Source organism: Procambarus clarkii, chromosome 54 (assembly GCF_040958095.1).
Source record: "Procambarus clarkii isolate CNS0578487 chromosome 54, FALCON_Pclarkii_2.0, whole genome shotgun sequence".
In the NCBI taxonomy this organism is placed as follows: domain Eukaryota; kingdom Metazoa; phylum Arthropoda; class Malacostraca; order Decapoda; family Cambaridae; genus Procambarus; species Procambarus clarkii.
In genome coordinates this window covers 22,779,843-22,919,411 of record NC_091203.1, presented here as the reverse complement: position 1 = coordinate 22,919,411, position 139,569 = coordinate 22,779,843, and the positions used below count along the sequence as shown (strand labels likewise).

At 43.7% G+C, this 139,569-nt stretch overlaps 6 protein-coding genes across 16 annotated transcripts; 2 read left to right on the top strand and 4 right to left on the bottom strand.

Annotated features, from left to right (window-relative positions):
- Nucleotides 1–18,255: 18,255 nt before the first annotated feature.
- Efr (ER GDP-fucose transporter) lies at nt 18,256–38,024 on the bottom strand. 8 transcript variants are annotated; one of them, XM_045763705.2, is made up of 8 exons: nt 37,966–38,024; nt 33,619–33,721; nt 32,312–32,425; nt 30,463–30,565; nt 29,271–29,402; nt 26,233–26,403; nt 23,426–23,586; nt 18,256–22,197 (listed from the first exon to the last, which is right to left on the bottom strand). In XM_045763705.2, the coding sequence occupies exons 2-8, from the start codon at nt 33,693–33,695 to the stop codon at nt 21,957–21,959; spliced, it is 999 nt and encodes a 332-aa protein (XP_045619661.2). In that variant the 5' UTR covers nt 33,696–33,721; nt 37,966–38,024; the 3' UTR covers nt 18,256–21,956. The 8 variants fall into 8 exon arrangements, with proteins under 8 accessions (XP_045619661.2, XP_045619662.2, XP_045619666.2 ...); XM_045763706.2 differs by having other exon boundaries at nt 37,946–38,010; XM_045763710.2 differs by having other exon boundaries at nt 37,942–38,001.
- On the bottom strand, nt 33,716–40,829 carry LOC138352724 (uncharacterized protein C11orf24 homolog). Its single transcript, XM_069305306.1, has 3 exons — nt 40,769–40,829; nt 37,586–37,926; nt 33,716–33,721 (listed from the first exon to the last, which is right to left on the bottom strand). The coding sequence occupies exons 1-3, from the start codon at nt 40,827–40,829 to the stop codon at nt 33,716–33,718; spliced, it is 408 nt and encodes a 135-aa protein (XP_069161407.1).
- A 1,723-nt stretch (nt 40,830–42,552) lies between these two features.
- Nucleotides 42,553–52,082, bottom strand: LOC123771254 (cysteine-rich PDZ-binding protein). 3 transcript variants are annotated; one of them, XM_045763713.2, is made up of 4 exons: nt 52,005–52,067; nt 50,853–50,980; nt 48,262–48,378; nt 42,553–45,055 (listed from the first exon to the last, which is right to left on the bottom strand). In XM_045763713.2, the coding sequence occupies exons 2-4, from the start codon at nt 50,886–50,888 to the stop codon at nt 44,906–44,908; spliced, it is 303 nt and encodes a 100-aa protein (XP_045619669.1). In that variant the 5' UTR covers nt 50,889–50,980; nt 52,005–52,067; the 3' UTR covers nt 42,553–44,905. The 3 variants fall into 3 exon arrangements, with proteins under 3 accessions (XP_045619669.1, XP_045619668.1, XP_045619667.1); XM_045763712.2 differs by having other exon boundaries at nt 51,933–52,053; XM_045763711.2 differs by having other exon boundaries at nt 50,853–52,082.
- A 5,238-nt stretch (nt 52,083–57,320) lies between these two features.
- Nucleotides 57,321–73,979, top strand: LOC123771255 (WW domain-binding protein 1). 2 transcript variants are annotated; one of them, XM_069305187.1, is made up of 4 exons: nt 57,321–57,511; nt 63,557–63,657; nt 64,315–64,497; nt 71,998–73,979. In XM_069305187.1, the coding sequence occupies exons 1-3, from the start codon at nt 57,458–57,460 to the stop codon at nt 64,490–64,492; spliced, it is 333 nt and encodes a 110-aa protein (XP_069161288.1). In that variant the 5' UTR covers nt 57,321–57,457; the 3' UTR covers nt 64,493–64,497; nt 71,998–73,979. The 2 variants fall into 2 exon arrangements, with proteins under 2 accessions (XP_069161288.1, XP_045619670.1); XM_045763714.2 differs by having other exon boundaries at nt 57,322–57,511; nt 64,315–64,486.
- Nucleotides 73,980–80,317: 6,338 nt separating this feature from the next.
- Nucleotides 80,318–91,983, top strand: LOC123771256 (tRNA-uridine aminocarboxypropyltransferase 1). Its single transcript, XM_045763715.2, has 5 exons — nt 80,318–80,531; nt 84,805–85,166; nt 87,409–87,549; nt 89,971–90,166; nt 91,672–91,983. Exons 2-5 carry the CDS (start codon nt 84,888–84,890, stop codon nt 91,914–91,916), a joined length of 861 nt encoding a protein of 286 aa, XP_045619671.2. The 5' UTR covers nt 80,318–80,531; nt 84,805–84,887; the 3' UTR covers nt 91,917–91,983.
- Nucleotides 91,984–100,643: 8,660 nt separating this feature from the next.
- Apt1 (Acyl-protein thioesterase 1) lies at nt 100,644–127,253 on the bottom strand. Its single transcript, XM_045763716.2, has 7 exons — nt 126,921–127,253; nt 125,086–125,117; nt 120,948–121,013; nt 114,092–114,139; nt 110,643–110,889; nt 110,285–110,449; nt 100,644–108,004 (listed from the first exon to the last, which is right to left on the bottom strand). The coding sequence occupies exons 1-7, from the start codon at nt 126,987–126,989 to the stop codon at nt 107,954–107,956; spliced, it is 678 nt and encodes a 225-aa protein (XP_045619672.1). The 5' UTR covers nt 126,990–127,253; the 3' UTR covers nt 100,644–107,953.
- Between the last annotated feature and the right edge of the window lie 12,316 nt (nt 127,254–139,569).

Below are 139,569 nucleotides of genomic sequence, written 5' to 3'. Positions count from 1 at the left end.
GTGCTCCGACGACAGCGCCATCTATGGACTGGATGCGTCAGGTGTTGGTATCTGAGCCTGTGAGTGTGGTGTATTAGTGTCCATTATTGATGACGTGTCTGCTTACAGAGCCGACCTGGGACCACTGTGTTGAAGGTGGAGTCAGTCTACCCGAGGCAGCCAGTCTCCATACTGTGAAGTTTGCTGCAGCTGTTGTGACGTCGTCCCCCCGGAAGAACACTGTGGTGTGTTAAGCCTGCCAGTGGAGTGGCAGTGAAAAGATTTACCCGGGACCGACGGTTGGAGACGATAATCCACTGGGGTATTGAGGACAGGAGGGTGATTGGTGATATCACACGAGACTCCTGTCTAGGGCGTACCCCTTTTATCGTTCGTGGAGGGGCCGTACCAGCCTTGGTGGCTCAGTACCTGCCAGCAGACCTGCTGGACGTGTGGTTGACGGCCTCCACGACGGTGCCCCCAGTGGACCTGTGTTGTGGCTGACCTGTGGCCAGGGTAGGCTCGGCGTTCTCAGAGGACACGTCTTGAGGCCACAAAGAAAGCACCGCGGACTCAGCACCTAGCTTCTTAATCAAGAGTCTTCAGCAGAAGACTAGATTGTGCACGATCCCCTTGTAAAGTGTTAATACCCCTCCCCCTTGTGTACTCTTTTATTCTATATATTTAAACGGTGATGGTGAACATTATAATATTAAGTTCTTAACTTTCTTTCCCTACTCCCTTTTAAGTTACTTGCGTCACGGATCTCATCCCTTGATAGCCACTACTGGCTTGGGAACGGATACTTATATCTTCCTCTAACAACATCAGAGTGAGAACCCCGTTGCGTCCCGAGAGGGCCGTAACATAATTGGCATCCCCAGCGGGATCCGTCCCCTTGTTAAGTATGTTTGACAGGGGTGGTGAAGTGGCGTAATCCCTGTATATAATTCCCCCTGTGTGTGACGATTGTGACGTTATACGTCCTGTGCGGTGCTCAAGAGTGACTAAGTGCGATATTGTGCAGTGCGGTGCTCGCTGTGATTAAGCGATTAAGTGCAATATTGACTAGTGCGGTGCTCAGTGATTCAGTGCAATATTGTAGAGCGAAGTGTTCGCTTGGACTCAGTGCAATATTGGGTAGTGCGGTGCCCGAAGTGATTACGTGCAATATTGGCAAGTGCAGTGTTTGGTGCGATAAAGTGCAATATTGGCGTAGAACAGTGCTCGGTGTGTTAAGTGCTAACGTGTAAGCAGTGTGTTAAGTGCAAAGTGTTCCATTTGTGACAATGGCAGACAAAGCTACCATCGATGATCTGGACGAGGTTCAGGCTTTTCTGAACAGAGAGGATTGTCTTGCCAGATTAAAATATTTGAGCAAACCAGAGCTTGTACTAGTGAGCGCCTACCTGGAGATCAAGATCCGTGCCAGTGATTCCCGTGTGGAGATCTTGTCTAAGGTTCACCGGCACCTGAAGGCAGAAGAGAAACAGGGAAGCGAGACTCCTAGTACAAGGGAAGGTGAGGAAATAGCTTCCACGGAAAAGGAAGATAAGGGCAGTGACATTGACAGTGATGCAGGTGAGCTTAATATCAGCTTCCTAACAGTCAAAATGCGTGCCCTAGAGATCAATCGCGAGATAGAGTGGAAGAAGTTAGAATTAGAACGGGAATTAAAAGATAAAGAAGTGGAGATGAAAAATAAAGAAATGGAGATGAAAGAAAAAGAATTGGCGATGAGGCGTTTAGAATTAGAAAGAGAAGAGAAAAGAGAGAGAGAAGAGAGAGAAAGAGAAGAAAGAAGAGAAGAGCGAGAAAGAGAAGAGAGACGAGAGAGAGAAGAACGAGAAAGAGAAAGAGAAGAACGAGAAAGAGAAGAGAGACGAGAGAGAGAAGAACGAGAGCGAGAGAGAGAAGAACGAGAGCGAGAAAGAGAAGAACGAGACAGACAAGAACGACGAGACAAAGAGGAAAGAGAGAGACAACATGAACTAGAAGTTTTGCGATTAGGCGGTGGTCGGAGGCAAACAACGGACACCAGTAGCTTCGATCCGGTACGCAACATCAAAATGGTCCCCAAATTCCATGAGAAGGAAGTGTCAAAATTCTTTGCAGCCTTCGAGAAAGTCGCTGCCTCTTTGGAGTGGCCAAGGGAGAATTGGGCCATCATGATACAGTCAGTCCTGACTGGGAAGGCCCAAATCGCCTACTCTACGTTATCCCTTGACGACTCCAGCGATTATGACAAGGTGAAGAAGGTTGTGCTCATGGCGTACCAATTGGTACCTGAGGCGTATAGGCAAAAGTTCAGAAACCTGAAGAAGACCTCAGAGCACACTTTCACCGAATTCGCTACTATTAAGGAGCGACTTTTCCAGGAATGGTGTGCCTCTCGGAAGGTGGAGACCAGGGAAGACCTCGAGCAGCTGATTCTGCTCGAGGACTTCAAGGATTGTTTGTCTGGAGACCTCAAGACGTACTTAGAGGAACAGCAGGTAGAGACCTTGAGTGCAGCAGCCACCATGGCTGAAGAGTACATCCTGACTCATAGGCCGTCTGCTAAGTACGTCCCAAGGAATTACCAGCGCCGGTTTGACAGACCTCATGATGAAGAAGAAAGACCCGTCCCACAAAGCGCTAAGAAGACGCCCCCAAGTAGCCCCCGAAGAACAAGTCCTAGCAGTCCGAAACACCGGAGCCCTAGGAGGAATATGGTGTGCTGGACTTGTGGGCAGAAAGGGCATATAGCTGCTAAGTGCCGAGGTAGAAGAGGTGGCAGCGCACGAAGGGAGGTGATGTTGATGAGCTGTGTTACACCACCAGCAGGAAGCCAGTCGACGACTACGCAGGACGAACCCAGATTGTTTTCCCCTCACACTTCAGGTGGGTATGTAACGAGTGATCATACTGGTAGATCAATTGTAGTGCTCAGAGATAGTGGAGCAGCCCAGTCCCTGATCGTGAAGAGCTCGTTACCCGAGGGAGTAAGTGTGGATGGGAGACCAGAGGTGATCCTGGTTGGGTTTCCTAGGACGCAGTACATCGCCCCCTTAGTGCCAGTACATCTTGATTCGCCTTATTTCAGCGGCACATGTGAGTTGGCAGTAGTCGATACCCTCCCTGTGGCTGGGATTGACGTGGTACTAGCCAACGACTTGGTGACCGATTGGAGCACCAATCGTCCCAAGGTTGCGGACGAGTCTACCAGAACAGCAAGGTCGGAGGTGACAACAGGCAATGGTAATGTCCAGGTAGAGACAGACCCGGATTTGAACATGTCTAATTTGTCCTCTCACCCGCAGATCGATGATATTCTAGCAGTGTCCCCTGATTCTCTCGACGAGGAACATGAAGTTAAGAAGGCAGAGGTACCTGAGCAAGAAGAGAGGCCTCGTGTGCAGGCACCCACGGATACCAACGAGTCTGGAGCGAATGCGGATGTGTGCTTGCGGTATGGCAAGTTACAGCATGTAGTGAACCAGCCAGAGATTCCCCAGACGTCAGAGGTAGGTGCGGTGTGTTCAAAAGGTCTAGTGCCCTCTTCGGTCCAAGCCAGGCGTGTGGATGTTGCCGGCTATGGACATGACAAGCTCAGGAAACTTATCCCTCGACTTACCAAATGTTTCCTACCGGTATTTTGTTTTGTTCTCCTATGTGTTCTCTGTGTTCTCAGTAAGGATCAGTGGACGACCCGAAGGATGATGGCTCCCATGAACATCGCGAAGAGGTCCCAGGGATTGGAGATTTGTACTGCAAGTGTTGCAGTTGAAGAAGGGACCTGGGAGGTAATAATTGATACAGGAGGTACGACAAATGATAATATGAGTGACTGTTTCCGACAGGTTGACACCCCCCGCGTGATTGCTGAGCCTCAATACAGCGTTATACGGAACGTTGGTCGACCTGACGGTGGCAGAGCGAATGCCATCTTCAGTGAGCAAGCAGCCCTGTTGAAACTAGGTGTGGGCCTAGTAGAGGAGAGTATAGTAAGTACTGACTTGCCCATTGTCGCTATCACTCTGAATTATCAGACCCCTGTATTCCAGGTTCCTGTCTCCCTGAAGGACCATCGGACTGGCACCAGAAATGCCGTCTGTGGTCAGCCATCATCGGTGCCACGACATAGGAAAGTGTCGAGTCACCCCAGATCGTGTCGAAACCAATCCGTACTCGAGAAATGTGAGATGATGCCCCTGCTTGACATCACAGTGGAGACGTGGGAGACGTGGAAGGTTACGCCAGGCAGGTCATCGCCTGCCATTTTCAAGCTCTCTTTGTGCCAGAGTTTCTCGGTAGAAAAGTTCCGTGGACAAGACAGCCTCATCTCTCCAGTTCATAGTATAAGTAAGTCCATTTGGAGTTGTGTCGCCCTGCTAATTTGGTTTGTGTTTTTTATAGAACCCCAAACCAAATTCTTTTTGGTGGGGAGGTGTTACGGACCCGGATTCAGCGTCCGAGCCTGGAGCAGTGACAAACACGCCATCTGTGGGTCAGCTCCCGAAACCCCCGCCAAACGAACGACGACACCTAGTGAGGACCGCGTGTACTGGCCTCGAGGACCAGTTTCCAGTCTGGTTCAGCACTCAACACCGCCGCTCCTGACCTCTGGTGAGGTGGTGCTCCGACGACAGCGCCATCTATGGACTGGATGCGTCAGGTGTTGGTATCTGAGCCTGTGAGTGTGGTGTATTAGTGTCCATTATTGATGACGTGTCTGCTTACAGAGCCGACCTGGGACCACTGTGTTGAAGGTGGAGTCAGTCTACCCGAGGCAGCCAGTCTCCATACTGTGAAGTTTGCTGCAGCTGTTGTGACGTCGTCCCCCCGGAAGAACACTGTGGTGTGTTAAGCCTGCCAGTGGAGTGGCAGTGAAAAGATTTACCCGGGACCGACGGTTGGAGACGATAATCCACTGGGGTATTGAGGACAGGAGGGTGATTGGTGATATCACACGAGACTCCTGTCTAGGGCGTACCCCTTTTATCGTTCGTGGAGGGGCCGTACCAGCCTTGGTGGCTCAGTACCTGCCAGCAGACCTGCTGGACGTGTGGTTGACGGCCTCCACGACGGTGCCCCCAGTGGACCTGTGTTGTGGCTGACCTGTGGCCAGGGTAGGCTCGGCGTTCTCAGAGGACACGTCTTGAGGCCACAAAGAAAGCACCGCGGACTCAGCACCTAGCTTCTTAATCAAGAGTCTTCAGCAGAAGACTAGATTGTGCACGATCCCCTTGTAAAGTGTTAATACCCCTCCCCCTTGTGTACTCTTTTATTCTATATATTTAAACGGTGATGGTGAACATTATAATATTAAGTTCTTAACTTTCTTTCCCTACTCCCTTTTAAGTTACTTGCGTCACGGATCTCATCCCTTGATAGCCACTACTGGCTTGGGAACGGATACTTATATCTTCCTCTAACAACATCAGAGTGAGAACCCCGTTGCGTCCCGAGAGGGCCGTAACAACACCCCCCCCCCCAGGCCGGGAGCGACCAATAAGGAGAACACAGTGTCAATATATGTCATTCAAGAGCCTAAAAATATGCCACACTAATGCTGATGGAATATCACACAAAGCAGATGAACTGATGGAAAGCCGTGATGAAACAAACCCTGATGTTATAACAAGAGGCGAAGCTACAGTAGCTTATATACTCACTAGAGCAATATTCACGATATCAGAAATCCCTCCTTGATTTGTCTGGGTTCTCTGTCTACAGTAAAGGACAGGTGTGTGTCTGGGTTCTGTCTACAGTAAAGGACAGGTGTGTGGGTTCTCTGTCTACAGTAAAGGACAGGTGTGTGTCTGGGTTCTCTGTCTACAGTAAAGGACAGGTGTGTGTCTGGGTTCTCTGTCTACAGTAAAGGACAGGTGTGTGTCTGGGTTCTCTGTCTACAGTAAAGGACAGGTGTGTGTCTGGGTTCTCTGTCTACAGTAAAGGACAGGTGTGTGTCTGGGTTCTCTGTCTACAGTAAGCCACAGGTGTGTGTGTGTCTGGGTTCTCTGTCTACAGTAAGCCACAGGTGTGTGTCTGCGCTCTCTGTCTACAGTAAGCCACAGGTGTGTCTGGGTTCTCTGTCTACAGTAAGCCACAGGTGTGTGTCTGGGTTCTCTGTCTACAGTAAGCCACAGGTGTGTGTGTGGGTTCTCTGTCTACAGTAAACCACAGGTGTGTGTCTGGGTTCTCTGTCTACAGTAAGCCACAGGTGTGTGTGTGGGTTCTCTGTCTACAGTAAACCACAGGTGTGTGTCTGGGTTCTCTGTCTACAGTAAGCCACAGGTGTGTGTGTGGGTTCTCTGTCTACAGTAAGCCACAGGTGTGTGTCTGGGTTCTCTGTCTACAGTAAGCCACAGGTGTGTGTCTGGGCTCTCTGTCTACAGTAAGCCACAGGTGTGTGTCTGGGTTCTCTGTCTACAGTAAGCCACAGGTGTGTGTCTGGGTTCTCTGTCTACAGTAAGCCACAGGTGTGTGTGTGGGTTCTCTGTCTACAGTAAGCCACAGGTGTGTGTCTGGGCTCTCTGTCTACAGTAAGCCACAGGTGTGTGTGTGGGTTCTCTGTCTACAGTAAGCCACAGGTGTGTGTCTGGGTTCTCTGTCTACAGTAAGCCACAGGTGTGAGACGTTCCACAATAGTTTCCACCGAGGGTTCAAGTGTGTGATGTATTCAGGGGTGTGAAGCACCTCTTGTGTTTACGGGCTCACCATAGTCCGTGCTACTTGGAACAGCTGAGTCTATAGCAACAACAACTCATGTGTTATGTGGTACCGCAGTCATGTCATGGCATATGGCTCAGGATGTCACTCAATAACAGGAGGTCATTGTACTAGAGCACACACATCAGTGGTGATCCATAATGCTCCGCCCAGAGCACTATGCGTGTCTGTGACTCTGCATCAATGTAAATATATCAATTTTCTGTACTCAAACCAACCCATTGTACCGTCTTGCAAATATTATTATTAATTATTTATGAGAATTCTTGAACGTGTTGGTGATATTATGAGGTTCGTGGGATTGACTCATCTCTCACACTAACCAGAACTAACAGGAATATCTTGTAAACAATGAGTTCTGTTTACAAGTTATTCCTTGTAACTTGTAAGCTCAGTAATGTGTGGAAATCTTGGGAGACGCCACGACCACGGTCCTCCAAAGAGTCTCTAAAGGCATTTAGTGCAAAGAAGAAAGCTTAAACCTCTTAAAGAGCGATAATATTAAAGCTTATCTGTAATTAAGTGGTTCAACAGGCCATTAGCTTTCTTCAAAGACAAACACTTCACTTAGCAGTGATTTCTATACACTTTGAGGTTGAGATGTTTGAGAGACTGAGGGTACACCAGGGTGAGGGTACACCAGGGGTGGGACCATGGTGAGGGTACACCAGGGTGAGGGTACACCAGGGTGAGGGTACACCAGGGGTGGGACCATGGTGAGGGTACACCAGGGTGAGGGTACACCAGGGGTGGGACCATAGTGAGGGTACACCAGGGTGAGGGTACACCAGGGGTGGGACCATGGTGAGGGTACACCAGGGTGAGGGTACACCAGGGGTGGGACCAGGGTGAGGGTACACCAGGGGTGGGACCAGGGTGAGGGTACACCAGGGGTGAGGGTACACCAGGGGTGGGACCATGGTGAGGGTACACCAGGGGTGAGGGTACACCAGGGGTGGGACCATGGTGAGGGTACACCAGGGGTGGGACCATGGTGAGGGTACACCAGGGGTGAGGGTACACCAGGGGTGGGACCATGGTGAGGGTACACCAGGGGTGAGGGTACACCAGGGGTGGGACCATGGTGAGGGTACACCAGGGGTGAGGGTACACCAGGGTGAGGGTACACCAGGGGTGGGACCATGGTGAGGGTACACCAGGGGTGAGGGTACACCAGGGGTGGGACCATGGTGAGGGTACACCAGGGGTGAGGGTACACCAGGGTGAGGGTACACCAGGGGTGGGACCATGGTGAGGGTACACCAGGGGTGAGGGTACACCAGGGGTGGGACCATGGTGAGGGTACACCAGGGGTGAGGGTACACCAGGGTGAGGGTACACCAGGGGTGGGACCATGGTGAGGGTACACCAGGGGTGAGGGTACACCAGGGTGAGGGTACACCAAGGGTGGGACCAGGGTGAGGGTACACCAGAGGTGAGGGTACACCAGGGGTGAGGGTACACCAGGGGTGGGACCATGGTGAGGGTACACCAGGGGTGAGGGTACACCAGGGGTGGGACCATGGTGAGGGTACACCAGGGGTGAGGGTACACCAGGGTGAGGGTACACCAGGGGTGGGACCAGGGTGAGGGTACACCAGGGGTGAGGGTACACCAGGGGTGGGACCATGGTGAGGGTACACCAGGGGTGAGGGTACACCATGGTGAGGGTACACCAGGGGTGGGACCAGGGTGAGGGTACACCAGGGGTGAGGGTACACCAGGGGTGGGACCATGGTGAGGGTACACCAGGGGTGAGGGTACACCAGGGGTGAGGGTACACCAGGGGTGAGGGTACACCAGGGGTGGGACCAGGGTAAGGGTACACCAGGGGTGAGGGTACACCAGGGGTGGGACCAGGGTGAGGGTACACCAGGGGTGAGGGTACACCAGGGGTGAGGGTACACCAGGGGTGGGACCAGGGTGAGGGTACACCAGGGGTGGGACCATGGTGAGGGTACACCAGGGGTGGGACCAGGGTGAGGGTACACCAGGGGTGAGGGTACACCAGGGGTGAGGGTACACCAGGGGTGGGACCAGGGAACACAACACACTATACACACACCAACATACGTACTGTACACACACACACACACATACAACATACACAATCATCCATACACACGCTCTAAGCACCGGCGGGTATCGAACGGGTGCCCTAATCCCGCCTAAAGCTGCCCAGCTCTTAGACACATCTGCCAGGGGTCTCCTGCTGTTCCCTGAGTATACTGTTCCCTGCCAGGGTCCCTCAGTATACTGTTCCCTACCAGGGTCCCTCAGTATACTGTTCCATGCCAGGGTCCCCGAGTATACTGTTCCCTGCCAGGGTCCCTGAGTATACTGCTCCCTGCCAGGGGTCCTGAGAATACTGTTCCCTGCCAGGGTCCCTGAGTATTCTGTTCCCTGCCAGGGGACCTGAGTATACTGCTCCCTGCCAGGGTCCCTGAATATACTGTTCCCTGCCAGGGGACCTGAGTATACTGCTCCCTGCCAGTGGTCCTGAGAATACTGTTCCCTGCCAGGGGTCCCCTGAGTATACTGTTCCCTGCCAGGGTCCCTGAGTAAACTGTTCCCTGCCAGGGGACCTGAGTATACTGCTCCCTGCCAGGGGTCCTGACTATACTGTTCCTTGCCAGGGTACCTGAGTATTCTGTTCCCTGCCAGGGTCCCTCAGTATACTGCTCCCTGCCAGGGGTCCTGATAATACTGTTCCCTGCCAGGGTCCCTGAGTATACTGTTCCCTGCCAGGGTCCCTCAGTATACTGTTCCCTGCCAGGGTCCCTCAGTGTACTTTTCCCTGCCAGAGTCCCTCAGTATACTGTTCCCTGCCAGGGTCCCTCCGTGTACTTTTCCCTGCCAGGGTCCCTCAGTATACTGTTCCCTGCCAGGGTCCCTCAGTATACTGTTCCCTGCCAGGGTCCCTCAGTATACTGTTCCCTCCCAGGGGACCTGAGTATACTGTTCCCTGCCAGGGTCCCTCAGTATACTGTTCCCTGCCAGGGTCCCTCAGTATACTGTTCCCTGCCAGGGTCCCTCAGTGTACTTTTCCCTGCCAGGGTCCCTCAGTATACTGTTCCCTGCCAGGGTCCCTCAGTATACTGTTCCCTGCCAGGGTCCCTCAGTATACTGCTCCCTGCCAGGGTCCCTGAGTATCCTGTTCCCTGCCAGGGGTCCTGAGTATACTGCTCCCTGCCAGGGTCCCTGAGTATACTGTTCCCTGCTAGGGTCCCTCAGTGTACTGTTCCCTGCCAGGGTCCCCGAGTATACTGTTCCCAGCCAGGGTCCCTCAGTATACTGTTCCCTGTCAGGGGTCCCTGAGTATACTGTTCCCTGCCAGGGTCCCTGAGTATACTGCTCCCTGCCAGGGGTCCCTCAGTATACTGTTCCCTGCCAGGGGTCCCTCAGTATACTGTTCCTTGCCAGGGTCCCTGAGTATACTGCTCCCTGCCAGGGTCCCTCAGTGTACTGTTCCCTCCCAGGGGTCCTGACTATACTGTTCCCGGCCAGGGGTCCCTGAGTATACTGTTCCCTGCCAGGGTCCCTGAATATACTGTTCCCTGCCCGGGTCCCTGAGCATACTGTTCCCTGCCAGGGGACCTGAGTATACTGTTCCCTGCCAGGGTCCCTGAGTATACTGTTCCCTGCCAGAGTCCCTGAGTATACTGTTCCCTGCCAGGGTCCCTCAGTATACTGTTCCCTGCCAGGGTCCCTCAGTATACTGTTCCCTGCCAGGGTCCCTCAGTATACTGTTCCCTGCCAGGGGACCTGAGTATTCTGTTCCCTGCCAGGGTCCCTCAGTATACTGTTCCCTGCCAGGGGTCCCTCAGTGTACTTTTCCCTGCCAGGGTCCCTCAGTATACTGTTCCCTGCCAGGGTCCCTCAGTATACTGTTCCCTGCCAGGGTCCCTCAGTATACTGTTCCCTGCCAGGGGTCCCTGAGTATACTGTTCCCTGCCAGGGTCCCTGAGTATACTGTTCCCTGCCAGGGGTCCCTGAGTATACTGTTCCCTGCCAGGGTCCCTCAGTGTACTTTTCCCTGCCAGGGTCCCTCAGTATACTGTTCCCTGCCAGGGTCCCTCAGTATACTGTTCCCTGCCAGGGTCCCTCAGTATACTGCTCCCTGCCAGGGTCCCTGAGTATCCTGTTCCCTGCCAGGGGTCCCCTGAGTATACTGTTCCCTGCCAGGGTCCCTCAGTGTACTGTTCCCTGCCAGGGTCCTTGAGTATACTGTTCCCTGCCAGGGGTCCCTGAGTATACTGCTCCCTGCCAGGGTCCCTGAGTATACTGTTCCCTGCCAGGGTCCCTGAGTATACTGTTCCCTGCCAGGGTCCCTGAGTATACTGTTCCCTGCCAGGGTCCCTGAGTATACTGTTCCCTGCCAGGGGTCCCTCATTATACTGTTCCCTGCCAGGGGTCCCTCAGTAAACTGTTCCCTGCCAGGTTCCCTGAGTATACTGTTCCCTGCCAGGGGTCCCTCAGTATACTGTTCCCTCAGTGTACTTTTCCCTGCCAGGGTACCTGAGTATACTGTTCCCTGCCAGGGTCCCCGAGTATACTGTTCCCTGCCAGGGTCCCCGATTATACTGTTCCCTACCAGGGTCCCCGAGTATACTGTTCCCTGCCAGGTTCTCTCAGTATACTGTTCCCTGCCAGGGTCCCTCAGTATACTGTTCCCTGCCAGGGTCCCTGAGTATACTGCTCCCTGCCAGGGTCCCTGAGTATACTGTTCCCTGCCAGGGGTCCCTCAGTATACTGCTCCCTGCCAGGGTCCCTGAGTATACTGTTCCCTGCCAGGGTCCCTGAGTATACTGTTCCCTGCCAGGGTCCCTGAGTATACTGTTCCCTGCCAGGGGTCCCTCATTATACTGTTCCCTGCCAGGGGTCCCTCAGTAAACTGTTCCCTGCCAGGTTCCCTGAGTATACTGTTCCCTGCCAGGGGTCCCTCAGTATACTGTTCCCTCAGTGTACTTTTCCCTGCCAGGGTACCTGAGTATACTGTTCCCTGCCAGGGACCCCGAGTATACTGTTCCCTGCCAGGGTCCCCGATTATACTGTTCCCTACCAGGGTCCCCGAGTATACTGTTCCCTGCCAGGTTCTCTCAGTATACTGTTCCCTGCCAGGGTCCCTGAGTATACTGTTCCCTGCCAGGGTCCCTGAGTATACTGCTCCCTGCCAGGGTCCCTGAGTATACTGTTCCCTGCCAGGGGTCCCTCAGTATACTGTTCCCTGCCAGGGGTCCCTCAGTATACGGCTCCCTGCCAGTGTCCCTCAGTATACTGTTCCCTGCCAGGGTTCCTCAGTATATTGTTCCCTGCCAGGTCCCTGAGTATACTGTTCCCTGCCAGGTCCTGAGTATACTGTTCCCTGCCAAAGTCCCTCAATATACTGTTCCCTGCCAGGGTCCCTCAGTATACTGTTCCCTGCCAGGTCCCTGAGTATACTGTTCCCTGCCAGGGGTCCCTCAGTATACTGTTCCCTGCCAGGGTCCCTCAGTATACTGTTCCCTGCCAGGGGTCCCTGAGTATACTGTTCCCTGCCAGGGTCCCTGAGTATACTGTTCCCTGCCAGGGGTCCCTGAGTATACTGTTCCCTACCAGGGTCCCTCAGTGTACTTTTCCCTGCCAGGGTCCCTCAGTATACTGTTCCCTGCCAGGGTCCCTCAGTATACTGTTCCCTGCCAGGGTCCCTCAGTATACTGCTCCCTGCCAGGGTCCCTGAGTATCCTGTTCCCTGCCAGGGGTCCCCTGAGTATACTGTTCCCTGCCAGGGTCCCTCAGTGTACTGTTCCCTGCCAGGGTCCTTGAGTATACTGTTCCCTGCCAGGGGTCCCTGAGTATACTGCTCCCTGCCAGGGTCCCTGAGTATACTGTTCCCTGCCAGGGTCCCTGAGTATACTGTTCCCTGCCAGGGTCCCTGAGTATACTGTTCCCTGCCAGGGTCCCTGAGTATACTGTCCCCTGCCAGGGGTCCCTCATTATACTGTTCCCTGCCAGGGGTCCCTCAGTAAACTGTTCCCTGAGTATACTGTTCCCTGCCAGGGGTCCCTCAGTATACTGTTCCCTCAGTGTACTTTTCCCTGCCAGGGTACCTGAGTATACTGTTCCCTGCCAGGGTCCCCGAGTATACTGTTCCCTGCCAGGGTCCCCGATTATACTGTTCCCTACCAGGGTCCCCGAGTATACTGTTCCCTGCCAGGTTCTCTCAGTATACTGTTCCCTGCCAGGGTCCCTCAGTATACTGTTCCCTGCCAGGGTCCCTGAGTATACTGCTCCCTGCCAGGGTCCCTGAGTATACTGTTCCCTGCCAGGGGTCCCTCAGTATACTGCTCCCTGCCAGGGTCCCTGAGTATACTGTTCCCTGCCAGGGTCCCTGAGTATACTGTTCCCTGCCAGGGTCCCTGAGTATACTGTTCCCTGCCAGGGGTCCCTCATTATACTGTTCCCTGCCAGGGGTCCCTCAGTAAACTGTTCCCTGCCAGGTTCCCTGAGTATACTGTTCCCTGCCAGGGGTCCCTCAGTATACTGTTCCCTGCCAGGGGTCCCTCAGTATACGGCTCCCTGCCAGTGTCCCTCAGTATACTGTTCCCTGCCAGGGTTCCTCAGTATATTGTTCCCTGCCAGGTCCCTGAGTATACTGTTCCCTGCCAGGTCCTGAGTATACTGTTCCCTGCCAAAGTCCCTCAATATACTGTTCCCTGCCAGGGTCCCTGAGTATACTGTCCCCTGCCAGGTCCCTGAGTATACTGTTCCCTGCCAGGGGTCCCTCAGTATACTGTTCCCTGCCAGGGGTCCCTCAGTATACTGTTCCCTGCCAGGGTCCCTCAGTATACTGTTCTCTGCCAGGGGTCCCCTGAGTATACTGTTCCCTGCCAGGGTCCCTCAGTATACTGTTCCCTGCCAGGTCCCTGAGTATACTGTTCCCTGCCATGGGTCCCTCAGTATACTGTTCCCTGCCAGGGGTCCCTCAGTATACTGTTCCCTGCCAGGGTCCCTCAGTATACTGTTCTCTGCCAGGGTCCCTCAGTATACTGTTCTCTGCCAGGGGTCCCCTGAGTACACTGTTCCCTGCCAGGGTCCCTCAGTATACTGTTCCCTGCCAGGGTCCCTCAGTATACTGTTCCCTGCCAGGGTCCCTGAGTATACTGTTCTTTTCCAGGGTCCCTCAGTATACTGTTCCCTGCCAGGGGGCTGTAGCGGGAGTGCAGCATTGTATGCTGATATTTGTCTGTTGTAGTTCCTCCAATACAATTGTGTCCAGTAGATGAAGGGCTCCATGCTGGGTACAGTACTTCAGATGACGCGCACCAGACAAACTTCTTATCATCTATATAGTCTTCATAAAATATACATAATAACCTATAACAGTAGCATGCTTGTAGGTAAATAGGTTGTATATTACATAAAGCCATCAACACACGCACATATATATATATACTCTTTCGGGGGTAACTTAGACTAATTCATTCAACTGTTTATAGACGGGAGACATCTCCCGTCTCGCAGGGTGCTGTCACACCTCCACAGATCTCCAGTATCAATAAAATCAGCAGACTTCTAGATGTTACTACTGCTCGGCTTAGACTCGGTTACAAGTATCTCTGGGAATTCTCATTATCTGCCGATGTAGACCTGACCAAATGTAAACTGTGTCAACATAATTATTCGCACACCCTCCGTCACTATGTGATGGAGTGCGAAAACATACGTGAATTTAGAGACAATTCTATAACCAATGTTCCAGCGATGTGTCAATATTTCATTCAAAATGATCTGCTACCAGAAATTTTAGCCAAATATCCCCAGTTTGCTAACTGTAGGTAGTAACTAAGTGATTGTAACCTATCCACCGCTGCCCACTGGATGGAGGGCGGTGTGCAGGACAAACATATCACTTTTGACACTAGCTCTCCACATATGTCAGTTGCTTAATTTAGAACCTGTACTTGAGGTCGATCTCGAACCCATTGTTGATGTGACGACTTATATTGAATTTTGTAACTAGCTCATCAAGATTGTAACTTGCTTAGCTAAATGAATTGTGGGGTTCAGTCCCTGAGCCCATTATGTGCCTCTGTAACCCTTTCCACTACCGCCCACAAGATGGGTATGGGGTGCATAATAAATGAACTAAACTAACTGAAAACAGTATCAGCTCTTGATACTGGTAATGGCTCAAAAGGGCCACCACTTACGGGCTATTCATGCCCGTGCCACCTTTTGGGTGGCTTAATCTTCATCAATCAATCATCAACTGTTTATAGGTTTAATGGGTGAACACTTGATACTGGGTCAGGAGTTAGCCAAACATGTGATCTGTTCAAGAATATTTTGAAAATGTTTTACAGTATAAAAGTGAACGCTTAGTGAGGGGGTCATTGAAGGAAGGAACTATCAGGGGAAAAGCGCCAAGCCATTACTACTATATAGCACTGGGAAGGGGTCAGGATTAGGCTTTGGGATGGGACGGTGTGAAAGGAATGGTGCCCAACCACTTGTGGACGGTCGGGGATTGAACGCCGACCTGCACTAAGCAAGACAAATATAATTTAGCCTGTTCAATTTATTGCAACGCATAATTATTAATCGTGTCATTTTATATAAGCATGTATATCAAATTCATACACCATATGTTGTCTTCATATTATCATTCCCAGGTAAGTAATGTTTTTATTATTATCATTATTATTGATATATACAAGAGTTGTTACATTCTTGTACAGCCACTATCACGCATAGCGTTTCAGGCAGGTCCTTAATCCTAATATTCCCTGGAACACGACCCGCCAAATCGTTTAACAAACCAGGTGCCCATTCACTGCTGGGTGAACAGAGACTACAGTTAAGGATTGGGGCCTAGTCAATCCTCCCCGGCCAGGATACGAACCCAGGCTAAAGTGCTCGCGAAACGCCGGGCGAGTGTCTCACCACTACACCACGGGGACTGTTTAATTACATTACTATGAAATGTCAGCATTCTCTGCCGGAAACAGAGACAAATCCACTAACACGCATAGCGTGTTAGTGGATTTGCAAGAATGTAAAATACCAATCTTGTGTAATCTCACAAACCCATTGTACCTTTTTATTAATAAAGTTATAACTATTAAAGCTTATCTAGATGTGTAGTGCCTTCAGTCCCCCCTTAAACACGGCGGAGTATAAGAGAAAACTGGTCGAGACCAGCCGGAGACCAACCATTGGGAGTCCAGTAGACCATATAGTCCATATATCAATTATACAATGTATATATATGATGTAACTATATAACCTGAGCTTGTAAAAGCACCTTCAGTGATTAAGTGCTTAATTGCACACTAGTTTCTTTATCAGCTATCTCACCCTGTCAGAGTAAATGAGACAAATGTATGTGAATGCATGTGTATATATGTATATATATGTGTGTGTATGTATACATATAGGTATAAAGTATATATCGAAGCTGATCAGAATTACATTTCACCTTTGTGAATGTACATTAATGACACTATGTAAAAGACACATCAAACACTTTATGTAGGGCATACGTAGATCTGTGTATCTATGTATTTACGTATGTAGGTTAGCTTAGCATTTTAAAAGCGCAGAATCACCTTCTGTGGTTGAGTGTTCAATAAACCCTTGAACTATATGTTTAACACATCTCTAACCCTGTCCATGGAGGACAGAAGAAAATGTATATATGCTGGTTAGCATTGTAAATGTGTGGCCACGTCTGTGGTAGAAAATAATAATAAAAAAAAAACAAAAAAAAAAGTCCAGTAGAATTATCAAAAGAAAGCACCAAGCTGGTTCGACTATGTACACTGGGACTGGAGATAATTTATTGATTTATATACAAGGACCATGGGGTTGTGAGAGCACATAACACGGGTGTTCTGACATTCTTGTCAAGCCACTATAGCACCCAGAGCGTTGCCCACAGGTCTTTAACCTAACAGATAAAAAGAGTACATTGGTACATTGTAGCAAAATTTGAGTTTTTACCCAAGGGCCACTAACACTAGTGGCCTCGACGAGGACAGGAAGACGGCGGCTTGTCGAAGGTCCCCTTCCCCCACTCAATTTTATTAGAATATCTTTTTCTAAGTGGATTTTAAAACTTAACAGTTTTGGCATTATATCAGTCCCCGTGGCGTAGTGGTAAGACGCTCTCCTGGAGTATCGTGAGCGTTTTGTCCTAGGTTCGTATCCTGGTCGGGGAGGATTGACTGGGCACAAATCCTTAACTGTGGCCTCTGTTTACCCAACAGTAAAATGGGTACCTGGTTGTTAAACGATTTGGCGGGTCGTATTCCGGGGAACATAGAGGGTACATAGGATTAAGGACTTGCCCAAAATGCTAAGCATGCTAGTGGCTGTACAAGAATGTAACAACTTTTGTATATATAAATAAATAAAATTTGCGGCTTCAGCGGGTAGGCGGTTCCATGGGTTTATAACCTCGCGAGTGAAAAAAGCATCGCCTGTTCTCAGTCCAACATTGTGGCTTGTTGAGCTGGAAACCCTTGCTCTCTGTGTTACACCTGACCATTTGAAGAAATTGTCAGGATCAACATCTTCCAACTTGTCCAACTACTTTAAAAGTTTCAACTGTATCCACCCTGTCATGGCTATGGTTTGCATTGTTAGGCCTGTGACCCTCAACCGTTCCTAATACGAGAGATGGCTTAGCTCTGGAATGACTTTTGTTGCCCGGTGTTGCACCTTCTCCACAGCAGCTTTAGATTATGACTCCACGGTAGTGGAGTCATAATCCACTACCGTCACTCCACTACCGTGGATTATGACTCCACGGTAGTGGAGTCATAATCGTGTAGAATGTTCACTCTCTCGCTTGGTTTGGCATAAGCCCTCGTCCTTTTGTCTGCCTCTTCCCTCCTGTTCCAGAAGTGGTTACACAGTTTTTAGCATCTGCGACATCTGAATTATTGACAGTCTCATAACAAGAAAGAAAGGATCATAGACCACACACTACTGTCCAACAGTCTTGGTCAGAAGTGGGATCACAGACCACACACTACTGTCCAACAGTCTTGGTCAGAAGTGGGATCACAGACCACACACTACTGTCCAACAGTCTTGGTCAGAAGTGGGATCACAGACCACACACTACTGTCCAACAGTCTTGGTCAGAAGTGGGATCACAGACCACACACTACTGTCCAACAGTCTTGGTCAGAAGTGGGATCACAGACCACACACTACTGTCCAACAGTCTTGGTCAGAAGTGGGATCACAGACCACACACTACTGTCCAACAGTCTTGGTCAGAAGTGGGATCACAGACCACACACTACTGTCCAACAGTCTTGGTCAGAAGTGGGATCACAGACCACACACTACTGTCCAACAGTCTTGGTCAGAAGTGGGATCACAGACCACACACTACCGACATACAACCTTTCCCAGGCAGGGAAAGGAGGCGAGATCCGCACGTGAAAATAACCACTCGTGCAAACCTATTATTGTACTAGGAACGTATTGTCACATACACAATGAATTAAATTCCAAGATGTTTTTAATAGTAATTCTTAATCAAGTTTGTAAATAAACAAGAGGAGCTAAAAACAAATAACTTTTATTGTGTGTATCACTGGCCAGAGATATAAGAGTTCCGACACTCTAAACTCAGATCCATCGGGTGTAACAATCCCCCCACCAATTACATGACTTTCACAGAGGACAAGACTCGCCAACAGGCACATATAAACAATAATAAATCATGTGTCAGAACAGAGATTCCAAGTGATAAAACACGAGTCGGTTATTAATAAACATGACAACTTTGGCCTAACAAATATTCAACAGGCTGAAGGACCATTTAACACGGTAATTGAATGGTTGACTCTTCCAGTCCTATCTCTGCCACCAGTCCCAGTTTGTACAACACACACACACACACACACACGTGCTGTGAACATACAGGTCTCACAACCACTGTGCTATGAACAAATGGGACCCCGAGATGGTTGTGCTGTGAACCCATGGGTCCCGAGACGGCTGTGTTATGAACCTATGGGTCCCGAGACAGCTGTGCTGTGAACCTATATGACCCAAGACGGCTGTGCTGTGAACCTATATGACCCGAAACAGCTGTGCTGTGATCCTATGGGTCCCGAGACAGCTGTGTTGTATACCTGTGGGTCCCGAGATGGCTGTACTGCTAACCTGTGTGACTCAAGATGGCTGTTGTGAACCTGGTGTGTCCCAAGATGGCTGTGCTGTGAACCTATGGGTCCCGGGACTGCTGTGCTGTGCAACCCGTCCTCGGACCATGTCCATTCAATCCAGCAGTCAATCCCAAACGCATTAATCAGTTTTAAAATTCTGTTCATTCAAAACAGAACTTTTCTTAAATATAAATTATTATTATATATTAGTATATTGTGCACATTTAGCCACTGGTTATGTTAGGTGTTTAGGTTCTGTTGGCAATTATTTGTATTTGTAATATGTGAGTGAAGCATTTACAGCGATGTAGTTCGAACAAAAGTCGTCAGTGAAGCACTTGTTCCGGGAGTGTTCGGACGTCAGCAGTTGTGAGTCGTGTGTAAACTGTTTTTCACTTATAAACAGGATGGGGTGGGGGGGGTGTGGCAGGTGCATGGAATGGACTTTGGGTCTTTGGAGGACAGGCTGGTGCTGTGAACCTATGGTTTTTGAGGCAGGTGTGTAAAACAAAGGTTCACATAACAGCTGTGCAATAATAAAAGTTCACATGACAGCTGCACAGCAAAGGCTCAGACAACAGATGTGAAAAAAAAAAAACTATTGAATGTAATGAAACGCCTATTTTGGGCAAGCCCAGGTGGCTCCCTGAAGTTATAATGCTGATCTAGTGCTAAACTACTACACACCATCAGCTGTAGAGTTCTTTTAGGCCTACCAGGGACCAAGAGCTAGAGCCTGGCCTCCTCTAACGGGGCAGAGACAGCAGTGGTACTATGATAAAACTGTCAGCGAGTTTTAATTGTGTCTGCCACCACCAGGAAAGCTGGGATGCTACGCCGGTATTCTTGAAAGCTCTACGTAAATTAACCCAGCCTAACCAAAACAGCTGGGAAAACCTACCTCAGCATGCGTGAAGCCCAGTACACCCCACCAACAAAGATGCTCCAGCTGGAGAAAAGACATACGCCTAAGACACCAGACTATCCCCAAGGCGAAGGCCACCACAAGTGAGCTAGACCTCTAAAGAAACGTCGCCCGAACACTCCAGGGAAGAAAACCTTGGCAGCTCAAGGGCAGCCCAAGGGAGCGCCCAGGAAAGGGAACCCTGAACACGGACAGCTCCAAGTGCTCAAAAATTCCTGGTCCACACACGCAAAAGTGCAATGAATAGCCACCAAGGCAAAACACACCAAAGAAAAAACACTGGGAACAGAGAGAGACAATGGCAGACCCGACACCATTACATATCGGAAGAGAATTGACGAAGTTGCCTGTGAGCCGAGGCCTGCTGCCCACCCACCACCCTAGATGGGGGGAAGAGTGGGGCAAATAAGTGGGCGCTGGATTATAACATCTTCAATTGTATGTTTACATAATTTTTAGTTCTATGGCCATTTTGAGTCTGCAGGTCTCGGAGGCAGCTAGCTGTGGCTCCGAGACCTGCAGTGTCTCAGAGCCACAGTTTTGTCTCTCCGATTTTCTGGGTGCTCTCCTCGGCGGTGGTATAAATAAATATGATGGTTCCCTGCACCTCTGTGAGGAGGGGGGGGGGGGGGAGGCCAGGTTCTGGCTCTGGGTCCTGGGTAGGACAGAGAACTCTCCGATTCATGGCACCATCATCGGAGATAATAGGGAGCCACAAAGGGCTCCCCCCAAGAAAGGTTCACATAACAGCTGTGCAAGGGGAGGTAATTATCAGGAGAAGCACAAAGCCATTATGAGTATGTAGCAGTTGGAAGGAATATGAGGCTAGGGATTTAGAATAGGACAGAGGGAAGGAAAGGTCCCCAACCACTTGGACGGTTGGGGATTGAATGCCGCCCTGCAAGACACAACGTTGTTACTCTACTGTACAGTACAAACAACAACTGTGCAATAAACCAAAAGGTTTACATAACTGTGCAATTAACCAAAAGGTTCACATAACAGCTGTGCAATAAACCAAAAGGTTCACATAACAGCTGTGCAATAAACCAAAAGGTTCACATAACAGCTGTGCAATAAACCAAAAGGTTTACATAACAGCTGTGTAATTAACCAAAAGGTTTACATAAGAGCTGTGTAATTAACCAAAAGGTTTACATAACAGCTGTGTAACCAAAAGGTTCACATAACAGCTGTACAATAAACCAAAAGGTTTACATAACAGCTGTACAATAAACCAAAAGGTTCACATAACAGCTGTGCAATAAACTAAAAGGTTCACATAACAGCTGTGCAATAAACTAAAAGGTTCACATAACAGCTGTGCAATAAACCAAAAGGTTCACATAACAGCTGTGCAATAAACTAAAAGGTTCACATAACAGCTGTGCAATAAACCAAAAGGTTCACATAACAGCTGTGTAATTAACCAAAAGGTTCACATAACAGCTGTGCAATTAACCAAAAGGTTCACATAACAGCTGTGCAATAAACCAAAAGGTTCACATAACAGCTGTGCAATTAACCAAAAGGTTCACATAACAGCTGTGCAATAAACAAAATGGTTCACATAACAGCTGCATAATACGAGCTGTGTTCCAATACACAACAACCTTCATTCCAACTATAACAAACGTGTAACAATATGTTACACGACTCAGACTTCCATAGAATAAAAAAAAAAAAAACTGAAACTGTACCTACAAGATATTCACTTTCATTTTTTTTTTGTTTCTACTTCATTTAATGAAGACTCGAGACACGAGCTGCTCGAGCCAACGTACTCGACTGCCTTTAAGCCTACTTAAACTACTTGTCAAGTTACAGTCCAGTATCTGTCTTCCTAGCATTATAAATTTCTCTTAAAGCCCAAACAATAGGGTTAGAATTAATGCGTAAAAAAATAATCATTACAACAAAATTCAGACATTTACAAGTTTTCCTTTTCTCCAGTTTGATATAAACAAATCTGCAGTTATTTTTTCTGCAAATAAATAACAAAGTCTTAACACACACACACACATAAAACATTTTATTTACGTACTATATTTTTAGTATGGCTCGTGACTTAAAGCTTCTATGCACAACACTTCCGAGTGTGTTCCATTGGACATGCATTGACGATTTATAATACAAACAGTAACAAAGTCGCACCAAACTTGTAAACATTACTCAACCTTCTCTCTGGTTGAGCTCATAGCCTCTTGAACCTTGCCTTTGATATCAGAAAATAACAGCGTCCCACCAAACACCAGCACTGTGCCTATCCAGTGACTTATTGTGAAGGGATTCTGAAAGTATATGATAGAGAAGGTGAGCGAGAGAAACTTGCGCAGCGTGAGAATGAGCGTCACCGTCAACGAGGTGCACTCCGACGTCAGAGTGAAGACCGAGCTGATACATACATATCTGTTTATTGGTTAAGGATATACACTTTAAAATGTTACCGACATTCACATATAATCTAAGGTGTTACATTTAGATACTTCTCAGGGTTAATAGTTTCAATACTCCTTTGAGCAGTCATATAGTAAGCCTTGCTAACATTCAGTAAAACTCTTGGCTACAAACCATTTGTGAAGCTTGTCTAATTATTTATTAAATATATTGTTAAGAAATTCAGTCTTTACTCGTGATATGTGAAATTGTGTCATCAGCAAAAAACCAGTGTTCAATGTAATGAAATGCCTTGTTCTGATTGGACTTTGGTGGCTTCCTGATACTAGCTGCACTGAAATAGCTTCATACACGAGTTATATTAGCACCAGGAGTCCTAACACTTTAGCAGAGACCAGAGCTAGACACGGACCCCCCCATCCACATTCCTCACATGAGCACAGGAAGCTAGGGACTCTTCATATCAACCATTCCAAAGGAAACTTCCAGATGTGAAGCAAAACTGATAACTGCAAGGTTCACAAGGAAAGAACAAATCCACAAGGACCGTGACGAGGATTCGATCCTCATCGCATCACGCTAATGTGATTTCTGTGTGTAATGAAGTAAGGGCGAAGTGGGAGAACGGCCTATTGACATAGCTCGAGTGCATGGGGGAGTTGTGTAAAACCCTGGTTTGTGTCTCGGAGAGGCTGCAGGATCCAGCAAGTTCAGTAGAACTTTGGTTTCAACTCTCTTGACCATGTCGTAGCTCAGTCGATTAAGGCAGCGTCTGGGATGCTCTTGGACACAGGTTCGAATCCTCGTCACGGCCCTTGTGGACTTGTTCATTTGATGCATCACGCTAATATGATTTCTGTGTCTAGTTCACAAGGAAAGAGTAATGAAGGAGTTAGTGCTCTACAAACGATCCACCCAGTAGCAAGTTAGAATCCTCCCTAGTTGCAGCTAGCTACCACCAGGTGGCAGCACCCCCAGAAGCTGTTGGCTACCCTCTCAACACTATTTGGTCCAGAGTCTAACACCACAAATCAAGGCACAGGTATAAGGAAATTTTACCAAACATATTGCCCTGCCTAGGAACTAAACTTGGGTCCAAATGATTACAAGTTGAGCAGCCTGAAGCCTTTCCTTAGAAATGTAGAAGAAAATTATATAATAATTTAATTTACACGTTAAATCACACCAAAAAATGTGTCACCCCATTCCTTCCATTACATCTAAGACACAAAAAGGATACTGAGTGAGCATGTTGCCAAGGAGATAGACCCAGAGCCTGGGCAAGTGTGCAAGAACTGGGAGGGAGCCCAGTACTGGCAGGGATGGAGACGAGCTGAACTTGATGGCGTGATCCACTATGCTTCTCCAGGTCAGCAAGAACCCCGGCAGGGACAACGCATGCTGCAAGTACATATCACACGTCACATGTTTAAATATATTAAAAACCTAATGCAGAATATGCACACATCCTTCCAGACATGAGTATCTCTAAATAAGACATTACCTAAATCTAAGTCTTCACTATCATTACTATTATTACAGTACTGTACTGTGCTAAATTTTAAAGTTTAATTAAGCAGAAAACATCAGCCCAGAAAGGATAAGTTAGATAAAAAAAATACCACCAATCCATTCACGGCATCTTATACATTACATTGTAACAAAGAAAATCGGCACAATACATTTCTGGGGATTATTCTCAAATGCACCCCACTTCTTTATAACAGAAGGTGAATAGTATTCCTCTTATGTTATCACACTACACACATGACAATCAGCCCTCTTCACAAGCTGCTGCCTAGCATTAGCCCCTACATTTCCATTGTCACACTCAATCCCAGTTTTCTTTGCCATAGGATTAACAGACTTGGACTAGAGATGGCCCACATCATGACTTTATCCCAGGTTCTGTTTGGCCTCTACCAGTCACTCAAGGCCGAGATCAACAAACTGAGATAGCCGAAGCCGAAGAAGGCACAAGACAGAACGATGGAAACCTCCAGAAATATGAAGCTTCCGAGGACTCTGGTGGTACACACAGCCAAGATCAACAAACTGAAGGATGAAGCATGTTGTCTTAAAGAGTACAGGACACACTGAAGGAAGCAGATATCGGAGCAGAATAAGGTCTCAAGGCAAGCTAAAACAGTACTATACCAAAGGTCAAGAAGGACAGCTGGAAAGCATTAGGGTGAAGCAGAAATCCTCCCAGTTCTCTCTTCTGCAGGGGAATGTAGGCAAGGATGTGCAACATTTGAAACCACTAAGTCACCATAGTGTTTTCCTCCCTACAAAACAGTTCCAGGATTACCTGAAAGAAACTCGTGCTTATTAGCAGGCCTTTGCAACTCTAGAGATGAGCCTTATCGTTCAGCTAACATATGTAGTAACGTAACATATCGTAGTTTATTATTACCCACCACTGGTGGTATAGGCTACGGACACCCCAACTTGTGGAAGGATAACCCCCCAGCAGGACTGATCAATATAATACAGTCCATTTGCATCATATAGTCCACTTAAATTAATTAAATTTTAAAATAGATTTCTACTAGTAATGTAACAGTACTCAAACAAACTCCTGCTGGGCAAAATTCCCCCACACATGGTGCTGCCACCTGCTGATATCACCGGGAAGAACCAGAGAAAACAAGCAACCCTCAAGCAGCACTAAAGGCGCATGGCCAAGGAACACTTTAAATATGTGTTGTGAAATACTCACTTCCTGCCACTCTAGTGTTTGGGTTCACCAAGTTCAGCCAAGCCCCTAAGACAAACAGAGGCTTGTCAACAAGATCAGGGAAATCATAAAATTGTCATCCACACTTCCATGGAAATAAACATTCCATTCACCTGGGTTCTAGGAGACTCGAACCGTGAACCCCATGTGTGTGTGTGTGAGGCCGAAGCTCTATCGACCGACCTATTGAGCAGTCTTAACAAGGAAAGTTTCCAGAAGCAGCATCCTGCTGCTAAGCTGGAATTTTTTTACTTTCCCCGACTACTACTGTACTTATTTCAATAACTCGGTCGACAGAGCTTCGGCCTCACATGCGTGGGGTCCAGGGTTCGAGTCTCCTGGAACCCAGGTGAATGGAAGGCAGGGAAATCATATTAGTCAAAAAGCCAAAGCCAACTGAACTCAAATGAGATCGAGTCAATCATAAAAACAAGGTCATGATCATTCAGGAGGAACTGAAATAGGTCAGCTATAGCTCGCAAACAGCGAATGGAGACTGGGCAAGTCAATCAATAACAAGCTGTGCTCAACACCTTCTACAGTTGGGGCTTACCAGGACCAAGGAGGATACCCTAGCACTAGGAATGCTCACCAAAGGACTATGCCAAGCACAGTCCTAAGGATAAACACGGTCATGATGGGCATCGGCTATGTATCATGTGTACCCCAAAACAATAAACCCCTGCACGTTCTCATCCACAGAGCCTCAGAGAAGTCAAGGGCCCCCCTCGCACTACTTAGGGGAAGATACCCTACACAGTAGTATGCCTCTCAGATGCACCAGAGAAATCACTGTCAGGGCCAATACCAAATGAGCACCTAGGGGCAGCCCTAAATACATGCAGCGCAATGTGAATCAAAACCAAGTCCACACAAGTGAGGCACGGAAAGATACGCACATAAAGCAAACATTAAACTTCGAAGCATACACAAGCAAATGGTCCCACCGGACTAAGTCCAAAGGGTGGTCTCACTTATCTGGGAAAAACTGGGACCCACTCAAGCTGATGGCTCAAGGAGCAGCTCACACATACCTGTTGTCTACCTGTTGATGGTTCAAGGATTAATGTCCCTGTGGCCTAATTAGTAAAACTCTTTCCTGCCTAATGTACTAGTTATCCATAGTAACAAGGTACAAACGATCATAAGCAGATTGGATTTCATCTCCGGTACTGGCATCTGGACATGCACTACACTGGGGGGCCGACTTCACTGTATAATTAAAGTACAGTAGTTAGAAATAATTGTGGTGGGTAAACATTCTTGGACCACTACATGTGCACACATACACAACCCTGCATACTCACTATGTAGAAGAGAGCCTCCCGTGAGTGCTTGCCATGTCGGGAATAGAGGCATTCCTGGAATATCCCCATGCGAGCAGACATGAACAACGCAAATGTGAGGAGTCCAATTCCCATCAGCCATGTTACAAAATGAGAAAATTCAGCAGTAGCCTCATTGTCGTCATGCTTCTCCTAGAAAATTTGAAAAAAATATATTGTGAGCATGTGGTACTGTCTTAATACTTCCAATGAACCTGAAACCTAGAGTGCGCCATTATTACCTTCACCAGCGAGTCATGTCAAGGTGTTGTAAGAGTACAACACCCTTGTGTTGTACTGGTTATTTTGGCCGAGCTGCACACACCACTTTACACGTGGTGTGACAATGTTACAATGTTCATCTCGGTCGGGAGCCGGTCGGGAGCCGGTCGGGAGCCGGTCGGGAGCCATTCAGCCGAGCGAACAGCACGCTGGACTTGTGAGAGCTTGTGAGAGATCTTGAGGTTATCTTGAGATGATTTCGGGGCTTTAGTGTGCCCGCGGCCCGGTCCTCGACCAGGCCTCCACCCCAGGAAGCAGCCCGTGACACCTGACTAACACCCAGGTACCTATTTTACTGCTAGGTAACAGGGCATAGGGTGAAAGAAACTCTGCCCATTGTTTCTCGCCGGTGCCCAGGATCGAACCCAGGACCACAGGATCACAAGTCCAGTGTGCTGTCCGCTCGGCTGAATGGCTCGCGACCCGCTCCCGACCAAGATGAACATTGCTTCAGTTTATTGTCCAGTGATATTTAGAAAAGCATTTAAGTAGAGGATCAACCATCTTCAAGGAAACTATAGGTTTCACTAAGGGGAAAAAAAATATTGTACCTAAATATGTATATCACAAAGTCTTAAGCAAGCAGCATGCACAAACAAAATAATACTATATCAGCTGAGTACATAAAGTTAACAGACACAAGAACCAATTTTAAGAATCATAAAGAATCCCTCAGAGCAATACTGCCCGAAGCCTATGTTACACCAGTCATGGAGTGTGTGCAACTGTCATGGAACCCATAATCTAGAGAATAAAATAAAATAATTACTCACTATGTCCAGAGATTTTTCACAAGACTGATACTGGAAATGTGAAACCAGAGATATGAGGAAAGGCCTCGTGAGTTAACCAACCCGCAAATGACATACAAGAAAACTGTTCCTATAAAACAGAAGTGGCCTGATAAGGCCCCATACCGAGACCAGTACTATACTGGCATCAAAGTTTAGATGCTATAGACATCATACACCCCGTGCACACCATAAAGAAAAACATAACAAAAAAATTAACATTAGAGGTCAAGACAGGGAAAAACAGGATATAGACCCCGACTTCTCTCGAGATGACGGTTCAACTTGAACAGACCCAATGAAGATACACCACACAGCTCAATGAGGAAAGGATCATCCACCCAACAGGTGGCACAGTGGAGGGTGTAAGAATGGCCAATGCCATGAAACAATATTAAGGTACATCCCTAAAACCTGCACTCAGCCAGTGCAGGCCGGTCTAGCCCACTCGACACCAAAGACTGCACAGGCTTACCAGGCCCTAAACGTCGAGACCAAACACAAAAGGCACTAGAGATGCGTGCCGAGAAGAACAGACACCAAACACAGCCCAGGGAAATTCACAACTGTGAAATGCATATATGACATGCCATAAAATGAGGCCACACACTCCTGGTACACCCCGAACAAAAACCCTGACCACCCCTAACCCTCACAGAGGAGTCACAGACCTGTGCATTACCCAGAGTGAGGCACCCTTCACAGGAGGGTTGATCTTTCAGGGACAAACACCTGAACTCACCAGGAGAGGTAATCCTGTCAGGGCAAGAGCAACATCAGCAAGCACCTAGGGCACAACCTTACATGGACAAACTACTCACCTCAAGTTGCAAGTTCACACAACTGAGGAATTTAAACACATGCTTGTAAATAACGAGAGGGGAAAAAAAAAAAAAAAGACTCAGGAGTAGACATAGTCCCAACACTAATACCAGAAGCTTGTGTGAATAGGATAACAATAACATACGAGTTGTAGATATGTAAGAAAGTTCTCATTCCCTATAAGAGTGGTTGGCAAGTGGAATGCGGTGAAGGAAGAGGTTGTTGAAACCACTTTCATCCACAACTACAAGAAAATATGATGACAATTTAAATGTTGGGAGGGGTAATTAGTGGCAGGCATAAACAGCCAAGAGGCAGGGCATAAAGAGCTAGATTTCACTCCCTTGTTGTCATTGATCACCCCCCCCCCCCCATAATCACTAGTTCATGAACAACCTAACTACCGGTTGCCTCACTTGCCGAGTTGTTTAGATTTGCCACGCTGCCGTCTGTTTTGTTATACCTTTCTGCCGACTGATTTCTCGGTGTGGATGATCAGTATCTCCTGCTCTCTGTGGAGTGGGCCAGGTTTTAGCCCCTGGTTTCCAGTAGGCTTTTAAAAACTCACAACAGCCTGATGGGACTTGACAGATGTGGAACTAACCAAGGCAGCTACCAAGAGGGAGACAGTGGTGGCCTTTCCAGAGATTGCATTTAATGAAACGTCCCTTTTCTGGGTGGCACCTTGGTAACTCCCTTAGTTTACTTCCCATGGAACCACATCCAGGACAATATCTTTATGAAATAATGCAAATGCATAAAAATGAAAGACAAATCTGGAACACATAAAGAGGACTTATCCATAGTGGTTGATGTCCTGAACATTTAGACCCAAGGATGGAAGACTTCCTCAGGGATGGGGAACACAGCTCAAAGCCACCGACACACGACATGCAAGAGAAACAACTTATAATACTAAAAACTTAATATTTGCCAAGAGCCACAATCGTTGACAATCCCAAACACCAACAATCTAAGCAAATTTAAGGCTTTCTAAATGCATACAGTACTTTCAATTTTATTCTACTTTATCATGATTCAAGAAGGGTAAATATTAAATTATAAATCAACATATTAATTGCAAACCAATCTTGAGATGAACAAAGTGCATTAGCAATGTCTTACCACAGTTTCTGCAGAAGCGAAGGTGCAAATACTGGTGCCGACGGTGATCATTGCGACAGAAACATACTTGGTGAGGGTGTAGCGCCGCCCCAGCACCACAATTGCCATTATCATGTTAGCAATGAGCCCTCCCTGCAAATTGCAACAATCAATTATTTTAAAATGACACAATTATCACACAAAAAATTAGTAAAGTGTAACGAAGCGGTCTTTTCTGAGGTGTGCCTCTGTTTTCCCTTATCTTAACCACTGGGCGGCTCAACTATTAATAGCTGACAACACTGCTGTGCACAAGAAAAAACTGTCAAATATTTTTTCCTTCCAAGATTGTTAAAATGTGTTCCCTGATCATGGAAAAAATAATTAAAAAATAGTACATATTTTGGCCGTAATAAGGCGAGGAAATCTGGCAAGATCCAAACGCTGAAAGAGTAGACAGTCCGGGGTCGGTCTCCTCCACCCGAGCCATCAGGCGGGAGTTGCTACAAAGATATTATTACAGTGGTACCTTGGTTTACGACGGCCCTAGATAACTATTTTTTTGGTAATACGATGTCAAATTCCTCATAAAATCCGAGTTGACGTACGACGTTTGCCTTGGAATACAATGTCTGTTGATACTGTACTTGTATGGGTCAAGCAAGTGCATGATTCTACTGGGCGTTGGCAAGGCACTGTTTCACGCCTCCTTGAACCCCTGAAGGCAGCAAGAGGTTCACAAGTATTGTACCTATTGGCATTAGTTATTCTCAACAGTAACAGCCAGTGCTAAAATATATTTTTAAATATATTGTATTCATTAATTACCATAACACATTATCTTTGAATTCATATAAATAAAGCTCAACCTTTTCTTGGGTAAACTAGACACTACCACATACAGTATATACCTGTACTATGAGAGCAAAAATATATACTTTTCAAGCACTGCATCAAATTTTTTGAAACATATCATTATTAGTAAAAAAGTACAGGTATATACAGTATAATGTCTATATAAAAGATAGCACATTATTTGTAATAGTGTATACTATATATTACCACCCACCGTATTAAAAAAAAAAAAAAAAGACTACAAACCTTCAATACTTATAGACACCTTTGTACTCAAGAAACCCTTGGAAAAAAAGCATCATAAATAATGAAAAATATAAGAGTATATGACGTAAGAGTCATACAGTATATGACTCACGCTGCGGAAGATCATATGAAGAGGCATGGAGATCTTGAAGCCAAAGGCCAAGTTGTTGGAGACGTTGACAATGAAGAACATCACCACCAGCACTAGATAATCTCTGTAACAAAATAAAGACCTCTTAAGTATGACCATTACTCAGGTACAGTACTTGGCACCATATTAAAAGTCACATTGCCACACCAAGATTACTGTAAAGAACAGCACTAATGAAAACACAAAGAAACTCGAGCAATGATTGATGACTATTGTGATGCTTTTATAGACTTGGTAAATCCATGTAAATTTACTTTGTAAATAAGGTCTAGTGACACACTGTAAGGAAGGGGAGGCCATTTTAAGTGCCTTTTCTTTTAAAAAGAATAGTATAATCTGTTCTGAGTGCATTTGAAAATACTGCCAAGACAGCAGCAGGCATGCGATGCATGGAAGGTACTGTACATGTATATTCATCCTGTGCGAGACGTTCCCACTCCGAATAGATTAAAACACCCAGTATTGAATGAAAATAAAACATCTCCTTCTATAGGAGCCCCGAGGGCTCCCTGAAGCTATCTTGCCGAGATGGCTCCATACTAAAAGGTCACATATATTTTGTGTTCGGCCTACTGGGACCAGAACCAGAGTCTGGGCCCCTCGCAGAGGAGCCGTGAGTGGGGAACAATTTGTCACCCCACCAGAAAAAGACTCCACAAAGTCAACACAGCTTTATAGGTAACTAGAAGGTTCCTAGAAAATAAAACCTCAAAATTGCCAAACAACTCTGCAAACAATTAACACAGAAGAGATTCACTCAAACTAACATATATTCCTATATATGTTAGGAATATATAGAGCACATATATGTTCTATATTAGGCCTCAGATAACATGTATTAGTCCTAGGATGGCTGGTCAACAAGGCTGTTGGATGCGGCTGCCAACAGCCTGACATATGAATCACGGGTTGGTCGATCAGGTATCCTTTAGAGGTGTTAATCGGGGAGTCTCGCTTGAACACCGCGAGACGCCGGCCAGTTATGCCCCTTGTGTGAAGTGGAAGAGTGTCAAAACGCCTTGGGCCTTTGACGTTGATAGAGTTCTCTCTCAACATACCTATCATACCTCCGATTTCAATGGGGCTATTTTGCACATCCTGCCATGCCTACTGGAGTCATGTGATGATATTTCCGTGTGCAGATTCGGAACCAGTTCCTTTAATATTTTCCACATGTAGATTATTATGCATCTCTCACCTGTGGTCTAGAGAATACAGATTTAGAACTTTTAATCAGTCTCAATAATTTTGATATTTTACAGAGTGGATTCTAGCCGTAAAGGATCTTTGCACGCTCTCCAAAACAGCAATTTCTCAAGCTCTCAATGGGGCTATTAGTGTGCAACAATATTCCACCCTAGAGTTCAATAGTGTCTTGAAAATTATCATTTGGATGGCATCCCTTGTTTGAAAGATCCTTATTATCCAACCTGTCATTTTTCTTGCAGATGTGACAGCTACTTTATTGTGTTCTTTATAGGTAGGGTCTTCCGACATGAGTGCTCCTAGAACATCTTACATTAAACACCTATCCTATAAAACACAATACATCACTGAACAAATCTACAAGGGCTGTGACGAGGATTCGAACCTGCGTCCAAGAGCATCCCAGACACTGCCTTAATCGAAATTTGTTCATTTGATGCATCACATTATTGTGATTTCTGTGTGTTACATCATTTATTTATTTATATACAAGAAGGTACTGTATACTGGGTTGTGAAAGTACATACCGTACATTGGTGATTGAATGATACATTCTTGTAAAGCCAGTAACATGTATAGTGTTTTGGGCAGTAGATTTACTCACCTGACAGGTACAACATTCTTCTTCTTGCCAAATTCTGCTGTAAATAAGAAGCCCTCTAAAGCAATGAAGATGAACTGAGCGAACGTGATGATATTTCCACTGCCTGGCTGCTCCCTGCAAAGGCACCAAGTGTATATTAGTCTTCCTCTCCAACATTTCACCCACAAGACTACTTGTGCATATTAACTTTGGCTGATAATATTAAATTCAATGTTGGTCATGAAGGTGGTCCTGCCACCTATAGGGAATCAGCCAAGACCGAAGTACATTAAACAATATATTTTTGATCTTGTCCCCCAGTGCTTCAAAGACCAACATTAAAAGTGCCATTAGTTTTCTTAAGAATTTGGACTCTAGGCTCCTTAAAACAACAGAGACCTAAGACATGCCTGCTATCTTTTCCAGTACATATATTCAGTGTGGCAATAGAGGCAAACAGCACATAGCATATGACAAAGAGTGCTGGGAAGACGGGGCACCACAAGTGTACCTCTCATCCTGTAACTAAACTTAGGTAATTACAAGGAGGTTTCCCTGTCCACCGATGGTGGTTTTACAAAGTTTTACCAAGTGTACAAATCCACAAAGGGCTTGATGAGGGTTTGAACCCTCATCAAAGTCCATGTGGATTTCTTCATTTGATATATTACGTTCCTTTGATTTCTGTGTTTATTTTACCAAATGTGTTACCCACAGTTTGATTGGCCCAGTCTCCATACCCTTACCTTGTACCCCTATCCTTTTATCATATGTTTATACTCCTTCCGATCCCATCACCTCACCCCTTACTCCTTTGACCCTTTCACATGTTTGGTTAACCCAAAATTGTACCTCGTGTAGTCATTCTTTATCTGAAGATGTTCCAGAGAGGAATGAAACATTATAGCAAATAAATCCTTCAACAATTACAAGTTTTTTTACCATGAATTTTGGTAGCTTGACTGCTGTTCTTAATACCGATACAAAGAAAATAGTTAGAAGCATAGAAAGCTTACACTATAATTATAGATCACCAATGCTAGCAATGTGGTCATATTTAACCAAAAATATAATATTACAGTATTTTGTGATGAAGTCTGACATTTTCAGTCCAACATATTCAGCTTAAATTTCTTAATGTACAACTACAATGAACAATCTCTGCATTGATTTCCTGCAAGAAGTTTTTCTTTTTTGGTATTTATTTATATATACAAAAGTTTTTACATTCCTGTACGTCATTAGTCGGCTATGTTGCAGTGCATACAAATGAATTGCAAACTGTTACTAGTTCTACAACATCCAGAGTGCAACTGCACTAAACTCACTTGACAAGAAGCTCAAGAAAGACAACATTGGTGCAGCAGCCGATGAACACAAACAGAATAGGAATTGCAGCCCCCATGACGGCTAAAGTCACTCGGATCAACTCTGAAAAGAGAGAATATAACCATTAATTATATTTTGTGTAGAACTCAAATTTATGCAATTTTATTTATTACGCAAGCTATGAGAAATAATGAGTTAAGAGCCGAAATAATGGCCAAACCACACATCAGACGATGGAGAGACTTTGACATTTCGGTCTGTCCTGGATCATTAACAAGTCGTGTGAGAGAGGGAGTGGATTGATTGAAGATTAAGCCACCCAAGAGGTGGCACGGGGCATGAATACCCCATAAGGGGGCGAGTGGATGTTGTCGTCGTTTTAGATTAAGCTACTCAGAACAATAAGTTCCAGTAGCACGGGCTATGGTGAGCCCGTAAGGCGAGTGGAAGGAACGGGCCAATAAATAAGGCGAGTGAGGTGAGGAGCAAGTAATTTTTAGAAGGTAAGGTGTAAAATGAGGAGCAGGTAGAAGAAGATAATTTTTAGAACAAGGTAAGAGTAAGGTGAAAGGTAAGAATAGGATGAAAGGTACGAATAGGTTGAGTGTAAGAATGGGATGATGGAAGAATAGGATAAGAATAAGAAGGTAAGAAAATTAAAAAGGGAGTAGGCATACATCAGGCCCTGTTTGTTAAAAAGGTTAGAGTATTTAAGTATGTACAGTACTGTGAAAGGGAAGAGCCCGCAGCAACACAGCCAGGACTACGGTCCATGTTGGGTACGTTGTGTATCAGAGCCGATGCAACAAGATGGCGTCTGTGAAGAGCAGCGGCAGGAAAGATTATTTTAGAAGATTCTCATAAACCAGACTACCAGCCCCCCCCCCCATTCTCATAAACCAGACTACCAGCCCCCCCCCCCATTCTCATAAACCAGACTACCAGCCCCCCCCCCCATTCTCATAAACCAGACTACCAGCCCCCCCCCCAATTCTCATAAACCAGACTACCAGCCCCCCCCCCCCATTCTCATAAACCAGACTACCAGCCCCCCCCCCCCCATTCTCATAAACCAGACTACCAGCCCCCCCCCCATTCTCATAAACCAGACTACTATCATACTGGCTGGTGTACCCACTCAAGGGCTGAGGGGCCTCGTAGCCTGGTGGATAGCGCGCAGGATTCGTAATTCTGTGGCGCGGGTTCGATTCCCGCACGAGGCAGAAACAAATGGGCAAAGTTTCTTTCACCCTGAATGCCCCTGTTACCTAGCAGTAAATAGGTACCTGGGAGTTAGTCAGCTGTCATGGGCTGCTTCCTGGGGTGTGTGTGTGTGTGTGTGTGGTGTGGAGAGAAAAAACAAAAAAAAAAGTAGTTAGTAAACAGTTGATTGACAGTTGAGAGGCGGGCCGAAAGAGCAAAGCTCAACCCCCGTAAAAACACAACTAGTAAACACAGTGCCAGGGTTGTCTGGCTGGCCACCTGCTCCAAGGTACACATCTATAGGTTGACTGCAACAATTGTTAATACCAGCATGAATTGCAGTAACAGTACCCACATGAGCCGCAGCGACAGTGCACCCCCCACACGAGCCGCAGCGACAGTGCACCCCCCACACGAGCCGCAGCGACAGTGCACCCCCCACACGAGCCGCAGCGACGGTGCACCCCCCACACGAGCCGCAGCGACGGTGCACCCCCCACACGAGCCGCAGCGACGGTGCTTTAGGCCAGTTGCACTAACATCACACATAATAAAAGTGTTTGAAAGAGTGATTAGGAATCAAATTTCTAGTTTTATGGAAAACAATGAATTGCACAATCCAGGACAACATGGATTTAGAGCGGGAAGATCCTGTCTGTCACAGTTACTCAACCACTATGACAAAATCACAGAAGCCCTAGAAGAAAAGCAAAATGCAGATGTTGTATACACAGACTTTGCAAAGGCGTTCGACAAATGTGACCATGGGGTGATAGCTCACAAAATGAGGTCAATGGGAATAACTGGAAAAGTAGGACGCTGGATACTCAATTTCCTGTCGAACAGAACACAAAGAGTAACAGTCAATCAGATAAAATCGAGTCCAAGCGATGTTAAAAGCTCTGTACCTCAAGGTACAGTCCTTGCACCGCTACTGTTCCTTATTCTCATATCTGATATAGACAAAAATACACGCCACAGCTTCGTGTCGTCCTTTGCAGACGACACAAAAATCAGCATGAAAATTACCTCTGCTGAAGACATTGAAAAACTACAAGCAGATGTCAACAAAGTTTTTGATTGGGCAGCAGAAAATAACATGATGTTTAACAGTGATAAATTTCAGGTACTCAGGTATGGCAAAAATGAGGATCTGAAACATAATACAGGGTACAAAACACAATCGAATCTTCCCATAGTAGGAAAACAGCATGTCAAGGATTTGGGAATAATGATGTCCGACGATCTAACGTTTAGGGAGCATAACCAAGCAAATATCGCGTCAGCCAGAAAAATGATCGGATGGATTACGAGAACTTTCAAATCCAGGGATCCCATCACAATGGTTGTACTCTTCAAGTCACTTGTGCTGTCCCGTCTCGAGTACTGCTCAGTACTCACTTCCCCCTTCAGAGCAGGAGAGATTGCTGAAATAGAGGGAATACAGAGAACATATACGGCACGCATAGACGAGATAAAACACCTAAATTATTGGGATCGTCTCAAAGCTCTCCAAATGTACTCTCTAGAAAGGAGACGAGAGAGATACCAAATAATATACACCTGGAAAATACTGGAGGGTCAGGTCCCAAATCTACACAGTAAAATAACAACGTACTGGAGTGAACGATATGGAAGAAAATGCAAGATTGAACCTGTGAAGAGCAGAGGTGCCATAGGCACAATCAGAGAGCACTGTATAAACATCAGGGGTCCGCGGTTGTTCAACGTCCTCCCAGCGAGCATAAGGAATATTGCCGGAACAACCGTGGACATCTTCAAGAGAAAACTGGACGGTTTTCTAAGAGAAGTTCCGGATCAGCCGGGCTGTGGTGGGTACGTGGCCCTGCGGGCCGCTCCAAGCAACAGCCTGGTGGACCAAACTCTCACAAGTCGAGCCTGGCCTCGGGCCGGGCTTGGGGAGTAGAAGAACTCCCAGAACCCCATCAACCAGGTATCAACCAGGTGCACCCCCCACACGAGCCGCAGCGACGGTGCACCCCCCACACGAGCCGCAGCGACGGTGCACCCCCAACACGAGCCGCAGCGACGGTACACCCCCCACACGAGCCGCAGCGACGGTACACCCCCCACACGAGCCGCAGCGACGGTACACCCCCCACACGAGCCGCAGCGACGGTACACCCCCCACACGAGCCGCAGCGACGGTACACCCCCCACACGAGCCGCAGCGACTGTACACCCCCCACACGAGCCGCAGCGACGGTACACCCCCCACACGAGCCGCAGCGACGGTACACCCCCCACACGAGCCGCAGCGACGGTACACCCCCCACACGAGCCGCAGCGACGGTACACCCCCCACACGAGCCGCAGCGACGGTACACCCCCCACACGAGCCGCAGCGACGGTACACCCCCCCACACGAGCCGCAGCGACGGTACACCCCCCACACGAGCCGCAGCGACGGTACACCCCCCACACGAGCCGCAGCGACGGTACACCCCCCACACGAGCCGCAGCGACGGTGCACCCCCCACACGAGCCGCAGCGACGGTGCACCCCCCACACGAGCCGCAGCGACAGTGCACCCCCCACACGAGCCGCAGCGACAGTGCACCCCCCCCACACGAGCCGCAGCGACAGTGCACCCCCCACACGAGCCGCAGCGACAGTGCACCCCCCACACGAGCCGCAGCGACAGTGCACCCCCCCCACACGAGCCGCAGCGACAGTGCACCCCCCACACGAGCCGCAGCGACAGTGCACCCCCCACACACGAGCCGCAGCGACGGTACCCACACGAGCTGTAGTAACAGTACCCACAAGAGCTGTAGCAACAGTACCCACAAGAGCTGCAGCAACAGTACCCACACGAGCTGTAGCAACAGTACCCACAAGAGCTGTAGTAACAGTACCCACACGAGCTGTAGTAACAGTACCCACACGAGCTGTAGCAACAGTACCCACACGAGCTGTAGCAACAGTACCCACACGAGCTGTAGCAACAGTACCCACAAGAGCTGTAGCAACAGTACCCACAAGAGCTGTAGCAACAGTACCCACAAGAGCTGTAGCAACAGTACCCACAAGAGCTGTAGCAACAGTACCCACACGAGCTGCAGCAACAGTACCCACACGAGCTGCAGCAACAGTACCCACAAGAGCTGTAGCAACAGTACCGGCACGGTTGACCAGGCGCCGCCTCCACTACAACTGGACTGGATGTAAACAAACAGACTCACATGCCCCGCGCTCATTGGTTCCTCTCCTCCGTCTCTCATTGGCTGAGCGTTCCCTGCTCTCCTCCTATTGGTCCACTTAATAATGTACACAGCCACCCCATATATAAACACGATCAATGATTGATTGATTGACAGGATCAAATTCACCTGAATTTACCTGAGGGGCTACCATCTATCTAGTGGCTTCAACGGGGACAGAAAGCCGGCTGCTTATTAATGGTTCTCCCCCCCCCGCACCCCATTTTCGCTTCACTTTCCACAAATAAGACAAAAGCGTACATTCATTATATCAATTTATTTAGTTATTTATTGTATTTATATATATACAATAAGGTACAATGGGTTTATGAGAGTACATGGCATTGATGGTTTTACATTCTTGTAAAGCCGCTAACACGCATAACGTTTTAGGCAGGTCCTTAATTTAACATAATTTTAAGTAAGTAATTTCTTGTAAAATTGAGATATGTTAACAGGTACAGTGTAAGAAAAGTTGGCGATTATCACTTATTACCATAAGGACCTATCATGCACAACATTTATCAAATCTGGACACACCCATGGAGAGTATATATTTTCCTAGTTCAGAATGAAGAGGATAGGAAGCCGCCGCGTTTCCTGTTCCCGACGAGGACAGGAAGCCGGCGGCTTGTCTAAGGTCTCCCCATTTGCCTTGCCCGAAACGCCGTGCGTATTAGTGGCTTTAGGCATTGTATGTACTAGCTCTGTCTAGAAATCCAGCATTATGTTTGTAACTCATCTTATATGTATGTACTTTTAGCGGAATAAACATTCGATTTGATTTTAATGATCTTTTCCAGCTGTTCTTTAAAAGTAAACGGAGTTTTGGCATTTATGGCTTCGGCGGGTAGGCGGTTCCATGGGTTAATAACCCTGTGGGTGAAAAAAAAGCCTCTCCTGTTCAACTCCAATCTTAGATACTTAAGAGGAAGGAACAAGCTTAACAAAAACCAATTCAAATTACCTGGAGACTTCAATACTGACCTTCGCCAGCCTGATAACCTCCTAGTTACCAGCTTTCTCGCAGGCCAAGACACACCTCAAGATGTTATACCACTAATGACGTTGTTGTAGAGGTGGGTTGAAGTAGCCTAAGCTACTTATTTATTTGTTTATTTTATTTATTTATTTATTTATTTATTTATTTATATACAGAACCGGACCAACCGGGCTGTGATGGGTATGTGGGCCTGCGGGCCGCTCCAAGCAACAGCCTGGTGGACCAAACTCTCACAAGTCAAGCCTGGCCTCGGGCCGGGCTTGGGCAGTAGAAGAACTCCCAGAACCCCATCAACCAGGTATATGTGGGCCTGCGGGCCGCTCCAAGCAACAGCCTGGTGGACCAAACTCTCACAAGTCAAGCCTGGCCTCGGGCCGGGCTTGGGCAGTAGAAGAACTCCCAGAACCCCATCAACCAGGTATATGTGGGCCTGCGGGCCGCTCCAAGCAACAGCCTGGTGGACCAAACTCTCACAAGTCAAGCCTGGCCTCGGGCCGGGCTTGGGCAGTAGAAGAACTCCCAGAACCCCATCAACCAGGTATCAACCAGAAAGGTACATTGGGTTTGTGAGAATACATAGTATTTACAATCTTTTCCCTTTTCACAGTATATACTTAAATGCTCTAATCTTTCTAACAAACGTGACCTAACATAAGCTTGCCCTTCTATTTCTTTCTTTCTCTCTTTTCTGTTCTTTGTTTTCTTTACGTTCCCTTACTATCCTCTTCTTATTCCTATTACTATCTCCTTCTCATTCGGTGGTTATAATTGGAGCTGCCTCGTATGGACCAATAAACCCTCTGCAGTTCTGATTCCTACTACTATCTCCTCTACTACACTTTGCTTCTCACCTCTCTCTCTAGCCTATTTATTGCCTATCATATCAATCATATCAATCAATCTTCCTCTTCACAATCGACTTGAGAATGGTCCAGGACGGACTGAAACGTCGTCGTCCCTTCACCTTCTAGTGTGTGGTCTGGTCATCGTACATTGTGGCTTGCTGAGCTTGAAACCGTTGCTCCTTGTATGTTATATCTGACCTTTTAAAGAAATTGTCTGGATCAACATCCTCCAAAATGTTCAGTATCTTAAGTTTCAATGAGATCTGACCTACCATGCCTGGTCTGCAGCGCTGTTAGCCTCAATCGTTCCTCGTACGTGAGTTAACTTGGCTCTGGAATGATTTTTGTTGGTCAGTGTTGCACTTTCTCGAGATCAGCTATACCCTTCTGAAGATGAAGTCTCCATGCTTGGATACAGTAATACCAAACGAGTTTCCTCCAAGCTTCAGAAAAAAAAGCTTTCCTTATTCAGACTTCTACTCATTCATTCATTCCTCAATCCAAGACTGTTGGTAGGGTTGCTGGTCTGAGATTAAAGGTAACAAACTACGCATTTAAAAAATGTACAGGTAGGAGGGAAGGCCATATTTCATGCCCGAAACGCTTTGCGTAATAGTGGCTTTAGGCATTGTATGTACTAGCTATACCTATAAGTTAAACAATCCTTGTAAATATTTATTGTATGTATGTACCTTACCTAAATAAAATTGTATTGTATTGTATTGTATTTCCTTGCCTTACTCCTATCATACTGTAATAGACACTGGGAAATGGTTTTAGCTGGGTTACGTATTGGTCATACATGCTTAATTCATAGACATCTCCTCAGCTTGATGCCTTCTTTTGATAATTACTTATTTTAATAATTACTTACCTAATTCAGCAAAGTCCACATAAACTACCAGAATTCCTTTGTCTGAATAACTGGTTACCATTTCCAAAAAATGTGAGCAAGTTTGTAAGGCAGGAACTATTTTTTAACACACTCATGTTTCAGTGATTTTACAAGATTGTTCACTGAGATGGTGAATGATTCCCTCCCTTAGGATTGTCTCCATGAACATGCAGATGTGTGACGTAAATACAAGAGGAACAGAGGGAAAGATAAAGACAGGAAAGGGTGCAAGTGCACGAGTTAACATGAGAAGGTTCACCTGAATTCAGAAGAGATAACGAAGAGGAGAGGACGAAAGGTTAGAGAACGCAGCTTCAGATGTTTGTCAGATCATCACCCTAGAGGGCATGCCGACAGTTAATATCTCCCAAAAGGAATACCGTCACAAATTATAATTTTGTCCTGACCTGCCCTGATGATGTCCATAGACACTTATTTGAATCTGAGGATTCCCATGTTGCTTTTAGCCCTACTTGGACTGGTACATGTGTAGATGCAGCCTCTTCTCAGGAGGTGGACGCTCACCTTGCTACTTTGTCCTGCCTTGGTGAGACCTGGTTCACGTGTCTTAAAATACCCTGTTTGCAACTGGTGAGTGTGACCTCAAAGATTGTATATTAAATATATTCTCAAGGCCCAGAGCTTTTTTATCCTCCAGATTGACTCCTTCACTTGTTCCCCTCGTGGTTGTCGCAGTCTTTGAGGTCACGATCACCAGTTGCAAACAGGGTATTTTAAGACACCTGAACCAGGTCTCACCAAGGCAGGACAAAGTAGCAAGGTGAGCGTCCACCTCCTGAGAAGGGGCTGCATCTACACATGTACCAGTCCAAGTAGGGCTGAAAGTAACATGGGAATCCCCAGATTCAAATAAGTGTCTATGGACATCATCAGGGCAGGTCAGGACAAGATCATAATCTGTACTTAGGACATGTAGCAGGGCCGAACAAATCCTGGAACGTAGCAGAGGAAGCCGGAAACAAACACGTATGAGCGTGGTGATGGTGCTGAGGACCTACAAGGAGGGGGAGGAATGGCGCAGCTGTTACAGTGGAAGAGGGAGCCACATCAGGGGATGAGGTAGTCACCACATCCCTCAAGCAGTACTGGTGCCATGCCAGGACCCTCCATAAAGGTCATGTACAGGGTCCTCAAGCAGTATTGGTGCCATGCCAGGCACCAATCCTGTATATTCTTGTAACTGCTAGTTCCAAATTTATTTACAGTAAATAATACTACATCAGTTAGAGTATGACGGAGAAAGAATCTCTGAAGAAAGATTGACAAAGCTTAATTTACAATCTCTAGAAAGGCAAAGAATTAGAAGTTACAGGATAGAGGTGTTCAAGTGAATGAATGGGCATAACAAAGGGGGATATTAATAGAGGTATTAAAAGTATCAACACAAAATGGAACACTAAACAATGGGTATAATTTAGATAAGTTTAGATATAGGAAAGACCTGGGTAAATACTGGTTCAGTAACAGAGTTGTTGATTTGTGGAACCAATTACCGAGTAACATAACAGAAGTAGGATCCCTTGATTGCTTGAAGCGTAGGTTAGACATACTGTATATAGGAATGAGATTGGGTGGATATAAATAGGAGCTGCCTGGTATGGGCCAATAGGCCTTCTGCAGTTACCTTCATTCTTATGTTCTTATGATGTTAAAAGGTTTAGTATTGTACTGTACAGTATTACAACTGTATTCTGTAGACATTGGGTTAACTAGAGCAGCCAGTATTACAAAAAGTACAAAAATATTTTCTTGTGTATTTATTGCAAATATATTTTATAAACAATTTCATTGTTTATGCTATACACTATATTATTTATGTATCTAAATATGTAGAAACATGAATTTAATAATTTTCTACTAGAAAACTAAACAAAATTTAAAGATAAACCTCTCAAAAATTTGCAAGGATGTCATTTTCATGCAAAAAAATTTGCAGAGTATTTTTCAGAGGCACCAAAAGAGTGTGCAAAATTATTTACTTTTAAATCTTCCCAGACTTCACCTTGTAATCCCAGAGTCCGAGGCAAACATTTTGGAGATAACCAGTCTATAAAAATGAGTATATTGTCTGTCACTAGTGACAAGCAGGAGTGTAACTTGGCCAGAACATACACCACACTGCCAACTCAAACACTTCAATTACTTTCAGTACATATAATTCAGAAATAAATCATCAACCAAATACATCTAATAATTAAAGTATTCAATAAGCAAACTTTGAACAATTTAGAGCATGGGCAAAAATTAAAAAAAGTTTTTGGTGGTGATTAAGTATCGCTAATCACTAGGACTGCAGCTGGTGACCAAAATCCTGATCACCTTTTTTTAGTTTTTTTCAACAAAATTAATGGAAATTAGTAAATGGTGAATTACAAGCTGATTGTATGATTACATATTTAAAATTATATTATGCAGTGTGACTGAATCACACAACAGAGCAATAACCAAACCACACATCAGAAAATTAAGAAACAACGACATTTCAGTCCATCCGGGACCATTATGAAGTGGTGTGATAGAGAAGAGGAAGGAATAGACAAATCAATATGGCAAGAGAACGAGATGAGAGGTCGAGAGGCGGTAAGAGAAAAAGGTAAGAATACGATCAGAATAAGAGGTAGGTAAGAATAAGAAAAGGGGTAAGAAAAAGGGATAAGCTTTGCCCCGTTCTCTCATTCTTAAGTTGATCACATTTGTTAAGAAGATTAGAGTATTTTAGTATATACTGTACTTTGAAAGGGTCACAGATATATACTGTCATCAACAAAGCCAGGACTAAGGTTCATATTAGTATTGTTGTTAATCTGTCCTGGACCATTAGCCACAACCTGATAATGGTCCAGGATGGACTGGAGCGTCGTTTCTTCATTCTCCGATGTGTGGTTTGATCATCATATCTTCAGCCACGTTACCGAGACTCATCGTCTGCACATAACAGAGTATTATACCTACAGTGTAAACTGCATTATGTGGGGTTCCCATTATGTGGGGTCACTCCATGTCTGGTCAAAATGTAACATTTCTCACGTACACTACAAGTACAGAACAGAAAAAAAAGAGGCGAGTGATGTCTCATATGACCAGCTTCACTGGCACTGATATGTACATGTACAGTTGAACCTTATTTAACTTTGCTCAGGCTGGTCACCAGCTGTGTTCAGGGAGGAGGAACTGTGAAATGAAGTAGTGGTTACTGGTCACCAGCTGTGTTGAGGAGGGAGGAACTGCGAGAGGAAGTAGTGGTGACTGGTTGTCTTCGTAATACGTGCAGTTTGCATAAAGGTATGTCCTCCCGATGACTGCGCAGTGACTGGTCACCAGCTGTGTTGAGGAGGGAGGAACTGTGAAATGAAGTAGTGGTGACTGGTCACCAATCATGTTAAGGAAGGAGGAACAGAGAGGAAGTAGTGGTGGCTGGTCACCGTGTTAAGGAAGGAGGAACTGTGAGAGGGAATACTCACCAACTATCGACTACTGAGAGATACAACAGCGAGACGGAGTGGGGGGGGGGGAGGGGGGGGCTGGTCACCAACTGTACCTCAATCTTTAACACACACATTTAGTGATGTACAGAATCTTATTTTTGGGAAACAACAGAGTGATTTATGTAGTTGTGTACATAATGTAAGCCAAGTTCTCAAACATGCCTCCTTTGGCCCCCTGGAATGACAAGGCAGCACCTCTCTAAAGTCCTAAGTCAAAATTTATCATTTCCTATATACTTTTTTGTACTTCCATTAAAAACAATTACAGGAATTTTTGTCATGTGTATCCATTAAAATATAAAAACATAAGTGTCATATTATTTATATCAAAAAGGCCAAAAATGTGGCAAAATTGCAAAATCCCGATTGGTCATTATGCAAATATTCTTTAGCATGCATTAATCCATACAAGAGTTTTCACTGTTCTACCAGAGTGCTTCAGTGCCTCTAATGTTTCATTTACACTCTTGACCACATGTTAGTTATTAAATTTAGCAATAATAGTACTACAAACTAACAGGATATAGTACTGTTAATCATAAACCAAGTACTGTATTATGAAATAAGAAAGTCCTTCACATTCACAGATACTCTTAGGCTGATTGACATTTCAGGCTGATGACTGACAATAACTTTTTGTGTCAATTATTTTCTTGCCACACATGGCACAAATGCCCTTCTTGTAAGCACAACCCTGGCAGAAGTTGGAGCCAGCCTGGTGAACCTTCGTCCGGCAAATTCGACATTCCACAAATTTAGTCTGAAACAGAACAATAACCGAGTATGTCACAAAGAATGTACAGCAATATGACAACAATATGTACAGTGAGAACCAGTTTGAATGGAATAATTTGTTATGAACCTTTCCCCATTGCCCCTCACTAACATTATTGAATCTTATTTTGGTTCTTTCACTATTTTAAATCCACAATTATGTCTCATTTTGCAAACAATAAACCCAGTGTTGAATATAAGAAGACTCCAATTTCCGAGCTATTTCACCGAGATGACTTCTAATTATTAGATCGCATCAATCACGGAGTTCTTTTCAGCAAACTGGGAACCAGAGCCAGAACCTAGCACCCTCGCACAAGCACAGGAAGCAGGTGACACTCCACCAGCAAGGGCACTTAGGTACAGAGCTGCATCAAGCACACATCCCAGGAAAAGAGTGGGAACAAACAGGCAGTCAACGAGTGGCTCAAACACTTGGGCTGGACGGTAGAGCGACGGTCTCGCTTCATGCTGGTCGGCGTTCAATCCCAGACTGTCCAAGTGGTTGGGCACCATTCCTTTCCCCCGGCCCATCCCAAATCCTAATCCTGATCCCTTCCTAGTGCTATATAGTCGTAATGGCTTGGCGCTCTCTCCCGATAGTTCCCTTCCCCTTCAAAAGAAGGACCGTCCAAAAACACCTGTACCACAGTCACCACCTCTCGCCACTCAAGCATCCAGGAATGACAAAAACTGTTCCAAGCCCCGAAGAAAAAAAAGCGTTGAATGTAATGAAACACCAATTTCTGGGTGCCCTAGCTCTGCCAAATTGTCTCGAAACGTGAGGACGATCCCAAAGACACAGGAAGAGTCCGACAACAGACAGCTAGCGGTAGCTGAAGAGGACAAGAACTGTTCCACAAAAAGGAGAGGTGGAAAGAAGATCCTGCAACAACAAACCCCGCACAGAAGGCACAAAGGCCCAGGCAGGAGCAAAAGGAGTCTGACCACTCCAAGCGAACTACCCCCCCCGAGACCCGGAAACCCCTGGCACAGTCCCCGGGGCAGAGCCCGCATCCAAGCCCACTACCCTTGAAGAAAAGGCAGAGTCCAAGGAAAATGCTTCAAAGAGAGGAGTCTGCTGGGCCGATTCTGAAACTTCGGCGAGGAAATCTGGCTCAACCTCCGTCTTCGCGTCGGAAGGGGCAACCCCTGAAGCCACGTGAGCCTCATTACCAGCCAAACTGTGCCACAGCTCAGAAACCCTCGGACATTTAGGAGCCGGAAGCAGGAGGAAAGGAGCAGGGCGAACAACACTGACCTGTGAAGGAAGCAAGGGAGCAGACGGAACCAAGATTGTAATAACCAACGCCCATAAATCCTGGTCCCTAAAATCCAAATGGGACAGCTCGGGGCTTCCAACCAGACAATCTACATGGCCCGTTACAACATGGAATACCTAGAATGCAACCAAGCCACCACCTGACCCCTAGCATCCTCAGACAAGGAATGAGTAAAAAGAAAATAACAAGCGGGGAAACAAAGTCTCGCATGATTCAGGGTCATAGGTGTCACCGACCCAACTGGCAGCATGACAGAGGCAGGACAGATGATCATCACCACGAGACAAAGGCAACGAACACCCCTCAGCATCGCATAAGGCGAGACAGGGCTCTGAAGACACACCCATGGTACCCCCCAAGCCCCACAGGGATTTCCAAGGTCTGTAAGATGTGTAAGCCCCGTCTCGCCTATACGGGAATACTGTACACACAGAAATCACAATACAGTAGCGTGATATATCAAATGACCAAATCCACAAGGGCCGTGATGAGGAATCGAACCTACACCCGGGATGATCCCAGACGTGCCTTAGTCAACTGTGCCACGACATGGTTAAAAGAATTGAAACCTAGAGTGCTACTGCCCTCAAGAGGAAAATTCATTTCTATATAGGCAGCCCAAGCACTGGGGCCAGCCAAGATGGTAAGCCCTGTCTGCTACAGGCAAACTGGCTATTGTCACCGTAAAACCTAGGGGCAACAGAGGAGGACTACCAAACACAATCTAGGCTAACCAAATGGGAAGCTAGGCAAACCTCCTCTGCCAAGTAAGGAAAAATGCACTAAAAAACAAAGAAACAAAGTACCCCGAAGCAACACACATACTAACCAGTCCCAAGAGAGGAGCCTCGGCCGCTGCTGAACGCAAGCTGAGCTAGCCGCAGTATACCCCCACCTAGCACAAACCCATTCCCTACCTGGGGCACGACGGGAAGCTCAAGACCCCCGGTGAACTTCAAGGGCGAGAACAATACCAAGCGATGAAGGCCTCAAATAGGAGCGATACCCGAACGACCCAGGCAAGGTAACCATTAATCGCAAGAGAAGTACCTACCGGGCACCTAGGAAAGGGAACCTTAGGCACATGCAGCCCAGTAAATTTGTAAGAACACCTGGCCACCACACACAGAGCCGACAAAGCCACAAACACAAAGCCAGACAAAACTTGAGGCCCAAGAGGACCTCTAGCACCTGGCACATCAGTCAACAAACTGGAGGATGTGCAGCCTGCTTGCCTGAGTGAGGTCCCCCCCTTCCCCCTGTCGGGGGAGGGGGAGACACTAACGAGCGGGTGCGCTAGTTAGACATCATGTTGCTTGTTTCTCTGTTTTTTTTTCTTTTGGGGAGGGGGGGGGAGAAGAGTTCTTGGCCTCTTTTTGGAGGTAGGTTACAATTTTAACCAGTTAAGAGGTTTGTAATAGTTCATTTACCTTTCTGGGTGCCTTTCCCAGTCGATGGCAGAAATGACAAACTTTAAATGTAGAGAGCTCATATGGCCATTGCTCCCTCGTCTCCTTGAGGGGGGGGGGTTCAGATTCTGGCTCGTGGGCCCCCAGTAGGTACTTGAACTCCAAGGACTGATGGCACCAAACTAATATGGCACATGTCAGTTAGATAGCTTCAGGAAGCCGACAGGGCTCCCCTCAGAAAATTCCGTTTCAAACATTTTTACACCGAAGTTATAGTTTTAATCCAAAAAATAAGTTAGAACACATAAAATAGTATAAACATTTTAGGTGGTGCCGAATGGCCCAGGCCCTTCAAAAGCCCAGAACATTTGCGGTTGGACTTGCATTGAGATGGTGGACTGTTCAAGTCTTAATATAACAAGGAATAAATTACCTAATATTATGCAATAACAATCCACATAATGCTTGCCAATGCAGCATATATTTAGAACTGTACTTACAGTGTATGGGTTAAAGCGATTCTTCTTGCTAGTAAGAAGCTTGTTTTCATTTATCTTGCGTCCTCCACTCTCTGTTGTGTTTCGTGCACCGTCTTTCCAGGTGTCCGGGGTGATGACCTGAAATAATTACCCTACTTTTTAAACATATGAAAAATAAGCACAATATAATAAGGAATAAGGAATAGAGATCCATGAAATAAATTGTAATGAAAATTATAATTAAAGTATTTCTTAACCCTTAAAACCCCACAACAATATTCTATGCCTTGCCCATTGTGTGAAAAAAAAAATCATCAGTCAGTGTAATGAAATGCCTCCTTTTGGTGGGTTTCCTCGATGGCTCCCTAAGCTAGCCGCCTGACTACCTCCAAGCTTATCATGCCCCACCAGGCCCTTAGGAGTCATAAAGCCTTCCACAGACCAGCACCATAATCTGGTTCACTCATTACAGGCAAGGGAGTCTGGGGATACTAGGTCAACCCAGATAAAGAGGAAAAACCACCAGAAAGGCAGACCTAAAACAACCAGTCTCCGTGGTGTAGTGGTAAGACACTCGCCTGGCGTTCCGCGAGCGCTATGTCATGGGTTCGTATCCTGGCCGGGGAGGATTTACTGGGCGCAATTCCTTAACTGTAGCCTCTGTTTAACTCAACAGTAAAATGTGTACTTGGATGAAAAAACGATTCTTCGCAGCAGGGGATCGTATTCCAGGAACCTGCCCGAAATGCTACGCGTACTAGTGGCTGTACAAGAATGTAACAACTCTTGTATATATCTCAAAAAAAAAAAAAAAAAAAAAAAAAAAAAAAAAAAAAAAAAAAAAAAAAAAAACTGCACAGAGGAATAATGGCAACCCTGTTGCACATGTACACACTCGTTAGCCAGTTACCACCGATAGGTACACCTCCCTACCACCAGATAATAGCCCTGGCAGTGTGGGGATCCAGCCAGCCAGCCATCACAGACATTCATTGACCAAAGACAAACCCCCCCAAAGCCCCCCTCGGAAGGGATTGATGGAAACAGGTAGCCACTGTAGCGAGTAAACCTATAATCGCTCCATTATCTCATCATCTTAATGGCATAACTAATTACACAAGCTATAATCCTATCCCTATTTACAGGTAACGGTTTTTCCACCCTCCTATCTTATTGTGAGGTGTAGTAACCGTATATAAGCCAGTGATTTGAGAATAGCAAACCAGTACAATCGCCAGTCAAGAATGTAGTACTCAGTGTAGGCAGTTCTAATCGACCCAAGATGCTACAGCTTCGACACAGCAGGCCTACGGGACTACGACCTCATCCAGCTACAACGCTCTCCCACATAGAGCTCCGCGACTCCGGCCACACTCAGCTCTCTGCTCTGCTCCAGGCTTCATCTCAACATCTACGACACTGCTGTATCCAGGACTACTAAATAAATATGAAACTCACTAAACACTGTGTATCTAATCAACCCAACAATGTAACATAACCGTACGTTACACCACTAAGAGAACCCACCAGGAAGAAGCATTTCCTTTCATTCAATGGTGGATTTCACCATGGAAAAAACACAAAAAGGGGCCTACCAGAGGGAGAGGAGAAGCAGTCAGGAACCTTATTAAAGTGGAACAGTGCCAGTTCACTCTAGTAAAACCACATCAAATAAAGGCAATGACAACAGGACAAAACAAGGGCTGCATCCCCAGTCAAACAATGAGACCGGACAGCTGCAAATGAAGAAACTGCCCACCTGGTTATCTTCTTCTTCTTGAGATGATTTCGGGGTTTTAGTGTCCCCGCGGCCCGGTCCTCGACCAGGCCTCCACCCCCAGGAAGCAGCCCGTGACAGCTGACTAACACCCAGGTACCTATTTACTGCTAGGTAACAGGGGCATTCAGGGTGAAAGAAACTTTGCCCATTTGTTTCTGCCTCGTGCGGGAATCGAACCCGCGCCACAGAATTATGAGTCCTGCGCGCTATCCACCAGGCTACGAGGCCCCCCCTGAGCCAAAAGACAAAAATCCTCTACTCCTGAGATTAAGAAGTTCTCAAACCTTCCAACCAGAAGTGAGAGCTAACAGTGCCCCAAGAAACAAAATCTGGTCCAAAGGGTATGCAGAAAAACAACAAACACAAGAACATGATCTAGAGACTAAGAAGGCTCCGCAAAAAATGAAAAGGCTCTAGCAAAATGGAGAAATAAAAAAGGTGAAAGAAATACACAAGACAACATGCAAAATGGTGTTGAACAAACATCAATTCCAAAAGGCAATCGAAATGGCTCTGCCTTAGCTAACAAAGAAGAAAATTGGACAGTTCTAAAAACAACAAAAAGGGGATCAAATTCTGTTACCTGTATTGTTTAGCTTAACCTGCCTGAAACATTATGCGCATTAGTGTTTGAGTATAACAGTATAACATTAGTGTTTGAGTATAACAGTATAACATTCTTTGCATGAATGTTATACTCAAACCCCCAATGTCTGTACTTAGTTGTGCTAGGATAGGTTAGGTAGGTTGGGTTGGACTTTAAGAATGGTTTTAAAATCTGTTTTGGAACCATTTTTAACAGGAAGTGACTAGTAGCAGGGGAGGTACTCACACTGCCCAACTTCTTCTGACACTTGTCGCACACCATAGTGAATCCCCTCTCTGTCACAGCAGCTTCTGCTTCTTGGTGATGTGTGCAGCTTGAGTCAAGGCTGGGCGGACTTCCTGCTGCCTGCTTTCCTGGACAGTTATGGGAGAGTACTACCCGTCACCTGACTGCCTGGACAGTTACAGGAAAGTATTCTACGTCACCTGGCTGCCTGGACAGTTACAGGAAAGTATCCTCTGTCACCTGGGTGCCTGGACAGTTAAAGGAAAGTATCCTCCGTCACCTGGCTGCCTGGACAGTTACAGGAAAGTATCCTCCGTCACCTGGCTGCCTGGACAGTTACAGAAAAGTATCCTCCGTCACCTGGCTGCCTGGACAGTTACAGGAAAGTATCCTCCGTCACCTGGCTGCCTGGACAGTTAAAGGAAAGTATCCTCCGTCACCTGGCTGCCTGGACAGTTACAGGAAAGTATTCTCCGTCACCTGGCTGCCTGGACAGTTAAAGGAAAGTGTCCTCCGTCACCTGGCTGCCTGGACAGTTACAGGAAAGTATCCTCCGTCACCTGGGTGCCTGGACAGTTACAGGAAAGTATTATCCGTCACCTGGCTGCCTGGACAGTTACAGGAAAGTATTATCCGTCACCTAGCTGCCTGGACAGTTACAGGAAAGTATTATCCGTCACCTAGCTGCCTGGACAGTTACAGGAAAGTATTATCCGTCACCTGGCTGCCTGGACAGTTACAGGAAAGTATTCTCCGTCACCTGGCTGCCTGTACAGTTACAGGAAAGTGTTATCCGTCACTTGGGTGCCTGGACAGTTACAGGAAAGTATCCTCCGTCACCTGGGTGCCTGGACAGTTACAGGAAAGTATTATCCGTCACCTGGCTGCCTGGACAGTTACAGGAAAGTATTCTCCGTCACCTGGCTGCCTGTACAGTTACAGGAAAGTGTTATCCGTCACCTGGGTGCTTGGACAGTTACAGGAAAGTATTATCCGTCACCTAGCTGCCTGGACAGTTGCAGGAAAGTATTATCCGTCACCTGGCTGCCTGTACAGTTACAGAAAAGTATTCTCCGTCACCTGGCTGCCTGTATAGTTACAGGAAAGTGTTATCCGTCACTTGGGTGCCTGGACAGTTAAAGGGAACATTACCCGCCACCTGGCCGAGGCTGACTACCCGTCAGGTGTCGCTACTGTAGGTAAACAACACCGCCCGTCAACTTTACACTCACTACCCCTACACTTAATAATAATAATAATAATAATACTAATAATAATAATTTATTTAGGAAAAGTACATACATAGTGGTAGAGTTACAGTAAAAACATTCTGTTTGATTTAAAGATAGAGGTAGTACATACAATACCTAAAGCCACTAGTACGCATAGCGTTTCGGGTAACTTCGCCTTAAGGTATCAGTAAGGGCCAATTAAAAGGGTGACCTCGCCCCGAAATTAACAACTTGTATTTATTTTATTAATTAATTAATTTATTTATTTATTTATATACAAGAAGGAACATTGGGTTTGTGAGAGCACATAACATTGGTGTAATTCCATTCAGCGTTTCGGCCAGGGTTTACCTGAATTTACCTGAGGGCCACTAACCCTAGTGACCTGGAAGAGGGACAGGAAGCCGCCAACTTGTCGAAGGTCCTCGAAGATTTTCCATGAGGATTTTTTCCAGTTGGACTTCAAAATTCAACAGAGAGTTGGTATTTACGGCTTCGGCGGGTAGGCGGTTCCATGGGTTTATAACCATGTGGGTGAAAAGGCATATTCCTGAAGTCAGACTAAATCTGTGCAAACACCTGGGCTGGACGGTAGAGCAACAGTCTCGCTTCATGCAGGTCGGCGTTCAATCCCCGACCGTCCAAGTGATTGGGCACCATTCCTTTCCCTCCGTCCCATCCCAAATCCTTATCCTGGCCCCTTCCCAGTGCTATATAGTCGTAATGGCTTAGCGCTTTCCCGTGATAGGTTCCAGTTTCATGCAGATAAAAGGACCCAATGCAGGATATATGGAACTCACTCCCTAATGAATTGATAAATTGTCCAATACTGTATTCAAAAGTAGAATAAAAAAGTACGTAAATTCATCTTCATGGAGTAACTTATGAAATACTTAATGAACTTGCCATTATGAAGAAAAGCCCACTGTTAGACCTCTTTAATATTATTAATTAGCTATAAAGAGGGCAGTATGCCTAGTAAATGGAAAAAAGCTATGATCATCCCTGTCCCAAAAGCCAATTAATGGAGAGTACAGTGTTTTTGCAAAATGATGGAGAGGATCATTTTAAATAGACTTTTATATATGATAGGTGATCAACTGTCTAGTAATTTGTTCGGGTTCCTCAGAGGCAAAAGTACCTCTGACTGTATTATTAAATGTCTAGCTAGTAGTAGTAATAGGCATCCATCAGTCCCAGGAAAGTATGGAGTTGTGCTCTGGTTGTCGATATGAAGTGGTCTCTCCAGGGTGCAGAGCCTGGGTAGATTGATATGGAGGAGAAGATGTTACCCAAGCAGCAGGTCCCCCACTCTCCATGGAGCCGAAAGTCTCCAATGGAAAGGCAAACGCCAATACGAATATGTCTAACTAATTATAATGATTACTATAGAATTTATCATTGATTTACAAGGAGTTTTTGGTAAAGCTAACAAAGAGGTTATCTTATATGAACTATAGCTGGTCTTGGTGTTAAAGGGAAATTATTGCGCTGGATAGGGGATTATCTTCACGAAAGGAAGGCTCAGCCATTTCTTGTTTTGGTAAAGGTAGGATGGGCAAGTTGGAGAAGGTACAAAATGAAGCCATGAGAATTATCTTAGGATGCCCAAGAAATGCTATGATTGAGATAATGAGGATGGAGTTGAATCTGCAGAGTATTGGGGATAGAATTTCAGAGATAAATGTAGCCTCTGCCATTAGATTAATGAGAGGTGGGGGAGCTAATGAATTAATCCTCTCGGTTCAAAAGGTGGGAAGTAGTGAACAGTGTATGATGAAGAAGAGAGTATATATGAATAAATTGTCATAATGTTATAAAGTATGATATGTTATTACAGAGTGTGTTGCTGTGCCCAAGAGAAAATTTACACCACCATGGGAGGATTGTAATGTAGATGTAGTAATTACTCCCTTGCATAAGAAAAAAAGTATGTATGAAATAGGAGATCTGAGGGCAACATATGATTGTATAATTAGAAAACTGCCTACAGAAAACACTCTACATGTATATTGTGATGGGTCAGTAGCTAGGGATGGGAAAGCAGGATGTGGAGTCTTGATCAGGGAGTACACTGACATCGGCACTGTAGATACAGTTATTGGACGCCGCTTAACTGACAATGTCTCTTCAACGCAGGCTGAACTCCAAGGAGTATTAGCAGGATTACAGGAAGTAGTCAAATGTGGTAAAAATGCTTGCTTCTTTATTGACAGCAGAGGAGCGTTAGAGTCTTTAAATAGCAGACGCCCAGTATATCAGAATATTGTGATAGAGTGTAGAGATAATGTAAAGAGACTAGAAAAAACTGGGTATAAAGTAAGATTCATGTGGATCCCTTCACATGTGGGAATACTGTTGAATGAGGTAGTTGATGACATAGCGAAGAGAGCCACTGAAAAAACTCTTGTTGATGTTGTATGTCAGTTAACCTTGAAACAAATAAAAACAAGAATCAAGATGATTCAGGAGGGTGAAGAAATGATAAAGAGAATGGCAATGGTGGACAGTAGTAACACACTTAAGAATTATTCAATAATAAATACAAATTCGTCCTTCACTTATGGTAAAGGAAAGTCTACTTGGAAGGATTCAATTTACATGAGATTAAGATTAGGATACAAATATATCTGACAATACGGAGTTGATGTCAGTGAAAAAGATAAGGAGTGTAAATTATGTAGTATGCCGTACGCCCACACCTTAGAACATTATGTATTAGAGTGTCAACTTATTGAAAACTATAGAAATAAGGAAATAAATAGTGTACCACATCAAATTGTTTGGATGTGTGATAATGGTATAATAGACAGTATACTTAGGAGCTACAAGAATTTTGCCCCAAGAATGTAACAATTATATGCTGTACTTACTATATAAACCTGCAATGTTAAATGGGATTCTTGTAAGCAGGCGATGAGTCACAATAACGTGGCTGAAGTATGTTGACCAGACCACACACTAGAAATTGAAGGGACGACGACGTTTCGGTCCGTCCTGGACCATTCTCAAGTCGATTGTCAATCGACTTGAGACAATCGACTTGAGAATGGTCCAGGACGGACCGAAACGTCGTCGTCCCTTCAATTTCTAGTGTGTGGTCTGGTCAAGGATTCTTGTAATGTTATTTGTCTATTTGTACTCACTGAATTTGTGCGCCCCTTGAGGGACTTGAAGTAGAGGGGGTAGAAATTCCAGGTGTTGGGTGTTCCAGGGACACATTCTAAATATATCAAAAAAAGTTTCAAAAACTGTGGGCATTCTTTCTAAGATCAGATATTATGTACCACGCCCTGCCCTGGTGACTCTCTATTACTCCCTTATCTATCCTTATCTCAACTATGGTATTTGTGCTTGGGGTTCTACTACCCAAAATCACTTACGTCCTCTAATTACCCAACACAAAGCCGCTATTAGAACAATATCCAACTCTGGCCCCAGACATCACTCGGTACCCCTACTCAAATCTCTTAATATGTTAGATATTAAGTCACTGCACATTCTCTCATGTGTATTATACATATATAAAACGCTAAACTATAATGCCAATCCTGATCTTAAAAGCTTCATAGAAGGTTGTAACAGAACCCATGAGCACCACACCAGAAATAAATACAGTTTTGATATTCCTAGAGTACGTCTTAATCAAACTAGAAATGCTCTGCAAATCAAGGGGCCCAGAATGTGGAATGACCTTCCCAACCATGTTAAAGACTGTACCTCTCTCAACCAGTTTAAGATAAAAACTAAACACTACCTAATAAATTCCCTGTAATCTACCTCACTCCTCTATTGTCAACCCATATCTGTTATTTTCTTTTTTTAATCAACACTGTTTGTCAACCTATTGTATTTGTGCTGCTTTTTCAGTCATGTTCCCCTTTTTTTTTTTTTTTTTTTTTTTATCTTTATTTGTATTTGTTCTCAACACCTTTTATTCTTTATGCTCAATTAGTATTAAGTTCTAGATATTAATGTTTTTCTTGCCCGAAACGCATTGCGTAATAGTGGCTTTAGGCATTGTATGTACTAGCTCTATCTATATATCAATCCATTAATGTAACATCACTTGTATGTATATACCTTACCTGAATAAACATCTGAATCTGAATCTGAATCTGAATCTAAAATAGCCTAAGCTACTCTATCCCTTTGAGATGTATTTATTGCTTATCTCAATAAACATACTTGAACTTGAAAGGAAGGCTCAGGTGTGGTATCAAGGTTGTATGTCAGGTGTGAGATCATTTGAACTCGGCACACCTCAGGGAGGAGTGTTGAGTCCCACCCTGTTTCATTACACACAGAAGCAGACGAGTCACAATAACGTGGCTGAAGTATGTTGACCAAACCACACACTAGAAAGTGAAGGGATGACGACGTTTCGTCCTGGACCATTCTCAAGTCTTTTCATCTTCATTGTTTCCCAACTTGTGCTATCCACTCACCCAATTTATTATTAAAGATATGTAACTTCATCAGTATAATCTATTGTATCTATTTATGATGTAGTTCTTATGTTGAATTCAATTTATTACAATTTACTTGGGACAAGGACCATGGCTGGGAGGGACAGGGCCGGGCCGGGGCAGGGAGGGACAAGGACCGGAACAGGAAGGGATAAGGACCGGGAGGGACAGGGGCCGGGGCAGAGGGACAAGGATCGGGTCAGGGAGGGACAAGGACCGGGTCAGGGAGGGACAAGGACCGGGTCAGGGAGGGACAAGGACCGGGTCAGGGAGGGACAAGGACCGGGTCAGGGAGGGACAAGGACCGGGTCAGGGAGGGACAAGGACCGGGTCAGGGAGGGACAAGGACAGTGGCTGGGACCGGACAGGGGACCAGGACAGGAGCCTGGGCAGGGAGGGACAAGGACCGTAGCTGGGACGGGACAGGGGCAGGGCGGGTCAGGGACCGGGGCAGGTAGGCAGGGAGGGACAGGGACCGGGTCAGGGAGGGACAGGAACCAGGTCAGGGAGGGACTGGGACCGGGTCAGGTCGGAACAGGGGACCTGGGAGAGGGGTCGGGGCCGTGGCAGGGAGGGACAGGGGACCTGGGAGAGGGGCCGGTACCGTGGCAGGGAGGGACAGGGGACCTGGGAGAGGGGTCGGGGCCGTGGCAGGGAGGGACAGGGGACCTGGGAGAGGGGTCGGGGCCGTGGCAGGGAGGGACAGGGGACCTGGGAGAGGGGTCGGGGCCGTGGCAGGGAGGGACAGGGGACCTGGGAGAGGGGTCGGGGCCGTGGGAGGGAGGGAGGTGCGAGCAGCAGTAAACAGCGAGACAGCAGGAGCAAGGCAGCAGCAGCAGTAACAGTAACATGTGTGGCTGCTCCAGCGTGCAGTAAGCTCTCCCCGGTCACCACCACCACCACTATGGCTCCCCCGCACCTGCTCCAGCTCCTGGCCCTCGCCTGCCTCGCCTCCACGGTAGGTCCTGCCTCAGGGCCTCGCCTCCTCCTGCCTCCCTTAACCCCCTACGCACTACGTCTTCACCCATCCACTTACCGACCTGATAGACCTCTACTTAACCCACCTGAACCCCCAGGGAAGGAGGTACCTCACCTGGTAATTACCTAAATGAGGAAGGAAGGAGTAATGAAGAGAGGAGATAAGACAGGTGTACGGAAGTGTTGCTTCACCCTTCACGCAACACTAAGTCACTTTAGCCCTTTAATGATGCAACACTTCATGCTTCCTCTAACTTAACCTGTGTAAACACTCTATGCAAATAAAGGGACCTGGTCTATGGAACTCACGCCTTAAAGAATTGAAAAGCTGTCCAATTTTTGCCTTGTTCAAAAATAAAACCGTAAAGTATCTAATTTCTAAAGTATCTAATATCTAATTTCATCTTCATAGTTTCCTGCCTAGTGCTTGAAACTCGGGTTATATCTAATGTAACACAATGCCCCAAAATATATAATACCTATGCCATACAACTTTAGCATTGTAATCATTGCTGTTATCTTATATCTTGTTATACACTTAGTTAGCTACATTATATCTTGATAATGATCCTCAAATTATGCTAAAATGTATCTGTGGATAACTCGTAAATTTACTTTAATGTACCTACTTATTTTTCTGTCAAATTTGTCATACAATGTATTTTTTTTTATACTTACAGTGCATTTGTATATTTTCTTAAAATGTATTTTTATACTTTATTCTTACGATGTACCTATACAAATTTTGTTAATTTTGCTAGAAATTACATTCTTAAAATTATATTTATTTATTATTTATTTATATATATATATACAAGAAGGTACAATGGGATTGTGAGGACACATAGCATAGTAATCACATTCTTGTAAAGCCACTAGTACGTGCAGCGTTTCGGGCAGGTCCTTAATCTAAAATTTTTTTAAATAGGTAAATACTTGCAAAATTTATAAAAATGATAAGTTACATAGCAAGAAAAAAAATAAAAGATGAGAGAAAAATTGGTGGTATATTAAAGCACATAGGTAGCTCAGATTGATTGCAATGACAGCTTGAATGGTAGTTTAACAAAAATTAGTAGGCACAATACAGCATATGGCTATCTTGAGGTTATCTTGAGATGATTTCGGGGCTTTTTAGTGTCCCCGCGGCTCGGTCCTCGACCAGGCCTCCACCCCCAGGAAGCAGCCCGTGACACCTGACTAACACCCAGGTACCTATTTTTCTGCTAGGTAACAGGGGCATAGAGTGAAAGAAACTCTGCCCATTGTTTTTCGCCGGCGCCTGGGATCGAACCCAGGACCACAGGATCACAAGTCCAGCGTGCTGTCCGCTCGGCCGACCGGCTCCCTCTTTTATGTGGCTAGCACATAAAAGAAGACAGCAATGAACACAATGATAAAGCTGTTTGGATTAAGTACATAAAGATCGGGAGATTGGGTAACACTAGGTACAGAGCAAATTTAAAGCTCAGTGTAGGACACTACGAAGATGAAATTAGGTACTTTTTGGTTTTGTTTTTAAATGAGGCAAAAGTTTGACAGCTTTTCAATTCACTAGGGAGTGAGTTCCATGGACTAGGTCCCTTTATTTGCATAGTGTTTACACAGATTAAGTTTGACTCTGGGGATATCAAAGAGATATTTATTTCTGGTGTGGTGATAATGGGTCCTATTACATCTGTCCAGGGAGAGTTTCAGAGCATGGTTTGCATTTAAGAACAGGGTTTTGTAAATGTAGTTGACACAAGATAATGTGTGGAGGGAGTTAATATTTAGCAAGTTTAGGGATTTAAACAAGGGAGCTGAGTGTTGTCTGAAAGGAGAGTTTGTTATTATTCTGATCGCAGATTTTTGCTGGGTGATGGGCTTAAGGAGGTTTGCAGTGGTAGACCCCCATGCACAGATACCATAATTAAGATAGGGGTAGATTAGTGCATAATATAGAGAGATGAGAGCAGAGTTAGGAACATAATATCTGATTTTGGATAGTATTCCAACTGTTTTAGAGAATTTCTTAGTTATGTGTTGAATGTGGGTGCTGAAGTTGAGTCTCTTGTCTAGGAATAGGCCAAGAAACTTTCCATCATTTTTATTACTGATGTTAATGTTGTCTATCTGTAGCTGAATTGCATTTGATGATTTACTTCCAAATAAGATGTAGTAGGTCTTTTCTATGTTTAGTGTTAGTTTGTTAGTTGACATCCATAAGTGAACTTTTTTCTAGTTCATTATTCACAACATTATTTAGTGTATGTGGGTTGGGGTCTGAATAGATGAGGGTAGTATCATCAGTAAACAATATAGGTTTAAGAATATTAAAGACATTAGGCTAATTATTATATGTTTGATTATTATATGTTATTTATTATTTACAGTATACCAAAATGCTATGCATGCTAGTGGCTTTAGAAGAATGTAAAACTTCAATGTTCTGTACTCTCATAAACCTAATGTACCTTCTTGTATATAAATAAATAAATAAGTTGTAATGGTGCAAGGTACTGGATGATGAGGGAGGGTCACTGTTACCCCTCACACTGGTGCACGGTACTGTGTGATGGGGGAGGGTCACTATTACCCCCACACTGGTGCACGGTACTGTGTGATGGGGGAGGGTCACTATTACCCCTACACTGGTACATGGTACTGGGTGATGGGGGAGGGTCACTATTACCCCTACACTGGTGCATGGTACTGGGTGATGGGGGAGGGTCACTATTACCCCCCACACTGGTGCATGGTACTGGGTGATGGGGAGGGTCACTATTACCCCCCCACACTGGTGCACGGTACTGGGTGATGGGGGAGGGTCACTATTACCCCCACACTGGTGCACGGTACTGGGTGATGGGGGAGGGTCACTATTACCCCCACACTGGTGCACGGTACTGGGTGATGGGGAGGGTCACTATTACCCCCCCACACTGGTGCACGGTACTGGGTGATGGGGGAGGGTCACTATTACCCCCACACTGGTGCACGGTACTGGGTGATGGGGGAGGGTCACTATTACCCCCACACTGGTGCACGGTACTGGGTGATGGGGGAGGGTCACTATTACCCCCACACTGGTGCACGGTACTGGGTGATGGGGGAGGGTCACTATTACCCCCACACTGGTGCATGGTACTGGGTGATGGGGGAGGGTCACTATTACCCACACACTGGTGCATGGTACTGGGTGATGGGGAGGGTCACTGTTACCTACATGCTACTGGAGCACGGTACTGGGTGATGGGGAGATTATCTTGAGATGATTTCGGGGCTTTAGTGTCCCCGCGGCCCGGTCCTCGACCAGGCCTCCACCCCCAGGAAGCAGCCCGTGACAGCTGACTAACACCCAGGTACCTATTTTACTGCTTGGTAACAGGGGCATAAGGTGAAAGAAACTCTGCCCATTGTTTCTCGCCGGTGCCCGGGATCGAACTCGAGACCACAGGATCACAAGTCCAGTGTGCTGTCCGCTCGGCCGACCGGCTCCCCTATTCAACCAGGGGAGGGTCACTGTTACCCACACACTTACTGGTGCATGGTGCTGGGTGATGGGGAGGGTCACTATTACCCACACACTTCCACAAAGCTCTTTTTTTTTTTACCAAATTGTTACTGTATGTCATCAGGGTACTCTGTGTTAGCTTAGAGTTGATGTCCTTGTCGTAGACAAGGATGTTCTTGCATTCTGGATCTATCGGTTCAGAGTGATCTCGGGACACATTTGAATACCCATAAGGGTTCTTTCTAGGTGTTGACCTCATTGTTATCCTGCAATTTAAAGACCATTCATCTCCCCCAAAACAACTTGTTATACATGACCCCTTAATACATTCTTTATACAGTATAACAACCTTACATTGACACCATTTTCTGATACTGGCCTGAGCTTATTATAATGGCATCCACAAGTATTGCGAGCAAGTGCGGGCATATTGCACAACCTAGGCGTGCTCCGACATAACTGTTGCACCAGTTACACCACAACTCATTAACTGATGCACATGTCTCGATGAAGCTCATGATGATAATCTTCAACATCACAGTAAAACTAAGTTGCCCACTGTTGGACCAGAAAGCAGGAAAGAATATTAGTTGTCATCTGGAAGATATCTCTGCAGGTGATTCCTTGGGTGATAGAGATCAAAATGTGTGAGGAAAGACATAGTGTCAGTTTGTTCTTAAATTCTGCCAAGTTATATACAGTATCTAACAATTTAGCAAACCACATTCTTTGCTAAATTCATGGTATTTTTTTTCCAGGGATATTCATGCACGGGCCCTAAGCCTCTGGCTGGCCCACTAAATGTTACTTGTTTCTGTTTTATTTAGGCAGAGTATGAGTATTTATGACTCGTATGGTCGCTTCAATAAGATTTTGCCCCATGTGTTGAACAACTTCTGCTCTGTTGAATCAAAGTTGAAATCTTATTGGGTTTGTAACTGTGTACTGTGTTAGATAATGTTCCAGTGGTCTGTCGGGCATTTCTCCACTGTGCTATCATGGTAGTTGACCCACATGTTCTAGGATTAGCAATGATCTTAGGAATGATATTAAGTACTCACCTATTTGTACTCACCTATTTATGCTTGCGGGGGTTGAGCTCTGGCTCTTTGGTCCCGCCTCTCAACTGTCAATCAACTGGTGTACAGGTTCCTGAGCCTATTGGGCTCTATCATATCTACACTTGAAACTGTGTATGGAGTCAGCCTCCACCACATCACTGCCACCATCACAAGTAGTGGTGGTACTGTGTTCACTTGATGTGCCCAATGGTGAGATAGCTTGGCAAGCCACTGAGGGGGGAGGGGGGTTCCCAAAAGTGCAGCATTGAATGTAATGAAATGCCTCTGTTTTTGTGGGTCCTCTTGATGGCTTCCCGTTCTCGGCTTTCTTTTCCGGGTTTTCAGGGATTGTCTTTAGGAGGCATATGTCTGAGGTGGTCAGCTAGCTGGAGCCCTCGATTACCAGGGCTGCTGTCGGGTTGTGGGAGAGTGTAACTAACTAGTGGTTGGAACTGGCTAATGAGTGCGTACATGGTTGTCAGGGTTCATGCCAATGTTCCTCGGTGCAGTTGGTTGTTTTGGGGTTGTACTTTTCTAGTGGGTTGCCCTCTTGGCCTGGGACTAGTAAATCTACACACTAGCAGGTTGGGGTGTGGGATAACCCACAACTAGTAACCCACGCCTAGGAGTGGGTTACTCCTAGGCGTGGGTTGCTTGTGCTCTTTGTGCCTTTGCTGAGTGGACCAGATCTGTTTCTTGTCTGCAGTAGGGAAGACTTTTTCTTGTGACTTGGAAGAGCCTGGTGGAGTCTGTAGAGATAAACTGGCGAGGAGGAGCCACTGAAGGGAGGGTTTTCCACCAGAAAGAGGCTTTTCATTACATACAATGCTGGATTTTTGTAAAATTACAAGGTTAGCAACGAGTTAAGTGAGAGTACTGTACTGGGTGTGATAGTGGAGTTATGTTTCTTGTTCTTATTGTTAGACTGATGCGTATATAAGAACAACCTAGACCTCACCGTAATACTTACACTTGTAGCGAGTAGATTATCCCAATAATATATTCGCTCCAAATGCATTGTTAATATTCCTGTCAACCTTTGGAGATGAATGAGGTGAGGCGTTGCCCGGGCAACACGGTGAGGTGTTGCCCGAGCATATAAGCAGCAGAATAGCAAACATTAAAGAGTCTACTTTCAAGTGTGGTCTAGAGCAGACACTTGCGAGATACTGTACCGATGCTCAGTGCGCTCAACTCACACCAAAGTATCACCTGTGTACTTCTGTATATTCGACCAAATATATATATAGTATCTTAGTGTCTGTGTTTATTTGTCACCATACTTTACGTAACAATAGAATCGTTACACACTGTATTGTGAACCTTCTTAACAAGGGCTTAAAATCAACTTGATTAATTAACATGAGCTCTTTAGAAACTTAGTTTAGGCCTAACATGGAAAGATCTTGCCCGTGAGTGTAAATCTGGAAATATTTTAAATTCTAATAGAATGTTCGTGTTGTGACAGGTCGCTGGACATTACTGCGAGTGGGATCTATGTGGCAGCGAACAGTACTGCTGTGGCGACAATCTTTGCTGTGATTATGTGTATAGTCTCTGGTACTTTTGGTAAGTTAACTTCACTATTATACTCAGTGGCATTTCAAATTACATACAGCTTGCAACACACTAAAGAAAAAGACTAATAATTTCACTTGTACCTGTATGTGAAAATTGAGTTGTCAGTAATTAACGCAGATTCTACAAGTAATGTATCTGGTAAGGTTCCTTCCTACCTTGTCCCTGTGGAGTCCCCAAGGACACTTTACAAATTTTGCAAGGATCTGACCTGCATAGTGAAAGCTTTTACCCCTACTACTGTTACGAAATACCTCTTCTTGATCGTTTTTCCTGCCGTTCACGTGCTACTGCTCTGTACACAAACTGTGGGAGCAAAGCGGTTCACTGCGTGGGAGTTTGTCAAAACTTGTGTTTCAAGTTGAGAAACATTCTGTCCACCCATACATACTTGCAGGACAGGGATAGGGATGAATGTGGCAGGTGGCCAGGGACAGTGGTCCATGGGCCTGAAGGTGGCCAGGGACTGTAGTCCATGGGCCTGAAGATACTCATGGATAATGATCCATGGGTTTGAAGGTGTCAAAGGATAGTGATCCATAGAGATGACAAAATAATGACTTCGTCTTAAATTAATGGTTTAAAAATGACAATATGTATAGGGCATGCACCATTTAACCAAGAATAATATTTGACCATTTGTTTCAGGGTTGGAGTAGTGTTCTTGGTGTTGCTGGTGTCTGCGTGTGGCGGACTCTTCCGCTACTACTACAGACAATGGAGCAGTGCTGGCAGTGGTCCCCCTTACATACCTTTCCCTGCCAGCCCAACATATACCTCCCTCCCTACACGCATCTCCAGCCATGATCCTCTCTTTCAGGTATAAACGTAGTAGGTATTAATTTACACACCACAGCACTTGGAAAATACCTTCTTAGTGAATAATAATCCTAAACTAAATGTGTGTTGGTATGTGATGTAACTACAGTGGTACCTTGCATAACGATCGCCCCACAAGGCGAACATTTTGGGTAACGACCGGCCCGATCGGCGACAAATTGTCCCGTATGACGAACGCTCGTTTGTGTAACGTCAACATCACATAGTGGGGTTGTGCCACCTCCATCACATTCCCGACCACCACTGTTGACAGTGTTGCATTGGTGTCTCGCACGACCAGTATCCCTCTGCATCGCTCTGCACACAATTGTGATATTCGTGGGTTTTTGTGTGGTTTTGTGACTACAATTCTGAAAGCACGATGTCGTCCAAGAAGCAGCCTGCGAAAGCAGGTGTTTGCAAGGGGAAGAAAGAGGCAATCACTGTGGAAGTGAAGAAAGAGATCATAGCAAAGCACGAGCGTGGTGTTCGTGTGGCTGATCTTGCCAGGGAGTATGGCAGGGCTCCCTCAACAATATCCACCATAATGAAGGGGAAGGATAAATATAAGATGCTTGACGTGGCCAAAGGAGTTACCAAGATCACCAGCAAACGTCCAAAACTCCTAGAAGATGTGGAACGGCTACTGCTGGTGTGGATGAATGAATGACAATTGCATGGCGATAGTGTCTCTGAAGCTATCATTTGCGCTAAGGCTAGGATGCTGTATGTGGACCTTGTCAGGAAGATACCAGGTGCGTCGTCTGAAGATGAGGAGGTATTTAAGGCAAGCCGTGGGTGGTTTGAGAACTTTAAGAAGAGGAGCGGTATACACAATGTTGTGCGACATGGGGAGGCTGCCAGCTCTGATAAAGCTGCTGCCGAGGCTTTTGTGCCAGAGTTCCAGGAATTTGTTGATTGGGAACAGTTCCTGCCCAACAAGTTTTCAATTGTGACGAGACCGACCTTTTTTGGAAAAAACTAATAAAGAGGACCTACATCACGCAAGAGGAACAATCGTTGCCTGGCCACAAACCGATGAAGGATCGCCTTACTCTCGTGCTCTGCGCCAATGCAAGTGGCAATTTCAAGGTCAAGCCGTTGCTCGTCTACCACTCTTGAAAATCTACGAGTGTTCAAGGCATTTAAGGTGTACAAGACACGGCTGAATGTGATGTGGAAGTCGAACAAGAAGTCCTGGGTCACGCAGATATTCTTTAGTGAGTGGGTAAATGACGTCTTCGGCCAAACAGTGAGAAATTATCTCGTCGAGAAGCAGTTACCACTCAAGGCCCTGCTTGTGCTCGATAATGCACCTGCCCATCCTCGACAACTGCAAGATGATCTGTTCCCTGAGAATCAGTTCATCACCATCAAGTTTCTTCCTCCAAACATCACGCCACTCCTCCAACCCATGGATCAGCAGGTCATTGGTAACTTTTAAGAAGCTCTACATGAAGGCCTTGTTGGAGAGATGTGTTCATGTGATTGACACCACAGAGCTGACCCACAGACAATTCTGGAAGGACCAGTTCAATATCATGGGGGGGCCTTGTGTTTGATAGATAAGGCCTGGGAAGGGGTGTCACGGAGGACCCTACACTCTGCATGGCAAAACCTGTGGCCTGAGGGTGTCCCTGAGCGAGACTTCGAAGGTTTCGGTCCTGCACCTGCATCTGCATCCGCACCTGTGGATGACCCGGATGCTCTTTTAGTGGATGATATTGCTGCTCTGGGACATACACTGGGTCTGGAGGTGGATGCTGCTGATGTGCAGGAGTTGGTGGAGGAGCACAGTGATGAATTGACCACCGAGGAACTCCTGGAACTGCAGAAAGAGCTGGTGCAACAGGAGGTAAAGGAGCTCTCATCGGGGGAGGAGGAGGTCTGCGAGGATGCTATCCCTTCCAGTGAGATCAGGGACGTGCTGGGCACGTTCGAAAAGGTGACAGCATTTGCGGAAAAGCATCACCCTGATAAGGCGGTGACAACACGGTGCGTGAACTTGTTTAATGACAATGTGCTGTCTCGATTTAGGGACATCCTCAAACGAAGACAACAGCAAGTGACACGCGATACGGTCAGTGGACAGGGTGGGAAGAGACGTGCAAGTGATATTGAACCACAACCCAGTCCCAGTGGGGTTAAATTCCCGAAGAGAGTGAGCCCCCCCTGACCCGGAGGTGGTGTCTCCCTCCTCGCCGTAACCCCTCTCCTTCCTTCCTCCAGATTGGCTCCCTCAAGCCAGCAACGACTCTTCATAAGGTAAAGTGAATATACACATGGGAACAAACAAAACATTTATTTAACATGTACAGTATCATATTACCAGTGTATAATGTTATATTGTTGTTTTAGGGGTGGAACGGATTACTTGTATTTACATTGTTTTGAGTGGGGAAAATTGTTTTGTATGACGCCGGTTTCACATGACGTCGGTGGCGTTGGAACGGATTAAATTCGTTATTCGAGGTACCACTGTAATTGTATATTACTCTCGCCCTTTTTGCTCGTGCATGTGTGTCTGTAATTATCTATACAATATGCATTTACCAATTTGTAAATGCAAGATTAGAGCTGTATCACCATATCTCATTTTCTTAATTTAGTTTACCAAAAGTACTGTATTTCATAAACCAGTGATTTTTAGTAATCTTCAAATCCTCCAATACTCTTTGATTTGATACGATCCCACTGCGGTTGGCCATTCCCTTGTTCTTGCTCTTTTGTGGAGTATTCGTGGAACTGCTGGTGAGTTCTTCACACACACTTCCTGTTATTTTCTGTAAATGTGTTCTTTCCTATTCTTTGTTTCATAACTTGTTCTTTTAGTGTTGTTTTCCTCTTTATGCACCACAGTCCAAGCTGTGGATCAGCTTGGGCTGGGTCTTTATTTATGTGATATATTCTTTTCAAATTGTGTGCATGTTTCTCACTCACAATTCATAATCGCCCTCAAGGGAGCCGGTCGGCCGAGCGGACAGCACACTGGACTTGTGATCCTGTGATCCCGGGTTCAATCCCGGGCGCCGGTGAGAAACAATGGGCAGAGTTTCTTTCACCCTATGCCCCTGTTACCTAGCAGTAAAATAGGTACCTGGGTGTTAGTCAGCTGTCACGGGCTGCTTCCTGGGGGTGGAGGCCTGGTCGAGGACCGGGCCGCGGGAACACTGAAAAAAAGCCCCGAAATCATCTCAAGATAACCACTCTGAAGTATTCATTCCTGCCCTGGTAACCCCCTCTGCTTTTTATACTCTATTATTCCTGTAATGTCTCTTATGCTCCCATGCTTACTAGTTTTGTTTCCTTGCAGCCTTGGTTAAAGCATGAATTAATCCTATGTGCAATCCCTTTGGACAAAAACAAACTTATGAACTACACAACATTTCTGGATGAGCAAGTCCATTATGTGGTGGTGTAATTCTTCTAGGTTCCCATGGTACTTCTGATAGAATTTTTATTATTTCCTCATAATTTCCCCTTCATTATGACAGCCTTCTACCCTCTGAGTCTTTACCTGAACAGGTCATTCCTACTTGCAGACAATGAGTCACAATAACATGGCTGAAAATGTGATGACCAAATCACATGCCAGAAAATGATTACTTTTTTCTAGGAACTACCTTCTTCTCTTATCTGCTCCCCACCAACCGACCTTACCTTTTTCTCCTCCTACCTGGTCCTCGCCTCACTCTTGCCTTATTTAATGCCCGTGCCTCCCTCACTCCCATCATAATCGACTTGATAATGGTCCAGGGTGGACCAAAATGTCATCGTCTTATCATCTTCTGGTGTGTGTTTTGGTCATTCCTACTTCTACCAGATACATAAACACCAGTACAGTACTGTACAGTAAATGATGATCGCTCATTTCGAAGAGGTCTTCAAATGTTATTTTTCTTGTGTTTGACATATTTAGACTGAATATCAGATAAAGGCTGGCTGGGTTATTGTTATTCCTCATTCAAGGTGGGTCTCTAGGCATGCTGGCTTAGGAAGTTTATCATTGTTGCTTCCACTAGTTGTGATCTACACATCTACTTACCTATCAGTGTCTACGGGGAAGTCAGATCTTGCTCTTTATGCCCCCATCTACTAGCCTTGTATCTGTTGTGTTAGAACCTAACTACTCTGACTTTCAAATTCTTTGTCAAATTGGGCCTTATAGTTGTAGATGGAAGTGGCTTCCTACCCTCAGGTAGGAATGATCTACCCTCAGGTAGGAATGATTTACCCTCGGGTAGGAATGACCTACCCTCGGGTAGGAATGACCTACTCTGGTAGGAATGACCTACCCTCTAGTAGGTCATTGACATAAATTAGAAAGAGCAATGGTCCCGGTGAAATGCAGGTAATGACGAACCTGTGCCATGGGACAACAAATGACGCACCCCGACTGAATCAACCAGCATCCGTAATTAATTAAAGCACCCCTGCAGATGCCCACCAACTTGTTCTTCACCAGCAAAGGAGATTCCTGCAAATAAAAAAAATGCCTACCCAGAGCCAAAGGAGCAAGAACTCTCACCTCCGGAGACGAGCTTGAAGCTCACTGACCTGACCTTGAGGTTACCTTGAGGTGCTTCCGGGGCTTAGCGTCCCCGCGGCCCGGTCGTCGACCAGGCCTCCTGGTTGCTGGACTGATCAACAAGGCTGTTGGACGCGGCTGCTCGCAGCCTGACATATGAGTCACAGCCTGGTTGATCAGGTATCCTTTGGAGGTGCTTATCCAGTTCTCTCTTGAACAGGCGAAGGCAAAAGCCAACAAAAAAAAGGGGAGGGGGGATACTTTTTTCTGCCAAAGAGGCAGAATGTCTAAGAGAAGGAAAAAAAATTGAGGACTCTGTCAAGTGACCAATATAGCTCAGGAATAGCATGAGCAGGCCGGATGTGAAAAACCACCTGAGGCAATTTGCAGAATGGGCCACAGTACAGTATTATTAACAGCAAACACATGCAGCAACAACCCCATAAATGCCAAAAGATAAAGGCACAACTGTACAAGAATGTAACAACTCTTGTATATATCTCAAAAAAAAAAAAATCTCAAAAAAATTAAGCATGAGATGCCAATGAAGACGCACACATGAAGAAAGACAATACTATGTGAACCAAAAGCAAAGAAAGAAAACATACAGAAAAGACAAAATGAGCATCGGGCCACTTCATACATTCACCTGGAAGACAAATGTAGGTGGGACAGCAGTAACTTGGCCACCTGTGTGTGCCATAAAATTAGCAATAGACATGCATTAGAAAGTTCAGATGAGGAGGTAGAACAATAGAGACCATCACCAGATCGATCCGCTAAAAAAGGCAACGCTGTAGGAAGATGCCCATGTTTGGACACCAGACCAGAAGAGCCAGAAACCAAGGCTAAACTGGCTACGAAAGGGACAAGAGGATCACCCTTCCTTGAGAAGAATGACTCTAGTCTGGGTAGAACCTGGAGCAACAACTGAACCAGGGACAGGTTATCTTGAGATGATTTCGGGGCTTTTTAGTGTCCCCGCGGCCCGGTCCTCGACCTGGCCTCCACCCCCAGGAAGCAGCCCGTGACAGCTGACTAACACCCAGGTACCTATTTTACTACTAGGTAACAGGGGCATAGGGTGAAAGAAACTCTGCCCATTGTTTCTCACTGGCGCCTGGGATCGAACCCAGGACCACAGGATCACAAGTCCAGCGTGCTGTCCGCTCGGCCGACCGGCTCCCTAGGAGGGAGCCAAGAAGTAAATTCACCCCATCTTGACCAGCCCAGCTGAAAAGCTTCCTCCATGAGTGCCTAGCCATCGGGGAACAGAGCTACATAGAACAGAAGATTTCAGTTCTATGCCGACACGAAGGGATCCACCTCGGGGTGACTGAATGTCTCTCCGAGCCATCCCCTCAGCGTGCCGGTCGCTTGGGACCACTGGCAAGAGGGCCCATGCCTCCTACAACCCACTCGCAGGTTGCCCCAAGCGACCACCTGCCACAGGGCACAAGCCGCCTCCAGCCTCACTCTTCCCTGTGTGCAGGGTGGCCTACTCAGCGTGCCAGTCACTTGCAATCACTGGAAAGGTGGGGGGGGGGGACACCACTACACTGTGACATGGAAAGCATTGCAACCTGGAATTCAACTGAATCCTCTAGGGTTCCTGAGACTTCCAGTGAAGCCAAATTAGGGTTTCGCACAATTCTCCTATGTGCTCTGACTTGTAGTCTAGGAATTCCTACCTCCTATATTTCTCTTTAAATACACAATGAAATCACATTAACATGATGTGTCAATGAGAAAATCAGTAGGGACCAATCTCCTACTGATTTTCTCATTGATACATCACGTTAATACGGTTTCATTGTGCAGTTGAGAAGAAGAGTTGGAGGTAGAATTACTGGACCATAAGCCAGGGTGCATGGGGAGCAATGTGTAAAACCATGATTGGGTTTCAGTTGGAAGCCTCAGGATCCCTAGAGGATTCGGTGGAATCCCAGGTTGCATTGCACCATGTCGTGGTGTACTGGTCTAGGGTATTTACTCAGGGGTACCAGGTGAGTCAGTTCGAATCCTCCTTATCCTCGTTATGGCACCTATTGATTTTCTCATAAGGCAAAGGTATCAAAGGTATATCAAAGGTATCGGGATCACCGATGATGTTAACGAGAGACACCGACCTCTTGGGACATCAGGAAACCAAGATACAATACCAACATCATAGAAATAAGAGCAATGGACAAAGAGGTACAAAAGCGCAAGTGGGACAACACAGTGAGGACAAAAAGGAGCAGGATACTGTTCCAATAAGTGACCATAAGTCAGGCGGGTGTGATACAGTCTAGCTAGAGCCGTCTCCCAATGCCTATTACTGTGGGAGGAGGAAATCCAAGGGGAAACATTAGACTTAAAAGCACTTAATTTATTACCAGTAACACCAACCCAGCAAATATGCCAGTAGTTGCAGATAGTGGCATGAATGATCAGGTAAAAATCTGAATAGGGAACCCTTTTCTGGGAAATGTTGTATGTACGAATGGCTGAGTTAGCAGCGCCATCAACGAGTTCATTTCACGGGATCCCAATATGCCTGGGAACTCTGCAGAATTTGACATTCCTTATACCTACCAAAAATAAGAAACGGCCAATATTGAATTTCGGATACCACAGGATGCAAATGGTTAAAAGACTCCAAAGCCATGAGGGCACTCCAAGAGTCAATAACAGTAACAAAGGACCTTTATGTCAGTCTTTTTGTTTATTCTAAAAGTCAATCTAAATCATCTTGTAGCAATTTTGATCTCTGATTATATTTTCAACCCTACTTTAGTATGATCTGCAAATGTTGCTGGTTAGTTTAAATTGTTTCTATACATGGTAAGTACAGTAACAGGTGCCGGGACAGACTTCTGGATTGATTTGTGCCGACTTTTTTCCCTTCTTTGAAATAACGATGCCTTTATTGAAGTTAGGATAGCATTCTGACACTGTGAAGATCTACCTTTCTAATTGGTATTAATCTTTATCTTTACCAGATAACCGAAGATGCTGTCAAGCCTAAGCTGTAGATACCAGTAGAATGAAATTGGTCTTCCTAGGTGATCTTAGCAGTACAGTACCTCATATTAACTTGACTTGAAAATGCAAGCATTAACAAAATCAAATAACAAAATTCAGTGGTTAGATTCCCAAATTGTGCAGTAATTTGCATATATGCAGGCGATGAGTCACAATAACGTGGCTGAAGTATGTTGACCAGACCACACACTAGAAGGTGAAGGGACGACGACGTTTCGGTCCATCCTGGACCATTCTCAAGTCGATTGTATCGACCAATCGACTTGAGAATGGTCCAGGACGGACCGAAACGTCGTCGTCCCTTCAACTTCTAGTGTGTGGTCTGGTCAACAAATTTGCATATACTGTATATACTGGTAGAGCACATTTGTCCATTTCTTTCATATTTGATACATGGTTTATTTGGTGAATATATGAGCATGTATATATTGAGTAGTGAACTACTGTGGGATTGGACCAGTACGACTTAACTTAGGATGTGATAAATAATGGAATGGATCATTTGGTTTAAGATTTGAGTGTTGGTTTGGCGTATACAAAATGTTGGTCTTCATGTTGCACTTCTGTCGAGTTTGGCCAAGTTGCAATATACTCAATTTGTGACCCCTTAACATGGGAAGGAGGTGAAGTGAGAGCATTGTGGAGGTGTTACCATGGTTGATATGTGACGTAGGTAATTAGGCTTGGTGATGTAACTTGTACAATCCACTTGATCTCTTATTCTATCTCAACCTTAATAAAGACTTGATAAATAAATCAATATCTTGACTGTCGGTTTCATTTAAAAAGAAAAAAATTACTTAAATGATGGCAGAATTTATTAATATTTTTTTTTTTTTTTTAATATTGTTCATTAGAGTTGAGGCAGTTTCTGTTGTATGTATATACTGTGTTGTATATTCTTGACCACTCGTAGATGTTTTAAAAGAGAGTTGATTACTGTAGCTGTCATTTTAATTCGTTTAAATTTCATTTACTTGTTCCCCACAAATTAGTTCCTTAATTTGTATCAAATGCAGAATAGGACAATTCTTGTTAACCAATATTATATTCAACAACTAAAGGTTGTTGGCCGTTTGACTGCTCTACAATGGTAAGGAAAGAGATGTGCATTGTATTGGCACTCGGTCATTATATCTGGTCATGATGGTCACGAGTTGTATGGCAGGAAGTTGTCGCACAACTTATGGGCAGACAATGAATTGTGTTTTGTAACTGTTGGTGGATGTAATAATGAGTACTCGTGTGACAGATGTACACAGGAGTCATTCAATATTTTGTTCATGCATTTTGAGAGGTTAGTAATTTGTAAATATGAGTTGATGAAAAATATATCCATTTAACATTGCTAAAAGTCAAGTTTCATAAGCAGTGAACAGTAGTGTGAACTCTGCCTCCTGCTGCTACCCTTGTCTACATAATGGATTACAGTCTTGTAAGCTTGTTAATACAAGAATTGTATTTACTAAACACCTCATTTTAAATGAGATTGATCCTAAAAAAAAAAAATATTAAGATTAATTGGGCATTATTTGTAATGGGGAACACCATTACCTATTAGATACTTTAATTTGGATATTAATTTTTGACTGCCTTTGCAGATTTAAAGTAGACACAGGCAGTAATGAATTGTATAATTAGTTCCATTGTATTATAAGCTTCCTTGATCTATGGAGCCTATTTATATTGTCAGGGGTCACTACGCAGGGCTCGAGTAGTTGTACCGTCAATGGTTGTGTTTTTAATATTATCCTAATAATGTATCTTACAACTAGAAAATCAATATTGTCCATATTTTTTTATAATACTGATTTATGGTAAGATATGTAGAAATTTAAGTGGTGTGTGTGTGTGTGTGTATATATAAATATTTTTTTGATATGTTGATTGCAAATTCTTGAATGCATATTATGCAGTTTTAATAAACATTTATATTGTATGTTGCTTTGTTTTATATATTTATTTATGACGACAACCTGTTAATTCCAAGCATTCATGTCAGCATGGCCCGGTCTCTGACCAGACCTCCTGGTTTCTGGTCTGATCAACTAGGCTGTTTGATGCAGCTGCTTGCAGCCGGACGTACAAGTCACAGCCTGGTTGGTCAGATATCCTTTGAAGGTCCTTGTTTGAACACTGAGAGGTCAGCCAGTTAGGCCTCTTGTGTGTAGGGGAAGAGTGTTGAAAAATCTTGGGCTTGTGATGTTGAACAAGTGCTCTCTCAGCATGCCAAATGCCCCTTTGCTTTTCAATGGCGCTGTTTTGTACATCCTGCTATGCCTTCTTGTCTCATGTGGTTATTCATTTGTCTTGTTCGGGTTAAATGTAGACACAGTAGTCGCTTCTGTATTTTTATTGACCGAGACAACAAGGTATATATCTGGCCAGTCGAGGTCCACCTACTCTGAGTCTGTGAGGATAACTGAGGCTGCTGGGAGCATGGCTGATGCTCCTCTGTCTGGCATGATGTCAGAGGCCTACTTGCCTGTGATTGGTTATATTCTAACTGACATAGAATTTGAGTATAACATGGTGTTATTTCTGTGTGCAGATTTGGAACCAGTCCTGATATTTTCCAAGTGTAAATTATTATGTATCTCTCTTGCCTGCACTCTAAAGAATACAGATTTAATATTTTTAAGTAGTCCCAGTAACTCAGATGTTTTATAGAGTGGATTCTAGCGGTTTTAAAAGATCTTTGCCCGCTCTTCAGGTCAGCAATTTCTCCAGCTTTGAATGGAGTTACTGTATTAGTATGCCACAATATTCTACTCTAGAGAGCACTAGTGTCTTAAAAAGTATCTTGGTGTTGCCCCTTTTATGTACCCTGTTCCCTTTCACCTCCTTCCTTTTTTCTGTTCGGATGTCTCGCTTACAAGCTTCCCTTTATGTTTGTGTTGGCAATGTCTCTCCTTATGTCTTTCCATTCTTACCTCCTTGGCGAGTCCCACTAGTGAAGTTTTGCAAGTCTTTAACCCATGTGGTAAAGGCTTTTTCACCTCCTTTTGCTCTGAAACTCCCTTTCCTTCAATATTTTTATTTGCACTAGCATTCTGTTGCCCTCTTCACAGATGGGTCTAAGTCTGCTGATAGTGTTAGATACTCTGTTGTCTTTCCAGACCAAAGGTATATGTGCTGTCTACCTCTGCAGGCTAGCATCTTCACGGCTGAACTGTATGCTATCTTGTATGTCCTTCAATGCTTTTCCATCGTCAGCACTTTTGTTTGCTTTGTGGTAGACTCGTATTGCTCTTATGGCTTTGAAGTCTTTTAATCCCGTACATCTTGTGGTAGTTGAAATCCAATATCGGCTGTTTCTGTTCTCTAGCAGATTTAAGCAGGTTGAGTTTTGCTGGGTTCCCAACAATGCAGTATTGGTATTTCCTTAAATGAGCATGTGGACACTGCTGCTAAGGAGGCTATCTGCCCTTGCCCTATTTCCCGAAAAGGTGTTTATTCCGATTTCTACCCAGTTATTCATTTCTTGATCCATGTCTGTTGGCATGGTCACTGGTCTTCTGTTACTGATAACAAATTGTGTGCTCTTGAGAGTATCCTGTCCCCTTGGCTTTCCTCCTGTCATGATAACCGGTGGTGGAAAATGGCTCTGGTGAGGTTACATTTTGGCCATACATGTTTAACTCGTGGGCACTTAATGGAGTGCTGCCCTGCTCCTTATTGTCTGAACTGCATTGTCCATCATACGGTAATGCATCTCCTTGAATGTCCTGATTTTCAGGCCGTGTGCGTGTATTGCTTCCTGACTGTCCCTCGCAGTCATTTGCCCCTTGATTGAATTTTTGGTGAATCCAATACTTTTGACATTGCTTGCCGTGTGCCCTTTGGTTCTCGTATTGGCACCGTTGGTGATATTTAGCGCTTTTTGAATCTCCTGCGACTTTGATGGTGCTACATAGTCTTGCTGGCTTGGCACCTTATTTTGATAATTACAGTACTTATTCAACAAACACTGGATCCACTATGACAGAACCATGGAAATTGACAGGTCTGGAACAGGTTTACCAGCAATCTTATGGTTCTTCCGGATCAGAGGGAGAGGGTTGTCAACTGCAATGGTGATGACATCGAATCACCAACTCTCCTGTTTAGCAGTACTGATGGCCCTATGAGCCACCACACTCACCCTCTGAAACAAAATAAATGAATCTGTCAGCGCTGATGTCTGGCCACCAGACACCTGATTTCCAGGCCACATGCTTACACTGCGAATTCAGTGTGCCAGAGCAATCCAAATTCCATTAAAAAATGCAGTTTTGTGCACTATTGTAAGCGTAGCATGGAATAGAGAAGAGGGTGTCACAGAAGGCTTGTGGGAGGGGCAAATCATAAGTTGGAAAAAAAAAAAGTGCAAAGGATGAGACGATTCCAGTCCACCTTATGAAACCACGGAGAACGAGAGAGGAGGGAGGGAAAAAAGAATAGAGGGTGACAAGGATGGGGAAATGGTCATCTTTGTCAACCCTCCATGACAGGTCTTAAATAAATGGAGGACAATCGGTACAGGCACTTCCCTGACTGTAAACAAGTTACATTCGGAGAATGTGTTCATAAAGCAGTGGTTTGGAATGGGAAACTGAGATTTTCCATAGGCCAATTGATATAAATGGGAAATGTGTTCCCGGACCACAAAAAATCTTCACAAAACCGATATTTTTTTTAGGACATACTGTATACACCCCCCGTCACTGTTTAGCCGTATGTACATGAGGGGGCTTGGTGGGGTGGCTGCCAGAGTATGATGCTCAGTAGGATAGCATTTATAACAATAATGTTTATATTGGGAACAGTAAATATATACAAAATGAGTTACAAGAAGAATGTCGAGTTTCTAGATTGAGCAAATATATATTATGCCTGAAGCCACTAACAGCACTTCTCGCATGATGTGGAAAAATAAACTTAAAAAACTAAGACATAAAACTATGTACAGTAATTGAGATCAAAAGCAAAAATTGAACTGGAGTAGAAAAATAAAAAAGAATGACAATAAGATAGGTACATGTTGAATGGTATAACAGATAGTAATTTTAACTAAATAAACAAGGAAAGATTTTTTTTTAAGTTTTTACATGGCAGATAGCAGTTTTACAAGTTTAATCATTAATCTTTAATTTTCAATAATGGCAGAAAATGGTTGACATTTAGTAAGTAAGGTATATTACATAGAGCTGATTAGGTAGTACTTAGTTTCTCTCTTAAACTGGTTGAGAGAGGGGACAGTCTTTGACATGACTGGGAAGGTCATTCCACATTTTGGGACCCTTGATTTGCAGAGCAATTCTACTAAGATAAAGTTGCACTCTTGTAATATCAAATAGATATTTGTTTCTGGTGTGGTGCCCATGGGTTCTTTCTGTTACAGCCCTCTAGAAAGTGTTTAAGGTCAGGATTAGTATTGCAGTTCAGGTTAATATATAGTACACTTGAGAGGATGTGAAGTGACTTAATGTCTAACATATTCAAAGACTTAAGTAAGGGGGCTGAGTGTTGTCTGGGGCTCGAGTTTATTATTGTTCATTCATTTCATTTCATTTATTATGCCTCCCATACCCATCCCGTGGGTGGTGGTGGAAAGGGTTACAGAGGCACATACGTAATGGGTTCAGGAACCGAACCCCATAGTTTGGTTAGCTAAGCAAGTGCTGATCTGGATAGATGAGAGAGTAATAAAGTGTTACTAGGGCAGGGCAAGGAACATAATATCTCTGATTTTTGAAAGAATGCTAACTGTTTTAGAAGTTTTGTGTAGCTATATTTTGTTTGTGACCCTGGAAATTCAACTTTTTATGCAGAGAACACTGAGGAATTTACCATCTACTTTGTTACTAATTTTGATGTTGTTAAATCTTAGATTAATTTGATCAGTTGATTTATTACCAAACAAAATAAACCATAAAAAGTTTTATCACTGCTAAGGGTTAGTTTGTTAATAGCCAAAGATGGTCCTTATTTAGTTAAGCATTCATTGTGTCATTCAATGTTCATTCAGAATAAGAGGATTGGGACTGGAGAAAATGAAGGTTGTGCTATTGGCAAATAAAATTGGCTTGAGGTGTCGAAAGGCACTTGGAAGGTCATTAATGTTTCTGAGAAAGAGGAGAGGGGGCCAAGTATACTGCCCTGCAGAACACCAATCCTAATGGGTACGGTGGAGAACTATTGGAGAGAGTGACCTCTGACTCCGTAGTATAGAATCCAACCACTTGGACTGGAAGGTGGAGCGACAGTCTCGCTTCATGCAGGTCGCCGTTCAATTCCCGACCGTCCCAGTGGTTGGGCACCATTCCATTCCCCTGTCCCATCCCAGGTCCTTATCCTGACCCCTTCCAAGTGCTATATAGTCATAATGACTTGGCGCTTTCTCCCCTGATAATTCCTTCCTTCCTTCCGTAGTGTAGACTTTGTCTACAAAAGCAGAGTAAGCAGTGATATGACTGATTTATGCAAATAAATGAAAGGGAATAACAAGTGGATATTAATAAGGTGTTAATATATCAACACAAAATAAGAGACACAAATTGAATAGGTTTTGATTCAGAGATGACCTGAGTAAATACTGGTCTGGAAAGAGGGTTGTTGAGTTTCTGGAAGTAAGTAAGTACTGTAATTATCAAAGAAGGCACCAAGCCGTGAATTTCTGGAAAAAAATTATTGTATTCACCTAGTTGTGCTTGCAGGCGGTCCGTCTAATTACCAAAAACTAGCACATGCTACACACGCTTCAGAAAACTTCCTGGCAATACGTTAGTAATGAATAAATATGATATATTTACTCATTACAATGTTGGTGCTGAACATACAACATGAAAAAACCCCTTGCAGGGGTTGAGCTCTGCTCTTTCTGCCTGCCTCTCTACTATCAATCAACTGTTATTAACTACCAACTAATTTTTTTTCACCCCCCCCCCAGGAAGCAGCCTGTAACAGCTGTCTAACTCCCAGGTACCTATTTACTGCTAAGTAACAGTACGAGTCTCACATTAGGATTACGAGTCCAGAGCGTTGTCCACTCAGCCATCAGCCCCCTCAAAATGTGTAACCAAATAGATGTGGGATCGCTGAATTGTTTCAATTGTAGGTTAGATATACAGTGCACATGAGTCCGTTTGATTGGGTATAATAGAAGTTGGCTTGCATGGGCCAATATGCCTTTGCAGTTTTGTATATTCTTATGTTACGCCAATGCCTTCTTGCAAATCAAGTTTCATGGAGACCTGATATGCACTAATAAGTATATTGTCACCGTGGCGCAGTGGTAAAGCACTCGCCCGTCGCTTTCGCCTGGGTTCGTATCCTGGTGGGGGAGGATTGACTGGGCACCAAGCCTTAACTGTAGCCTCTGTTCACCCAGCAGTAAATAGGTATCATTAATTTTTTTTAAATTTTGCCTCGAGGGGTGAGTTTATTGTAATAGCAGCTTTACAACCATGTAACAACTCTTGTGTATAACAATAAATAGGCGAGAAATAATCAATAAATAGGTTGGTACAATTTCCATCACGCCCGCCTATTTGCGACCCCACTGCCAGACGTACACTAAAACCTTAATAATCCGACTCAACTATACAATACAATACAATACAATTTTATTTAGGTAAGGTACATACATACAATAAATATTTACAAGGATTGTTTGACTTATAGGTACAGCTAGTGTACACAATGCCTAAAGCCACTATTACGCAAAGCGTTTCGGGCATGAAACTACCAAATGCTGTACCTGTACCACCAAACCACCGCTGTAATCATGACCAAAAAAATGACAATGAGGAAGTTAGAGGAACCTTCCACTCATGACCGGGTAAATGTAGAGCAGTAAATGAGAGAGAGAGGCCAGGGGCGCTGAATAAATTTTCCTGAATTTTGAATTTTACCTGAATTGTCGTGAATTTTACCCAAAGAAACATTTTTAATTTTTCAATTTTTAGGTCGGGGATGATGAGAAAGTGCTTGTTGTCTCAATAAACATACTTGAACTTGAACTTGTTATTGCATTACTACGTCATTACATTACGCTTTGCGTAATACTGTAGTGGCTTTAGGCATTGTATGTACTAGCTAATATTATTTTATTTTATTGATATATATACAAGATTTATTACATTTTCGTATAGCCATTAGCACGCATAGCGTTTCGGGCAGGTCCTTAATATTAATATTCCCTTGAATACGATCCACTAAAGCGTTTAAAAACACATTTAATACCGGGTGAAGAGAGGCTGGAGTTAGGGCTTGGTGCCCAGTCAATCCTCCCTCAGGATACGAACCCAGGCGGCGGCGCGGGGGGAGCGTGTGACCAGTGCGCCACAGGGGAGGTACACTGGGGTGAAACAAGTGGTATAAGAGGGCAGTTAACCCCTTAAACAGCACCAAGTGACATAATAAGTCAAGACAAACACCTCCGTCTCCTGTAGACGCCTCAGACAGCGTCTCAAGATTACTAACTACCACCTTCTCCAACAACAACCAGGTGAGAACTGCTCCATGGCCTCATTAGGGCCAAAATGAGACTTTTTAATGATGATATTACCAGAGACACATTCTAAATATACCAAAAAAAGTTTCAAAAACTGTTGGCATTCTTTCTAAGATCAGATATTATGTACCTCGCCCTGCCCTGGTGACTCTCTATTACACCCTTATCTATCCATATCTCAACTATGGTATTTGTGCTTGGGGCTCTACTACCCAAAATCACTTACGTCCTCTAATTACTCAACACAAAGCTGCTATTAGAACAATATCCAACTCTGGCCCCAGACATCACTCGGTACCTCTACTCAAATCTCTGAATATGTTAGATATTAAGTCACTGCACATTCTCTCGTGTGGTTATCCTGCGATGATTTCGGGGCTTTAGTGTCCCTGCGGCCCGGTCCTCGACCAGGTCTCCACCCCCAGGAAGCAGCCCGTGACAGCTGACTAACACCCAGGTACCTATTTTACTGCTAGGTAACAGGGGCATAGGGTGAAAGAAACTCTGCCCATTGTTTCTCGCCGGCGCCCGGGACAGGATCACAAGTCCAGCGTGCTGTCCGCTCGGCCGACCGGCTCCCGGTCGGATGTGTATTATACATATATAAAATGCTGAACTGTAATGCCAATCCTACCCCTCAAAAGCTTCATAGAAGGTTGTAACAGAACCCATGAGCACCACACCAGAAACAAATACCTTTTTGATATTCCAAGAGTACGACTTAATCAAACTAAAAATGCTCTACAAATCAAGGGACCCAGAATGTGGAATGACCTTCCCAACCATGTTAAAGACTGTACCTCTCTCAACCAGTTTAAGAGTAAAACTAAACACTACCTAATTAACTCCCTGTAACTTATCTTATCCCTATAATGTTAACCCATGTCTTAGTATTTTTAAACAATGCTGTTTGTTGACCAACTTGTATATTGGCTATTTTCTACCATGTTCCCCCCTTTTTTATCTTTTATTTTTTTCTTTGAATCGAATTTGTACTTTAAGCTCGATTACTATTAAGTTTTATTCTAAGTGTTTTTTTCCTCACCTCACCTTGCCTGAAACGCTATGCGTACTAGTGGCTTTAGGTATTGTATGTACTACCTCTATCTGTAAATTAATCAGAATGTTTGTATCTCTGCTTCTATGTATGTACTTTTCCTAAATATTTTTATTATTATGATTTCGGGGCTTAGCGTCTCTGCGGCCCGGTCCTCGACCAGGCCTCCTTTTTGTTACACATCCCCAGGAAGCAGCCCGTAGCAGCTGTCTAACTCCTAGGTATCTATTTACTGCTAGGTGAACAGGGGCATCAGGGTGGTAGAAACTCTGCCTATTTGTTTCCACTTCCATCGGGGATTGAACCCTGAACCTCAGGACTACGAATCCTGAGCGCTGTCCACTCAGCTATCAGGGTCCCATGATAGACAAAAAATACCCACTGGCCATGGCACAAGACAAATGCTCATTAAACTGGCACATGGTGCTGTAATATATATGACCTCGTTCACAGCTAAAGACTCGCCTATATGGTATTAACGAGGCCCTGACCAAGCACCATGGAGTCCTCTACACACGGCATCAAATTCACAAACAACATCCAAATTTGATGAAGCAGCGCCACACTTGGAACACAAGAGTGAAGGTTCCTGCAGAAGGCCTATTGGGGCCCATACGAGGCAGCTCCTATTTATATCCACCCGATCTCATTCATATACTGTATATGTCTAACCTACGCTTGAAACAATGGAACGGTCATTGCAAAGAAGGTTACGAGCAACCAAAAAGATATGGAATCAAATGTGACCAACTATTAATGGCCATGTTTGAAGACTATGACATAACTGAAAGCCAGCAGATTTCTGCTGTCATTGGCAGTGTCACACACACATTTTATTTATCTATTTATATATATACAAGAAGGTACATCATGTTTATGAGGGTACATAGCATTGATGTTTTTACATTCTTGTAAAGCCACCAAAGCCACTTTACCCGAAACGCTTTGCGTAATAGTGGCTTTAGGCATTGTATGTACTAGCTCTATCTATAAATCCATCAACATTTTGTATCTTACCTTGTATGTATGTACTTTACCTGAATAAATATTGAATTGAATTGAATTAAAAACTAACACGCATAGCATTTAGGGCAGGTCTTTAATCTAACAGATAATTTTAAGTACAGTATGTAATTTCTAGCAAAATTGAAAAAATGTTAACAGGTATATTGTAAGAAAATTTGACACGTAACCGAACCTGGCCTTGTCCAAGCTGTTCTGTCATTCTATTTATTAATCAATGCACTCTCGTCCAAACCTCTCGGTAATGCTATGCTGCATAAGCATAGTAATGGTCGATAATGTCTCCTTGCACTTGTGGGAGCATTTACCATATTATCTTATAAATAAAATAAACAAAACATTTATTCAGTTTTTTCTACCACAAATGTGGCCAATATTTACAACGCTAACCAGCATATATACATTTTTGTCTGTCCTCCATGGACAGGGTTAGAGATGTGTTAAACATATAATTCAGTGATTTATTGAACAATCAACCACAGAAGGATATTGTAGTGCTTTTAAAATGCTAAGCTAACCTACAAACATAAATACACAGATTTACGTCTGTCCTGCATAAACAGTTTGAAGTGTCTTTTTACATAGTCATTTAATGTTCATTTACAAAGGAGAAATAAAATTCTAAATGTACAGCTTCCACATACCCTGTATTTATTCAGGTTATTCAGGTAAAAGTACATACATACAAGATGAGTTACAAACAGAATGATGGATTTCTGATAGAGCTAGTACATAAAAAACCTAAAGCCACTAATACTCACAGCATAGCGTAATCTCTGGGCAAGGTGTCGGAAAAACACTTGGACTAAAACTTAAAACTAAATAAAAAACTTAAAATCTTGGTAAAAGCTTCATTTATATTATTAGTTTAAATTTAATGTTACCATTAAGACATTAGTTTAATAAAACCTCTTTAATACTTCATTATCTAGTTACAGTATTAGTCTTAGCTTTAAATATCTGTAATTTACTATCTTCTGTTATTATCTAGACTTTAATTTGATAAAATCGGATGAATCTTTAAACTCTTGAATTGTCTTGTCCTTGTAAATTGCACTGTAATTTGAACATTAATCTCCAGTATATTTATCTGCCCAGTAATACAGTACTGTATTAGCGATTAGGCTTTTTATTTAATATTCTCTACTATACAGCCCATTTTTGTCTGTCCTTACTGCATACTGTATCTTTTCTAGCAGTTTATATTACTATATAATATCAGTGTATTAGTCATAATTATAATTTAATAGTAATTTAATTATAAGTCTTAGTTATAATTTAAGAATTTACTGAATTCTTAATTATCTGGCTCCTAGTCAATTGTTTTTGAAAATTTAAAAATTATGAATTATAAATGTGTATGAGTACAGTATATATATGTCTCTCCTACTTTTACAGGGTAAGATAGCTGCTATAGAAACTAGTGTGTAATTAAGCACTTAATCACTGAAGGTGATTAAGATGCTTTTACAAGCTCAAATTATAGTTTATTTTTTATTTTATTTCACATTATATGTTTCACATTATAACTACATTAGTTATATCGCATACATTGTATAACTGATGTATTACAGAGTCAATCTTGCTTACAAGTTCAGTATATCAAGTGTTCTAGTATTCAGATGTTGTTGTTAAAGATTCGCTATCTGGAACAAAAAGTTCCAAGTAACACAGGCTATGGTGAGCCCGTAGATAGTTATTATTCGGATACTATCTACATAGTTCAGCATATCTCAACCCAGGAGGGCAAAAAGTCGGCTAATATGGGACATTCTACAATATAATGTCCATGGGAGTGCATGTTTTCTCTTTCACAAAGTTGACACATGTTGTATTCAACATTTGAGTTTTGAGTCTTATATTTTGAGTTCAAAATTGAATTGAACGAGCTTAGAATACAGCTCTTAAATTGGGATACAGTATAGGTTTATGATCTGTTGTTGCCTCACTACTGACCTCATCCCGCCTGACCTTAACCTTTGCCCCCATTTTGCTCTCTATAAGCACTAGTCCTGTGTACCTGAAGATTTTACATTAGTCCCCATAACAGTTATGTCATCTACAGTATTAAAGTTTAATCCTTTCTTGGCACTTCTAAATGTTCTTCACTACTATTTTAAATTGTATGGATAACAAGAACACTGATTTATTATTTTGTTTAGCCATTTCATTATTTTATTTTTGCAGGAAAAGTGAATAATTCCAGAGTGCATCTAACTGGGGACAAACTCGGCCTAGAAACCAGCAGAAAATAGTGTTCATCTTACACCATGTTAACAGATACTAAAGACACTCTTGGAGATAGTTCAGCAGGAAACAAAGCAAAGACTGTTGATCTTAGAAAGGTGAACTCTGATGAAATAAAACTCATGAAGCCTTCAAAGAACTTGGAAAACCCATTTTTAAATCTGAAAATCAGCGATTCTAGTTTTCTGAATAATTTAGATGGAAGAAGTGCTTGCTCACTGTGTGGTAAATCGAGAAAGTATTTTTGCTATACGTGTTACATTCCTCTTCCCAGCATTGCTGACAAAATTCCTAAAGTAAAGGTAAGTGATATGTACTGTACACAACTATGATTTCCACATGGAATATTATGTTTAATTTGTTCTGATGACATGTAACCCTTCTTATTAGAGAGCACATTATGCTACCCTTCTCTCTCTGGAGAGCACATTATGCCACCCTTCTCTCTCTGGAGAGCACATTTATGCCACCCTTCTTTCTCTGGAGATCACATTATGCCACCCTTCTCTCTCTGGAGAGCACATTATGTCACCCTTCTCTCTCTGGAGAGCACATTATGCCACCCTTCTCTCTCTGGAGAGCACATTTATGCCACCCTGCTTTCTCTGGAGAGCACATTATGCCACCCTTCTCTCTCTGGAGAGCACATTTATGCCACCCTTCTTTCTCTGGAGAGCACATTATGCCACCCTTCTCTCTCTGGAGAGCACATTATGTCACCCTTCTCTCTCTGGAGAGCACATTATGCCACACTTCTCTCTCTGGAGAGCACATTTATGCCACCCTTCTTTCTCTGGAGAGCACATTATGCCACCCTTCTCTCTCTGGAGAGCACATTATGCCACCCTTCTCTCTCTGGAGAGCACATTATGCCACCCTTCTCTCTCTGGAGAGCACATTATGCCACCCTTCTCTCTCTGGAGAGCACATTATGGCACCCTTCTCTCTCTGGAGAGCACATTATGCCACCCTTCTTTCTCTGGAGAGCACATTATGCCACCCTTCTCTCTCTGGAGAGCACATTATGCCACCCTTCTTTCTCTGGAGAGCACATTATGCCACCCTTCTCTCTCTGGAGAGCACATTATGCCACCCTTCTCTCTCTGGAGAGCACATTATGTCACCCTTTTCCAACCTATCCTCCTGTTTAGATAATATCTATTATGAAGATTGTCAATAGTCAGGCATTCGTAAAAAATTTAAATATTCCTGGACCTAGTATAGCACACATGTACTATATTAGGTCTTAGATATCGGGTATTAGGCCTTGGAAGGTTAAGTTAGGTTAGTTTAGTTTGTCTTTGCAACAAAAGTAAAAAATAGTTTTCCGGTTTGTCCAACTCAATAGTGCTGATTTCTACTTTTTAATTTCGTTGTTTGTCGGAACATAGTAACGATGAGGACCATAGTATATATAAGTACTACCAAAGCAGGAGGATGGGTTGCCCTTCTCTCTAGAGGGCACATTATGAGCAGACTACGACTGCATCGAGCTACAATGCTCTCGCTCCCCATCGAGTTCAGACACGCTCTCCTGCATAGAGCTCCATGACTTCGGCTTCAGTCAGCTCTGCTCTGCTCCAAGCTCCATCTGAACGTCTACGACAATGCCAACAACCGACTACTGTAATTAAGACTACTAAATAAATATGAAACTCACTAAACACTGTGTATCTAATCTTCCCAACAACGTAACATAATCGTACGTTACACCATCCTTCTCTCTAGAGAGCACATTATACCACTTTTTAGTTTTTATTCACAGGTGGGTATAGGAACAAACAACTGCTGGCTCTTATTACCAGGCTGAGAGCTTTCCCTTCTCATAGCTCATGCTAAGCCTTACCCATAGTTTCCCTGGAATACAGTCCAACTAGTCACGTAACCCTCAATGTGTTGCTGTTGATATATGGTCATTCCTGCACATGCTCAAAAATGAAAAGAATTTCCCCAAAACATATTCTTTGGGGAAGCCCCTTGTGGCTCACTGAAGCTACTATGCTGATATAGTGCCAAACTACTAGGTGTCATCAGTCAGAGTTCTTTTAGGCCTACTGGGGATGGCCACGAGCCAGAACCTGGACCCCTTTAAAGAGGCTCGGGGAGCACTGGCACGTATGATAAAATTACTATAAATTTATTCATGTCTGCCACCGGCGGCGAAGGCACCCAAAAAGTCGGAGAAACAAAACAGACCACTGCTGGTGATAAGTGAGACTGTGCAGCCTCAGAACTGGCCAAAAAAAAAAAAAAACCCAGACAGTGTAAACAAGTAATCGAAAATTCATGAAACTAGCTCTAGCTTGTTCGCCCCACCCCCGACGTATGGGAGAAAGAGGCAGCGAGGGGTCAGCCAGCCGGGAACGATGTACCTTACCTACCTTGAGGTGGTTTCGGGGCTTAGCATTCCCACGGCCCGGTCGTCGCCCAGGCCTTCGTGTACCAGGAACTGCTGAGACCTGATCTAGGAATTGTCAGATTAGTTTTAACATTTTTATTTAGTTACAATGTTTTACTGAAGAGAATAAATCTTTTTCTTTGCAGCTGCCCTGCAAGATAGATATAATCAAACACCCTAAAGAGATTGATGGGAAAAGCACAGCAATACATGCAGCAGTGTTGGCACCTGATGATGTGGCCATCTACACCTACCCTAACCTGCCTGACTACTCCTCTCAAGATAATGTTAGTAATTAAAGTGTTTGGCTTAATGTTGTTTATTTGAGGTAACAGTGTCATTTACAATACTGTAGCGTGTGTGTGTGTGTGTGTGTGTAAAAGTGTATGTAAAAGTGTGTGTAAAAATGTGTGTGTAATTACCTAAGTGTAGTTACAGAATGAGAGCTATGTTTGTGGTGTTCAATCTTTCCAGTACTCTGTCATAACACTTTGAAACTACAGTACTGAGTTTTGGCATCCACTGCTTTCTCACTTGTTCTATCTACCACTCTGTTTGCAAAAGAAAACTTATTTATATTTTTTGGCACCTTTGTTTTCTTAACTTGAATCGGCTTAAATCTATGACCTCTTGTTCTTGAAGGTACAGGTTTCAAGAATTCCTCTGTTACTTCCTGTTATTATTTTGTACATGGCAATCATAGTGCCTCTTTTACTTCAATCTTCTAGCTTTGTTTTAACATCTCTGACCTCTCCTCATAGCTTTTCAGTTCTGGAAGCCATTTAGTAGCATGTCTTTTCCAATACACACAGAAATCACAATAGCGAGTGCAGTAGCACTCCCGGTTGCAATTCTTTTGACCATGTTGTGTCGCAATCGACTAAGGCGCGTCTGGGATCATCCCGGACGTTGGTTCGAACCCTCATCACGGCTCTTGTGGATTTGTCTTTTCCCAATTTTCCAGTTTATTGATGTACATGGAATGCTGAGCTCAGGTGCACATTCTCTCAGAACCCATGGTGAAACACCATCTGGGCCAACTGCTTTGTTCTTACTTAGCTCATTGACCATTTTTTCACTTCATCTCTAGACACCTCTGCACTCTATGTTGTTCTCTGGAATTCTTAATCTTTTTCTCTGAAGATTTCATTTTATACAAACACACTTTGGAACTTTTCGTTTAATTTTTCACACATTTCCTTTTCATTTTCCATGAATCTGTTTCCCATCTTCAACCTCTGAATATTATCCCTTATCCTTTACCCATGTAGTCGTTTCTCGCATCTTTGTATCGCTGGTATATTTGAAGGTTTGGCCTCTTCCTATATTGATTCTATTTCTATGGGGAGCCTTTTGGTTTCCTGGAGCTATTGGACTGATATACGATATATTTGTCTAGGGTATTAGTCAATGGAGTTCAGCCTACCGAGGACCACGAGCTAGAACCTGGCCCCCCTCAGAGAGGCTAGGAAGCAATGGCCTCTGGTAAACCCCCATGTGTTTTGTGGGTATTCCTTTCCTGCCATCGACTGGGGTTAACCACCCAGTAAAGTAGGTATAACAACACAAACCCCACTTGGTAAGAAAATTGCAACCAAAAACTGAACAGGGAGGCAGAACTCCCCATCAATTCCCTCTCCAGGGGGAAAGGGGGGGGGTTGTGCAGACAGCGGTGTAGTGACGTCATGCTTGCTTGACCAGACCACACACTAGAAATTGAAGGGACGACGACGTTTCGGTCCGTCCTGGACCATTCTCAAGTCGATTCACAGATTCACATGCTTGCTTGTTTTCATTTTGGGAGTTCTGTCCACTAGTTTGGCTTTCAGTAGCAATATTTTAACCAGAATTGTGGGTTTGTTTTGGGGTGCTTACCTTTCTGGGTGCCTGACCCAGTTGATGGCAGACCTAGAATGCGTCCAACCCACACCGGGGGGTTTCTATAGGCCATTGCTCCTCGTGCCACTCTGAGGGGGGGCCAGGTTCTGGCTCGTGGTCCCTGGTAGGCCTAGAGCACCATGTGCATTGACTGATGCCAGGGGCTAATACATTCATATCAGCCCAGTTATGTCCGGGGAGCCTCTGGGTCTTGTCAAGAAAACGGCATTTCATTACAATCGACGCTGTTTTTTTTGGCGAAGAACGAGACAGCGGCTTTCCAGAGGGGCCCTTGGATCATCGATGCTTGGTTGATCAGGCCGGGGGTGCATCATGTGTTATCCAGTTGTGGCTCTTTGCTGTTATCTGCACACCTCGGCCTCTGTGGTCGGGGATGCGCTTTGGATTGATCCAGTTTCCCTCGTTTACCTCGTTCCCCTGTTCCAGTGCTTGGGTCTCCCAGGTCGTTTGCAAGGTCACTTTCATTTATTCTCATATTAGGAACAGACCTTACTTAAGGAATGATATGTAAGAATTCACAAGATTATTGACAATGTACTTAGACAGATGAGAGAAAATTAAAAGGTCACTCGCATAGTGTTGTCTTGGTAAATAAAGCAGTGGAGAAATAGCCTTGATGGCTGAGCAGAGGGAAGTGTCGGTTGTCACTTATTCTCCACAATAGGTGGAGTCCTAGAGTTAATAATAACCCCTTTATTACTGATGTACAACATTGTGCTACAATGTTAACAAATAATGTTTTAAGATTATTGTATTTATTAGCATAAATGTAATCTCCTCATATAATTCATAATATTACTTTCCCCCAGATATTATTGGTATTCCCAGACAAAGATGCCATACACATTGAGGACTTGTGGTCACACCTTGAGACACACACCAAAAGAAACCCTGAAGAGCCTCAGATGAAACGCAACAAACCACATATTCCATTTTCAAGAGCAGTATTTATTGACTGTACTTGGAATCAAACCAGGAAGCTCTACCATGACGAGAGAATAAAAGGTACGGTTTGCATGGTGAGATGTGTATCGAGTCTCTGTCGTGAAGTTTCTCACTGTAGTGAAACATCTCTTCATCTTTCCTGCTTATACAATAATGTTGCAAGTTTGGTGATTAATGTAAGATTTATTTGTAACTTAATCCAACAGCAATGTTTGCAAGAATCAGTCAAAGATCTGTTTCAAAATTAAATGCATGTGGTATGCAGTCTATATACCAATCCTCACCAAGCAGGTGTAGAAACCAATGCTGGGGAAAAAGAGACAGGAAAGTAATGCTACAAAAATGCCAGACCGTTATTGTCTTCAGCTACACACAATATTATATTACACACTGCTGTGCTCCTTGTTCTTGTTATACATACATACACTGCTCCTTGCTCTCTTATACATAGACTAAACTACCCTTTGCTGCATTCTACATACCACTACTGTGTTCCTTGCTCTGTTATACATGCACCACTGTGCTTATTGCTCTAATATGCATACACTACTGTGTTGCTTCCTCTGTTATACATACACTACTGTTGCTTGCTGTCATACAGATGCTGGCTGTGCCGTCATACAGGCGCTGGGTGTGCCGTCATACAAACGCTGGCTGTGCCGTCATACAAACGCTGGCTGTGCCGTCATACAAACGCTGGCTGTGCCGTCATACAGGCGCTGGCTGTGCCGTCATACAGGCGCTGGCTGTGCCGTCATACAGGCGCTGGCTGTGCCGTCATACAGGCGCTGGCTGTGCCGTCATACAGGCGCTGGCTGTGCCGTCATACAGGCGCTGGCTGTGCCGTCATACAGGCGCTGGCTGTGCCGTCATACAGGCGCTGGCTGTGCCGTCATACAGGCGCTGGCTGTGCCGTCATACAGGCGCTGGCTGTGCCGTCATACAGGCGCTGGCTGTGCCGTCATACAGGCGCTGGCTGTGCCGTCACACAGGCGCTGGCTGTGCCGTCGTACAGGCGCTGGCTGTGCCGTCATACAGGCGCTGGCTGTGCCGTCACACAGGCGCTGGCTGTGCCGTCGTACAGGCGCTGGCTGTGCTGTCATTGTTTCAGATACTTGGATCCTGGAGCCAAGGGACACCACGTACCAAGACAACAAAGGAGGCCGAGTGCTAGCCAGTGCAGGAAGGGGGGTGCATCTTCCTAAGCGGTTTCCCCCCATCCATTTTTAGTGCATCATACAGTCACCTACACCAATGCAAAGATCTCTTTTGCCCTATCACCCCAGCCTAGACACCCACCAGACTCCTCCAGCAGGTGGTCTGATGACCCGAATGGGTGCTTTACATTTGTTTCGTTTTACATGAACTACGCCTGGAGAGGGAGGGGGGGGGGGCTGAGACAACCCCTACTGACCCAACGGAATTGTACGTGGGCCATCTCCCCTCCCCTCCCCTCACCATGACAAGTCAGAACTCCTGAGGGGGGTTAATAATGTGTAAATACTGTTTACAATACTGTACTTGCATGCATGTTGATTACAATGTTGTCTTTGTTTATTCTTTAGGTCTTCGGTGTGTAGAGCTGACCAAGAGAGAGACGTTGTTCTGGCGGTACCAGCGAGGGAAGCCCCACACCTACCTGGCTACCATCGAGGCTATATATTACTTCCTAGTCGACGTGCACATCAATGTTCTTAAGGCAGATTATGCCAGCGAATATGATGACCTCCTTTTTTTCTTTAAATTTATGTTTCAAAAAATCCATTCCCTCTATGATAAGCACACTTTAAGGGCATACAAAACACTCTAGTGCTTTTACTGTCATTTTGAGAGATGGTTTTTTCTGCATTGTGTATAATAAATTACATTTTAGTAAATGTTGTTTATTTTGGAGAGGGGGTAATGTATTATTTTATTTTATTTCTTGACCTCACAACAGCCAAACAAAAGTAAGATCAATTTTGTTTCCCTTCATCAGAAATAATGTTTTATGATATAAAAAGGAAAGAGAATTCTTAATTTACTTTTTAGGTGCACCTAGAAGGGGACTTAAATAAAGTGCACAGGTGGAGCGTTAGGAGGCCTGGTCGAGGATCGGGCCGCGGAGACGTTGAGCCCCGAAACCATTGCAAGGTAACCGCAAGGTACAGCGCAGTTTGAGGGTTGAACTAGACTTTGCAACCCTGGAGGACAGAGAAGGAGGAGTGTGATTGCATTGCACACTGTGCTGTGTATTGCAATTGCAAGATCAAACAGATTGGATAGTAATTTTCTATAGAGCTCTTTCTGCCATTTTTTAAGTTATGGGTAACATTTGCATATTTCCAATCTAAGGAAACTATGCCTTAGTCCAGGGATTTTCTGAAAAGGAGTTTCAGTGGTAGACACATTTCATCTGCCAGTTCCTTAAGGACTTTGGATTGAATTCCGTCCACACCTAGGGCCTTTGAGTCTTTCGGTTTGTTAGTGGTTTTCCTGTAAAGTATTGATTCAATGTTGGCTGTCCTCTTATCTTCTCTTATAACTCGGTTGGTCTCATCTTTTAAGGGTCCTGTGTCTTATGTTTTGGTTTTATTTCTTATATAGGCAAATAAAGACTTTGGATCTTCCTTTGTTTTGAATGCATTTGTGTAGAAGCAGTTCAAACTCTTGACATTGTGCAGCGTGCAGCCTGGAAAAGAAAGCAGCACCAATAGATTCCGAGTCTTTTATTTTGTTTCAGAAGGTGAGAGTATAGGCCAGTAAGGCCACCCATACAGCTAAATGTGAGAGCTAGAGATCCTATGTCTCCAAGATGTTTGACTTCACACCCCCTCCCCCCTCTCCCTCATATCCCGAAGAAGATCCGTAAGATTTCGGGTAAATTTGTTCTAGACTTATTATCTGTCCTTCATCTCCATGGTTCTCTCATGATGGATTTGGTATTGGTCACGAATGACTTGGGCTCACACTTTTCAGCCGTTATCTCCGGTGCTCACTTTCCTACCACATTCTTTACTCGTAAACTTCTTCTTGAGTTTTGTACCTAAATCTTTCGCACTCGCCTCCAGCTCCCCAGTAACGATCTCTTCTCTCTATCAGAACTTCAGTCTGCCCTGTCCCTCTGCGATTCTATGGCAGTGGACTTGGACAGCATTCATTATGAGATGCTTCACCATCTCCCTTAGGGTGCCTTTCAGTATTTACTGAATAAAGTATCCACAATCGTATTTGGGAGAAGTCATCAGTCCCCGACTGGCTTGAAGTGGTGGTTCTTCCCATTCGAAAACCTGCTACTCGAGGGGACCTCTCCCCCTAAGGATTTTCGTGCTATTGCCCTGACAAGTTGCATTTGCAAGCTTTTCGAATTTATGGTCAATGTCTGTCTTAAGTGGTTTTTAAAATGCTGTCGCTACCTTCTTTCTCAATTTGGCTTTTGCAAGTGTTGCAGCATGACTGATGTTTTAGTGGGACTAAAAGTTTACATTCATCCTGCCTTTGCAGCAAAGTCCTCTGTGGTTGCCATTCTTTTTGACTTGGAAAAGGCTTACAATACTACCTTGAGGTACAATATTTTACCCTAGCTAAATTCTTTTGGCCTTCGTAACAATCTCCTGATCTTCCTCTCTCATTGTTCCACCTTCTCTACCTCCTTTCTCCAATTCAAAGGTGATCTCTGTTCTGAAAACTACTCTTTTTTTTTTTTTTTTTTTTTTTTTTTATCTTTTTCGTTGCCCTTAATGGTCATACTTCTTTCCTCTGACATTTTCTTTGTGTTGATGATCTCTCTGCTGTGGTGGGGATGACTCCCCTTTCTTCCAACACCAGCTTCAACTTGCGATTGATGCTGTGTCGTCCTGGGTCACCAATTATGGCTTCAAGTTCTCTACCTCTAAGATGTCATAAAAGCTACGACTTTTATTCTGGAGCAGGTTGTTCTTCATCCCCCAAAGTAGCTCTATGGTAGTCTCTTTCTGTATAAAGATTCTGCTAAACTTTTGGAGTTGATGTTTGACACTTGTTTGTCTTGGTCACCACATAGCTCTTGCCTCCATGTCAAATGCTCTAAGGCTCTTTACTTCGAATCTTGTCCCTTACTTCCAGTGGTGGTGTTGCCATGCATGCTAACCACTTGTCAGAACCGGCACTTACCTCGGCTATTATGACCAATTCCTCAGAATCGATCATTTGGCTTGAAGTGAGACTTCATCTGACGTCTGCAACGGACAGAGGTTTGATGGTCTCATTTCAAACCAGACAGTTGATTCTGAAGAATCAGTCACAAGGTAACCACAATAAGCGATAATTTAATACTTACGTATGGGCCAAGCCTCCTCACTCAATCCTTGCATACCACTAATGAGACACGATGATCCGCTAACGTCGACTGGGCTATGGCAATGTGCCCCACTTCACAGGTGCCACAGGTGATAGGAATGTACGATAACACGTACATTACACACTCTTGGATGCGAGACTTGTGCGAGACAATGGCGTAATTACCATGACGTTATTACACGTGTGTGTACTACCATGCTGTTACTCTTACAGCAGTACAGTCATGTGGGTGGATAGCACCACCATTAAACAGTTAAAGCCCTTGTCTCTCATATAATTCACTCCTGGGTAACTATAGAGATTATCCTAGTCACTTGCAGCACAATCACATATACTATATAGAGTTAGGCTAGGCACTTATGAGACTTGACTTAGGCTTCTGATTCCACTAATTCATGATGATTTCTACAGTTTGTTACTCCTGTTAGCATAACTTATCCCACGTTATAAAAGTGATATGTCCACACTTCCTCTGTTCTTCCGCTGTAAGTAGAACACGACTTGGGGATTCTGTAGGACATGAGTCGGAAACACGCGATATGCCGTACAGAACTTAAACTTTGAGTCCAGAGATGTTTAATTTGGCCGAATTAAGGAGCGTTCCGACGACGAGGACTACACAGAAAGGCGAACCCAGCCTCACCAGCAACATGGTGAGTTGGTCCTTTGTCAGAGACAGATTTCTACACCAATGTAGTGACAGGTCTCATAATTGGCCAATGACAGAGTAGCTCTTGGAGTACATAGGTAGTGGAACTTCCCACAGCTTCCCACCATCTTGCATAGTCTTCCCGGCTTGCTGCCTTCTTTTGTGGCCCTTGTGGTTGTAAGATTTTAGCATTCATGGTGGAAACATGTGAAAAATTACATAGAATAATTAGGGATCGAGATTTATCTATCTATGTAGATGTAATAGAGAAATTACGTCAAATGGAGAAGTAGGTCTGTATATTAAAGAAAAACTGGTATCCACAGAGCTCCTAAACTCAACCAATGAGGTACTTGAGACTCAATCTAAAAAGAACAAACGTAATTATTATTCTAATATACAAACTGCCAAATTCAACTGTTGAGAAATTCAAAGAGCAGATGCATAAAATAGAGAATATCCTTGATAACCTAGCAAACCCAGTACCAGATGTTATCTTCCTCGGAGATTTCAGACTACCCAGTTTTAGACGGAGAATGGCAAACAAGAATAATATAGTAGGAAGTCAACCTGGAAATATCCAACCACAGTCAGAGAACTACAGAGATTATGTGAGAATTCTCACTCGACCAACAGATTATAGAACCAACTAGGAACAAAAACACACTAGACCTGATCTAAACAATGAAGAACTAATCAGAGATATTACAATCTCCGATACTACAAACTCGGGCCACAAGCCGTAGATCCAAGACGATTAACAAGCAAGAAGGGTTATTCAATCGATCCAATTTTAACAAGAGGATTGACTGGGAAAAATAAATATAGACTTTGCTGTTATGACTAGGGTGGTCTATTTAGGAGAAACAAGAGTTTATACGAATACGTACAGTGTGTCCGCTGAGTTTGTTACTGACTTGCAGTACTGTCGGCAGTACGATCAAGTAGCAATATGCAAATTATTGGATGTCTTTAAGAATTTGGACTTGGTTGTTGTCTAAGTAGTAAGGAGCCAGTAGTATAGTTATTTTAGATTGTTTTGTTATTTGGACAGAACATGAACGGTTACAGAATGCTGCCCGGCAAGGCAAACATTCAATTTGATGATGATGGTCTGTGAGGAAGGTCGCATCAGTCTTTCCAGTATTATTTTCCTCTGAGATAAATCCTGTTCATTTTTGTATCTGCCACTGTGTTCCTATTTATACCTTACAAATTATAAACACAACTTACAGCTCACTCGGTGCTTTTTCAGGAAGAGGACCTGTAAGAGGATGATGTCCTGGGAAACGTGTTTAATATGTGTGGGTTATTATTTCCTGTCACCAGTGTTAATTCTTGCCTAGTATATTGTGGGTTTAAATCCTTGCTTCTATCAAACAGGAATATTAGATCTTAAAGTAAATTCAAGAGGCAAGATCATTTGTTATGATTGTGGGAGCGGAGTTTTGTTAATAGATTGTTAGCAACACGTTTATATAGCCTGTGAGCTTGGTGGGAAAGCATCATTCTCTAGACGGTAAACTTTTGGAGTTTCTTCCCTGGGGACCGGGCTTAGTATTCTTACTAAGTTGGGCTGTTGTTCCAGTTTGTGTTACACTTAACCTTGTCCACGATTTATTGGGTAATTTGAGGTGATTCCAATTGGTGTAAGTTGTATACAGCATAAGAAATATTGCCGGAACAACCGTGGACATCTTCAAGAGAAAACTGGACGGTTTTCTAAGAGAAGTTCCGGATCAGCCGGGCTGTGGTGGGTACGTGGCCCTGCGGGCCGCTCCAAGCAACAGCCTGGTGGACCAAACTCTCACAAGTCGAGCCTGGCCTCGGGCCGGGCTTGGGGAGTAGAAGAACTCCCAGAACCCCATCAACCAGGTATCAACCAGGTATACAAATACCCATATATATGCCCCACTAGCTACCCATATATATGCCCCCACTAGCTACCCATAACACTTGTAAACATCGAACAGGAGACAGTCGTAGGTGACAAAACTCCCACGTGGGGAACTGCCCAACTGACAGCTGAAGCATACAAGATCTCCTTGAAGCATGTCCCTGTGAGAAGAGTCAGAAAGAGGACGCAGATGACTGTCCAGAAGGAACAAAAATCAGATATGCTTAAAACACGATGTTCACAACAAAGAAAAATAAATCTAAACAGGGAGATCAAAGAAATAGAGCAGATGCTGAAGTGATCATATCAGTTAGAGCAAATGGAATTGGAACATAAAGCTATACAAGAGATAAAGAAAAATCCTAAATATTTTTTCACATATGCAAAATCAAAATAAAAAACTATCACCAGTATTGGATCTTTACTTACTACTGAAAGTTCGTACACAGAGGATAATAAAGAAATTAATGAAATCCTCAAAGGCAAGTATAAGGCTATGTTTATCACCCCCCAATAAACAACATGAAAGTTGAAGATTGAGATAGTTTCTTTATGAATGACATTCAGACTCCAGATAATATAACTGATATTAACACAAACTCAGAAGACTGAAAATTTGACAACATGCTCTCAGCCTCTGGTCATGGAATGGAAACTCATGGAATTCAATATTTATAAAGAAATGTAATGATAGACCAGTTGCATTAACATCACACACACAAGTTTTTGAAAGAAGGATTAGGAATAAAATTTCCAGTTTTATGGAAACAAATGCCTTTTGCTTGTCCCCTACACTGAACCTGTATGTTGAAACCAGCGTCCTGTCTCTACAGGATTGCCATGATCGTTACTGCCCTACAACATCCTCACTTGCGCGTATGTTGTACTTTGACCATTACCCCTCCTGTGGGCCCTGTTCCCGTTGACAAACTTCCTTTTTCTGTATGGTTGTCTCACTTGCAAGATTCTCTCGGCTCATGTTACCAATATTTCTCCTCATGTCTTTCCATCCTTGCCCCCATGGAGTGTGTCACTTCCAAAGTTTTGTGAAACCTTGACCCACATGGCAAAGGCCTCCTACAGTTCTGAAATGCCTTTTCCTTGTACATTTTTCTCCTCACTCTTGCTCCATTGCTGTTTTCACAGATGGGTCGAAGTCTGCCAACTGTGTAAGCTAATTCTTTACATTTCCTGACCAGACTTATATGTGTTGCCTGCCCCTTCATGGCATAGCTTTATGTAATTTGGAATGCTCTTTGTCAACTGCTTTCTTGCTATCAATCTTCATCTGTCATTGTAGTTGACTCGCACGGTGCCCTCGTGGCTCTGGAGTCATTTAATCCTATCAATCCTGTGGTAATAAAAATTCAACATTGGCTGTTTTTTATCTCCAGCAGATTTAAGACAGTCGAGTTTTGCTGGTTCCCAGCCATATTAGCGTTAACTTAAATGAGCATGCGGACGCTGCCATTAAGGAGGCTATCCGCACTTGTCCTATTTCCTGGCACACATTCTTTATTCCAACTTCTACTCCAGTCATTCATCCCTTAATCTGTGCCCATTGGCAAAGTCATTGGTCTTCTGTTATTGATAACAAACTGGATGCTCTTAAGGATATCCTGTCCCCCTTGACCTTCCTCCTGCCACTGTAACCGGTGGTGGTAAACAACTCTGGCAAGGTTAGGTATTGGCCATACATATTCAACTCACCGGCACTTAATGGAGCGCTGCCCTGCTCCTTATTGTCCCTCTTACGGCTGTGCATATCCTTGTTGAATGTCCTGACTTCCAGGATGTGCGTGTATTACTTCCTGATTGTCCCTCGCGGTTATTTGTCCCTCTATAGAATCCTTGGTGAATCAAGATACCATAGATTTTGTTCCCATATTGGCATCCTTAGTGATATTTAGCTCCTTTTGAATATCCGGCACCTTTTTTGGTGCTACATAGTCTCCCCGGCTTGGCGGCACTTTTTGATAATTACTGTACTTACAAGGACCACAGCCTGGTGGCACCACAGCCTGGTGGCACCACAAGGACCACAGCATGGTGGCACCACAAGGACCACAGCCTGGTGGCACCACAAGGACCACAGCCTGGTGGCACCACAAGGACCACAACCTGGTGGCACCACAAGGACCACAGCCTGGTGGCACCACAAGGACCACAACCTGGTGGCACCACAAGGACCACAACCTGGTGGCACCACAAGGACCACAGCCTGGTGGCACCACAAGGACCACAGCATGGTGGCACCACAAGGACCACAACCTGGTGGCACCACAAGGACCACAGCCTGGTGGCACCACAAGGACCACAGCCTGGTGGCACCACAAGGACCACAGCCTGGTGGCACCACAAGGACCACAACCTGGTGGCACCACAAGGACCACAGCATGGTGGCACCACAAGGACCACAGCCTGGTGGCACCACAAGGACCACAACCTGGTGGCACCACAAGGACCACAGCCTGGTGGCACCACAAGGACCACAACCTGGTGGCACCACAAGGACCACAGCCTGGTGGCACCACAAGGACCACAACCTGGTGGCACCACAAGGACCACAGCCTGGTGGCACCACAAGGACCACAACCTGGTGGCACCACAAGGACCACAACCTGGTGGCACCACAAGGACCACAGCATGGTGGCACCACAAGGACCACAGCCTGGTGGCACCACAGCCTGGTGGCACCACAAGGACCACAGCATGGTGGCACCACAAGGACCACAGCATGGTGGCACCACAAGGACCACAGCATGGTGGCACCACAAGGACCACAGCATGGTGGCACCACAAGGACCACAGCATGGTGGCACCACAAGGACCACAGCCTGGTGGCACCACAAGGACCACAGCCTGGTGGCACCACAAGGACCACAGCCTGGTGGCACCACAAGGACCACAGCCTGGTGGCACCACAAGGACCACAGCATGGTGGCACCACAAGGACCACAGCATGGTGGCACCACAAGGACCACAGCATGGTGGCACCACAAGGACCACAGCCTGGTGGCACCACAAGGACCACAGCATGGTGGCACCACAAGGACCACAGCCTGGTGGCACCACAAGGACCACAGCCTGGTGGCACCACAAGGACCACAGCCTGGTGGCACCACAAGGACCACAGCCTGGTGGCACCACAAGGACCACAGCATGGTGGCACCACAAGGACCACAGCCTGGTGGCACCACAAGGACCACAGCATGGTGGCACCACAAGGACCACAACATGGTGGCACCACAAGGACCACAGCCTGGTGGCACCACAAGGACCACAGCCTGGTGGCACCACAGCCTGGTGGCACCACAAGGACCACAGCATGGTGGCACCACAAGGACCACAGCATGGTGGCACCACAAGGACCACAGCCTGGTGGCACCACAAGGACCACAGCCTGGTGGCACCATTCTTGTGCTATACTCATAGTGCCCCTCAGACAACAGCTACTTTTATTCCTAACTATTTATTACATTATACATCATGTCCCTCATCATTAGTCTAGCATTACATCCTTGTGTTGTACTACACATCGACACAATACATACCTGTGGACACCACTATAAATATCAAGTGTTTAGTTATCAAAAATTTATGGTTGAGTTTTGCCCATATATACACAAAAGGATTGGCTAAAATATATTTGGGTAACTGATAAACAACTCGACTGTAGGTCTATATATTTATTTGCATTACATTCAACCTTGCATTAAAGGCAAAAATTACCACGTACAAAACCAGTTGGTATTATTGAATTGCTAGACTTAATACTTTGGCAATTCCATTGGAATCTTGAGAGTCTGAAAGTCAACATTGGGTTTCATATATGCACAGTATAGAGTAGTTTATTCAAAGGGAAGGACAAGTACCACACATGATTTGCCAACTTCTACATATTATATGTAACTAAACCAATCCTCAAGTCAATTATTAGGATGATCATGTATATATATCAGCAGGAGAATATTTGCATGATATACCAAAATATACTGGGTACAGTGAGGTGTCCAAGCAAATACATCAAAGTCTCTTGACATCCTGAGTGAATTAGGGATCTACAAAGAAATTTATGTTGAACTCATCCTAAAATTGATCATGTACAAATATCTATTGGTAAGAGACTACCCCATGTGGGCCGTGTGCCTCTGCCCCTCGAGGCAGCAGTACTGGAAATACCTAAGCTTGCATAATTCAACATCTAGTAATAAGATGGTCTTCTAGACCAACTAATCCAGTATTAGTTCATCTGGAGTAATACAGTATGTATATAAATACACAACTTCATTTTTGTGACAGTTTCATGCTGTATAATCATGAAAGCTACAATAACAGTCTTGAGATGAATTTAACATTCTAACAATGGGTACTGTAATGATGGTCTTGTAATGCTCGAGGATATAAGCAAACTCCTTGGCCCTTATAACAAACACACATTAATCAATCACAACTATTAACAGTAAATATAAATAAATTTTCAAAACAAAAGCCGCTCGAGTGTTAATTTAGTATATATATGATGTCTTTAGTATATATTATATGTCTTTAACATTAGGTTCCACCGGCAGCCAAGTGTAGTTTGACGAGAACTATAATAATAATTCTAAATATAATCATAGCATGAGAAAGCATTCAATGTTTTATTAAGTTGACCAAACCACACACTAAAATATGAAGGGACTATGACGTTTCAGTCCGTCCTGAACCATTCTGAAGTCGATTGTGTTTTCGAGAATTGTCGAGAACACAATCGACTTGAGAATGGTCCAGGACGGACCGAACCGTCGTCGTCGTCCCTTCACTTTCTAGTGTGTGGTCTGGTCAACATATATCAGCCACGTTATTGTGACTCCTCGTCTGCATGTTTTAGTAAAATGCAATAAATTATTACTTAACTTTTAAATACACGAAGAAAGTTATTAAGCAAACTGAAGCTATGAGTAGACAAGTACAGTAGTACTGCGAGGTCAACTATTTAACACCTAACAACTCTTAACTATTAATAACCAATGCATTATTTAAAACATTTCAATTCCATAAGACATAACTATGCTAGGATGTAGAATTAAATGCAATACTAAATAACAATGAATTTTACATTTACATAAAAATTCATAACAACAATACAGATTTGCCATTGTCTTGCAAGGAGGAATGATTAATAATAATATAGGGTGTGCATGTGTGTCTATATTCTCATGTGCGTGTGTATTCACCTAATTGTAGTTATAGGATGAGAACTTTGCTCGTGGTGCCCCGTCTTGCCAGCACTGTCATAGTAGTAGGCATCCGGCAAGTCTGAAAAGACTATGGAGTTGCACTCTGGTTGTCGGTCTGGAGTGGCCTCACCAGGACGCAAAGCCTGGGTACATAGATACGGAGTAGAAGCTGTCATCTATGCAGTAAGTCCCCCCCCCCCCCCCCCCACCTACCCCTCTCAACAGCACCAAAAAGGTCTCCAATGGAAAGGCAAATGCCAATACATTTGGTTCCAGCGCTGTCACAGGAACTGTCAGAACGAGGTTGAAGGCAACAACGAACTGCCCTATGGGCTCCAGCTCCGGAGTTTACCTCAAAGTTGGTGAAAGAAGGCACAAGGACTCCAAACCCCGAGACCGCTGTGATTGGGGCCGGAGAAGAACGACCCCAGCCTCCTGAAGCAGCGCTTGGGCCACACAACGGAGTCCGCACCAACAGGTTCCAGACAGATATTGTTACAGCCCCTGTCACCCGAGGCCGGCTTTCCTTCATGACCCAACAGCGGGAAGGGAAATATTTAATTGTATTATTATTATAATAATTGTTATAATTAATAAATATTAATTATAACTAATATTATAATGATCATGTCACATGACACTTTGAAACTACTGTGCTGAAGATTCGAGCCTCTCCCACCTTCTCCATTGTTTCAACAGTCTACCACTGTTGAATCTACTATCTACTACAAAAGAAAACTTCTCTAATTTTTTTTTTTTTTTTGGGGGGGGGGGGCACCTTTGTTTTGTTAGCTTGAATTAATGCCTTCTTGTTCAGGAAGTTGCTGGTTTTAGGAATTCATTTTTGTCAATTTTGGTCAATTCCTGTTATTATTTTGTTAATGATGAAATACTTTTTGTTATCTTCTACTTTTGACATATATAATGTGTCTAACCTCTCTTTGCAACTCTTGTTTTGCTTAGTAACTTGTCCAACCACTTAGGGTAGACGGTAGAGCGACAGTCTCGCTTCATGCAGGTCGGCGTTCAATCCCCGACCGTCCAATTGGTTGGGCACCATTCCATCCAACACCCCGTCTCATCCCAAATTCCGACCCCTTCCAAATGATATAGTCGTAAGGGGCTTGGCACTTTGCCACAATAATTCCCAGTTGTTTTTTTAGTTCTGGAAGCCATTTTTGTAGCATGCCTTTGCACCTTTTCCAGTCTACTGATGTGCATCTTGAGATTTAGGCAGCATACAACTGCTGCATATTGAAATTTTGGTCTCAAAAGTTATGAACAGTTTCTTTAGTATTTCACCATCCATGTAATTACAAGTACAGTAATTCTAAAGTTTGAAAGCACGGCATATGCTCCTTGCACAATGTCCTGTATATGTTCCTCGGGTGATAGTCTACTATCCAGAACCACTTCTAGATCTCTTTCTATGTTAGAGTTCTTTTAAGTTCTTTCCACATAATTTGTAGGTTTGTGTGGTCTATTTTCTCCCGCTTCACATTCCATAACATGGCATTTAATCACATTGAATTCCAATTGTCTCATGGTGCTCCAAGCACTTATTCGATCCAGGTTGTTTTGAAGGGCATGACAATCGTCTAGGGTTCCCATCTTCCCCCTAGTAGATGATGAACATTACTGGCACAAGAACTGAACCCTGTGGTACTCCTCCAGCTAGATACATTGCCTCTCATTACCGCCCTCATCTTTGTCAGAATTTTTTTCTGACAAGTTTTTTTTAGTGTATAAGTGTATTTGAAATATGCAATAGTTGTATGATGCCCATATCTCAAGAAGCACATCTGGAAAAGGTGCAAAGGCATGCTACAAAATGGCTTCTGGAACTAAAAACAAAAGTTATGAAGAGAGGCTAGAGGTATTAAATATGCCAAAGATAGAAAAAAATAAAAGAAGTGATATGATCACCAGTTACAAAATATTAACAGGAGTCAACCAAATTGACAGGAATTCTTGAAACCTGCTATCTCAAGAACAAGAGGACACGGATTCAAGCTAAAAAAAACAAAGGTTTCTTTTACAAATTGTGGTACACGGTTGGAACAAGTTAAGTGACAAGGTGGTGGAGGCCAAAACCATGAGTAGTTTCAAAGCATTATATGACAGAGTGCTGGGAAGACGGGACACCAAGAGCGTAACTCTTATCCTGTAACTACACACACTTTTCTGTGTGTGTGGACATACTCACCGACTCACCTAGTTGTGTTTACAGGGATTGAGTTTTGGCTCTTTGGTCCCGCAGGTCTTGGTCTGTGTGTTTGGATGAACCGGATTTTAGTTTTGTTGACTATTACACCCTACGTTCTTTTTGTTAGGAAATCAAAGATCCATCTCCTTATTTTGCCAGTAATTCCTTCTGGATAGATTTTGTGCAATAACACCATGATCAAATTTATCGAAAGCTCTCATGAAATCTGTTTATATTACATCAACATTGCTAGTATTGTGTACTGTAACTTAGGCCACTAATAACTCACACAGGTACAGTAAACTGTAAACTCAGTATACCTGTGTTAGTTGAACAGTGCGTATTCCTGAAAATGACACATTGTGACAAAACGTCAAATAAAATGGAAAGATTAAGTGATCTAGTGTTTCTTCACCCTCCAGATGGTAGAAGGTATTTGCGTAGTGGAAAATATCCATAAGAAAATTACCAACAGCCACAATGCTGTTGTGTTTAATGGCATGTGTATTAGTTAAAACCTGCTTGCAAAATATATAATATGTATATACTGTATATGTATATTTATAAGAGAATGTGTCTGTCTAAAGTTGGAGGGAAATGGTCTGGGGTATGGGACAGACATGAGTCTACACTAACCAGCCTAAGTTAAATACTTTATGAAATATTAGCCATTATAACTACCCCTAGGACATTGTCACGGAGTCAAGTGTCATTTTCATGGCGTCATATGGCACGTGATTAGTACGCATTGTTATGAAAAAGAAACTATACTGGATAAAAAAAAAAAGAGGAAGAGAAAATGCAAAGCATCTGAGATCCATACATTTATATGTTTGGGTGCTTGCAGAAGTGTTTGTCTGCCCGTCTCTCCAAGGTTGGAGGCTAGCCCCACCCACCCTTGAAGAGGACTGGTCCGAGGGTACAGCATGGACATGGGCTAGCTGGACTCGTATTGGTCCTATTAAAAGGAGGGTAAGACAAAATAGTAACCCCCCCCCCTCCACACACAAAATATATAAAAGGTCGCTGGCAAAATCCCTAGATTTATTCACTTGAAAGTAAATTCTGTATTAAAAGGAAATGTTTGCAGGCGATGAGTTTGAGTTAAGAGGAAATGTTTATTCAAAGGAGGAGTCCAAATGTGGAAGCAGGGAAAAAAAAAAAGGAGGGGGTACAACCTACCGGTTCAAAATTCAGGGGATCAGCGTCCCTGCGGCCTGGTCTCTGATCAGCCCTCCAGGGGCCAGATTCACGAAGCAGTTACGCAACCTGCTTGATGGGGTTCTGGGAGTTCTTTATTCCCCAAGCCTGGCTTGACTTGTGAGAGTTTGGTCCACCAGGCTGTTGCTTGTTGGTAAGTGCTTGCTTATGCAAGCACTTACATACATCTTTTCTCAATATTTGGCAGCTTTGTTTGCAATTATTAAACAGATAATGAGTTCCGAAGCACCAGGAGGCTGTTTATAACAATAACAACAGTTGATTGGCAAGTTTTCAAGCTTGTAAACTGTTTAATAAATATAACCAAAGCTGTCAAAGATCGAGGAAAGATGTACACGTTTGTAAGTACTTTGCATAACTGCTTCGTGAATCTGGCCCCTGGTTGCTGGTCTCATCCACCAGGCAGTTTGATGAGGCTGCTCATAGCCTGGTTAATCAGGTAGGGAGATGACAAGGGGGTAAAGCAGGCGGGAAGAGAGGGAGACAGACAGACTATCCCGGGCATCCCCTCTAGTATACCTTATGTTGGTCCATCTGTCAAACGTTGGAGGCCAGATGCTCGGGGCTAGCCTCACCCAACTTTGACACATGAAGCATGCAGTGTAGGGTAATGTCATAGGCCAGTTGGAGTCGCCTACAGTACCACACATTCAACAAATATTGACATTCAACTTCCCCCCACCATGCAATTTTCGTAAAGTCAAGTCTGACATATTAGCTGTGTTCCCTGTAGACTTACTCAGTGGTTAAGAGTGCTTCATTATATAATTTTTCCGAGAGAAGGAAGGAATGTTTGAAGAGAGGGAAGAAGGGGATATTTGAAGAGAATGGAGGAGAGGAGGGAAGAGATGTGAGAGGGGAAAGATGTGGGAGAGGCAGGAGATTGGGTCCAGATAAAAAGAAAGAGGAAGAGAGAGACAAGTCAACCAAGTACAGGTTAATAGATCACCGGTACAACTTTGTTCCAATAGGATCCGAGACCCTAGGCCCATGGGGAGAGAGTGCAATTAGATTTCTTAAGGATCTTGGTTCCAGGCTCATTGACACTACAAGAAACCCTAGAGCAGCAAGTTTTCTCTTCCAGTGCCTCAGTGTTGCGATCCAGAGGGAAAATACCCGCTGCATCCTCGATTCCTGCCTAGTGTCGGAGGAGTTCGAAGAAATCTACAGCCCCCTTATTTCCTCTCACTGTTCAATTTTTGTAAACATTGGATATGTAACTGTATAACCCTGTATAATAAAGTGTACAACATAAAAAAAGGAGGGTGGTAGGAGAAGTGAAACTCATACGTATTTAGAGTTAAATGGCAAGTTTTCTCTGCATGCTCTGTGTTCCTTTCTTTGAGGCTATGGGTCCCTACAATTGCACCAAGAGGTGGTAACCCCCCCCCTTATATATATATGTATATATATATATATATATATATATATATATATATATATATATATATATATATATATATATATATATATATATATATATATATATATATATATATATATATAAATTAAAATTCCTGATTTGAATGTTTATTTCCTTAATTTCCAATATAGAGTACGATAGCCTTGGCAAAGGAAACAAAAACTTTAGAGAATAGTTTATGAGGTGACAGACATTTCAAATGATGTGTAATTTAATGCTCAGAAATACCAGCTCCAGTCTCTCGACCTATTACATCTTTCTCCTTCACACTAGTTTGATTTTGACCGACATTATGGCCAGCAAGAAATAAATGATTCTAGCTTATCACTTACTGAAATTATATTGGACAAATTAACAAAATGCACCATCAAGATAAATAATCTAAACCTAGTGTATACAAGATTATTCACATCTATTATACTTTGGTCAAACATATTTCCTTTCCTTTAAGAACCTCATTTAGAACAATGTACATGTACTTCCCTGCACCACCACCACCACCACCACCACTCGCCATTAACAGTGACTCACAGTGACCGCAGTAGCAAGTCTGAGTATCAACCTGTATTTAATATCAAGATACATTAAGCTGGAGAAGCCCTTTGTATACAGTCAATAAAGAATGCCACTACAGTACATCATATGTGAAGAAGAATGCACCTTAAAAAGACTAATGTACCTCCTACTGTAGGTAACTGGGGGGTCAAACCACCAATGAACATCTAGGTGTTGATACTGAAAAACTGGATTTGTAATCCTCAACAGTCACAACATTATCTAAACCAAAAATATAGAGATTAAATACTGATTGCTTATACTACTTGAATGTTTTTTTCTTTGTCTTGTTGTAGAGGTGATGAGTTTCACATAATGCACTTAAGTCTGACATTGGAGTGGCAATTGTTCACGGTTCTAAACTGGAGGTAAATACTTGCTTATGAATTTCTTGACGTCTGCCATTTCCTGAAAGTAATGAATAATATTTTACTTGTTTTTTTTTAGCAGTCAAGTCGGTAAGCCACCAGCCACTTGGTGTACAGTAGCACTTTCTACACGTAACATCAATCTTTATATTTTCACTTTTCCATAGCACATCAACTATAATACACAGCAGGCATGTCAAACTTAGGGTCCCCCGAGGGCCATGTGGGTCACATTTATGTTATGTGAGGGCCACACACAACTAATTGAAGTCATTTAATAAAAATTATTGCAGAATATGTGTTTTATTATATATTATATTATATTAGAGTATATACCAAATTACAGTATCCTTTGTGTGGGCTGCAGGTATGCTTGCAAAAGGCCACATGCTGCCTGCGGGCAGCAGGTCTGCTTGTAAATGGCCGCACGCTGCCCGCGCCCGGGCATCATGTTTGACGTGCCTGATATATAGCATTGTGCCTGAGTCCCATACAAAATACTGAGGTTGCATGAATATCTAACTGATAAATAAATATTATCTAATGATACACGAAACTTTACTGATAAATAATCCAGTGTCTTGGCTTGATCTGGAAAATTTATCTCGGCTAAATGTTTATCACACACCTTTTAATGTATAATATTGCAACACAAGTTATCATTAAAACATGCACTTGCAACACTGGCCACATCTTAACCCTTGCACTGCTCACCTATTTTCGGCAAAAACGTCTTGGTGCAATTGTCAAGGACATATTTTTGTTATTTTTACAAATGTTCAGGTAAATTTAATGTCAAAATGTTTCCAAAGTCAACTATTTCCATTTCAAAACACAAATAGTAATGAAAACATTAAAAAACATTAAAATATAGCCAAATTAAAAAACAAAAAGCACAACTCTCTGAGCGCCTAAAGGCGCTTTGCGCAGTGCAGTGGTTAATTACCTTGCCTCTGAAGCAACCCAACAAAGACAATTATCTTACCTTGCTTCTGAAGCAACCCATGGAAGACAATTACCTTGCTACTGAAGTAACCCATGGAAGACAATTACCTTGCTACTGAAGTAACCCATGGAAGACAATTACCTTGCTACTGAAGTAACCCATAGAAGACAATTACCTTGCTACTGAAGTAACCCATGGAAGACAATTACCTTGCTACTGAAGCAACCCATAGAAGACAATTACCTTGCTACTGAAGCAACCCATAGAAGACAATTACCTTGCTACTGAAGTAACCTGTGGAAGACAATTACCTTGCTACTGAAGTAACCCATGGAAGACAATTACCTTGCTACTGAAGCAACCCATGGAAGACAATTACCTTGCTACTGAAGTAACCCATGGAAGACAATTACCTTGCTACTGAAGCAACCCATAGAAGACAATTACCTTGCTACTGAAGTAACCCATGGAAGACAATTATCTTGCTACTGAAGTAACCCGTGGAAGACAATTACCTTGCTACTGAAGTAACCCATGGAAGACAATTACCTTGCTACTGAAGTAACCCGTGGAAGACAATTACCTTGCTACTGAAGTAACCCGTGGAAGACAATTACCTTGCTACTGAAGCAACCCATGGAAGACAATTACCTTGCTACTGAAGTAACCCATGGAAGACAATTATCTTGCTACTGAAGTAACCCATGGAAGACAATTACCTTGCTACTGAAGTAACCCGTGGAAGACAATTACCTTGCTACTGAAGCAACCCATGGAAGACAATTACCTTGCTACTGAAGTAACCCATGGAAGACAATTATCTTGCTACTGAAGTAACCCATGGAAAACCTTGCTATGGTACACATGATTCATGGTATGGTTTTGCAGGACAAAATACTAATGAAACAAAGTGTTGCCTGTACCACTATCAGAGTCATCCCAGTCATTTAGCTTTTTATTAATGTTGTCATCTGCAAGTGACAGAAACAAGCACGCTGCAGCACCGGGTGGGGAGCTCCAGCCACAGTTGCCAACCATGGTTGCTATCTGGTTGATGGGGTTCTGGGAGTTCTTCTACTCCCCATGCCCGGCCCGAGGCCAGGCTTGACCTATGTTCAAACTACCATCCTGTAGTCAAAGGGGTGTACCTATTTTTTTGTTCTCAAAGACTGCAACTATTGACTAGAAGCCTGAGGTAACAGATGTGACCCCCATGTGCCCATAGAAATTAAAAAAATTGTAGGGGGAAGGGGGGCTAAAAAATCTGGGGAGGCTATGCACAATGCAAAGGTTATGGGTACAAAAACACTACACCCTGAAAACTGGGAATAGATAGAATAGATTTCGGAATAAATCAAGAAAACGAATGCTAACCTCTTCAGAGGAGGAGTGCATCATGCCTCGGTAAGTCTTGAACTCAATATTGCCGGCAAACTTCTTGATAATTTGACTGGTTATTTGGCCAAACTTGTACGGTACTATGGGGTCACAATCCCCATGACACTGCAGGATTGGCGAGCCCGTGTTGCTTATTGCGGCCTGGGGAAGTATATTAATGTTAATCTCAACAATTATATTATTTTATATTTTCAAAACATACAGGTAAACACAACATACAACTGTCAGGGAGTAAAGTCAAGCACCACAACACACACAGCTGTCAGGGAGTAAACTATCTGTCATCTACAGCAACATCGCATAACTTTGTCAACATATCTCTATGAAAACTTGCCTGAGGAAATTCCTCTCTTAACGGCAGCCAGCACGAGAGCCCCACGACCCCCGCCAGCGTCCTGGTGTGAGTGAAGGTGGAATAGAGCGCCAAAGCACCACCTTGGCTGAAGCCTCCCAGCATAATTCGCTCATGTGGAATGCCATTTTTTACCTCTTCTTCAATAAGATGGTGAATGCCATCTCTTGCTTTCTTAATACCATCCCCATCTTCTGGACCATCCACATCCAGGGACTTTAAGTCAAACCTAAAATACCATACAAAAATTTAAGGTTTTTAGGGGGAAAGGACAATTATATATTTTAATCATGATTAAAACACCGATACTGTACTTTCAATTTTCAGTAATTGAATCTATATGTAAAGGAAAGTGGTTAGTATTAGAGCAAACTCAGAACACTCGTGCAAATCATCATGTATTAATAACAATTCAAACAATACAATGGAATCAAACCCACATTTCTGAACATAGCACACGCACCACCGACTGGACCATGATGGGCTTAAAAGCATCTCAATCACAAGTGCTACTAACTTGGAGTCTGGAAGGCACAACCCAGTACCATAATCAAAGTCTTACTAGACATCCGTTCACATTCAGATTGCGGTAGTGATGTTCCCCTTCTCCCGCTCCCATCAATAATACCCGCCTACACTCAGGTGTTGGGTGGCGATGCTCCCCATCTCCCGCTCCCATCTATAATACCTGCCCACACTCAGGTGTTGGGTGGTGATGCTCCCCATCTCCCGCGCCCATCTATAATACCTGCCCACACTCAGGTGTTGGGTGGTGATGCTCCCCATCTCCCGCTCCCATCAATAATACCCGCCCACACTCAGGTGTTGGGTGGCGATGCTCCCCATCTCCCGCTCCCATCAATAATACCCGCCCACACTCAGGTGTTGGGTGGTGGTGATCCCCATCTCCCGCTCCCATCAATAATACCCGCCCACACTCAGGTGTTGGGTGGTGATCCCCATCTCCCGCTCCCATCAATAATACCCGCCCACACTCAGGTGTTGGGTGGTGATCCCCATCTCCCGCTCCCATCAATAATACCCGCCTACACTCAGGTGTTGGGTGGTGGTGCTCCCCATCTCCCGCTCCCATCAATAATACCCGCCTACACTCAGGTGTTGGGTGGTGGTGCTCCCCATCTCCCGCTCCCATCAATAATACCCGCCCACACTCAGGTGTTGGGTGGTGATGCTCCCCATCTCCCGCTCCCATCAATAATACCCGCCCACACTCAGGTGTTGGGTGGTGATGCTCCCCATCTCCCGCTCCCATCAATAATACCCGCCTACACTCAGGTGTTGGGTGGTGATGCTCCCCCATCTCCCGCTCCCATCAATAATACCCGCCCACAAAAGGGTTAGGGCTTAACTGCAGTATGTTCAATGGGAGACTGAAATGGAAGATAAGTCAGCAAATGTGATGATGGAACTCATAACACACACTAATGCAAAGAAGCAGCAGCATTCACAATCGACTTGAGAATGGTCCAGGACGGACCGAAACGTCGTCGTCCCTTCAATTTCTAGTGTGTGGTCTGATCAACAAGCAGCAGACAATTCATACCTCTCAGCAGGGAAGTGGACAAAAGGTAAACAACAAACCCACGATTCAACAGCGTAAGGAGGGGAAAAAAAGAGAGGACAAACGAGGCATTGAAATAGTACAGGGATATGGATACAGTTGGCACATAAAGCGGGCCAGAAATGAGTGCATCAGAATCAGGTGGCCAGCATAGCAGCAGTTTGAGAATGACACCAGCAAACAACCAAAGAGCCACCCTAAACTGTTACACAGTCACACACCGAGAAAAAATAATGGTACGAAATCATGTTGACCAGACCACACACTAGAAGGTGAAGGGACGACGACGTTTCGGTCCGTCCTGGACCAGTGTGTGGTCTGGTCAACATACTTCAGCCACGTTATTGTGACTCATCGCCTGCGTACGAGACCATGTGACCAGACTGCAGGGGTCAGGGAGCAACATTCTCCAGCCCTGTGGAGAATGACAAAGAAGTATGTGAGGAACTGAACAAGGAGTAGGGAGATAACTCTAACTTCCTAACCGAGCCCAGAGTGTAAAAGTCAACAAAGTCAAATCTGGATCGTCCACTGTGAAAAGCTGTCCTCCAAGGTACTGTGCTTATTATGGTACTTTTCTCATCCTCATATGAGACATAGACAAGAATAGAAACTATAGCACTGTCATCCTTTGCAGATGACACGAGGATGTTCACGAGAGTAGCCAATAAGGATGACATAGCAACCCTCCAATCTAATGTTAATCAAGTCTTTCAATGGGCCACAGAAAATAATATGATGTTTAACGAGGATAAGTTCAGCACTGCACTATGAAAAAAGCAAAAAATATATACACTGAAACACACACAAACCCAGTGACAATGCTCCACTTTTTCCAGGAAGACCCTGAAAGCCTACCCGGGTGCCAAGGCCTCCTGATTGTTATAGCCGGGATTGAAATCATGTAGTGCAGTAATTAGTGTGTTGATGAGTAAGTATTGATTTCAGTTATTTGCTGTGTTCACTTACTATTAGCAAACAATGTAAAGGAGGGAAGAATGTGATACAGGTATTTAGAAATGTCTTATCCACTAGATAATATTATATATTATATATATATATTCTAGATAATATTCATTTGTCTTTGTTGACGAGTTCATTCTGTTGATTTGTAATTCCCTCATTATACGTCTGATTTGTGTTATTTCAGATATCATGCAGGAAACCACGTAAATTAAAGCTGTGAAAACTGTATTCAAGTATATGGTTTACCTCCAGCTACTCAAGTCTGTGAATATAACATCTGCATTTAATTTTTCCCACACTTGCGTGATTCTGCCCGAAACGCTTTGCGTAATAGTGGCTTTAGGCATTGTATGTACTAGCTCTAACTATAAAGCCAACAAACTTTGTAAAATCTCTTTATGTATGTACCTTACCTAAATAAAAATTATTATTATTATTATATATTATTATTATATATTTTGTCACCGTGGTCGAGTTAACTGCAAAAGGGCAGGATCTTCCCGCTCTAAATTGATAAATATTTGTACTGTATTTGGAGCCGGTCGGCCGAGCGGACAGCACACTGGACTTGTGATCCTGTGGTCCTGGGTTCGACCCCAGGCGCCGGCGAGAAACAATGGGCAGAGTTTCTTTCACCCTATGCCCCTGTTACCTAGCAGTAAAATAGGTACCTGGGTGCTAGACAGCTGTCACAGGCTGCTTCCTGGGGGTGGAGGCCTGGTCGAGGACCGGGCCGCAGGGACACTAAAAGCCCCGAAATCATCTCAAGATAACCTCAAGAAGATAACCCTAATACTGTTATTTTGTTCCAACAAGCATGAAATTGTTGAAGCTGTATTAGTAGTAGTGTGAACTTTATGTTAAGAGACACCACTGTACTTACCAAGATGGCATCCTGAACCCAGCATTCAGTGATACCGGCATCACTTGCCTGCAAAAACACACACATTTTATTAAACTTTATTTAATTTGTACCAGAAGAATGGGCTATAATATCTTGAGTTGACTTTCTAATTAATTTTGATATAAAAATGATTAAGCTACCAATGTTCCTAACAAAAATACAATTTAAAAAGAATTGTTTAAATTTTAATTATTTTATAGTAAAAAAACACATACCTTAAAAAAAAAAGTTAATGTAATGGTTATGTAATAACCATTACATATAATGGTTGTTATAATTATAATTACATTACAAGTAATTAATGTAATCAAGTGGCTGATTGGAGCTCACTCACCGAGATGGCTCCCAACTACTGTACTGTACTAAGTCCCGCCAGCCATAGAGTCTCCTAGGCCTACTCGGGAAGAGAGCACCTGGCCCCCTCCGTCACAGAGATGCAGAGAGAAGGTGACACTCCGCCACCCCCACTGGAAAGCATCCAGAATGCCAGGTGAACAAATACCGACACTTGCCGAGTACAAAGAGAGGAAACCTTCGAAACTACCAAACAAACTCCCCCAAATACTGGAAAAAACAACAACCGAATCTCTTGAAACTAGCACAAGCTTGTTAACAATGATTGTTCAGTCATCTTGGTGTACAGGAGTCTTGGTAGATGTATGGAAAAATGTTAATATAGTTAAAATATACAAAAGTGGCAGAAAGGTAGGGAACCATCAGTATACAGAATATGATTTGAGAGAGAGAATGCTCAGTGGACAAAGCATCAATATGGCTTAATTAACACTATTGCCTTTCGTAGTTGATAGTTTGTGGGCGATAGTGTTAACACTATCGCCTATTGTAGTTGAACTTTGCCTCAAGATGAAGCTTGAGTCAATCTCTAATTTGCTTCTTGGGTGGAAAGGGAGGGATTAAAATTGGAAAGAGTGTAATCTTCCACAGTGAAGGAAAGTGCCGTTGTTGTCTTCCTTGATACAAATTATAAATCTGATACATTCTGAGTTCAGTTCCAGTTTTAATTATCCAATTGGTAAAATGTTGACCTTCAATAAAGCAATTCTGGAGGGCTTCTGTGTAAGGGTTAGGATGAGCTAGCCTAAGCAGCACGGCGGAGCAGGGACATTTCAAGAGACACCGCGGAGCAGAGCGTGGTGTCCATGGATCTGGGACAGAACAGAGCACAGTGTCAGGGGCGCCGCAGCAGAGCGCGGTCCCTGGCAAAGAGAAACAAACAAAACAAGGACCCAAAATCTGTCAGTATTACAAATTAGGTAACTGTAAGCATGGGATATCGTGAAGAACAAATGTAACATGTAAGTATGATCACCCTAGAAAGTGCAGACACCACCTCAATACAGGGAAATGTACCAAAAGCTGTGAATTCTTTCACCCAGAATTTTGCAAGAACTCTTTAGATAGGAAAGAATGCTTCAATACGGAATGTCCAGCTTTTCATATAAGAAGTACCAGGCGAATAAAACCGACAGACTGCCACTATGAAAACAGCCACAACTTCATCGACCAGGATGATTTTTTACCAAGAGAAAGCGGAGAAGAATGGTTTAAAACGTCCAGACTCTACCACCATCTCGGTTAAATCCTAGAGAGGGTTTGCAAACAGTGGCCTCCCTACCAGAGATATTAACACCAAGTAAAGCATCCAGCACTTCCAGAAACACGATAACATCATTTATATTTGCCAACATCCAGGGTATAAAAATGCAAATCTAACAAAGTTCATTTTATAGATGGTCTCCTTCATGAGGCAAATACAGTGCTTGCAGCCCTAACGGAAACTCACACAAAGGACTACCATGATGGTGAAATATGGATCTTATATACAATCTTTTCAGAAGTGACAGGAAACACAGACTACAGGGTGGGGTCAGCCTGTGCATCGAGGACACACTCATCTGTACTGAGCTGCTAAACACCACAAACGATATGGTGGAAGTGCTGATAATCAAAATAGAGATCCTAAATGTAGTTATTGTCCTTGTATATAAGTCACCGGAGGCAAACCCTCAGCAGTTTAAAGACCAACTAATGAAAATAGAACACTGCTTGGAAAACCTCACAAATCCAGCTCTGAACATCATCCTGCTTGGGGACTTCAACCTACGGCACCTGAAATGGAAGCACCTGGCTAATACAGTATTATCAGAAAGAATACCAGGAAGTAGCCTAATGAACAGGCACATGCAAATGACCTGCTACAGATGTGCGACAGGTTTGCCTTAAACCAGCAAATAGTAGAACCAACTAGGAAGGGAAATACACTGGACCTCATTTTCACCAATAATGATAAATTGATCAGGAACATAATGATTATAAATACCTGTTGCTCAGATCGCAATTGAAGTTCTGACAACCATGGGGATAGACCTTCAAAACCAGTCCCAATTCCCAGTGGAGGAGATTTCAGCAAATTCAACTTCAATAATAAACAGATAAACTGGGAGCAAATAAACCAAGACTTCACAGAAATAAACTGGGAAGAACAGCTAGAAAATGCAAACCTGAACCAGTGTCTGGATAAAAATAATCTCAGTAGCACTAGAAAAATGCTCAAACCGCATACCCCTGAAAAAAAACGAGGGAGATGCAGATTAACATCGATCCCTCTATAGGCGAAGAAAACGAATCGTGGAACAGCTTGAGAGTCGCACCCTATCTCAAGAACGGCGAAGAAGGTTAGGTAGAGAAATAGAAACAATTGAACTCAAGCGACAAAAATCATACAAAACCCAGGAAAGGCAGAGAGAGCAAAAGGCCATCAGAAATAGAATAGAAATAGAAATAGAAAAAAATCCAAAATATTTTTTCTCCTGTGCAAAATCAAGATAAAAAACCACATCTAGTATCGGGCCCCTGCGAAAGGGAGATGGAACTTTCACCAATGACAACAAAGAAATGAGCAAGTTACTGAGGAAGCAGTACGACTCTGTTTTCAGCGAGCCACTAAACCCACTAAAGATTAATAACCATATGAATTTTTCATGGATATGATACCAACATCAAATCATATATCAGACATCACTATATCCCCACTGGATTTTGAAGAAGCCATTAACATTATGCCTATGCACTCTGCACCAGGCCCTGATTCTTGGAACTCCATATTCATCAAGAACTGAAAAAAAACACTATCGCAGGCCCTTCACATTCTTTGGAGACAAAGCCTAGATACTGGCGTTATCCCTGACATACTAAAAACAACAACACTCCATAAAGGAGAAAATAAGGCAGAGGCAAAAAATTACAGACCGATTGCACTAACATCGCACGTCATAAATATCTTTGAGAGTGCACTAAGAAGTAAGATCACAAAATACATGGAATCACAGCATTTCCATAACCCCGGACAACATGGTTTCAGAACAGGGCGCTCTTGCCTGTCACAGTTGCTGGACCACTATGACATGGCATTAGATACCATGGAAGACAAACAAAACGCTGATGTAATTTACACAGATTTCGCAAAAGCCTTTGACAAATGTGACCATGGTGTTATTGCACATAAAATGAGTTCAAAAGGAATTACCAGAAAAATAGGCAGATGGATCTACAATTTCCTGATCAACAGAACCCAATGCGTAATAGTCAACAAAATAAAATCCGGTCCATCAACCATAGAGTTCAGTCCCCCAGGGTACTGTGCTGGTTCCAGTACTTTTTCTCATCCTCATATCGGACATAGACAAGGACACAATCTATAGCACTGTATCATCCTTTGCAGATGACACTAGGATTCTCATGAGAGTAGGCAACATAGAGGACACGGCAAGAGAACACAATAAAGTAGCCATCACAACTGCAAGAAAAATGACAGGTTGGATAACAAGAACCTTTCACACTAGAGATGCTATACCGATGATGATACTTTTTAAAATGCTAGTGCTCTCTAGAGTAGAGTACTGCTGCACAATGACAGCCCCCTTCAAAGCTGGAGAAATTGCTGACCTGGAGAGCGTGCAGAGATCCTTTACTGCTAGAATCCACTCAGTAAAACATCTAAACTACTGGGACTGACTAAAGAGCCTAAATCTGTATTCCCTTGAGCGCAGGCGGGAGAGATACATAATAATTTACACATGGAAAATAGTAGAGGGGCTAGTCCCAAACCTGCACACAGAAATAACATCACATGAGACCAGAAGGCATGGCAGGATGTGCAGAATACCCCAGTTGAAAAGCAGAGGTGCAATAGATGCTCTGAGAGAGAACTCTATCAACATCAGAGGCCCGAGACTATTCAACACGCTTCCACTATACATAAGGGGCATAACTGGTTGACCCCTCAGTGTTCAAGAGAGAACTGGATTAGCACCTCCAAACGACACCTGATCAACCAGGCTGCGATTCATAGGTCAGGCTTCGAGCAGCCGTGTCCAACAGCCTGGTTGACCAGTCCAGAAACCAGAAAGCCTGGTCGATGACCGGGCCATGGGGACGCAAAGCCCCGGAAGCACCTCAAGGTAACTTCAAGGTAAGCATTTTTATACGAATTTGACAGTTAATTTCAGTAACATGATAAATGTTACTGGCACAAACGCTCAGAAAATTAAGATCCTTTCTCATATTAAGCATCTTTGTGGTACGAGGGCACCCCAAGGATTATCCTCAAGGCTTCATTCTGCAATTCTTCAAGCCCTCCAAGCTTTCTTTCAGGCATCAAAGCAAGCAGAGGTGCAGCATAATCCACTAAAGATCTGATGTATGCAAGGTACATCATTTTGACAATTCTGACAGGCACCCTAGCTTGAGTGATAACCTGCAACACCCTTGAGAGCTCTGAGCCTCTCTTTATACTGACGACAGAGTCTGAATACAACAGGACCATACAGTAGCACCTCAAGGCCAAGGCATTTGAATCTGTTTACATAGTCAAGCTACACATAAGGGGCATAACTGGCCGACCCCTCACAGTGTTCAAAAGAAAACTTGACAAACACCTTCAAAGAATACCTGATCAACCAGGCTGTGACTCGTATGTCAGGCTGCGAGCAGCCACATCCAACAGCCTGGTTGACCAGTCCAGCAACAAGGAGCCCTGATCGACGACCGGGCCGTGGGGTCGCTGAGACCCGGAATCACCTCAAAGGTAACCTCAAGGGAGCCATCATACAGTTGCATCTTGTGAACGGCTCCTCCCTGCCTGGGTGGGTGCCGATTTAGTATCTTTGTTTTGTCTGCTGAGATGACTAAACCTAGGTCCTGACATGAGTCTAATACAGAGTTAAGAGTGCTCTGCGTGTCAGCATACCCAGTGGTGTGCATCATTATGTCGTCAGCATAGCTGGTTATGTGCATATTGGGTGTGCTCGGTACAGAGTTTAACTGTGTTTATTAAGCTAAGACACATGGTGAGTGGTGTTTGTCAGGTAATTTACTTCTGTGTTCCTATATTATATGTTTTGTGAAATCTCAGGGGCAGTCAGTCGTACAGTGTCTCGGTTTCCCGTCTCAGTTTCCCGTCTCAGTTTCCCGTCTCAGTTTCCCGTCTCAGTTTCCCGTCTCAGTTTCCCGTCTCAGTTTCCCGTCTCAGTGACTCCACTACTATTGGCCATTTAATCAAACTTGATATGTGTAAAGGGTAGAATAAAATGCCAACCTGCATTGTTAAGGCATCATTACAATATACTGTATATAAATATATGTCTATTTTTGACTTATGAATGGCTGATATCCTAAGATCTTGGATTTATTCTACAATCATATAAGCTAACTACCTATCTACCTTGTGGTAGTTCTGAGGATCAACGTCCCCGCAGCTCGGTTTCTGACCAGGCCTCCTGGTTGGTCGTCTGGTCAACCAGGCTGTTGAAAGCAGCTGCTTGCAGCCTAACATGCGAATCCCGGCCAGGTTGCAGGTGATGAGCCACAATAATGTGGCTGAAGTATGTTGACCAATCCACACATTGGAAAATGAAGGGACGACGACGTTTCGGTCCATCCTGGACCATTCTCAAGTCGATTGTGTCAAGACAATTGACTTGAGAATGGTCCAGGATGGACCGAAACGTCATCGTCCCATCATTTTCTAGTGTGTGGATTGTTCAACATACTCCAGCCAGGTTGATCAGGTACCATTTGGAGGAATTTATTGGGTTCTCAAACACTGTGAAAGGCCGGCCAGTTATACCCCTTATGTTCTGAGGAAAAGTGTTGGAAAGTCTTGGATCTTTGATGATGATCGAGTTCTCTCTCTGAGTACCTATTGTACCTCTACATTTCAATGGCACTATTTTGCACATCTTGACATGCCTACCGGTTTTATGTGATGTTATTTCCATGCGCAGATTTAGAATCAGTCCCTCTAATATTTTCCATATTTAAATTATTACGCATCTCTCCCTCTCGCCTGTGCTCTAGAGAACACAGATTTAGAACTTTTAATCAGTCCCAATAATTTAGATGTTTTATGAGTGGAGTCTAGCAGTAATTCTAGCTTTGAATGGGGCTACTTGTTGAAAATTTCAAGGATCAAAGTCCCTGTGGCCCGGTCTCTGACCAGGCCTCTTGATTGCTGGCCTGATCAACCTGGCCGTTTGATGAGGTTGCTTACAACATGATGTACAAGTCACAGCCTGGTTGATCAAGTATCATTTGAAGGCGCTTGTTGAGTTCTCTTTTGAACACTGCTGGAAGTCGGCTAGTGAACTTTGTGTGTGGTGAGCTAACAGTTGTCACTGACCAATACTGTAGAACATGCGCTGTAAGACATATGAACTGTGTGTGTGGTGAGCCATCAGCTGCCATTGTACAATACTTACGCTGTAGAACATATGAGCTTTATGTGAGCCAACAGTTGCCAATGTACAATACTTACGCTGTAGGACATATGAACTTGATGTGTGGCGAGCCAACAGCTGCCATTGCACTTGCCCAGCCATGACTGCAAAAAGTAAATGATATACTATAAGTAGTGGTATGGAAATTGACACTATACATACATCTACAATATCAGAGCAGGCAACAATGTACACGTGATACTAGGCAATACCAACACCAAGCTGAACTAGTCCCATTCACCTTATGCAGGGTGCATTAAAGAGGTGATGCATAAAGCCATCCATATAATTTTGTTAAGGATCTTGTGGGAAAAGTTAGTTTCAAAACAAAGTTTTATTAAATACAAAAACGAATGCATTAATGTACATTTATCAATTTTATTGACTATCATTAAACAATTGATTAAATATTTACTCCAGTATGTAATTTTTCTTGGACTGTACCTGATTTTTTTTCTTAATAAGAACCAGAAGAATAAAGATGACCAAACTACAACTCGGAAGATGGAGCAGCGACAACGTTTCAGTTCATCTTATCTTGAGGTTATCTTGAGATGATTTCGGGGCTTTAGTGTCCCAGCGGCCCGGTCCTCGACCAGGCCTCCACCCCCAGGAAGCAGCCCGTGACAGCTGACTAACACCCAGGTACCTATTTTACTGCTAGGTAACAGGGGCATAAGGTGAAAGAAACTCCGCCCATTGTTTCTCGCCGGCACCCGGGATCGAACCCGGGACCACAGGATCACAAGTCCAGCGTGCTGTCCGCTCGGCCGACCGGCTCCTGGATCAAAACGTCGTCGCTTCTCCATCTTCTGGGTTGTGGTTTGGTCATTTTTTCAGCTACATTATCGCGACTCAGCGTCTACAGTAGAATACAGTATTTTATTAATGTTCTTTGTGGATTTAGCTTGCTATAAATCAAGTGCAGACTGTATTGAAATGCCTTTCTCGGGTGGGACATTCAGTGGGTCTGCACATTAAGGTCTGGATTAGCCAAGCCTTGGGGAGCTGCACCAAGCCTCCAAGACCCACCCTTGCTTACCAGTATCAAAATACTGTATAGCTTACTTTACCAGGCTAGGGAAGCTTGGGGTGATTAATTAACCATCTACCAAATAGAGGAGAGGAAAAAAGCCTAAGCACAACAGAGGTAAACACCTCTGTTCCTTCTAACAGAGACGTTAGAAGGAACTTCTTCAGTGTCAGAGTAGTTAACGGATGGAATGCATTAGGCAGTGATGTGGTGAAGGCTGACTCCATACACAGTTTATAATGTAGATATGATAGAGCCCAGTAGGCTCAGGAACCTGTACACCAGTTGATTGACAGTTGAGAGGTGGGACCAAAGAGCCAAAACTCAACCCTCGCAAGCACAAATAGGTGAGTGCAAATAGGTGAGTACCAAGATTATGAAAGTATGAAAGAAATTAGGTACCCGAAGGAACCGAGGCAGACTGCATAGGACTCAGAGTTAAAGGTATCATCAACCCAACAGGCAGCATAGCAGCGGCAGAAAGAATGATCATCTGTAGTAATGCATAAACGATGAACACCCTTCAAACTTGCATGCGGAAAGTGAGGGCTCAACAGGTTAAACCAACTATGCCAAATACGCACGAGGGGATTACCAGGGGCCTGAAGGCAGCTAACCAAGCAGAACACCCAGTGACTGAAGACAGCTAACCAATCAGGATACCCAGTGACTGAAGGCAGCTAACCAATCAGGATACCCAGTGACTGAAGACAGCTAACCAATCAGGACACCCAGTGACTGAAGACAGCTAACCAATCAGGATACCCAGTGACTGAAGGCAGCTAACCAAGCAGGACACCCAGTGACTGAAGACAGCTAACCAATCAGGATACCCAGTGACTGAAGACAGCTAACCAATCAGGATACCCAGTGACTGAAGACAGCTAACCAATCAGGATACCCAGTGACTGAAGGCAGCTAACCAAGCAGAACACCCAGTGACTGAAGACAGCTAACCAAGCAGGACACCCAGTGACTGAAGACAGCTAACCAATCAGGATACCCAGTGACTGACGACAGCTAACCAATCAGGATACCCAGTGACTGAAGACAGCTAACCAATCAGGATACCCAGTGACTGAAGGCAGCTAACTAATCAGGATACCCAGTGACTGAAGGCAGCTAACCAAGCAGGACACCCAGTGACTGAAGGCAGCTAACTAATCAGGATACCCAGTGACTGAAGGCAGCTAACTAATCAGGATACCCAGTGACTGAAGGCCGCTAACCAAGCAGAGCACCCAGGACCTGAAGGCCACTAACCAAACAGAACACCCAGTGACTGAAGGCAGCTAACCAAGCAGAACACCCAGTGACTGAAGGCCGCTAACCAAGCAGAACACCCAGGACCTGAAGGCCGCTAACCAAGCAGAACACCCAGTGACTGAAGGCAGCTAACCAATCAGGATACCCAGTGACTGAAGGCAGCTAACTAATCAGGATACCCAGTGACTGAAGGCCGCTAACCAAGCAGAGCACCCAGGACCTGAAGGCCACTAACCAAACAGAACACCCAGTGACTGAAGGCAGCTAACCAAGCAGAACACCCAGTGACTGAAGGCCGCTAACCAAGCAGAACACCCAGGACCTGAAGGCCGCTAACCAAGCAGAACACCCAGTGACTGAAGGCAGCTAACCAAGCAGGACACCCAGTGACTGAAGGCCGCTAACCAAGCAGAACACCCAGGACCTGAAGGCCGCTAACCAAACAGAACACCCAGTGACTGAAGGCAGCTAACCAAGCAGAACACCCAGTGACTGAAGGCCGCTAACCAAGCAGAACACCCAGGACCTGAAGGCCGCTAACCAAGCAGAACACCCAGTGACTGAAGGCCGCTAACCAAGCAGAACACCCAGTGACTGAAGGCAGCTAACTAATCAGGACACCCAGTGACTGAAGGCAGCTAACTAATCAGGACACCCAAGACCAGACATTTTGAGAAAGAACCCGGAGCACATGCAGTCCAAAGCACAACAATGCAGATAGAAAACACTCGTGAAGCAAAAACTAAAATACAGAACAAAGTACAAAGCAAAAGGTCCCTGCTGGAACAACTCCAAGGAAGGCCGACATTTAGCTTGAAGCAGAGGGACTTGCCATGTCTGAAAGACCCAGAACACTGCTGTCCAGCAGACATCAATCGAAGAACTGATCAGGTGAGATCAGAAGCTGGGCCACCTAGTGGTTTCATTCAGTACTATGAGTTTTGTGCTAATCTGGAATGTTTCTCTTGTTATGTGTGAATCGTATGCAGAGTTGTTTGGGGGTTTCGATGCTTCAGCCTTTGTTAACCCTCCAGTTGTCTAAAATGTTTTGCCGACAGTGGATGCTTTCCCGGTGTGGTGGTAAAAGATCCCTAGCGCTCTGTGCCTCTGTGAGGGAACCAAGCTTTGGCTCTAGTGCCTGGTAGGCCAAACGGAACTCCCGCGTCTAATGTGACCAATTTGCATGGAGCAATATCGGCAAGTTATTTTCAGGGAACCATTACGGGCTCTCCCAATAAACTGACAGGTCCGGTCCCAAAGATGTACAATGAAATTACAACATACTGGAGTAAGAGATATAATTAAGTACAAAATAAATAAAATTATGAGAGTTCTGGGCACAATCAGAGCCTTAAATTACTAGTTACAGCCTCACTGTAAACATCATCAGGCCAGACTGTAATAGGAAACTCCTATCAAAGTTGTCCATACATAATCCACAGGTAAATAATACAACAAATGCAAGAGGGTTATTGCATCAACATCAGTAAGAGGGTTATTGTAGGGTTATTGCATTGAGGGAATCTACTATGCCGGAATAAAATGATAGCAAATTTGTTCAACATGAACAGCCATTTGTAAAACCATGTTGTGAATCACTTATTAATTTATGTTTTTCAAGTTGAAGACAAATGGTATTTGCCATTATTGATTCAAGTAACTTTCCCACAATAGATGTTAAGCTAATTGGCCGATAGTTTGACGCACATGATCTATCTCCTTTCTTGAATATTGGTACCAAATTAGCAACTTTCCACAACTCTGGCATTCTGCCTGACTAGTGATTTATTAAATATTGTAGACAATGGCTTGCAATGGCTAAATTTATTGATGGATAATTTAGAAGAAAAATATCTGCTCTACACTAATTGACTTACCCAGTGTCACCAAGACCGTGAAGAAAAATTACCTAGAAGAAAAAAAATTAATATTAATATTTTACATTTTTTACTGACTACGGTACAGCTGTTTTACTACAAACACTTTACTATCAAATATATTACTATAAAATATCTTAAATATAAATAAAGTTAGAAACATAATTTAACTATTACAAAAAATATTTCACACAAATATGGTATATACACATACTCTATGTTAACTTTTTTTTTTTTTGAGATATATACAAGAGTTGTTACATTCTTGTAGAGCCACTAGTACGCGTAGGGTTTCGGGCAAGTCCCTGGAATACGATCCCCTGCCGCGAAGAATTGTTGTTACAACCAAGTACACATTTTACTGTTGAGTTAAACAGAGGCTACAGTTAAGGATTTGCGCCCAGTAAATCCTCCCAGGCCAGGATACGAACCCATGACAAAGCGCTCGCGAAACGCCAGGCGAGTGTCTTACCACTGCACCACGGGGACTGGTAAAGACTTAGTTAGATAGTTAGATTAAGGACATGCCCAAAATGCTATGTGTGTTAAGTGGCTTTACAAGAATGTAAAACCATCAATGCTATGTACTCTCATAAACCCATGGTACCTTCTTGTATGCAACAATGATCACAAAAACACTGATCCAAGTACGTATGCGGAAAAACCACACGTGAAGAATAGAGAATGCTTAACGCGTTTAAGGTTTAAATCGCTTTCATCAGAGAAAAATAGAATGAAACTTGAATTCATTCTACTTTGCTCTGATGAAGGCGATTTTAAGCCGAAAACCCGTTTAGCATTCTCTGTTTTTCACATATGGTTTTTTCCGCATACCTTCTTGTATATACAGTATATATACAGTTACTTTCTACATTCTCTTTGACAAAATTTAATATCCATCACCCTACATTGTGTTATTCCTACTGGCTTCATTTTGTGGGTTGTCATTCCATCATCATAAGGGAGAGTGTGGGTGGGCACACCCAGGGGGGGGGGGGGCCGTCTAATTACCGCAAGCTTCACAAAGTTTCCTGGCAATACGTTAGTAATGTATAAATATGATAGGTTAGGCTGACCTAACCTAACGGACGCTTGGACCGTCGACTTGATTTGGCGTCACCAGTTCTTTATTTTCGTCTAATTTCTTAATAAAAAGATACTTCTTCAGATTAAAATTATGTTTTTTCGTGTTGTACATTCAGCACCAACATTATAATGAGTAAATATATCATATTTATTCATTACTAACGTATTGCCAGGAAGCTTAGTGAAGCTTGTGGTAATTAGACGGACCGGACCCAGGGTAGATGAGGGAGAGTGAGTGGGCACACCCAGGGTTATCTTGAGGTTATCTTGAGATGATTTCGGGGCGTAGTGTCCCCGCGGCCCGGTCCTCGACCAGGCTTCCACCCTCCAGGAAGCAGCCCGTGACAGCTGACTAACACCCAGGTACCTATTTTACTGCTAGGTAACAGGGGCATAGGGTGAAAGAAACCCTGCCCATTGTTTCTCGCTGGCGCCTGGGATTGAACCCGGGACCACAGGATCACAAGTCCAGCGTGCTGTCCGCTCGGCCGACCGGCTCCCTAGATAAGGGTAGATAAGGGGTAGATGAGGGAGAGTGAGCACTCCCAGGGTACACCAGAGAGAATGAGATAGCAACACCCACAGTAGACCTACCCACCGGGGGGCCCCGACACCGAGCCCAGGAGGCACCTATGGGCCCCAAACCAACCAACCAACCAACACCCCACAAAACATCCCCCCACCACCACCGCACCCCTACCAGCCACCCAGGTCTACCACGGGGTCAACAGGTCGCCTGTGGTACTGACTGTGGCTGTGTGTTTGGCCGTCGCGTTCACTACTACAGGAGCCGCCATCTTCGCCGTCTTCCCTCCCATACGATGGCCGCCGCCGCCGCCGCCGCTCTCCTCTGCCTCCCTCCTACACTCTCACTATCATGGAAGCTGTGCTATAGGAGGACCAGGCCTATATATACACCGCCGCCGCACCAGATCTTCCTCACTCTCGCCTCCTAGCTTGCCCTCTGCCAACACTAGTGGGGTTGTAAGGCTCTACAGCGCCGCTAACACACGCTGTATTAATCTGCTGCGCCGCTAACACACGCTATATTAATCTGCTGCGCCGCTAACACACGCTGTATTAATCTGCTGCGCCGCTAACACACGCTATATTAATCTGCTGCAACGCTAACACATGCTGTATTAATCTGCTGCGCCGCTAACACACGCTATATTAATCTGCTGCGCCGCTAACACACGCTGTATTAATCTGCTGCGCCGCTAACACACGCTATATTAATCTGCTGCACCGCTAACACACGCTGTATTAATCTGCTGCGCCGCTAACACACGCTGTATTAATTTGCTGCACCGCTAGCACACGCTATATTAATCTGCTGCACCGCTAGCACACGCTATATTAATCTGCTGCACCGCTAACACACGCTGTATTAATCTGCTGCGCCGCTAACACACGCTGTATTAATCTGCTGCGCCGCTAACACACGCTGTATTAATCTGCTGCGCCGCTAACACACGCTGTATTAATCTGCTGCGCCGCTAACACACTGTATATTAATCTGCTGCGCCGCTAACACACGCTGTATTAATCTGCTGCGCCGCTAACACACTGTATATTAATCTGCTGCGCCGCTAACACACTGTATATTAATCTGCTGCGCCGCTAACACACGCTGTATTAATCTGCTGCGCCGCTAACACACGCTGTATTAATCTGCTGCGCCGCTAACACACGCTATATTAATCTGCTGCGCCGCTAACACACGCTGTATTAATCTGCTGCACTGCTAACACACGCTGTATTAATCTGCTGCGCCGCTAACACACGCTATATTAATCTGCTGCGTCACTAACACACGCTGTATTAATCTGCTGCGCCGCTAACACATGCTATATTAACGCTAACACAGCTATATTAATCTGCTGCGCCGCTAACACACGCTGTATTAATCTCCTGCGCCGCTAACACACGCTGTATTAATCTGCTGCGCCGCTAACACACGCTGTATTAATCTGCTGCGCCGCTAACACACGCTGTATTAATCTGCTGCGCCGCTAACACACGCTGTATTAATCTGCTGCGCCGCTAACACACTGTATATTAATCTGCTGCGCCGCTAACACACGCTGTATTAATCTGCTGCGCCGCTAACACACGCTGTATTAATCTGCTGCGCCGCTAACACACTGTATATTAATCTGCTGCGCCGCTAACACACGCTGTATTAATCTGCTGCGCCGCTAACACACGCTGTATTAATCTGCTGCGCCGCTAACACACGCTATATTAATCTGCTGCGCCGCTAACACACGCTGTATTAATCTGCTGCACCGCTAACACACGCTGTATTAATCTGCTGCGCCGCAAACACACGCTGTATTAATCTGCTGCGTCACTAACACACGCTGTATTAATCTGCTGTGCCGCTAGCACATGCTATATTAACGCTAACACACGCTATATTAATCTGCTGCGCCGCTAACACACGCTGTATTAATCTCCTGCGCCGCTAACACACGCTGTATTAATCTCCTGCGCCGCTAACACACGCTGTATTAATCTCCTGCGCCGCTAACACATGGTATATTAATCTGCTGCGCCGCTAACACACGCTGTATTAATCTCCTGCGCTGCTAACACACACTGTATTAATCTCCTGCGCTGCTAACACACGCTATATTAATCTGCTGCGTAACTAACACATGGCGCACCCAATATAACCATCCAATCCCACTCATATACATGTCCAACTCACGCTTGAAACAATTGAGGGACCCCACATCCACCACGTTACGCGGTAATTGGTTCCACAAATCAATAACCCTGTTACCGAACCGGTATTTACCCAAGTCTTTCCTAAATCGAAACATATCCAATTTATACCCATTGTTTTGTGTTGATACTTATAATGCCCTATTAATATCTCCTTTGTTATGTCCATTCATCCACTTGTAAACCTCTATCATGTCACCCCTAACTTTTCGCCTTTCCAGTGAATGCAATTTAAGCTTTGTTAATCTCTCTTTATATGACAGATTACTAATATGGGGAATTAACTTAGTCATCCTATGCTGGACATGTTCAAGTGAATTTATATCCATTCTATAATATGGCGACCAAAACTGAACTCCATAATCTAAATGGGGCCTAACCAGAGCAAGATATAGCTGAAGAACCACACCAGGTGTCTTGTTACTAACGCTTCCATTAATAAATCCCAGTGTCCTATTTGCCTTATTACGAACCTTCATGCATTGATCCTTTTGTTTTAAATTCTTATTAATCATAACTCCCAGATCTCTTTCGCAATCCGACTTCGCAATCTCAACACCATCTAGCTCGTATCTTGTAACTCTATCATCATTACCTAGCCTCCGAACTTTACATTTATCAGCATTAAACTGCATCTGCCAATCTTTTGACCATTTCAAAACCCTATTTAGATCAACTTGAAGCGACAGTGAGTCTTCTTCCGTGTTTATTTCCCTACCGATTTTTGTATCATCAGCAAATTTGCAAATGTTGCTACTCAAACCTGAATCTAAATCATTGATATATATTATAAACAACAGAGGGCTCAGGACAGAGCCTTGAGGCACTCCACTTACAACATTTTCCCAGTCTGCTTTAACCCCATTTATACTAACTGTTTTCTTTGGTATAACCATGCCCTAATCCAACTTGATATAGATTTTGTATAGATTTGCCCAATACCATGGGCCCCTATCTTTTTAATCAGTCTTTCATGTGGCACTGTATTAAAAGCTTTGCTAAAGTCAAGGTACACACCATCGCAAACCTTACCACTATCAACTGCCTCAACTATGCTGGAATAAAAAGATAGCAAATTTGTTAAACATGAACGGCCATTTCTCTGGCCGTTCATCCCTGGACAGATGTAATAGGACCCATTATCCCCACACCAGAAATAAATATATCTTTGATATCCCCAGGGTCAAACTTAATCTGTGTAAACACTCTATGCAAATTAAGGGACCTAGTCTATGGAACTCACTCCCTAGTGAATTGAAAAACTGTAAAACTTTTGCCTTATTTAAAAGCAAAACCAAAAAGTACCTAACTTCATCTATTTAGTTTCCTACACTGAGCTTTAAATTTGCTCTGTACCTAGTGGTACCCAATCTCCTAATTTTTATGTAATATCAAACAACCTTATCATTGTGTTCATTGCTGTCTTCTTTTATGTGCTAGCCATATGCTGTATTGTGACTACCAATTTTTATCAACTACCATTCAAGCTGTCATTGCAATCAATCTTATATTGTTTCTGCTGTATTGTGCCTACCAATTTGTTGTCAACTACCATTTTAAGCTGTCATTGCAATCAATCATAGCTACCTATGTGCTTTAATATACTGTACCTATAATTTTCTCTCATCTTTTTTTTTTTTTTCATTCCATGTAATCTGTTATCATTTTTTTGTCTATAAATTTTGCAAGTATTTACCTCCTTAAAATTTTCTTAGATTAAGGACCTGCCCGAAACGCTGCGCGTGCTAGTGGCTTTACAAGACTGTAATTACCATAATTGTATCCTCACATTCCTTATGTACATTCTTGTATATGCATAAATAAATAAATAAATAAATAAATTTGTAAAACCATGTTGACAATCATTTATTAATTTATGTTTTTTTCCAGATGAAGACGAAGTGTATTTGCAATTATCGATTCAAGTAACTTTCCCACAATAGACGCTAGGCTAATTGGTCTATAGATTGTAACTTGCTTAGCTAAATGAATTGTGGGGTTCAGTCCCTGAGCCTATTATGTGCCTCTGTAACCCTTTCCACTACCGCCCACAAGATGGGTATGGGGTGCATAATAAATGAACTAAACTAGTTTGACGCAAGTGATCTATCTTTTTTTTTTTTTGAGATATATACAAGAGTTGTTACATTCTTGTACAGCCACTAGTACGCGTAGCGTTTCGGGCAGGTCCCTGGAATACGATCCCCTGCCGCGAAGAATCGTTTTTTCATCCAAGTACACATTTTACTGTTGCGTTAAACAGAGGCTACAGTTAAGGAATTGCGCCCAGTAAATCCTCCCCGGCCAGGATACGAACCCATGACATAGCGCTCGCGGAACGCCAGGCGAGTGTCTTACTACTACACCACGGAGACTGTAATCTCCTTTCTTAAAAATTGGCATTAGCATTATCATTATTAGCAGACCATTAGCAATCTTCCATGACTCTGGCACTCTGCCTGACTATTGATTTATTAAATACTAGCTGTACCCGGCCACACGTTGCTGTGGCTCACACAATGCTGTGTGAGCCACAGCAACCTTTCCCTGTCTCCCAGTCCTCCCCACTATTGCCCACTCCCTCGTCCCATGCATTCCCAAATGATCTGATGTTCCCATCAAAAAATTGGGAACATCAAATGATCTGATGTTCCCATTACTGAAATATAAGAAAGACAATTTAAAAACGAAATTAAAAAAATGAAAATTTATAAAATAAACTATACTCGTGAAATGACCGGTATAGTAAACAACACCGGTATAGTAAACAATTCCAATGCAATGTCATACAAAATAATTAAATCAAAATGAAAATAATTCGAAATCTATGAAAATTCAATTTATCAATAAAATAGGAAACATTGAAATGGAATCATAACACATTTAGTATAGCTTGTGTTGCTCTTACATGAAACAGATGGCGCTGTTTTTCAAAAAGCGCATGGTTTTACCCGTGACAGGTGTGGCTTCTATACCTATACTCACGAAATGAACAGTATGGTAAACAACACAGCTCAATTCCAATGCAATGTCACACAAAATAATTATATAAAAATAAAAATAACTTGAAATCTATAAAATTAAATTTATCAATGCAATCGGAAACATTGACATGGAATCATAACATATTTAGTATCGCATGTGTTGCTCTTATGTGCAAAAGATGGCGCTGTTTTTCCCGCAAAAAAAGCATGATTTTACCTGTCACTGATGTTGCATCTATATAGTAGGTATATAAAAACACTCACGTTTTCGAATGGAAAGTTGTGTCACAATTTCAAAGTAATCAGTGAAGAACTTTCGGATGTTACAATGTGTGTGTTGTTCTTACGTTCAACAGATGGCGTGGTTTTCAAAAAAAGCATGTTTTTTCCTGTCACAGGTGAGGCATGTATGTAGTGGGTATATAGAAACACGTGCTATTCGAATGCAGCATTGTATCAAAATTTCAAAACAATCGGTAAAGAGGTTTCGAAGATTTCCCTCACATGAAAAACATATGAAAACACAGTTTAAAAAAAAAAAAGCATGTTAAGCATGTTTTTTTCCCGTCACAGACGTGACATCTATATTGTATGTATATAATGTATGTATTCTATGTTTTCATTTCTTGTTTTCATTCTACTCATTATGCTCAATTAGTATTAAGCTTGTCATTTAAGTTTATCATGCCCGAAACGCTTTGCGTAATAGTGGCTTTAGGCATTGTATGTACTAGCTCTACCTATAAGTCAAACAATCCTTGTAAATATTTATTGTATGTATGTACCTTACCTAAATAAAATTGTATTGTATTGTATTGTATTGTATAAAAACCCGCTCGGATGCGAATGGAACATTGTGTAAAAATTTCAAAGCAATCGGTGAATAACTTTCAGAGATTAGCGATTTTGAACAAACGAACATTCCCATTTTTATTTATATAGATGGTAGACAGTGGCTCGCAAAGCTCCTCTTTGCATTCTTTAAGCACCCTGGCAAACACTTCATCAGGCCCTGGGGGATTTATTTGGTTTCAGTTTGACTATTTGAGCGGGCATACGAGTGAAAAGCGACGTTATTCTAAGAGGACGGGTTGCGGTAACAAGGTTGCTGATTTGTGGAACCAATTACTGCATAACATAAGTAGGATCCCATGATTGTTTCAAGCGTAGGTTAGACATATATGAATGAGATTGGGTGGATATAAATAGGAGCTGCCTCGTATGAGCCAATAGGCCTTCTGCAGTTACCTTCCTTTTTATGTTCTTAATTATGGCCATTCATCCACTTGTACACCTCCATCATGTCACCCAGAGTTCTTCGCCTTTCTAGGGAATGTACAAGTCCACTACGGGCTCACCATAGCCCGTGCTACTTGGAACTTTTGCTTCCAGTCGCTGAATCTCATTGCAGAACCTAAGTTACGAAACGTAGTTGACCTCACCTTACTTATGATGAGTCTTCAATACTATACTAAATGTTCGTAATAAGGCAAATCGGACACTTGGATTTATTAATCGCAGCGTTAGTACCAAGACACCTGGTGTGGTTCTCAAGCTATATCTTGCTCTAGTTAGGCCCCATTTAGATTATGCAGTTCAGTTTTGGTCGCCATATTATAGAATGGATATAAATTCACTTAAACGTGTCCAGCGTAGGATGACTAAGTTAATTCCCCATATTAGAAATCTTTCATATGAAGAAAGATTAACAAAGCTTAAGTTGCATTCACTGGAAAGGCAAAGAGTTAGGGGTGACATGATAGAGGTTTACAAGTGGGTGAATGGACATAACAGGGGGGATATTAATAGGGTATTAAAAGTATCAACACAAGACAGAACACGAAACAATGGGTATAAATTGGATAAGTTTAGATTTAGGAAAGACTTAGGTAAATACTGGTTCAGTAACAGGGTTGTTGATTTGTGGCACCAATTGCCGCGTAACATTGTGGATGTGGGGTCCCTCGATTGTTTCAAGCATGGGTTAAGAACATAAGAACATAAGAACAAAGGTAACTGCAGAAGGCCTATTGGCCCATACGAGGCAGCTCCTATTCTATAACCACCCAATCCCACTCATATACTTGTCCAACCCGTGCTTGAAACAATCGAGGGACCCCACCTCCACAATGTTACGCGGCAATTGGTTCCACAAATCAACAACCCTGTTACTGAACCAGTATTTACCCAAGTCTTTCCTAAATCTAAACTTATCCAATTTATACCCATTGTTTCGTGTTCTGTCCTGTGTTGATACTTTTAATACCCTACCAATATCCCCCCTGTTATGTCCATTCATCCACTTGTAAACCTCTATCATGTCACCCCTAACTCTTCGCCTTTCCAGTGAATGCAACTTAAGCTTTGTTAATCTTTCTTCATATGAAAGATTTCTAATTTGGGGAATTAACTTAGTCATCCTACGCTGGACACGTTCAAGTGAATTTATATCCATTCTATAATATGGCGACCAAAACTGAACTGCATAATCTAAATGGGGCCTAACTAGAGCAAGATATAGCTTGAGAACCACACCAGGTGTCTTGTTACTAACGCTGCGATTAATAAATCCAAGTGTCCGATTTGCCTTATTACGAACATTTATGCATTGATCCTTTTGTTTTAAATTCTTACTAATCATAACTCCCAGATCCCTTTCGCAATCCGACTTCGCAATCACAACACCATCTAGCTCGTATCTTGTAACTCTATCATCATTACCTAACCTCAGAACTTTACATTTATCAGCATTAAACTGCATCTGCCAATCCTTTGACCATTTCAAAACCCTATCTAGATCAACTTGAAGTGATAGTGAGTCCTCCTCCGAATTAATTTCCCTACCGATTTTCGTATCATCGGCAAATTTGCAAATGTTGCTACTCAAACCTGAATCTAAATCATTTATATATATTATAAACAACAGAGGTCCCAGGACAGAGCCTTGAGGCACTCCACTTACAACATTTTCCCACTCTGACTTGATTCCATTTATACTAACTCTCTGTTTCCTTTGGTAAAGCCATGCCCTAATCCAGCTTAATATAGCACCCCCAATACCATGAGACTCTATCTTTTTAATCAGTCTTTCATGTGGCACTGTATCAAAAGCTTTGCTAAAGTCAAGGTATACAACATCGCAATCCTTACCACTATCAACTGCCTCAACAATGCTAGAATAAAAAGATAACAAATTTGTTAAACATGAACGGCCATTTATAAAACCATGTTGCGACTCAATTATTAATTTATGTTTTTCAAGATGAAGACGAATTTTATTTGCTATTATAGATTCGAGTAACTTTCCCACAATAGACGTTAGGCTAATTGGTCGATAGTTAGACGCAAGTGATCTATCTCCTTTCTTAAAAACTGGTATCACATTAGCAACTTTCCAAAACTCTGGCACTCTGCCTGACTCTATTGATTTATTAAATATGGTTGACAGTGGGTCACAAAGCTCCTCTTTGCATTCTTTAAGCACCCTGGCAAACACTTCATCCGGCCCTGGGGATTTGTTTGGTTTGAGTTTTACTATTTGTTTAAGAACATCCTCCCTGGTAACTGCTAAACTCGTCAACCTGTCCTCGTCCCCACCCACATAGACTTGTTCGGCTGAAGGCATATTGTTAAGTTCCTCTTTAGTAAATACAGATACAAAATATTTATTAAAAATACTACTCATCTCTTCATCACTATCTGTTATTTGACCTGTCTCAGTTTTTAATGGACCTATCCTTTCCCTAGTCTTAGTACGATATAACTGAAAAAACCCTTTAGGATTTGTCTTTGCTTGCCCTGCTATGCGAACTTCATAGTTTCTTTTTGCTTTCCTTATCTCTTTTTTAACATTTCTAACCAGTTGTACGAATTCCTGTTCTAAAGTGACCTCCCCATTTTTAATTCTTTTGTACCAAGCTCTCTTTTTACCTATAAGGTTCTTCAAATTCTTTGTTATCCACTTTGGGTCATTAGTATTCGATCTATTCAATTTGTATGGTATACTACGTTCCTGTGCTTTGTTTAGAATATTCTTAAATAAGTTATATATTGAATCCACATCGAAATCCCCATTTAAGTCACCTATCGCTGGGTTCATGTCTCGCTCCAAGACCGGCCCACACCCCATACCCAAGACTTTCCAATCAATTTGACCCAAAAAATTTCTTAGGCTATTAAAATCAGCTTTTCGAAAATCTGGCACTTTAACAGAATTTTCTCCTACTGGTCTATTCCATTCTATGCTAAATCTGATTTCTTTGTGATCACTGCTCCCTAGCTCACTCCCTATTTCGATGTCATTAATTTGCGTTTCCCTGTTAGTTAACACTAAATCTAAAATATTATTTTCCCGTGTTGGTTCCTTAATGTGTTGCGTAAGAAAGCAATCGTCAATTAATTCTAGAAAATCTTCTGCTTCACTATTCCCTGTTTTGTTCAACCAGTTTATTCCGCTAAAATTAAAGTCACCCATGACATAAATACTGTTAGATCTAGATGCTCTAGATATTTCATCCCATAGATGCTTTGCTTCCATTCTGTCTAAATTTGGTGGCCTATATATTACTCCTATTATAATATTATTAGCTTTTTCGTTTAATTCAATCCAAATAGTTTCTGTGTGTGGCTCTGTTTTGATTCCCTCTTTGAGACTACATTTCAAATTGTCCCTAACATATATGGCTACTCCACCTCCTCGTCTAATATATCTATCTGTGTGAAATAGTTTAAATCCATATATTTGATATTCAGCTAATAGTTCTCTATTTTCTTCATTCATCCACGTTTCGGTAAGTGCAATAATATCTATTTTTTCTGTGCAGACAAGAGCATTTAATTCGTTAATTTTATTTTTTAGACTTCTACTGTTAGTGTAATATACCCTAAGTGAATTGTTATTTTGCGGACCTTCTCTTTCCCTGATCGTTTTGCCAATTCCTTTCTCCCACAAACACATACTTTTATTACCTCCTTCCTCCAAATCAATTCCCATACCTCTATCTACTAACAGTTTAAACCCAAACAAACACCTCTAACCACTTCTTCTAACGAGTTCGCAACAGCAACAACCCCAGCTCTCGATAGATGCACCCCATCACGAGCATACATTTCATTTCTTCCATAGAAGTGTTCCCAGTTGTCTATGAAAGATATTGCATTTGATTTGCAATATCTTTCCAGCCGGCAATTGACACCAAGTGCCCTCGATATCCATTCATTTCCCACTCCCTTTCTTGGAAGAATGCCACATATGATCGGGATTCCTCCCTTGCTCCTAACTAACTCTATGGCTGTTTTATACCTCTGAATCAGTTCCTCACTCCTGACTCGACCAACATCATTTCCTCCCACGCTAATGCAAATAATGGGATTGTTCCCATTACCAGCCATAATATCATTCATGTTGTTTATAATATCACCAATGCCAGCTCCGGGATAGCAAACCCTTAACCTGTTCCCCCTATCTCTAGCACAAAACGTTCTATCCAAATACCTTATCTGGGAATCTCCCACAACTAATGTTTGCTTAGGTACTTCCTTTACCTAAGCAAGGGTTGGACATGTATATGAGTGGGATTGGTTGGTTATAAATAGGAGCTGCCTCGTATGGGCCAATAGGCCTTCTGCAGTTGCCGTTGTTCTTATGTTCATATACTTTTAAGCATTATTAACTTTGTAAAAAGTTTTAAAAATAAAATAAAATAACAGAAAGATAAGTATGAAGTTAGTAATTTTAAACTACAAACAAGGATATATGATATAAAATAACACTTGTTTAATAAACAGACAAAACGTTTATGTTAATAAAAAGTATAATTGAAAATATTTTCAATTTCGCTTCAATTTTTTTTAATTTTGCTTCTTATTATTATTTTAATTGTTATAAAATAAAAACATAAACACTAAAGCATTGTTGCTTTATGGTACGTTATATATTTTCAAGTTATATAACGCAGTGTTTTTCCAAAGGGTTCAGGGCGCCACTCTGGTGCAGCGAGAGCAGCCCGTCCTCCAAAAATGGGGTGGTAAATGTAAGGAGACAAATAAGTGCAATTATGTACTATTTATAGCAGTTAGGAATCGTACTTATTTTCACTTAGTATTAAATCGTAGTCATATATATATTGTGAATATTTGAGTTTACCTGAAAAACTGAATAGAAAACCACATTTATTATTATTATTTACAACCTCACCTACCCGCCTTAGTTTTTGAAGATAATAATTTTATTGCTTCTTAATTACAATTAGTACTTAACCTATAGTTATATTGATATTACAGTTTTATAATAGCGAGAGAGAGAATGGCAAGATCAAATTCAAGTAAGTTGATTGAGGAAATTTAATACATCCCAAAAGGATAGAGTAGCTAAGGCTATTTCTACCCTCGTCTATTTAAGAACATAAGAACATAAGAACAAAGGTAACTGCAGAAGGCCTATTGGCCCGTTCGAGGCAGCTCCTATTCTATAACCACCCAATCCCACTCATATACTTGTCCAACCCGCGCTTGAAACAATCGAGGGACCCCACCTCCACAATGTTACGCGGCAATTGGTTCCACAAATCAACAACCCTGTTACTGAACCAGTATTTACCCAAGTCTTTCCTAAATCTAAACTTATCCAATTTATACCCATTATTTCGTGTTCTGTCCTGTGTTGATACTTTTAATACCCTATTAATATCCCCCTTGTTATGTCCATTCACCCACTTGTAAACATAAGAACATAAGAACAAAGGTAACTGCAGAAGGCCTATTGGCCCATACGAGGCAGCTCCTATTCTATAACCACCCAATCCCACTCATATACTTGTCCAACCCGTGCTTGAAACAATCGAGGGACCCCACCTCCACAATGTTACGCGGCAATTGGTTCCACAAATCAACAACCCTGTTACTGAACCAGTATTTACCCAAGTCTTTCCTAAATCTAAACTTATCCAATTTATATCCATTGTTTCGTGTTCTGTCCTGTGTTGATACTTTTAATACCCTATTAATATCCCCCCGGTTATGTCCATTCATCCACTTGTAAACCTCTATCATGTCACCCCTAACTCTTCGCCTTTCCAGTGAATGCAACTTAAGCTTTGTTAATCTTTCTTCATATGAAAGATTTCTAATTTGGGGAATTAACTTAGTCATCCTACGCTGGACACGTTCAAGTGAATTTATATCCATTCTATAATATGGCGACCAAAACTGAACTGCATAATCTAAATGGGGCCTAACTAGAGCAAGATATAGCTTGAGAACCACACCAGGTGTCTTGTTACTAACGCTGCGATTAATAAATCCAAGTGTCCGATTTGCCTTATTACGAACATTTATGCATTGATCCTTTTGTTTTAAATTCTTACTAATCATAACTCCCAGATCCCTTTCGCAATCCGACTTCGCAATCACAACACCATCTAGCTCGTATCTTGTAACTCTATCATCATTACCTAACCTCAGAACTTTACATTTATCAGCATTAAACTGCATCTGCCAATCCTTTGACCATTTCAAAACCCTATCTAGATCAACTTGAAGTGATAGTGAGTCCTCCTCCGAATTAATTTCCCTACCGATTTTCGTATCATTGGCAAATTTGCAAATGTTGCTACTCAAACCTGAATCTAAATCATTTATATATATTATAAACAACAGAGGTCCCAGGACAGAGCCTTGAGGC

Bases quoted from the DNA above. Each gene is read 5' to 3' on its own strand.
- LOC123771256 (XM_045763715.2), top strand. From the start codon at position 84,888: ATGTTAACAGATACTAAAGACACTCTTGGAGATAGTTCAGCAGGAAAC. The intron at 85,167-87,408 runs GTAAGTGATATG...TTTTCTTTGCAG, and splicing joins ACAAAATTCCTAAAGTAAAG to CTGCCCTGCAAGATAGATAT. The intron at 87,550-89,970 runs GTTAGTAATTAA...ACTTTCCCCCAG, and splicing joins ACTACTCCTCTCAAGATAAT to ATATTATTGGTATTCCCAGA.
- Efr (XM_045763705.2), bottom strand. From the start codon at position 33,695: ATGGGGGCTGCAATTCCTATTCTGTTTGTGTTCATCGGCTGCTGCACC. The intron at 32,426-33,618 runs GTGAGTTTAGTG...GTGCCTTTGCAG, and splicing joins TTTCTTGAGCTTCTTGTCAA to GGAGCAGCCAGGCAGTGGAA. The intron at 22,198-23,425 runs GTATCCTTTTTG...ACCAATAAACAG, and splicing joins CTTGGCAACATGCTCACTCA to ATATGTATGTATCAGCTCGG.
- LOC123771254 (XM_045763711.2), bottom strand. From the start codon at position 50,888: ATGGTGTGCGACAAGTGTCAGAAGAAGTTGGGCAGT. The intron at 48,379-50,852 runs GTGAGTACCTCC...TAATTATTTCAG, and splicing joins GTCAGAAGAAGTTGGGCAGT to GTCATCACCCCGGACACCTG. The intron at 45,056-48,261 runs GTAAGTACAGTT...GTTCTGTTTCAG, and splicing joins ATCGCTTTAACCCATACACT to ACTAAATTTGTGGAATGTCG.
- Apt1 (XM_045763716.2), bottom strand. From the start codon at position 126,989: ATGGGAGGGAAGACGGCGAAGATGGCGGCTCCTGTAGTAGTGAACGCG. The intron at 121,014-125,085 runs GTAAGTCAATTA...TACTTTTTGCAG, and splicing joins CACGGTCTTGGTGACACTGG to TCATGGCTGGGCAAGTGCAA. The intron at 110,890-114,091 runs GTAAGTACAGTG...ATGGTATTTTAG, and splicing joins GGGTTCAGGATGCCATCTTG to GTTTGACTTAAAGTCCCTGG.
- LOC138352724 (XM_069305306.1), bottom strand. From the start codon at position 40,829: ATGGTAACCAGTTATTCAGACAAAGGAATTCTGGTAGTTTATGTGGAC. The intron at 37,927-40,768 runs GTAAGTAATTAT...CTGTTGCTGCAG, and splicing joins TGTGGACTTTGCTGAATTAG to CTCGTGTGGGTACTGTTGCT.
- LOC123771255 (XM_045763714.2), top strand. From the start codon at position 57,458: ATGGCTCCCCCGCACCTGCTCCAGCTCCTGGCCCTCGCCTGCCTCGCC. The intron at 63,658-64,314 runs GTAAGTTAACTT...CATTTGTTTCAG, and splicing joins TATAGTCTCTGGTACTTTTG to GGTTGGAGTAGTGTTCTTGG. The intron at 64,487-71,997 runs GTATAAACGTAG...TATCTTTACCAG, and splicing joins GCCATGATCCTCTCTTTCAG to ATAACCGAAGATGCTGTCAA.